Genomic DNA, 139974 nt, shown 5'->3' on the forward strand with positions numbered 1-139974 from the left:
CAAGGAGGGTAGCAATGCTGACTTACAGATGGGCCCATCGGTCCTTGCAGCCCAGGCTCCCCCTGTGGAAATGTCAGACAGGGAAATGTCATCAGCATCAGGACAGCAGCACCACAAGCAGCACCGTGCTCCAGCACGGTACACTCACCTTCTGTCCTTTCATGTTGGCAGCAACAATGGTCCCATCCGGGCTGATGATGACGCCAGGCTCTCCCTTCTCTCCCTGCAAGAGACATACAAATGGAGCACACACCCAGTATCATAGGGCTGGCACCAGCCAGAAGAACGACCAGAAGCTGCTACCTTCATCCCTGGTGCACCTTGGATGCCTGGTGATCCTGGATCCCCCTTCGGTCCCACTGGGCCCTATGCAGAGGAGCAGAGCCCACATCAGCTACCAGCTGGTACCCAGGGGCTGCCCCACTGCTGGCACCCAGACACTCACCGGGAAACCAGCATGTCCTGGTCTGCCCTGCAGGAGGAGCACACAGTGAGCAAAGAGGTGGCTGTCCATGAGCACTGCTGAGGTATGGACAGGGGAGGTATGGCTGTGGAGAGGTACCTACCTCTGGGCCTGGCAGAGCTGCCAAAGGCCTCTGGAAAAACAGTCAAAACGTTTTTTTTTTAGTGGAATCTTTGCTCTGGAGGCCAGCCTGCAGCACACAGAGCTACAGCAGAGGTCCCCTGTTCTTTCCATGTAACAAGGGCAGGACAGGCCCTTTTTCCCCCAGCTTCATCTCCCTCCAGCATGGGAATAAGCACAGTACTCAGGCACCAACCCGACAGAGCCAGAAGCCATTACTTACATCCTCACTTGAGATGTAGATGACCTGTCCGGGGGGACCCGGTGGGCCAGGGGGGCCTGGCAGCCCCACGCCATCTTGGCCTCGCTCACCCTGCAGGACACAAGTTGTCAGACCCAGCTGCCAACAAGGGGCCCCACTCACGTCCCAGCATTGCCCAGCCCATACCCACCTTCTCACCAGGGCTGCCACGGTTGCCTTTCGGACCCTGTGAGGGAATGGAAGCACGGGTGAGTATAGGGAAAGCCCTGGTCCTATACAGTGCTTGGGGTGATGCTGGAAGCATGGAGGTATCCACGAACTGACGGGGACTGGGACGAAAGCAGCATCCGTGTCTGGAGCGAGGAGCAGGGTTTGGGGCAGGGATGGGGCTGTGGCTCCTACCTGCGGTCCAGGGAAGCCCTCCAGGCCAGGGCGGCCATCTACGCCAGGCACACCAGCATCCCCCTGTAAGAGCATCAGGACGATGTGAGGCACAGGCACAGCACTGGTGTGAGACACGTCTCACCCACCCCATCCCTCCCAGCATCCCACTCCTACCTTTGGGCCTGGAGGGCCAGGCTGCCCGAGGCTGCCCACCTCGCCCTTGATCCCCGGTAGTCCTGGCACACCCTGTGGAAGCCACGAGGACGAGGGGACATGAGCACACAGCGGCCACATGGTACAAACCAGATGAGGGAGGGATGGAGTGCAACAGAAGCTACCTGTGGTCCACTGGGGCCACGTGGTCCAGGGGAGCCGGTGGCGAGTGGCAGCCCAGAGCCCTCCATGTCACCCTGCGACAGGAGAAGGGGCTGAGCCGTGCCTGCCCCCCTCACCCTGCAAGCACTGCCACCATCCCCATGAAAGCACTTACAAATCCAGCCTCGTACCCCGGCCCTGGTGGACCTGGGGGCCCTGGGGGCCCTGGCTGCCCTCGGGGTCCAACTGGCCCAGGGAGGCCAGCCAAGCCAGTCTCTCCTGGGGGACCTGCTGGTCCTGCTTCTCCCTTGCTGCCCTGCAAAGGGAAAAGAACAAAGGAGTGGATGGGATGTGCAGAGCCGTCCCTACACAGCACAGTGCCCCAGGTCACCGTGCAATGTGCATGGTGGCCACCAGAGGCTCTTCTACAATCATAAATACTTTTTTTTCCTTTTTCATGCTGCCCTGACACGGGGGTGAACTTTGCATCAAAGGGGGACACTCGCATGCATCCCACATTTTGTTATGGGTGTCTAAGTGCTGCAGCCTCCATCTCCCACCCCACCTATGCTCTCAGTGCTCATAACACCTGGGAATATCCATTCACAAAGCTCTGGCCCCCAGCTCGAAGCTCCTACCCCCAGCTCAGCTCTGGGGCTGTTGTGGGCAAGGGGCAGCCTCACCCCATAGGGAGGGAAAGGACAAGCATGCGGTTCCAGGCATGCCACCTGCATGCTGTTACCTCTTGCCTCTCCCAGAGGCAGGGAAAGAAAGAAGCCGGAGCAGGCAGGAGGGGAGAGGAGGTGGTTTGCTCTGGTTAGAGGAGGAGTGGAGACAGAGAGAAGATGTGCAAGAAGACAGTGTGTTTCCAAACAGGTACGTGTGCCCACTGGCTCCTTTAAAGGGTATTCTCACATTTGAAGGCAGAAAACCATTTCACTTGTGAGTAGTTCACCCCTCCCTTTGCGCTCCAGGCTTGGGGACATCCTACTGACCCACACCATTTTGTGGGTAGCAGCCCCATGCACCCCTGAGCCAGGGAACCAAGAGTTCCAGCAGTCCTCTCTGGCAGAAGATTTATCCCCAGTGCAACACCCCAAAGAACCTTACCTTGGGTCCTGGTGCTCCGGGGAGACCAAAGTCGCCCACATCACCCTGGAGAGGAGGAGGAAGAAGTTGTTTAGAGGAGTGACCTGGGGGCCCATGGAGCTGAAATGCTCCAGGGGATCAAGTAGCAGCTGCCTCAGGAGAGAGCAGAGCCATTCTGGGTGCATGGAACAAGGGATGCTCACCCGCTCTCCTTTGGGCCCTGGTGGTCCAGGCATCCCATCTTTTCCAGGAAGACCCAGAGGACCCTGCAAGATGCCCAGGAGGTGCCTTCAGTGCACATGGCTTCAGTGGGCACAGAGCTGCCACCACCATGGGACAGCCCTGGAATGGTCCCCTTGGTCACTCAGCACCTACCTCTGGCCCTGGAGGCCCAGGGGTTCCATCTCTGCCTGGCAGCCCTGGTGGTCCTGGCAGGTCTGTGCTGTTCATCCCAAACCTTCCTGGCTCCCCTGGCAAGCCAGGCACACCTGGGGGACCTGGGGGACCAGGTGGCCCTCGTGGGCCCTGCAAAAGAAGAAGGGGACAATGGTCACGTGCATCTTTTACTCCTTGCAGAGAAGGAGTCTTGCACTCACCCGCAGGGTCTCCAGGTCACCACCGAACCCAGAGCCTTCCATGTCAATGAATGTCTAGGGAAGCAGAGACAAAATATCAGGGCTGAGGTGCCTGATGGCACAAGATGCTGTCCCACGGTGTCTCCATGCAATGTTCTGCAGCCTCCCAGGTTCCAGGGGTACCTACCAGCCCGTCCTGCTTGGAGGAGGGTCCTGGAGGTCCGGGGGGACCCGGTGGCCCCGGGGGGCCCCTTAGCCCCACACCAGGGTCACCCTGTGGGATGGAGAGGAGATCATGGTTCACAAGCACAGGCAGGTTGCCTGCTCCACTGTGGCCACAGTCATTGGTATGGCCACCAGCATGGCCACCAGCACGCTTACTCACCTTCTCTCCCTTCTGCCCAGACTCTCCTGGTGTCCCCGGAAACCCTTGGGGCCCCATCTCACCCTGTAAAGGGGAGCAGGGGAATAGGCATCAGTGGGTGGTGGGGCACAGAGCAGCTGTCCTGTGCGGTATCCCGCAACCCTTCCCACTTACAGGTTTGCCGTCCTCGCCGGGATCACCCTGGGGATGGCAAAGGAGAGGGATGAGTGGAGCACAGGGAAGAAAGGGGGAGCACAAGAGAGGGGCTTGACTCACAGGTTCGCCGTCCCTGCCAGGGGCCCCATCCTTCCCTGGGGGGCCAGTGGGGCCGGGGGGGCCAGTGACTTGCTCCAGCGACACGCCATCAGTATGCCGTGAGAGAGGGCCAGGGGGGCCAGGCTCTCCAGGCTCACCTTTCTGGCCCTTGGAGCCAGGGTAGCCAAAACCAGCACTGCCCTGGGGAGGAGACAGAAAAGCGTCCGACCATGCCCAGCGGCGTGACTTCTTTGCACTCTAGGGTTTGTGGCCAACATGGACACAGCTTGGCCCTACATCCCTGCCCAGTTCTCCAGCAGAGCTCACCTTGATGCCCAATTCACCTTTCTCCCCCTGTGGAACAGAAATGGAGACAGATGAGCGTCAAACGTGGACACATTGCTGCAGACTGGTGGGAGAGGCAGCCCCAACAGTCCCTTGCTTACCTTCTCGCCCTTGGCAGTGCCTGGGCCCAAGATGCCACTGGTCCCCGAGTCCCCCTTCAGGCCACGTTCACCTTTCTCCCCTTTTTCACCTTTGGGGCCAGTGCCTGCAGGGATGGCAGACAATTGTGTCAGGGACCAGCACCACTTTGTGGTGGCACAATGGGAATGGGACAGCTGCCGTTACCTCCTGTGGAGACCTGCAGCCTCTCCTCCACTCTGGTCCTTTCTGCTTGCTGGGGGGATCCCACACTGCTCCTTGTCCCACCGCCCTCCACCACAGGCGGGGAGGTGACAGGGACAGCATCCAGCAGCCCTGGGATGCCCTGTGCCAGTGACAAGGGGACACTGACTTTGAGTTCCCCCAGTCTGTGTATCACCACCGAGCGCAATGCCAACTCACCTTATCCTTCCCCGAGGGACGGTGCCTGTCCTCTGCCCCGCTGCCGAAATCTCCAGATGCCTGCACTCAGCGGGGAGAGACAGAGTGGCTCAGCCCAGGAGCTGAGGAGGAGCCCCCCCAGGCTGCATCTGCTCTGTGCTCACCTCGGTGTCATCCTCCTCTTCGCAATGGTACTCGGCCGCCCGCGGATCCCCTCGCAGCCTCAGGTCGGCAATCACACCCTGCAAGACATCGTGCCATTGGGGATGGAGGCACACTGGGTCCTTCCTGCCCTGCCACCACGTCCCCAGAACAGAGGTGGATCACACCAGCCCTGCGCCGCCGGATGCCGAGCCATAGCAAAAAAAGCCATCTGCCTGCTCTGTCACCAAGAGGCTGCAGAAGGGCTTCGGGCAGCCAGACAGCAAGGCTTTTACAGCAAGTCTTCAGGATGTGCTCTTCATTTCCCCCTTGCCAGAGCATTCCCCATCCCAACTGGCCTCTCTTCTTCACCACTTCCCAGCAAGGGACACCTGCCAGCTGCAGCCTGCTGCTGGAAAGCTCCCATTTTGTATTTCTTAGCCTAATCCCCACTTCCTTACCATTTATTTGGGTTTTGCAAGCGCTGTGCGCATTCAGAATGCTTATTTATACAACAAACCTCCACAAATTCTTTCCTAAGTAGGCCACCTCAGGAAGAGCCTCACAGCAGAGCTACCTGCTAGGAGGGCACTGCACCACCCGGCAAAGCCCAGCTCCTCGCTGCCAGGACAGGACATGGCCATGCTCTGATCCCAGCAGGGAGGAAAGCTGGAAGAGGAAAGATACCTTGTCACTGGGCAGGACACCTAAAACAACATTTCAGCTTGCTTGAAAGCACAGCACGCTCAGGAAACATGAGGGGTTTGAGAAAACAAGAATCAGAGGCAGCTGCAGTGCAGCCAGGTTGGCTGTTAGCTGTCTATCTGTACATAAAAATATATGGAACTACAACCACCCCCCCAGGGAAATGCCACCCACATGGGCTCTGAGCTTCTCAGCCCATCTCCTGGGGGATGCTCAGCCCTGTACCACCAATATCCAGCACACCTTAGGAGCTGATCCTTATGGATCCCTTCCAGTGCAGGATATTCTGTGGTAAATGCTGCCTGCCAATGGCTGGCTCCGCTGCTTGTCTGGGGGCCAGGATTTAATCAGCCCTGTCGGCTGCAAATAGCATGGGCTGGGTCATGAGGCAGTCAGATGCTGGGCAGATGCTGAGCCTGCTGGGCAGAACCTGGGGAGCTGCAAGGACTCAGCCTCCCCTTCCTTGATGCCTGCTTATTCCCTGCGGGAGAACTGGGGGCCATTCTGCAAGAGCTTGCTCACAGCCTTCTCCCCAAGGCACAAACATCACCTGCTAGAAAGGCAAAAGCATCTCTGCTCTGCTCCAGGCTTTTTCCTGCATCTGCCAGCCAAATCTCCACCAAACCTCCTGGGGAGGATTTCCTCCGTGGCCATGGCTTGCCACCCCAGCAAGTTCAAAGAAAGAGGTTGCCCTTGAGATCTCCTGGAGCCTCCTCAACCACTGGTCCACAGTGCATCAATCATTAACACCTTCCTGGGAGTTTTTTTGCAGCCTCCTGCCCTACATGGTTTAATAGCTCTGCTCATGTGCCAAGGCAACGTTTAATTTCACAAACGCACTCTGCAAAGCTCCTTGGTAGAAGCACTGTCCCATGGTTGGGCAGAGCACACTCAACCCAAATGAAACCTCACAGAGCAGTGAAACCTCACAGTGGGGGATTTCCATGTCAGCTGCATTTTCCCCACACTTCCAGTAAATCTTATCTAACACATGAACCATTCTCAAGCCACAGACTGAGCTATCACCTTCCCTCCCAGCTCTCATCCGTCTTCCTGTAGATAAGGCCCAACAAAGATATGCTCCAGCCTGAACATTTTTTCCAGCTAAGAGAGACAGTTCACCAGCCCAGCTAGCAGGCACCAAAGGAGAAGGGTATTTTCAGTAAGAGGAGGCTCAAAGAGAGCATTTGCCGAAATGGGGGTCATGGTGGATGCTACAGCGCCACCACATCACCCCCTGCCTTAAGAGCTTTGGGTTGGGGATGCCCAAGAACATAATGATGGCACCTTAAGCCAATCCCTCTTGCCCAGGTGATGCACACACAGGGTGTTCCTTTGGTTTCTCTTGCCAAAGAGGTCAGTTCAATCTCTTTGAACCAACGGGCTGGTGACACATCCCTACAGCCTCTCTCCTCCCCAGACGCCGCTGGTTGGGATCACCAAGGCATTACCTGGTATTTATCTGGGTCAGCCCCTCCAGCCTGACCAACAAAGAGCCCGGCACCTTCTTCCAGTTCCATCTCATCCGGGGAGCGCTCAAAGCGGACCCGCTCGTGCTCCTCGCAGTCCAGGTAGAGGATGACTTCGTCCTCCTCCACACTGATAGCAAAGTTTGCCCACTGGTTGAGCAGGGTGGGCACGGTGAAGGTGGCAGCCGCATAGGAGCTCTGTGAGCCCGGCTCAGTGTAGTAGAAGATGATCTGCTGCTTGCCCATGTGCAAGTCTGAGAGCTTAACACCCACGTAGATGATGCTCTGCGTGGAGTCTGTGACGGCAAAGAGCACGCCGGCCCGCGGGGTGGTGGGCTGGATGTGAAAGAGGAGAGAAAAGTCTCGGTAGAAGGGGCTGGGCAGGTGGTACCGGGCCACCTGGCCTGTGTTGGCATTGGGTCCAAAGACATAGCCAGGTCTGTTCTCATGGCCGTAGATTTTGACGATCCCCTCTGGCGGCGGGTCTCCAATCAGCTCCAGGAGGCTGACCTCACTGCTCAGGTTCTCTGCAAAGAGGAGGGAGAGGGGATGGTGAGAAGCAGCACAGCAAGGACACGCAACTTCAGCATGCCTCTGCTCTGTGCCTTTGGGGACGCTGCTCAGGGCCACCCAGTGACACTGCTCCACAGTCTGGGGACGTTAGGCAGCTGGGGGCTCTGCTTCACATTGCAGCTGCTGAACCTAAAAGACCCATCCAGCCACGAGGGAGCCAAGCAGTGAGCTTTCAGGCTATTTTGAGCCTGCGCCAATTAACAGCTACTTCATTTTCTCATCTTGTGGATGTGACCCCAACACTCACCATCCCTAGAGGAACATTTCTGTGCTCTTCCCTGCAGCTAACCCTGCTCCCAACCCCACTGCCTGGAAAGATGCAGCTTCCCAAAGGGAAGGAGGGCCTTTCTCCAGAAAACAAGAGGAATTTTTATACATGTCTAGAGAGGTCTCAAGTCTCCAGTGGGCTGCTGCTCTGCTGGATCTGGATGGACAACCCTTCTCCTGGTCAAAAGGTGCTAGGGTACAAGTAAGCACATCCACATAATGGAGCAGTACCATACTCAAGGACCAGGATATGCACTGGAACAGAGCAGTGAGTGCTGGGGAGCAGGGCCGCAAGCAGATGAGGCAGCAGCGTTCCTCAAGCTGCAGAACGAGGATGCAGCTCCCAAAACGCATCTCAATCCCTGCTGCTGGCTCTCCACTCAGAGTGGCGTGGCATCCCAGAGCTCCAATAAAATGAGATATCTCACAGGTACAGCTGCGTGTTGTGCCCTCGCACACCCATGCCCGCTCCAAAGTCATGACCAGCCTCGCAACACCCTGTCCCCATAGGGTCACCATGGCTGGGAACCATCCCAGCCCTTTCCTTGCACCGCCTGGGAAAGCGGCTGGGACTGACATGCACCCTGCCGGCTTCCCAGATGATCTCAATTTCGAGCTCGTCTCCTGCCCCAGCTCATTTTCTCAAGGCACTTCAGGGAGTTCTGGTCAGGACAGTCTCTCCTACCAGGCACAGCTGAACATCTGGCCGTGTGAGCCAGCCCTCTGGATGCAAACTCCTGTTGTTTTGGCAGCACGCACATCCTCATCGCCCACACAATGGGCGCTGGATTCCTCCTCTCCTATGTCAACCATTCGGGCCGGTGCCAACTTGATGTGAGCGAGTAAGCAAGCGTGCTGTGCATCGGTGATTTTTAACTCCAGATTTCCCAGGAGCAAGAAGATATCCAACAGCCGCTCCCAGCTGCAGGTTCCCATTTTGGGGTTCCCAGAACAGCCAAGGACTGCAGCATGGGATCAGGCTCCTTGCTGGCAGTGAGGATGGCACAAAGGGCCTCTATGAGGAGCTGAAACAATTCAGTGCCCCCCTCCCTCCCTGCTGCCGAATGCAAGCCGGGTATATTGGGGTGTGCGCAGGAGCCTGGGAACCCCCACCCTGCTCTGAAGCAAGGCATTTTCCTCCAGAGTATCTTAAAAAAGAAAACCAAATATATGTATTTAAAAAAAAAAAAAAATCAGCCCAGCCCAGCCTGGGAGGGAAATATGTCCTTTGGAATGGTAGGAAGAGACAAATACCTGGGTTTCTATTCCAAAGCGTGGGGGCATCTGAGCACACAGAGCATCCCAAGCTCCTGTGGCAGCCAAGCCAGGATGCCAGGGCTGGTCCTTTCAAAGAGACATCAGAAATGCCTCATTCTAGAGGCAGGGGGATATTTCTCTCTGCCAACCTCAGTTCTGTGGATGGCAGCCAACCATGAGTTGCCCCACACATGACAGCACATGCAGGCACAAGGCAAAGCAGCTTCCATTGCGCTGAGCCATGCCATGCAGTGCTGCGCCAGCTGCCCCTCTGTGCAGCAGCCCTGACCTCAAGAGACACCACTGGGAAGCATGGATGGTGCTTATCTTGGCTTGGAGGAAGCCAAATTCATAAAAGCTTTATGCTAAGAGGAAATCAGAGCTTCCTCCCAGGGGTCCATGCAGGCAGGGGTCCACGCAAGCAGGGGTGTAGGAGCCATCTCTGCAATTCTTCATGCAGACAGCCCGTCCTCTGCCTTGAGGCTTGAGGTGGGGGCTGGGGGTAAGGCTGAAAGAGGCTTTTGTTAGCAATGCAATTCACAGTCCTGCTTCCCTTGGTATTTCAACCATCTCTGGGTTCCCCCTTCCTCTCCAAACACACCACTTGCGCCCTGGCTCAGAGCAGGAGTTGGGCGACGATACAAGGAAGCTTCCCAAAGAAAACAGGCTCGCACCTTGCAACACGCGAGCGAGCCCACGATGGCCACAGACGCATCCAGATCCCATCTGCAGGGTGGGGACGGTCAATCTGCCAGCAGCACGGCACTCACATCCCAGTGCCGTCCACTACAATGCGACATTGTGCGCTCGCCCCCGCAGCAGGACTCCCGCCTTGCCGATATTCCTGATCATGCGCAGCGGGCAGCAGGGGAATCCCCCAGCTGTGGCTTCATCCCAACCCCAAACTGTCCCAAAGAGGCTCCTGGGCAGCCCATGGATTGCAATGGAGGATTGCCAGCACCCCAGAGCTGGCCACACAATTCTCCCATGGACACCATCGCAGTTCCAGGTGGCGCTGGCACGGAATCACACAGGGATGCCTGGGGCCACGGTGACCGAGCTTTGGCTCCCGCTGCCCTTGGAAGGGCTCCAGAGATGCTCAAGGCTGCTCTGCATCCCCGCCTCTCCCCCTTCCCGTCGCATCCCACAGAGAGCTGCTTTGACAGCCCAGGGGGCCAACAAGGGCATTTGCGCCTTCCTTGTCCCCCAGACTCGTCTGCTCCACGTCACCTGAGGGCACAGGGTCCAGCACGACAACACAGCCCCATTCAGTGGAGCTGCAAAGGGCAGCAGTAGGAGTTCCCGTTCTGGCTTTCATCCCCTTCTCCCGGGCGTGTTTCTGTCCCCAAGCTGCCACCCTTGGCTCCTCACCCCGCCGAGGAGGCCTTAGCTGCTGGCTAAGTCACACAGGGCTCAAAAGCACTTTGTGGCAGTAGTCGAGCACCAAGCACCTCTCCTGCTTTCTGAGTAGGGGGATCAAACATTATCTGTGGGTAAATCATTAACCCCAAGGCAGGGCAGCAGACATGTGGGTGTGCATATGTGAGGTCACAGCCCTGGCCCCATGCGGGGAAGCGATGCCCTGCGGCTCCCTCCAGCTGCTGCCTGGGGTCACCTTGAAGCCCCCATGGTGAGCTCCACATCCCACACCAGTGGGGACAACCTGGGGATGGACAAGGAGGCTCCTCTTTGCAGAAGGAGCCCAAACCCAAAAACTGAGGCAGGGCAGAGAGGCTTTTGGCCAGAGACGAGGCAGTAGCATCCCTTGGAGCACTAGAAGGCTTTGGCTGATGAGACATGCAGAAGGAAGACATGAACAAGGGTCACCAGCCACATTACCTGCGGACACATTAACAAAGACACAAGAATACCCTCCGTCCTCCTTGGGGAGAGAGTCACAGGGCAGAGGCAGGCGCCCACCAGCCGAGTGCATCCAGCACAGGTCTCTGACGGCCTCACAGAAGCCCTGGCACGGCGGGGGAGTTACAGGGACTGAGGCACTACACCCAGGGACCAGGAGCAAGCAGAGGAACCACTCCAAGTAGCGGTGGCACCGAGACTCAAGCAGCCCCTCCCACTCATGCAAAGCAGCCCGAATTTCCACCTCGCTGCCGTGGCTGAGATAATTCGGCAATCTGACATGGTTGGTGCCCAGAACGGAGCAGAAAGGCAGGTGGGCCGGGAGGGGCAGGCAGCGCCCGCCCGCTGGCAGCAGTCTGGGGAAGGAGGGAGCAAGCCCCGCGCCAACAACTCGCAGGGTAGAGGTTAGTAAATCGAACTCAGGAGGACCAGCAGGAGGAGAATCCACACCGCTCACTGCCCTCAGTTTGGGCGCAGAAGGGCTCTGGTTCCCACTGACACCAAGCAGTGCCGGCCCCTCGCCGTCGGTGCTGCGCTTCGGGCCCCCATCACCCGGTGTTGCAGCACCGGGAGCGGCGGGGGATGGCCGGGGGATGGCCCAGGGTCGCCAGCCCCGTGTCTCAGCATGGTCTGCAGCACGTGGCGTGGGCGATGCTCCGTGTCGCTGCGCCGTGGGGTGGTGGGCACTGTCACCTGATGGGAAAGGGAAAGGAGCTCTACCTGGACGGGCGGCTGCTGGCCTCTGCGGGGAACCCCCTGTCCCCTCCTGCTGCCGGGGCAGCTCCGTCGTATTGGGGTTCCCCGTTCCCAGGGGCCGTGGAGTCTCGGTGGGGCTGCGGGTGGGTGGTGTACTGCGAGGGGGAGCGGCAGTCCGTGCCGTGCTGGTTGGCACCGTGATCCCCGCGGTGCTCCCGTCCCCCTGCTCGGGGCCATCCGTGCTCTCAGTGCTCTCCTGTCCCGTAGGTGCTGCCGTGCTGGGCTCCTGGTGCCGCTGCGTGGTGGCCACATCCCCTGCTGCTGCTGAGCTCAGAGGTGCGCTCAGGGTGGGTGAAATCTCTGCAGTGCTTGGCGCCGTGGGGGTCCCCGTGGTTTTCGGGCTGCCCCAAATCCAGTCGAGAAGCTGCGCGTCGCAAGAGGAGAAGCAGCAGGAAGCCAGCAGCAGCCAAAGCCCCAGGTGGAGCACAGCCATGGGGAGGGGAAAGCGAGCCCCCCGGCTTCGCAAACGGAGGGGCTCGGGGGCAGGGGCAGGAGATCGGCCCCAGCGAGGCGCCCGCAGCGCTCGCATCGCTCTCTCCTCCCCAGCGCCCAGCCTTCAAACCGGAGCGCTGGGAGGAGTGGCCCCGCTGCCGGCCGCGAGCCCTCCTCTCCCAGCCTCCTCGCAGCAGGCACGGCCCCCGAGGGGCGCGCAGCCGGGTTGCGACCCACTCGAGCCCCCTGAACGGCCAGGAGCAGAGCCAGCGGTGCAAGCTCCCTGGGCTGCTGGCCCACACTAGCCAGCTGCCGCTGCTCCTGCCTTAACCCCTTCTGCCCCAGAAAACACTTCCAAGATTTCTGCTGGCTGAGAAAGCAACTAGCCCCTAGAGCAGCAAGTGCTTTCAAGACCCTTTCCTTGCTCGGTTTCACGGCCAGAAGCCCCAGGTGCTGCAGTAGGCTGGTGAGCGAGCGGGGCCAGCAGACGGTGAACTGGAGGAGCACAGCGGGGCCCCAGCACCACGCGCCGGCACACCTCCAAGCCAGGGCTGTGAGCAACAGCAGGCTGGGGCTGCAGTTCTGCTGGAGCCGGTTGCGAATGCCTGCAGCAAGCAGCACAATGAGGAGACATGCAGGGACAGCCCAGGTCCTCCATGTCACCGTGTCCCCTCACGCTGACCATGAGAACCACAGAACATCCCAAGTTGGAAGGGACCCACAAGGGTCACCCAGTCCAACACCCAGTCCCACGCACCAACCCCTGTGGCTGAGGTTGGTGTCCCAACGCTCCCTGAGCTCCAGAAGCCCTGGGAGCTGCTCCGTGCCCACCACCCTCAGGGGCACAGCCTTCTCCTCACCCCACCTCACACAGCCCCACGCCGTTCCACTGCCACCTGAGCAGAGCTCAGCGCTGCCCTTCCACTGCGAGGAGCCGCAGGCAGCCACGAGGCCTCCCCTCAGCCTCCTCTTCTCCAGGCTAAACAAACCAAGGGATGTCAGCCACTCCTCACACATCTCACCCTCAGACCCTTCACCATCTCCACAGCCCCACAGAGTCCTCCTGGTTCTCCTGCTGTTCCAATTTGTAAAGAAATTAAACAGGAACAAAACAGGGTCAATGAGGCTTGCGATCGTTTTAAAACAGCCTTTTGGCAAGGCTCTGCTAGTCAGGAAAAGTGTGAAACTAATGCTCAGATGTCTATTAGCTCCATGCACTGCTTCCCACGCTGCTTTTTGGTGTGATTTGTGCAAATTTTCCCACTAAAATGGTGGCTGGCACGGGAATAATGCCACGCTAATATGCCTGCCCAAAGCTGATGTTGTTTCACGAGTGCTTTGTGGAACAGCTTTCCTCTGACACAGCACAGCCTACACCCAATGTCATGCATTTTTTGCCTTTAGGGTCGGGTTTCCACGTGCACCCCCTGCTCAGCAGCTCCTTGCAGCTACTGTCAGCCTGCCCCGTCATGTCCCAACAGGGCTCCGCGCTGCTTCTCAAGGCCGCTCCACCCCACGAGTGTTCGGAGGACAAGCCTTGGGTGATCACAGAACATCACAGCATGGCTTAAGCTGGAAGGGATCACAAAGCCCAGCCATTTCCAACCCCTGTGCCACAGGCTGGCTGCCCCCATGAGCTCAGGCTGCCCAGGGCTCCATCCAGCCTGGCCTTGAGCACCTCCAGGGATGGGGCACCCACAACTCTGGACAGCAGTGCCAGCGCCTCACCGCCCTCAGAGGGAAGAATTCCTTCCTAACACATAAGCCTCCCCTATTTTAGCATTTGAAAGCCATTTCCCTTGTCCTACTGCTAATTACACACGCCTCCCTCAGCAAATGCATCACTTCAGAAGTGATACAAAGGGGACTTGTTTTTTGCACCAGAACTGACCAAACTCAGGACACAGGGAAACCCTGACCACAGGTCCTGGTCACAAAGCCCCAAAAGGTCCAAGAGCAGGGGACAATCATGACAGCCTCATTCCTGGCTGTCCAGATGGACAGACGGACAGCTAAGCTGTTCCTGGACAGAGCCCAAATCCCTTTCTCACGCTGGTGAGTCAGGGCTGGGGGCTGCCAGTCATGCTGCCCATGGGAAGGATGGGTGGAAACCCAGGCTCAGCAGTTCTTGCAGGGGCCCAGGGCAGTGGGGGGGGGGGAGGGGGCAGGAAAAGCCCCGGTATCCACGCTGAGCAGTGCAGAGAAATGGCCCTTTTAGGCACCCTGACAATGGAGAGATTCATTTTTGCCACAAAGGGGCTGTTGATGGGGTGCAGGCAGGGCAGAGGAATGTACCCTGGACAGGGGGACACGGGTGCCATTTCCCACGGCTTCTCCCCGAGAGATGCAGAATGCTGGGTGGGAGCACCACAAGCCCCAGCAAGCTGCCTTGCCTCCACCAGGAGCATTCCAAGGATCAGGGCAGGCTGAACGCGCAGACGCAGTGCAAGCAGAGATCACGAGTGCACCATGCATGGGGTGTAAAGAAAAGAAAAGCCAGAGAGCCCTGGTTCGAGACCTGTATTCCACGCTCGTGGTTAACAAATAACCACACCTAAACAGGGCGCCGAGCCAAAGGGTTTCCAGCAAGCTGGCTGCATGCTCCCCAGAGCAGTGGGAAGAGCATGGTGTTGTGACAGGCGACAGGGGACCTGGCCAGGGAAATATCTGCTTGTGCAGTGCCAGCACTGCACACAAGGGCTGGCTCATAGTGCCTCCCAGTGTGGTGTTTTCAGCCCTCAGCAGGGAGATCTGGGGGATGGATGGTGGGACCAAGGGGACAAGCTCCGCTCGGGAAGGCCCATCCCACGAACCTAGCTGGCTGCTGGGGACTACCAGCTAGCCCCTGTGGGGTCACACTGCTCATTCTTGAGGGCTCCCCACCCAGAGCTCATTGAGCAGCATGAACAGATGGATGGACAGACAGACAGACAGCAGAGGGAGCTCCAGGCCCGAGCACTGCACAGAGTAGAGGTCACAGAGGGGTCCTGAGGGATGCTACTGTGCCCATAGGCACTGCACAGGGATGTCTGCACCCAGCACAGCTCCAGCTGCAGGACCTGAGCGCTCAGCTGGGGCAGGGCGAGACCCCAATGGCATTGCCCCTTCCCTCTAGGTGTCACTAGCCCACCAAGGACCTCTCTTTTCCAGGCCAGGAACCCTTGAACATACTTAGCTAAGCAAGCCCAGACAGGGTGAGCAACCTGATTCCTCCATCACCTGCAGTTCCCTGCCTCCTCTCTTGCTTTTGGCTCTTGCTCAGGATACCCCCAGCCCCTTCAGCACAGCCGATTCCACTCTCCACCCTCTGCCCCCACCCCCCACAGGAAGCCCTGCAGATTGTCCCATAGCAGCACAACCCATCGGACAACCAGAAGGACATCTCAGATTGCTCCTAAGGGAGGATGAGGAGTCACCTTCCTCCCTGCTGCACACACCAAATTTGTATTAGGAATGCCTCAGTGGAGGTGCTCAGGCAACAGCCCGCCAGGCCTCTTTTCTCAATGTCAAAAGGGTTTGGTGTGCTAAGGGAGTGTGTTCTGCTGGCAGGGCATCCCTGTACTTCTGCCATCCTCTATGTGGCTCAGCCCAGGGATGCGAACGACACCCCATGAGAACACACCATGGCCCCACAGTCTTTCCAAAGCACAGCTCCATCGTTTGCTAGCAGAAAGCAAAGCCCTGTAACATCAGAAGGCTCCTACTGCAATGCATGAGAAAGCACCAGCTCCAAAAGGCACAAAATGCAGTGAAGCAAACATTTGAGAGCGCTGCTTCCTACCAGTAGCCCAAGTTTCCCTGACACATCCCTGGAAGCAAGACTCTCGTCCCATGCCCACAGCCCAGCAAGCTCCCAGCAGCATGGGCATCAGGACCTCAGAGCCTCCGAGGCATGGAGCAAAGAGAGACTGCAGTGAGCTATGGGAGTTTTCTGTTGCTAAAAATCACTGCTGCCAAACAGTAGGGCTAGCTGCCCACTGATAAAGAACCGCACACAGCAGGTCTCGATATGCAGCTCCTTGGTGTGAAATAGAGGCACACAGAGACGCTGCCCTGTCTGTGTTTCTCCTGCGTGAGTGCTGCTGGGGAAGTGACAAAACCTCAGCGCTAGGCCAGCAGAGAGGCTGCAGGCGGAGCATTCAAGCACCAAGCAGAACAAAATCCAGCAACTGTCAGAGACAGATGGTATCTTTAAAACCTATCGATGTTTGGGATTTTAATCTCTTCCTATCCGAAAGCACAAACAACAGTCAAAAGGCACTCATCAGGACGCACGCGTAAGAGGCCTAAGGATATTGCTACATCTCGCTGACCTCCCATGCAGCCAGCGGGACAGACAGCGGGACAGACAGCGGGACAGGCGCCCGGCAGCAGTTAGCAGCAGCAGAAAGGTGGCTCAGCAGCTGCACCCAGGACAGGGACACCGATATCCCCAGAGCTGCACACTGTCCCTATCCCAGGGATCCTGCAGCATCTTTGGAACAACACCAAACACAAATTCCGTCCATAAATGCGACGTACATGAGCCCAGCCTTCCAAATTCTGGCAAAGGGCAGTGCTTTTTGCAGGGGAAAAGGATGCTGCATGGTTGCAAGGTATCCTGTATGCCAGCAGCTGCTGAGGCTGGTGACGCAGGTGGTGGCTCAGGGAGGATGCAACCCGCAGCCACACAGCACCGCCGAGACCCCGGGACCGCAGCAGCGTTCCTAAACATTTACTCATGGAGAGACAGAAACTTCCTCCCAGCGAATTCCTCGATAAGATAAACCATTAAAATGTCACGACTGCCTGGGGGAGCGATCAAATCATCCAGGGGATAACAAACAGCCTGGGTGCACCACTGCAGTGGGATGCACCCAACCCACGGCTCCCACACACCTTCAATGAGCATTGGAACCGAAGTGCCCTAAGCCTGGCCCACGTGTCCCCCTTGCAACCCTGGCCATGGGGTCATTGATGCCCACCAGGGCATCGGGGCTACTCACTGAGGAAGTGTCTGCCAGTCCTCATGGGAAATATGCAGACTATGGCAGCAGGCACGGCAGAGCTGACACCAAGCAAACAATCTCCCCTCCATCCTCCCTGGCGAGACTAAAAATACCACCGAGCCGCTTCCTCCGGGAGCAGCACAGGACGGGTCAGGTCCCAGCAAAGGCACCATGTGTTGACCTCGTAACTCGTTATCCAGCCCAATCGGAGGGCAGCAATATGCTGGCAGCTCCCTTTTTCTCAGCACATCCCGCAGAGCCGGCTTTGTCTGCAGGCGGGGAGCAGGCCGGGGGGCACCAGCTCTGCTTCCCATCACTGCGGGGCCGCCCGACAGCCAGGAGATAAGGCAGCGGGAGGCGAGGGAAGGAATGTGCCCCCTTCCTGCCCCCATGGCAATGCATCACCCTGCAGACTAAGTGTTCCCCGGAGGGGGGGAAAGGCACAGAGCCCACCCTAAGCCACCTCCATCCTGGAACTGGTGTGCCACACTTTACCACCACTGGCAGACTTCCTCCTCTGAGTGGGAGCACACAGCATTGGGCACTCCTCTGCCCTATCCCCCCAGGAATTCCCAAACCACAATTGCATTCCTGGAATTCCTGCAGCCCCCAGGGAGGTGCCGGGAGCATGGGGGTGATGGGAGGGTGTTGGTTCCCAGCTCTGCTCTGGACAGGGCAGCCAGGTGCTGTTTTCAGACACCTCCTTACCTGCAAATACAGGGCACAGGAGCTCTGCAGAAAGAGGGGCTTGGGAACCAACTTGAAGCAAAGAGCAATGCTAAGCTGTCGAGAAAGATCTGCCTGGGTAGGGGCTGGCCAGGGCTCAGACAAAGCCTTCCAGTGTTATGAGGAGAAGGAAACACAGCCTGCGTCTCCTGCAAGTGCATCTCCAGCACACAGCACCCGAAGAGCACTGTGCCCACCCTGCCTGGGATATCTGCACCCAGGTCTCACCCTGCAGCAAAGAACCCTAGGCATTCCCTTGCAGCCAGGTGGTGGGGAGCTCTACTCTGCCAGGCAACCAGAGGAAAAAGAAGGCATAGGGAGGGCCTGACCCCAGAGACCACCTTTCAGTTGCCCTTGATGTCCACGCTGACACCCTGACACTCAGGGGCTTTGTGTGCCTCAAGCCTCAGGGCACTGCTAACAAGGCTCTATGCCCTTCCACCTCTCTGTACAACACCCCATCTGTGCTGTTGGCTTTGGGATCTTTTTCCCAGTCTTTCACAAGTTCCCACCAAGCTGTGACATCCCACCTCAGCAGCGCATCCCTGTCCCATCTGGGCTGCCAGCCCAGTGCAGGGTCACCACGCTCCACACCATGCCCTGGCACGGCTCCGGTACTGCAGCGAGATGCTGGGAGCAGCCTTCAGCAGCATCACCCTGCCCTTGAACCTGCCCTGCCACACACATCATAGGGCTCAGTGCCTTGAAATGCATCTGTCTCGTGGCAATGTGATGCCAGTCAAGGTTGCTGCCTTACAAGAGGGTCTTAATTGAAATTGTTGAGGATGTCAACCAACATTTACAGACATTAGGATGAATGGCATCTAATGGGTCTAATTTGCTGCCAAGTATGTCACTGTGAACCTTTATGCATGGAAAGGGTTAAAAACACAAAAAAGCCCCACTACAAACCAGCAGGCATGCCTGGAGTGGGGGATTAGAGAGAATAGGGCCATTTCTCAGCACTGACTATGGCAACATAAATAGAAAAGTAACATTACACTGGAGCCGGGGCCCTTTTGCCCCGCTCTGTCCCTACAATGCCACCATTGTCCAGCTGACAACTGGCAATTTTCCCTGTGTGGGGCTGACATCCTGCAGGCTGGGCACGGCGCTGGGGGACCGCCTTCCCCTCATCTCAAACTGTGCCCCAGCACAGCCAGGGGTACCCACAGCACCATCACCGTGCACCCCAGCATCGGACAGATGCCCCATTGCATCCCATGCCGTGCTGCTTTCAAAGTCTACTTGCAGGGCTTGACTTTGCAGGGAGCAAGGATGGGAGAGCAGCAATAAGGCAAGCAGAGGGATGTGGCATTTTCCCATTGTGAACAACAGCACGGAGCAAGCAGAGGGCAAATGCGGGAGGCGGCTGCGCGCCCCAAGCACCACAAGCAGCTGCTCCGGGATTCTTTCTTCTGCATTTTAATTATACAACCACTCAAGTTTCTTCCTAATGGGAATGCTGAAAACCAGTTTTTCCTGCAGCAAGGCCAACTCCACAAACGCTAGCAGTGACCTGTGAAAAAAGCCCCATAAATCAACACGGCAATGTCTTTCCCCCCCCTCCCTTGCAGCATCACCACTACTATTTCACTGGTTTTTTTCCACTGTTTTAGCTTTTTTTTGTTTTTGTTTTATTTTCTGAGTTTATGGTTGTTGTTTTTTTTCCAAGGAAAGCATCTGCAAGTAAATAAACCACTCTGAAGACTCCACAAAACCACCTTCAGCACCGCAGCATCCCTCATGCCCACAGCCACGTGGCTGCTCCCAGGATGAGGTACTCCATGTGGAGCAAGCAAATCCCAGACTTCCAAGCAAATCCCAAACCTCCCCTCCTGGCTGCTGCTGGGCAGCAGACAAAGGGCGCTGAATTAGCAATTCCCCAGTGACAGCCTGGTGCTGCTAGAGCTGAAAAGAGAAAGGGGGAGGGGAAAAAAGAAAAAAAAAAAAGGAGGAAGGAAAAAAACAAAACACCAGCAGAAAAGTGACGTACGCAGGAACTGGCTGCGGGACTCCATGCAAGATGCAGCGTGCCTGCTGAGCACCCAGCCCAGCAGTGGGGAGCACCCAGCGCTGCCGGCACAGAGCCCAGCACACCGGAGTGGTGGTGCTGGGATGTGGTGCAAGCAATAGGAACAGGCAGCAGGACAAAGGGCGGGGGAACACAGGGCAGGAGAAAGCCCGGAAGGGGGCTGCGGAGAAGGAAAGGGAGCACACAGCAGATTGCAAGGGGACATTGTCATTGGCCGATAATCCATGTGGCAGAGGGTCCTGAGCACAAAACTTGGTCTCAGCCTGTTTAGCTGCCCGGAGATGGGAATTCCCCAAAAGGGATGGCCACGGCCAGCCTTGAGGCTCAGGTGTCAGTCTGTCCCCAGCTGCAGGGTACTCGGACAGACCCTGCTGGCTGCCCCAGCAGTCAGCACGCATCCTCTGCCCCCCACTTCCAAACCCTGTTGCTAGGACACTCGAGGCAGCAGAAATACAGCGCGGGGCGGATTAGCGTCTAGACTGGCTGACCTCTCCCTCTAGGTAGCACCGGGGCAAGAATTGGGCCCCTGGCACTTTCCTTGGAGGAAAGGAAAAAGGGGGCTTTGCGCAGCCCCCAGAAGCGGGAGCAAGGCAGAGGGATGCTGCTGTGCCAAGTGAGCTACCTGAAGCCCATTGCTAGCCGTGGGCCTGCCCAGCAACCGGTGACAAAAGGGCCTTTCATGGAAGGGACATGTCAGCGCCACAGTTAGCAGGGGAAAGGGAAAAAAAAAGAGCTGAAAGAAGATTATTACCTCCAGCGCTGCCTCTGGGGGCTGGAGGCTGCGGGGCCCCTTGCAAACATGTATGTTAACTCTTTAGGTTGAGCCCCGGCAGCAAATAGGGGATGGAGCGCTGCTTCCCATGGCTGCCTGCCATAGGAGCTGGTTGCCTGAGTCCTGCAGAGCAGTCACCAGGTGTGGCAGGGTGGCCAGAAGGTCCCCAGGAGGATGGCTCTGGTCCCAGTGCAGAGGGAAATAAGGCTCCCCGCTGCCAGCCAGCTGCTGCAGGTGCAGAGCATAGAGTCATAGACTTGTAAAACAATTCAGGTTAAAAAAAGACCTCTAAGATCATATACTCCAACCGTCCCCGCTAAGCACACTCCCAGCAAGGTCCTCCTGCCAGCACAGCTATGTTCTTGCCCCAAGAATGAGAGAAGAACCTTCACTTTCACAGAGAAACCAGCTCAGAAATATCCCTCCTCCGACTCACAAAAGTGCATTCTGGGGATACGTTTCCATTCTGAAATAGAATCATAGAAACATAAAGGTTGGAAAAGACCACTAAGATCATCGACTCCGACCCATCATGTTGACTGACCACATCCCTCAGTGCCACATCTCCACAGTTCTTGGACACCTCCAGGGACCAGGACTCAACCACCTTCCTGTGCCAATGCATTAACACTCTTTCTGAGATGAAATTCTTCCTAATATGCAACCTGAACCTCCCCTGATGCAACTTGAGGCCATTACATCATGTCCTATGGCTCCAGCACTGGACCAGAACCATGGAACCAACAGGGAGTAGGGCCATTTTCCTCCTGGTGATACCAGGTGCTGGACAAAGGGAAACAACCCACTCCCTCTGGGAAGGCAGAGCTGCAGAGAACAGTGCCTTGGCTCCTTTCTATCATCTCCGTAGCCAGAGATGCAGGAATTTGCTACACAGCACCATCTTATCGCGTGGTGCCCTGCTTGGAAACCTCCTCCAGGAGTCTGTGCAGATCCCATCCTCCTCTTGCAGCCTCTGGTTACATCGTCAAGCCAGGCTGACAATGGCACCTTTGGGCTTATCTCGTGGGGGTGGCAGCACTATAGCCTGCAGCTGATACCCCTCTGTGGGCTTGAGATGGCGCACAGTGGGGCTTTTCTCCTCCACATGCCCAGGGTGAAATCCAAAGCCAGCAGTGCATTTTCCCTTCTGCTGCTGTGCCCAAGGAGGGAGCACTCCTGGTGAGACCTGGGCTCCCCCAGAGCACCCATCCCTCCCTGCTGCCTCCCAATAGGTCCCCGGAGCCACTGCGCCCTGTGCCAGGGATGCCTGTCAGCTCCTTATCTGGGGTTATCAGAAAGGTGCCCCTTATCCAAAAGTCAACAATCCCCGACTCAATTAAGTTACAGCCTAATGAGGGAGGTGGAAAAAAAAATAACCTGTTTAACTGCGGTGTTTACTGGAGGGGAGGCAGGTGGCTCACTTACGGACTGTAAAACTGGAGACGGCTTCAAGGGCATCTGGGCAGGCAGACTGAATGACGATGGGAGATTGCTGGGGCCGCCCCCAGGTGCTCTGCTGCTTCCCCCCCTCTCACAGCCTAGCACAGGGCCAGGGGAGCAGCCCCATCTTCCAGTCCCAGGGCCCGGGAGGAAGAAACCAGCGGATGGAGCTTGGGAATATAACAAAAATACAATAAAAGTCACTAATGACAAATTTCCATCTAAAAGGGGCCGGGATGCGGTGCCAAAAAAAGCAATAAAAATTCCACCAGAGCAACCTTTTTAAGTGCAAACGGGATGTCACAGAGCAGATGTTGCTCACTGAGAGCCCCATTGCTGCCCTCAGTCCTCTCCCAGACTCCCTTGCTCTGACATTTCCCCCCGTGCTCCCAGCCCACGCCGACACAGCTCCGAAAGCTCCCAATAACCGCGTAAATGTCCAAACCAGTTCCTAATCCCACTTAGCTCCCTGATTCAATTACATTCTGGCAAGAAACACTGCGGGTCAATCATGCCCTATGCTGAGAGCCAAAAAACGCAGTGCTACCACACACCTTCCTACATCCGCACAGCCAGCACCCCACAGACCAAAGGGGTGTAGGGCAGAGCTGGGCTTGCCCCCCGAGGGCTGCCTGCAGCCCAGGGATGCTCTTAGGGTTCCCAGCACTTGCTCAAACGCCACCAGATACTCTGGAAGATCATTAAAATGCTTTATTAATCCCATATCTCTGGGCTGCTGATTCACATCCGATGCTTAATCCTAGATGTCTCCTTCAGCACTTTGAACTCAGTGGCTTATGCCAGAACTCATTCTGCACTGGGGAAGCTCTCGGCTTCTGGACAAGACGCGACGCGCTCAGTTGGGCCGCCACGTAGGGGCTCAGAGCATCACTCTGAGCATAGCACAGAAGAGGACTGTTTCCCAGCACTAGGTGCCTACTTTTGGGTTTTGTTTGTTGTTTAAGTGCCTGGCAATAGCCCTTGCAGGGCTGTTCCCCCGAGTGCCTGTCCTCTTAAGTGTTCAGGCTCACTATTTCAGCAGTGCCTACATCGTAATGAAATAAACAGTGTAAGGAGACGTTCTTGCTGCTGCAGACCAAAACAAATAACAAGAGTTGCCAAAGAGGGGCTGCTCTCCAGGGCACAAACAGTACTGCCCCAGGGCTTGGCAGTGCTCGTGCCAGCAGCCACTGTGCCAAGGGCGTGTGCCATGGCCCCATGCATCCAAGAGGGCTCAGCTCCCGTTCCCCGCAGATATCTGAGATCCAGCAGGGCTGCAGGATGCTGCGGATGGATTGAGTCCAGCCCAGAGCTGCACGACCACAGAGAAAGTCAGGGTCAGGTCACTTGCTGAAAGGGAAGGGAAGATGAACGCTGCCTGAGAGTGCAGCACTACTCATCTCTTCTTACATTGAATTCCCAGCTCCAAAGCACAAGGCACTGTGGGGCCATGAAGGCTGGCAGCCATTCCGCAGAGCTCTGCCAGCAGCCTGGGCAGGGGCTGGGTGCTGACATGAGAGACACGTGGTCCCTGTCCTTGGCCAGCCAGCAGATGGGCAACACCAAGGCACTTCTGCTCATGGGCAGCAGTTGGGATGCTCAATGCGGAGCTCCTCCTAACCTAAAGCAGCACCTGCTGGTGCCACCTGCGGCACGCTCCTCACCCAGCCCTCCTCCTTGTCAGGAGAAATTCCTCAAATAATGTTTGCGAAAGCGCAGATCCACCTGTCAGAAATCCCCACAAGCCTATGCCAAAGCAGTTATGTCACAGGCCATAAATCTCTTTGCACGGCACCTGCTTCATCTCTGAGGGCTCGTGCTTGTGAGGCACCCGAGCCATGGAGGCCAACGAGCCAGCGAGGATGGAAATATACAGAGCGTGAGCTGCCAGCAGCATGTCACCCTGGCACCTGCTGCATTCAGCAGCACAAGAGACAGCTGATCACAGCTGTCCAGGTGTTGTCTGCTTCCTACCACCACCAGCTTGACCTCGGTGTTCTTGCCCTGCATAGAATCACGGAACGGTTATGCTGGAACAGACCTAAAGCCCACTCAGTTCCAATCCCATGCTGAGGGCTGGTTGCCCTGCACCAGATCAGGCTGCCCAAGGCACCTTCAGGGATAGGAGCTCCAAAAATGGGATGGAAGCTCCTCATCACAGCTCCAACAATAATGAAGAGAAACCCAACGTACAGCAGGCTGCAGCACTGTCCCAGTTTCCCTGCGTTCTCAGGATGGGACACGCAGTGGCATCCCAGCAGCATCCCTGCCCCAAACTCCTGCTCCATGCCACTCTGAGGGATCTCCAGGGGAAAAAAAAAAAGCCCAGCTCCAGGCAGCTCAGCTCCCAAATTTGCAAGAAAGGCAGATAAACAGAAAGGTTATCTCCTCGCCAGAACGGCCTTCAGAGCAAACATTCCCGAGGAGCCCATCACAAAGAAGGGCTGGCAGAACAGGCCCTGCAGTCCTTGGACATTGAACCGAAGGGAACAAAAAAGGAAGAAAAAAAAAAAAGAAAAGAAAAGAAAAAAAAAAAAAAAAGCCACACTGAGACATGTTCAAATTCTTTAAAACCCGATTCGCAGCTTGCCACTGGGAGCTGGCCAAGTCAGTGGGACGAGACGGGCACTTCCCTGCCAGCCCCGCTGCTGTGCCTACCGAGTCTGGACAAAGTGGGGGGACCCTGAGGGCAGCGGGGACACGGCCCTGGGTCAGGTACAGCTCCGTCACCTGGAGCCAGGGTGGGAAGGACACGAGGAGCCATTTCTGCTCCATATAACCACCCTTAGAGCAGTGCCCAGCCCTGCAGCTTGGCTGTGCTGGACACTCTCCAGAGACCTAAAATAGTCGATTTGGGATTTTGCATGGGAATAATTTTCTCCCTCTGGAGACGTCTTTGTTGCTGAGATCCCTGGGGACCCACGGCCCAGACAGCAGTGTCACGAGCCCAGTCTGGGGCGCCTGGAAAACCTCTCCCCATGCTCCCGGATGGGTTCCAGCAGTGCCAGGCATCCCTCCTGCTGGCTGCACTCAGTGCCTGCAGCGCAGCCCGAGCCGAAAGCTGTACCTAGATGGCATAACGCCTCGCTCCAGTAAACAATCCACAGATTTCACAGCCCAGCATCTGTTGACTTCCAGCTCGCCCGTACCTGAGCAGCCTCCCACAAACTGGCGGCGGGATGAAGGAGGGGCAGCAGCCGAACCTCCCGACCTGCGGAGAGGTGGGAGCGCTCCGTGTGGGACACGGAGAGCCGCCCTCGCCCGTTGTGGGTCAGCGCTCACAGCGCTCGGCCGCTCCGCAAACAGGCTGCAGGCAAGCCAAGCCTCCCCGAGCGTAACGTACCGGCTCGTGCCTCGTGGGGAGGGAGCACTTGGAAAACTTAGCCTCATTCTGCATCTTCGAGGGCGCGCGCAGCCCGGGGGGCAGAGCAGCGGTTCCCCATAGGGCAGAGGGATCCCTCACGGCACGTCGGGGCACCGCGCGTCTCCCAGCGCTGCCCCAGCGAGGACCCGCGGATTGGGCACCTCCGGCGCACGGCTGTTCTGGGGCACGGAACCACAGAATCACAGGACTTCCAGAGACGGAAAGGGCCCATCAGAATCACCGAATCTTACTCCTGGGCAACGCCGGCCCGCCCGCCCCGCGGCCACGCGTCGCTCCCTCCGGCCGCTCGCGCATCAGACGAAGCAGCGGATGGGGCGCACGGGGACGCAGCTCCATCTACCCACCCCTCCACCCAACCGTTTCACACGGGCGGCCGCGCTCGCAGAGCACCCCGCGGGCACGGTTCCGGGACCCCCATCCCTCCCCTCTCGCCCCGCGCACGTTACCGGGCTCCTGGGAGGAGGCGGTGAGCAGCAGCAGCACAAAGAGCCCGAGCAGCAGCAGCAGCCTCCGCGGGGCACACCTGCGGGAGGAGAGAGAAGCACAGAGCACGCTGTCAGCCTCGACCCCGTCGCGGGCCCCGCTCCCCCGGCCCCGCCGCTCACCCCGGGCGCATGGTGCCCGCCGCTGCCGGCTTAGGGGGGCCCCGGGGGGCCCCTTGGGGCTCGGCCCGGCCCGGGGGGGGGGCGGAGCGGGACGGGGCGGAGCCGTGGAGGATTCAGCCCGCCTCCAGCCCCCGGTACCGGGCTGCGAGGGCCGCGTTGGGCGGAGGAGGCGCGGCTCGGTTGTCCCCGAGCATCCTCGACGTGCTCCGGTGCTCCTATTTCTTCTCTCTGCAGCCCCGCACAAAAAAAAAAAAAAAAAAAAAGAAGAAGAAAGAAAAAAAAGAAGTGCCACACCTCGCTTTGTCCTGTGCGGCGCTTTGGTGCCCCGCGGCAGCGTGCTTCAAGAACGCGAGCCTGGAAACTTCCAGGGGATCCAGGACTGATGGCAAAGGCGGTGTCTGAGCTAAGTGAAATAACACACGAGGCAAAACCCACAACGGGGGCGAGAGTCTGAGCCCGGAGCTGCCTTTTGTTTGGGTGATCCCGCGTGGCCAGGGCTCTTACATTTCCCCTTTCCAGTCTGGATGCCTTTCTGCCAGGTGGAGGCTGCACTGCGCTGCACCTGAGCTGTGCAAAAGCAATACGTGGCAGCCCCGAGCCCAACCCCCAGGCTGCCATTGTGCATGGGGCTTTTGGGGCTGCAGGAGGCAGTGGGCCTGGATGGTGCTTGGGAAACCTTGAAAACTTCAGCTGATTCGAGTGACTGGGGCAGGCTGAAGCCCACCATCACCCTTTGGCTGCCTTCCTCCCTCCCCATGCTGCCAGTAGGTCACCGTCCCCCCCGCACGGCCCTCCTCGCACCATCCTGGCTGCCACCGGGGAAGTTTCCCACCATAAAATGTCCTCCTGCTGCGCTTTCAAGTTGGAGAGCCGCAGAGGACAGATAATGAGGCTCATCTTTTCCCAAGCAAACAAGCGCTGCCCACCAGGGGGGAAGCTGCCAGGGAGGCAGCTCTTTCAAAAGCCAACCAAATGGAAACCAGCAGTGCTTCCATGGCGGTGTTGCCCCAGCCCAAAGGGCCTCCTGCCCCGCAGGCTTCAGGCTCCAGCAAAGTTTTGGCATTTCTTCTCTCCACACGGCTCCTCCAGGGCCCTGCTGTCCCCTCACACCCCGTGCCTCTGGGTGGCCTCTGCATGGGCACCTCAGTGCCATTGTCTGGACGGAGGGGCTGTGCTGGATCCCGGCGCAGCAGCTCTGCGGCTGGGATAGCACAGCAGCCAACAAGTGTCACCCTGGCAACCCTGCGGGATGACGAGGCTGTTTCCCCCTCCTTTCAGTGGAGAAGGGGGGTTTGGAAATGCCGATGTCTCCAGCAGAGCTCCGACACGCTTGGCCTGCCTCCGCCTCCTCCTCCTGCGCGGCGGCTGTGAGCGGCAGCGTGTCCCAGGCTGCCAATGTCCCCAGCAGCCATGGCCCGTGTGCTGGCGCCTGCAGACCCCGTGAACCGTGGCTGCCAGCACTGCTGAGAGCCGGCTGCTTGAGCAGCGCTGCTGTGCAACGCAGCTTGTGTGGTGGAAGCAGGCGGGTGTCCTGGTCCTGGTGCCGCCAGGCTCCTCCTGGGGGGCTGTGTTTGGAGGCTGGGGAGCAGCAGGGGCTGTCGGGCAGTGAGGAGCGAGGAGGCAAAGCGCGATATTTGGCAAGCGGCCTTGCAGGAAAACAAAGGCTGAAGCAATGCAAAGAGAGCAGAATACCACGAGTAGAAGGATGTCCTGCCTGCGCCCGCCTGCAGCCCTTTCCTGTGCTGTTTGTTGGGGTTCAATCCCCGGCGCTGGGTTGCGGCCTGAGGATGAGGCAGCTCGGGAACATCCACCGCGGCGAACCCTGCTGGAGGCTTTGCATTCTTCCCATGGGAAGAAGCAGGGGTCATAAACTCCCCCATAGGAACCCCGGGGTCTGTACCTGTGTGGGATGTAGGGAGGGTTTCCTGGGTTGTTCTCCATGGGGCAGTCTGAGCAGCGAGCATCCAGTAACACACAAGGTATCAGCATCTCACCCCTGTCTGCAAAAGGCATCCCCACTTCCAGAGCTGAAACATGCAGAGCCATGAAGGTGGGCGTTTGGGTAGGACCCAAGGAGCTGAGACAGGGAGTGGGGATAATTGGAAACCCAGATATCCCAGCAAAGAGGAAATCTGGCAAACGCGAGAGCTTGGCCAAGCATGTTACCCTTCCATGTGCGTGGGGGTGAGCTGATCCTGGGGAGAGGGAGCATCAGGAGCCCACCCACACCCTTCCTGTTGGTGCAGAGAGGCAGGATAGTGCCGATGGCTGTGGCTCAGCAGGGCTGTGAAAGCCATGCGATCAGCATGGCTCACATTGAGAAGGGCTCAGGCTAGATAGAAGGAGGTGGGTGAAGGGGCAAGGACCCCAGGAGTGGAGATCCCTATGCAGTGTCAGAAGGGCCCAGCCACGTGTCCCCCCTGCTCCCTGCTGTGGGGTGGTGCCCACTGCACCCTGTGTGGCTGCCTCCAGGCATGGGCACCCAGTGTGTGTCCCACAGCCTCACCCCTTCCTTCCAGCTCCTCCGTGAGTCATCCACTCAACAGGGAAACCAATACTTGTGCACACATCAGCTGAAGCACACAGAAAAGCATTTCATGGGAACTGGGCCGAGGCAGATGCTTCTTGCATGCCTCATCCATGTGGCTCGCCCTTAGGTCTCTTCGCCTCTCAGCTGGGTGTGGGAAATGGCACTTGTCTGCCTTCCTGCCGTGCCTGTGTAATGCCAGGGGGAGCTGGGGAGGGCAAATTTTCACAGCTGTGCAAAGCCCTGGTGCAAAGACGTCCTAGAACAACATGTGGGTCTGGTCCCCAGTCTTATAGAGGTGCCTTGCAGCTGGGGGCAGCCCACAGAGGAGCCCCTACGAGGCATGGAGCTGTTGCATGAGAAAGAGCATACTGGAAGGGGCTCAGGTGAGGGGCGAGAGAGCAGGAAGGGGAAAGGTGGAGGGCCACATGCCCCCAGAGTTGGTGGGTGAGGGGATGCAGAGATGTCAGCACCACGTCCCGTGACACCGTTGTCAGACGAAGGCTGGGAGCAGACCCAAGTAGGTATTTCTGTCCCTGTAGTGCAGGCCTGGAGCTTGCTGCTGGGATGGGATGTGGAGGTTGGTAGAACCTGGAGGCCTGGCAAGCAAGAAGGGAAATGCATGGCCAGGCAGTCAGTGAACAGGTCTCTTCTACCTCAAAAACCACAACCCAGCATCAGACCTGCTGCCCTTTCCCAGCCCTTCCGGAGACCTCTTTAAAAGCAGTTTATTTTTAACACAAGAGCATGTTCCTCCCGCTTCCTGCATTGACGGACAGGTGCTTGATTGAGCAGGGGGAGAGCCTTGAACGTGGGGCCATGCAAGATGAGATTGGCAGGAGGAAGCAGGCTCTGGCACGGCGACAGCACTGAGCCCGTGCTGCAGTTTGGGAGATGCCCATGAGCAGCACTGTTGGCTTGCTGGACTTGATGCTAACAAGCTGCTGTTAGCACAGTGGCATGCAGTGGGAGGACATATGGGTCACAGTGCACAGCAGTGCCTGGCAGAGCAGCCAGCAGAGAGCTGGAGGCAGTGCATGGTGTGCACAGCTCCTGTGCTGGGAGCAGAGCCACAGCTACGTTTTCCTTCTGTGAAGGCAACAGCAAGAGCAGACAGCCCTACAACCTGGGGTCCCGGCAGTGCTGCTGTCTTGGTGCCTTTCCAGAATATATGTGGCATCTCCCCCGAAACAATCAGATAAGCCTCAGAAAAAAAGAAAAAAAAAGAAAAAAAAATTGAAATCTCTGCTCCAGCAAGACTCAAAATAGGAGCCGTTTCCTCCCTGGGAAGAGGAAATGCCTCACTCCCCACGGAGCATCTCGTGATGGCTGGTGCTGTGGGACCATCCTGGCCACACTCCTACTGACCATCAGCATTTCCCATCCCTTTCTGGCCCAGTGGGTGCTGCTGGAGGTGCTCCTCCAGCCTGCCCACAACCATCTTGCTCTCCCTCTTTTTCCCAGTTTGCTTTCCCTTTGATGAACCTTCTGCTCTCCAGTACCAACCCTGGCTCTGTGCTCCCTGTTCTTTCCCAGCTGCTGCGTGAGGTCTTCACGGCCCTATTTGCTCTTTGGTACACGTTGCGCTGTGGCTCTGAGTGCAGCATTTCCCTTCAGCCCCTTGGCAGTGCGGAGGCCTCTGGCTTTGTGGACCACAGTGTTGGGAAATCTGGGATGGGCCTCTTTCTTTTTTCTTTTTTTGACACATATTCTTACACAGTCTCTCGCCTTGCTATTGAATAGCCGTGTGATGGATTTCTTCTGCCTGCTCTTCCTTACCACAAAATTAAAACCAAGTGGTTTCCCAGCTGTCCCAGAGCTGTGTCCCATGTGCTGTGTGGGAGCTGGTTTGGGAGGGCATCTTCCCCCTGGCCATTCCCAGACCGCTTCTGGAGGAATGACAGCGTTTATTGCATTAAAAGGTTTTATCCTTACCTTCTGTGTCCTGCGCATCCCAAAAGGTGCCAAGGAGCCAGGACACACAGCTTACACTTTGTCACTCACTACCCTACGTGGAGTGGTACCTCTGGCTTCTCTGCTGGGGTCCGAGCATTCCCCTGGCAACAGGCAAGGGCAGTGAGCATCAGGGCATCCTACTGCAGTTGCTGATGGCATGCAAACAACTGCCACAGGGCACCGCTTCCCCAAAGGGCCTGAACTGCTGCCTGAACTGCTGCCCACCCCCAGAGAAGAAAAGACAGCCCCTTTTCTCCCAGCACTTGTGAGCTGCCTCTGGCTCGTCTTCACTTGCTCAGCAAACACCCCTGAACAGGTCAGCACTTTCTTTACAACAAAACTATGTCAAGAATTTCTCCTGAGGCAGCCGGACCCTTTCCAAAGAGAGTGAGCTGCCAAATTTTGCTTCCCCCACCACCCCCCACAACCCTCCTTCCCTCAGCAGAGAAACAAGGTGCAGGCTTGGCCTCTGAAGGCTCACTGTGCCCTTGTGGCCCCCAGAAGGGGCTCCTCTGCCCTCTCTCAAGCCGTGTCTGCCACTGCTGGCTGGTGGGCTGTGGGTCTCTCCAATGTGCAGACTAAATGGGGGTGGGGGATTCCTGGTCCTGTAATTGGTTTTCCCTCGAGCTGCTTGAGTTTGAAGAGGCCTCTCAAAACTCCATCTCCTGGCTTCTCATGCTCAGACAAGATGTTATGCTTTCCTACAAAAGCCCATTCCTAGCCCTTGCTGCATGGAGAGGCAGTTGCACAGGTGTCCTCACAGGCACACGTTTCACCCTGGGTTCTCTAGAGTTTTTAGAACCTTGTCATAGACCTCTCTGAAGTATGGTAAGCACCAAACGGTGGCCACGCTCTGCAGAATACCTCCCTCCACCTGCTGACAGACATCCACCCTGGCTCCATGCTGTGGAGAACAGCCAAGTCTGGCAAGCTGCAGGAGCATGCCCTCTGGGCACAAACAAACATCCCCTGCGTGGCAAAACCAGCTGTAGCTGAAACTGCTTTTCTCAGTACCTGCAACTTCCTCCCCTGTAGGAGCATGCTGCTGGCTGCAGGAATGAGGCTGCTTATCCACATTGTGTTCTGGGTTCGTGACTTCTCTGTCCCAACACCTCGTCCCTCGTGAGAGCACAGCCAGCCCTGCCTGGCCCCCAACCCCTGAAGTTGGCTTTTTGGCACATCACCCCAGCAACACAGCTGACAATCATCTGCATCATTCCTCTGGTGATGATTCATCGTAGGAAAGTTGGGTTTCTTCTCCTGCCCATCTGCTGTGAAGGCAAAAGAGCATCTTAATGGGATGTGGCCCTTTGAAAGGGGCTCTTGAAAGCCTAGCATCCTTGTGCACCCAAGGCTTGGTGACTCAAATGCACTTGTGATTTCACTGAAGCCAAGACACCAAGTGTTGGAGCTGCTGTGGGCTCTGATGGAGTGAGTGTCTCTGTAAACGTGGCATCAGGTCCTTCCTGAGCCTAGAGATTGACCATGTCAAACAGCCACAAACTCATGGGATAGTTGTGGGTCATCAGCCACCATCACAAGTGGGAATGGACAGCATCACCACGCAGCTCCCTCAAGCCCATCATGATAAGTAGCTCCATCCAAAGCTTCTGGCACAGAGGGTGGCCCAGGCCCCCTGCTCAAACTTTGGGCTGTTTGAACTGTTGGACTCCTGAGCACAATAATGGGTCTCGATGGCCGTGCACAGCATTACTGGGGATCACCCCATCTGTGGGCAGTGTGCTCCTTCAGCTCAGCCCGGGCCACGCTGTGGCCTGATCTCTGATGAAGGTGTCCTTACGGATGTGACCCTGGATGGTGGACAGCTGGCCACACATTTGTTGGGCAGAGGTGTGATGGACGCTGTGGCCTAGGTCACCTTCAGTGGCATTATTTCTGCAGTAGCAAGCTGAAGGGAGCTGAAGAAGAGGCCAGGAACCAAGGATACATTCTGCAATGAGATATGTGTGAAAGCAGCTGACAGCCAGTCAGCCCTTCTCCAATGGGGTCTCATTTGCTGATGGAATATCAGGTGGTTTCTGTGTTCCAGTTTGTGCCCGTTGCTCCTTGTCCTTTTGCTGGGCACCACAGAAAACAGCCTGGCTCCATCCACTTGACTCCCTCCCTTTAGGTATTTGTAAGCGTTGATAAGATCCCTCCTCAGTCTTCTCCAGGCTGCACAGCCCCAGCTCCCACAGCCTGTCCTCATGCAGGTGCTCCAAACCCTGACCATCTTTGTAGCCACTGCTGGATTCTCTCCAGCTGTTCCCTGTCTGCCTTGAACTGGGGAGCCCAGACCTGGACACAGCCTTCTAAAGGTGGCCTCACCAGGGCACAGCAGAGAGGAAGTATCACTTCCCTGGGCCTGCTGGCCATGCTCTCTGTAAAGCACCCCATAGCACCATTGGCCTTCCTACCAGCAAGGGCACGCTGCTGGTTCATGGCCAGCCTGTTGTCCACCAGGACACCCAGGTTGCTCTCTGCAGAGCTCCTTTCCAGCAGGACAGCCCCTAACCTGTACAGATGCGAGCAGTTATTCCTCCACAGGTGCAAGGCCTTACTCTTGCTCTACACTAAACCTCATCAGGTTCCTCTCCACTCAACTCTCCAACTTGTTCAGGTCTCGTCGAATGGTAGCACAGCCTTCAGGTGTGTCAGCCTCTCCTCCCAGCTTCTTATCATCTGCAAACTTGCTGAGGTTGAGTTCTCTTCCTTCATCCAGGTCACTGATGAAGACACTGAGCAAGACTGAATCCAACACCAACCCCTGGGGAGCACCACTAGTTGCAGGCCTCCATCTAGACTCTGTGTCATTGATCACAATCCTCTGAGCTCTTCCAGTCTGCCAATTTTCCATTCATCCCATTGTCCACTCATCTTCCCGCACTTACTAAGCTTACCTATGAGTATATTATGGGAGACAATGTCAAAAGACTTCCTGAAGTCAAGGTATACAACATCCATTCCTCTCTTCCCATCTACTTAGCCAGTCACAACGGGATAGATGGTGAGCAGAGGGTGGGTCTCTGCGTGATTTCCCCTTGGTGAATCTGTGTTGAGTCCTGGTAATCTTCTTTTCTCCTTTACCTCCAAGCTCTAGGGTTCCTGAGGACCAGTCTTATCAGTAAAACAAAGAAGGCATTCAGTAACTCAGCATTCTCAGTGTCCTACTTACCAGGGCACCCAACTCATTCAGCACCTTAACACCCTTTTTATGTTGTTTAGCCCAGAACTGCACATAATAGTCAAAGCGAGACTAAATACAGTAGGAGAATCCCCTCTTTTGACCATGTGCTGATGCAGATGCACCCCAAGATACAGTTCATCTTCGTGGTTACCAGGGCACGCAGCTCCAAGCTGCTGTCACCAGCCCCCCCAGGCTCCTCCTGCACAGCTGCTCCCCAGCCACTCATTTCCCAGCTGTGCCTGTGTCCAGCATCGCCCCAGCCCTGCTGCTCCAGTCCCTGCTTCTGGTGCTGTTGCACAGTCTTGGCTTGCCATCGTGTGGCAGAGACAAACACTGGCTCCTGGCAGGGGAAAGCAGCCCTGCGAGGAGCATGTCAGCCAAGGACGGCAAAACTGTGACAGCACACAAGGAAGGAAGGTGTTCCTGCAGTGGGGTACAGAGCTGCTCCCAGCCGGCAAGGCGGGCACAGAGCTGCATCGAGTTTGCTCAGAGGGGAATGGGACTGACCCGAGGCTGCATGTGGGGGCACAGGGCTGGTGTGGGTCTGCTCTGCGTCTGCTGGGATGGTGATGGAGCAGACCTGAGGACACTCGGAGTGGCTTTGGGACGGAGCCACTGGAGGGGGTAACTGGGCTCGAGGCTGTCTTACAGGCACTCACTGGCATTCTGTGTCTGCCGTGTCTCTGCCAGGCTCCTCAGCTGCATCTTTCTCAGGGACTTGGCAGCAACTATGGGTGTTACTAGAGTGGCCTGCAGAGCAGCAGAGATTGCTAGTGGTATCCACTGCACAGAGACAAGGCGTGTGTCCACCATACCTTGGCAAGACTCAGGTCCTTTGCCTGCACATGGTTGGAAGCAGCTGGAAAATGGAAAGCCAGTGGATTCAATGCATGGGGCAGAGCTGTGGTTCAAGGACCACCTCACATAGCTGGTGCTGCAGGGGCAGAAGGACAGAGGGTCCCCAGAGCTGGAGCCAGGGCTGAAAGGCAGCTGAAAGCTCTGCAGCCCTTGCGGAGCCAATTCTCAAGGCAGCCAGGGCATCTGCCAAGGAGACCCCAGCAGGATGCTTGGCTCCCTATCCTGCACAGTGGCTGCTCCTCCCAGGGGACCAGGCTCCAGAACCCATCAGCTTGCATGCAGGGCCAGCCCAGTGCCCTGGCCATGGCCACAGATCTGTCCCTGCGACTTCACTCCATCCAGGCTGACAGCGCCAGGGGATGCACTACCTCCTGCAGCCCCTGCAGGGCAAGCACAGGAGAGGCATAAGCAGCCTATTTCCCATATGAGGCCTCCAACTAATAGCTCCCATGCCTCATGGAACACCATGTTTTTTTCACAGATCTGTCAAAACATTCAAGGCTCTTCCAGAGTAACAGCAGGAAGGACATGGCTACTTTCTAACAGATTACTAGTTAGGGCTCATGCGTTTGGTGAGATTTTAAGACCTAGCCAGGTGTCTGGCATCAAGCTCTGGAGGTTTGACTATGACCCCTGGAAGATGGCTGCTTTGTGACCTGAAAGAGCCCAGAGACAAAGCATTTCATTCAGCTCACAGGGAAAAGAAAGGATCTAGAAGACATCAAGAGAAAAGTGTTACAGATAAGAATGCTCTCTGCTAACCAAGTAAGAAAAAGAGACTGTGAGTGTCCATCTGGCTCTGCTTGGGATGCATCAACCTTCTTTTTCACAGAATGGATGAGGTTGGAAAGACCAGAGGCTGTCTGGTCTAACCCTCTGCTTGAGCAGGCCCACCCAAAGCAGGGTGACCAGGACTATGGTCCAGATACATTTATTTGCAATGCAATAAATGTGTTTTGTTAGGACAGATATTTGCCGTGTTCATTTTACTGGTGGGCTGCAGCTCTACTACAGCTTCATCTCTCTTTTCCAAGCTGTGTGGCTTTCTGTGCCTTCCCACTGAACTCTGCAAAGCTGGGCTCTACCACCAGCAGGCAGAAACTGAACCTCATGCTTGTCTTGCCTCATTTTGGCCTGCTTCATCATCTCTAAGAACATCTCAGACCGCAGAGGAGCTGGTAATGAGGAAGCTGGCCAGCATGTCCTCCTGGTTGTGGTGCTTGGGCTAGAACTGAGCCAGAAGCATTGCACAGAGAGGTATGTAGTGTGGGTACAAAGAAGAGACTCCTCACAGCATCCCCATGTACCTGGCCAGACCAGGAACTTGATAGCTGGAGGCATCCTGCACCGTATGATTGCACTCTGGGACTGAGCTGCAGCCTCCATGGAGCTGTCAGCTGTGTGGTCTCTGTGTGGTACAGCAACATCCCCTTTTCTAAACCTCCTGGCCAGCCTCTGTGTGCTCATCAGGGCAGGTGAGAGATTGAGAATAACCTCCTTTGACCTGCTGGCTGTGCTCTTTTTAACGTGCCCCAGGGTACCAGTGGGCTTCTCATGGGATAGTATGAGCCTCAGCAGGTTGTGCTGCTTTACTCCCTCATCACCACCACCCTTTTTGTTTCACCACTATTGAATGCCCAGCAGCAACCAATGCCTTCTCCATGCTTGCTCTTGCAGTTAGTGCTGGATTCATCTGTTGCTGAGTTTAAACTGCCCTGACCAAACGCAACCAGGAATGGCAGCAGAGCCATTATTCCACATTACTGGAGGTTCCACCTTCTGGCAGGCCTGTATATCCCATTAAATTCCAAAATCTGGGCTTTTGACGCTCAGGTGGAGTGGGCTATGAGGTCCAGTTGGACTTCTGACCTAGATTTCCAGTTCTGAGACCACGCTGTGGAAAATTCTAAGCACAGATGTAAAAGCGAGATTAAATAAATAAGAATTACATTGACAGGTATGCCACCAAGGAAAGGTCTCTATCAAGGGAAGAACAACTTCTTTTGCTGGTATTCGTGTCCAAAGGATTTGTAAAGCTATATTTAAACAGGAAAATCTCAGCTGTTGTGTATTTCTGGGTAGATATAGACAAAGATAATAAATACATTATATATACACACAGACACTGCAGGATGAACTACTGCATGCTAAAACCATATGGTCTTCTCTCCTTAGAATAGCATAAATGTGTATCTTTATTCATAAATATATAAATGCATTTGCAGTGCATTTGGTCAGCTCAAGCAGTCCCAGGCTGAGCAGCAGCATTCCTGGCACACATACACACGCAGCTCCTGGGCTCTGCAGCCCAGAGAACCAGCATCTCCAAGAGGAAGAGCAGAGCCAAGGGGATCCCCAGCACCCATGGTTGGGTGCCATCACCACACTTCGGTCAGCAAGTCTCTGTGTGCGTGTCAGGATTCCCCAAACCACAGCATCCTGGCATTCTGCAGCCTTGTTCCTCCACTTCCTCTGCCAGAGAGGAGACGGACGGCCTGGAAGCCAGGCAGGATGCAGCCATCTCCTCTGTGTTTTGCCCTTTTGCAAATTGAGCTGCTCTATGGCCTCTGCTCTGCTTAATTGATCCAATGCCCATCTCCAGCAGAAATAAAATAAAACAAAATCGTTCTCCTGTCTCATTCATAATTTGCTTCAAAGAAAATGCGCTTCTGCCTGAGTGAATGCCCTTCAGGGATACTTTAAATTGTCACAATGCATAAGGCTTTCCCTGAAATCTGCATTTTTACAGTGCTGAGTCTCCACCATAGCCCCTGGAGCCACGCTTAATGTATTTCAAGGGATGTAAAGACTTGCCTAAGCAACTTGGCTAGAAAAGCTAAGATTGCTTTGATCTAATTTCTTCCCATCTTTTCTCTCAGAAAAAAAAACACAAAAAAACCACAACATAACAGGCGAGTGTTGCTTTTTTTCATTCTGGAAACAAAGAAGAAAGCCAAATGCCAGCAAGAACTTCTTGACCCAGCTCTGAGAACCCACTAAATCAAACCCAAAAAACCCAACTGCAGCAGGACGAGAGGTGTAAAGATCCAAGTCCCTGTGGGATCAGAGCCACTGCAGCTGATTCAAACTGGTCTTGCTGCTTAAGGAACACACTGAGAAAACAGCAAGGTTGATCCCAACATCAAACCATGCTTCAAGAAAGTAGCTAGGGTGTTCAGTGGGTACAATCTGCAAACATGAAGCCCCACTAGAGGTCTGTAATTAACTCCAGACCTAATGATAGAACAGAATACCGCCAATGGAGCAGCCATCACTGCTGATGCATGCAGAAGATCTCAGACCTGAGCACCTTTCCTATGGATTTGCAGGACATGAGCCAAAAGCAAGCAGAAAGTCACCAAATGCCCTTCAGCTGCATTGCTTTAGTGATGCTAGACTGCCTCCACAGGTGCACAGCCAGCACCTACAATGATCGCCCCTTTCTTTTCCCAGCTTGCCTTGCCTGGCTTTCTTTCCCCCTTTCTTCAAAGCCACTTTCACTGCAGAATTCTTCAGGGAAAGAGTGTTGAGCTCAGCCTGCTGCCCTCCTCCTCCTCTCTGTGGGTGCTGCTGAAGAGCCCCAGAGGCTGCCCAGTCCCACCACACCAGCTCCCTTTTCTGCCAGCACTGGGAAGAACAGCATCCAGTTCTGCTGCTGGTGAGCATACAGGCTCCTTGGGAGAACAAGTCCCAAATTAACTGCAAGTAAATACCTGAAGGACTGCATCTAATCTATGAGCCTCAAGGTCAGATTGGTAAACTCTCTCCTGCCACTGGAGAAGGAGGAAAAGCCTCTTTTTGCAGAGGTTCCTATTCATGTCCTAAAATGTTTCAGTGAGGGGCAAACTCAGGGTGGTGTTTTATCTGTAGCTTGATTTCTGAAATCCATCAAGAAAATTCAAGCACATCTCAGTCTGAAATAATTAATCGGGAGATCTGAAAACATTTCCTATAGAAACGTTTCTCATTAGCTGGCAGATTATTTTGGTGGCACACACAGTTATCATAAAGAGCATGAAAACTTTCAGCCCATCCAATTTAGACTTTCCGATGTTCAGAAATAATAAAAGAAGCAATACAAGTAATAAGGCAGCAGGGAGGACACAGGCCAGGCGTGATGAATGGTGCATTCCCACGCCAGCCTTCCTCTCTATTTCATGTGCAAACCGTAAGAAAGCCCTCTGCTCTACTGCCCACAGCCCCATGTATAGTGGATGTGCACGTAGATGGTGTGGGCAAACACCAAGCTCACTTTTATAGCAATGTTTACCTTACTGCCCAGTGCTTTGGGGCCCTGGGAGACGCCTGCTCCCAGCATCCATGGTGCCACCATGGGATATGGGAATATCACCGTGGGACCAGGGCCTGCATGTTGCTGCATTTGCTGTGCCATGAGGAGAAAGAGGCAGAGGGAAAATCTCCTTTGTTTTCCTCCTCTCCTGCTTGCACGAAGTTAGAAGTGTTAAGCTGGACTTTCAGCAGACCTTCAGTCCCACGGTACCGATGGAGCAGGGCCAGCTGAACACTTGAGGAGATCTGGAGCCATGAGTCACTATGGCTCATTTCCCCTTCTCCAGACAGAGCCAGACCCACAGGCATCCTCATCAGCTTTGCAGGGTGAAAGCACCCCGCCAAGCAAAGCTCACCCACCTGATGCTCCTTTCTACAGCTCAAGGCAGGCCGTAGATGCTCAGATATCAGACAGCATCTTCTCCTTTGGCACAGCTCCAGCTGGGGTCCCAGGGCTGGCCTGGTGCATTGCAAATAGGTGTTATAAGGCCAAGGAGACAAGCAGGAGCTGGTGTGAGGCTGGGAATGAATTATGGATGTGCCGGCCTCCCTGGAGAGCTTGTGGTGGGGAGCAGAGGGGCTGCAGGGCACCTCCTGCTGCTGAGATGATGGCTTTTGCTTAGCAGACCTTGCAGAAACACCTTGTGGGACACATCCAGCAGTGCACAGCTTGATGGCATGGCCAAGTCACAGGCCCTGGTCCTATGCGTTGCAAGTCCAAAACCACGTGCTCACCCTTCTCCATTGAGTTTTGAAGTCCACTTCAGAATTGTTTCTGACTTTAATACAAAAGCAACTGTGCTTCTTGAGACAGGCACACAACCAGCAAGAGAGACGCCAAGGGCTGAAGTCCAAAACCATTTATTGAAAGAAAAAGTATTGAAAGTTAACACAGAACCAAAGCTGGACACGTAGGAAGAGGGATGACGTTTTGTCAGGTTTCTTAAAGGGTCGTCATATCTCTTATCTTACACATAGTCTGTTTGTCCCATTCCACAGATGCTACTTCAGTGCTTTGTGAAACAAAGAGATTTTTTTTCTCTCCCCTGGAGTGGCATAAAAATATACCTGTCAACTCATGCTCTATACGTACTATAGGCTGCGTTTCTACTCAGTGGGAAAATATTACCATACCATATGTAAAATTAAGAATCATTCCACTATTTTATTTATCTTACTGAAGTTTTTTTTTTTTTTTTGTGCACTAAAACTGAAGTCTCCTTAGATTAGACAGCTCCACAATTTACCTGTGATCTTTTTAGGCACAGATACAAGTTACGGCTTATCTTCCATCCTGCTCCCAATACTTGAGAAGGAGCAGGCAGAGAGGGTCAGACCCAGCCAGCCTGATGCTGTCAGGGAGAACTGAACCATGGTGGCCAGGTGAGAGCCACAGAAGCAGCCTGGATTTCTAGAGGCCCAGCAATCTGCACCAGAAATGCAGTTGGTTCATGGCAGAACTGCAAAGACTGGTGTGGAGAGCACACTCCCTGAGGATTTGCCACATGAACACCACTTCTTCCAATGCAGCTACCTGGTCACTGTTGGAGAGCAAACTTTTCTCTTTCTAAAGCAACAGCTAGGCTCTGAATGCCACTTAAAGCCAGAACATTTCAAATTTGACTCTCATTAAGGTACATAGACAACACGGGCAGAGTTTGCAGTGGGGAAATAGGAGCAAGGAGGCTGGAATGAGAGACAGCATGGGAGCAAGGTGCTCCAAAGTTGGAGGTACTCCAAATGTCCAAAGTGACACAGCTCTCAGATGATGCAAGATAAGGATAATGCTACACAGGCCAGCTGATCTTCTTCACCGTGCCCTGGAGAAAACTGCCATGCCATGGCTGTCACTTCCTTGTCCAAACCAGGGACATCTCCAGGGGACCAGCATGTGCAGCCTCTGCCAAGGCAGGATGGTGCGAAGTTGAAAAACCACAGAAACCAGCCAAGCCAAATCACCAGGAGCAAAGACAGGACGCACATGGCAGGGGGAAGGTCTGTTGTCTGCAGCTGGAGGGCAGCTCCTTTCCCAGTGAATAATCCCACTTTGCCCACTCTGATCTTGTTCTCCTAGAGATAGAAGTCACCACTGAAAGTGTGGGGGTGATCCGGCAGCACTTCTGCATGGGGATGCAGCTTGCAGGGGGGAGCAGGGCTGCCCTTTGGCACATCTGTAGGGAGTCCCGTGCGAGAGCCAGGCAAAACACAGCTGCTGTCAGGCTAGGAGAAGAGAGAGGAAAGAGAGTGGTGAAGTATTCTGTAGTGTTTTACTGACACTGATGGGCTGGGTGCCCAGGGGATGCTGCTGGGAGGGGAAGATCCTGTATTGCTTCCCCTGGAGGTGCAGGGGATCAGCAGAATCCCTGTACTTGTTGCACACCTTTCCCCAGCTCACATTGACAAGGTTGAAAGCAGTGCAAGTCCATCCATACTCCCCAGTGGACACCAATTTTCACCCACTGACTTCATAATCAACCTTTGCAGAGCTGACCATGTATTGCAGCCCCACAGTTCACTCATTAAACATATCTGTAAATTACAGGCTCTCGCTCTGCATTTGGAACAGGGCAGTGGTCATGACACTGGTCATGGCACCAAACCTGCTGGAGTTTGAGAAGCATTTAGACAACACTGTCTGTACTGTAAAATAGCAGATCTTCATCTCATATGGACCACCCATCAAAGCTTAACATCGCATGGCTGGAATATGCCATAGAAAGGACAAAGCATACGGAAACCATACCATACCCCTGACAGCCAAGGTCTAAAGGGAAAAATCCACATTCTGACCTTCCGTTCTGCAATGCTTGGTGCAAAGAAAAGCCCCTGAAGTCCTTTTTCTGACCGCAGAGTGGCAGAGCAAGGTGATTCCTGCCTACCAAACAGGCAGTGCATGCCTTCCTGTGCTAAGACCCCCCAGGAAATCCCAGCACAGAAAATATGAGCTCAAGTGCAAAGAGAAACCTTCACCTTGTGGCTGTTCTCCTGGCTCAGTATGGAGGTGTACAATTCATAGGAGTTTGCTGGAGCCTCCAGCACACCGCCAGTGCTTCCAAAGTGCTCTGCAGATGAGCTCAGGAAAGGGTACATGGAGGGAATAGAGCTTGGATGCGTCTCAGGAACAAGCTGGTATGAGGAAGATGGGAAAAGCCCGGAGTAGGGAACCATCTCCTCCTGGGACCTCTCACAGTCTACAGCGTCCATGCTGCATAATCCATTCAGACTGGAGCCTAGTGCTGGCACGGCAGGCCCAGGCACTGGACCCAAGTAGTCCTGACGCTGGCAGATCAAGTCTTGGCTGATGCCATAGAAATCAGGCTGAGCTGAGGATGTCAGGAGAGGGGAGACATAGTCCTGCCAGGGGCTGCTGCTGCTGCTGGTGGGGAGGAAGCGTGGAGCAGAGGGATGATGGTGGGCACACAGCCTGTTCATCAGCAAGCGCCGGCCGGCTTTGTGTTTCGGCTGGCTTGGTGCTGCCCCACGTCCTCGGCCCGGGCCAGGCAGGGAAAAAGTCTGGAGAACATCCTCTGGGGTTGGATGCACAGCTGGGAAGTCACCGTCCAGCTGCTGAGCCTGCGGCGGGGCTCCCAGGTGTGAGCTGGGAGCTACGGTCCACGGAGCGACCTGAGAGAGATGCAGGAAGCGGAGCAGGTCCTCCTCCCCAGCGCCTCTGCTCTGCAGGCCTGCAGGCAGCTCGGCCTCCGTCGGCTTCAATGGCAGCGGGGACTGCTGTGCCAGCGCATCATAGAGAGGATGCTCCCATAGCAGAGCAGCAGTTTGGCCTGCGACAGTGCCAGGCTGCTGTGTTTGCTGGGATGGGTACTGCAAGTCCTTGGCCTCTGCGTGGGCCTGGTATGCAGCAGAGCATCCCAGTGGGCTCGAGGTCGTGCCTGCCAGGGGACGAGCCTGTAGGTCTTCCTTGTGCTTGTTCCCCGGCGTGGTATGGATGTAGGAGAGGATCTCGTTGCTGGTGAGGAAGTCATTCAGGGACAGAGTGTGATCGGGGTCTGTATTGACCATCACCATTTTCTCATCCAGGAGCAGGAGCTCCAGGTCTTCAGCGTTCAGCCCCAGGCTCTCCAGTGCACTGAAGAGCTCGTTGTTGGAGCAGCTCTCGTCGCTGTTAATTGTCAAGGAGTTCAAGGTGGCCAAGAGAGGGTCCTCCTGCTGCAAATGCACCCACTCCTCTTTGAGGCTGTCCTTCCTTGAGGAAACTGGAGCGGTGCTTGTGCTCCAAGCCCGTCCTGCACCCAGGGAGGACGTGTCCTCGAGGTGGGCCAAGAAACTGCTGTTGAAGGTGTGGTTGGGTGAAGGAGCTGGCTGGGGGGCATATGCTGCCTTGTCCTGCTGCAGTACAGCACTCAGCAGAGAACCAGGGGCAATGCTGTCCTTCTGGGAGCATCCTCCATTGCTGTGTGAGGTCTTCTTGGACTTGCTGATTTTCCCTTTGCTCTGGAAAGCATCACAGAAGCCCGGGAGAGGGAAAGCACTTTGGTATAAGAGTGCTTCTCCTGTAGCAAAGGTGAAGGGAAGATGCATGGATCGTTTCCGAAGGTGCTCTCCTCCTTCTTCATCTCTGCAGGGGAGGAAGAGGAGACCGCTGTTTGCACATGTACAAGCACCTGCTGTAAACTGCTTCTGCAATGCAGAATTGCAATTTGTGTCATCCCAGGCCCCTTTACTACAACCAGCCCATGCGCACCGATGCATGCACACACAGGTGTGCTTATGTACAAACAAATGCACTCACACAAGGGGTCTCTGTGTGACGATGATGTATTCAGGCTTGCTGTTCTTGTAGACAAGCCGTGCATTGGCCTGCACCCACTTCCAGTGCTTGTCCTTTGTCAGCAGGCGGAAGACAGTCAGGCCACTCTCCCCTGTCTTCATCACTGCCGGGAGGAAGCACAGATGCTGATGCCCATCAGCACATCACCTCAGGCAGGACTGCCTCAAGCAATGCTGCTGTTGCCAGCAGGGATAAGCAGGTAGAGTCACAACAGAAGGATGCCCTGGCTGGCTCCATGAGCAGGGAACATGCCTCCCTGGCTAGATGCACCTCCCTACTCGCTACCAAGAGCATTGCAGCAAGGCATAAAGCAAAGCGTCTTATGGACAAAGAGCTACCTGGCTCAAAACAGCTACCAAGGGAGCTTTGGCCTCAGAGGTGAGCATAAAGGGAAAAGGACACTTACTTCTGATGTGGTTCTCGGCACAGTAGAGCATGTCAGCAGCATGGACAAACTGGTAGCCGGTGCCACACATCCGCAGCTCTGCCTCGGTGTAGCCCAAAACAATCTTCCCCCTACAGGAGAATGCACCCAGCTCAGTGGCAGGTCCAGGTGGGACATCACCCGGGCTCAGCACGAACCAGCACAGTGGAGGCACACAGCATCACCCCACAGATCAGCTCTGCCACCTACTTGGCATCACATGCCAAGGGAGTGAAGTCCAGTTTGTGCTTTGTCCTGAAGATCATGTTCTTGGTTCTGATCTCCAGGATGGATGGGGGCTGCAGAGGGGTGGAGATAGCAAAAAGAGCCAGCTGCGGGGGCAGCGCAGACCCATCTTCAGACCTTTTGTTCTGCCCGTGAAGGAATCTCAGCCTGCCTTGAAGGTTTAAAGCCTAGAAAGAGAAGATAAGGCCAGTGTCACACACATTGCTGAGTGGAGGGAAAGAGAGGGAGGAGAGCTCCATGGGAAACAAGCCATCTTGCTGCAGAATTGATGCAAAGAACCAAGCCCCAGGAGAAAGAGGCTGCCCAGCAGGAGCAGTGAACCTCCATACAAAGGAGATACACACCCACTCTGTATGAGTCTGACACTGCCCAGGCCAGGATAACACCACAGGTCCAGGAGTATTGCTCCTTGTGGCCTCCTTGTTCCCTGATGGGTGCAGAGGGAGGCTTAAAAGAATGCTATGCTGGTCTCCCCACAACAGCAGCTCATCACTGATAACCCAGATGCTGCAATTGCATCAACGCATCACATCATGCATGGGCTGCTCTTTGTTTGACGTGAGCTACACCTCAAGCCCACCAAGAAGCATTGCTTATTAGTGACGGATAATCAGAACATCTGTTCAAGGTTCAGTGCTACTGAGAGGACAGGAATAAAATCCACAGGAAGAGGTGCAGGCCAAACACAAACACACACAAAAAAAGCAGAAAAATCCCCTTCTTGAGGCAGGCAGAAAAGAGTTTCAACCCTTTCAATGTCAACTTTCACGCTCCATCATCCCTTAGCATGAGCCTGCTACAGACCTGCACTCACCAGGAAGCCAGAGGAATTATCCAGGAGGCAGCGAAACCTGCACACAAAGCTCCTTTCCAGAAAGGAAGAGTTTTCCAAGGGCAGTTGATCAGGCTTGTAGGCAACAGCAGGAAAGCTGAGACTCTTCCTCCCTGTAGGAGAGAGGGGTTGGGGAAGCAGTAAAGGCTGGTAGTCCCAGTCCTCAGCAAAGGGTGGTGGTCCCCAGCAAGGGCAGCATCGTGGACCACAGCTTCTGTGGGACATATCGGCAGAAGCTATGCTTTGTGTTTTGGATGAATCTGTGGCCACAAGGATGCAAACTGGGAGCAGCTGGGAGCTGTTTCCCCAGTGCCTGTGGGGAATGGAGCATCTCGTGCCTACACGTACCTTCAGGAGAGGGCTCACCCTCAGCACTTTGGGGTGGGTTGAAGGCCCAGTGGAGGTTGCGCCTGAATTCCTGGTGGTCCTCAGTGTGGATCAGCTTGAAGATGCTCTGGTGCATAACATCTGTCTAGAGAAAAAAACATCTGAGTGAGCTACATGGCCTGCCCCAGCCCCTGCTGTTGGCCATATCCCACCACGTCTCCCTGTGCTCAGGCCTCTAGCTGAGTGGGGTTGGACACTCCCCACCAGAGTTGACGTTGGACTGGTTTAGGGCACAAAAAGCACAGCATTTTTTAGACGCTTCAATCCCTCTGCTTTGAGCTCGGTACAGCAGGGGCACTTCACATCTCAAATTCCCAAGCCACTGAACCCATAGGGAGGGCAAAAGGCTTCCCCTGTTGTAGGTCTCATTCCTGCTCCCTTTGGGATTTTTGAGCCTGCAGAAAGAAGGGATGGTAGCAGGGCCAGGACACCCAGCAGCACAGACTTCTCCTTGCCTTCTTCCCTGTATGTGAAGCCCCACATGGCCCTCCAAACCCATCACTGCAATTCAGGGGTGTCCCACGAACCTGATGAAATCCCAGGTAGTCCTGGATGGTGTGCGAGGAGTAGAAGATCAGCCCTTCCGATGTCACCACCAGCACAAAGCCATTGAGTGCCTAGGAGAGAGAGCAGGTCAGCAGCTGAGCTCTACCCACATCACCCTGTCCTAGCAGCTCAGATTCAGACATTTATCCACATCCTATGCAAAGAGCAAGCACAAATCTCACAATGACTTGCAGAATGAAACCAGATACATTGAGGACCCCATCCATTCTGGAATCCTGGTGGAAAAGTGCCTTTCTGACAACAGGGGATCAATGTGGCATTTCACATTGGCCGCATTAAATTTGACCTGTGTCTGCCTCTGTGGCTCTGCCTGCATAGTTCCCATCCTTCCTACAGACCAGGGAGGATCCTGGCAGCTGGGGGAATGAAGACAGGGGATGTGCAGTGAGGAACAAACACGCTACATATCCCAGCGTGCTGGCAGTGCCTGCTGCTTTCACACCCCTTCCACGTCCCCCAGGTGCCAAGGACCCACATGGGCTCTGCCCACTCTGCTTACATGGAATCGCCCCGCGGCAGTACTGCGTGACAGCAGCAGGACCAAACTTTGGCGTTGTTAATGCCAAAGTTAATTTGTATTTTTAAATATTTATTTATTTATGCATACTCTACAGTTCAGTGGCCCTTCTGTCCACTCCAGTAGCTGCAGGACTGCAAAACCAACATCTAAGGGAACACTGCATTCCCAGGCCGAGCTGCTCAGAGCCTCTGTCCTCCCCAGGCAGGGCTCTTTCCTACCAGCTTAACACATTTGGGTGGTAATTTGGGTGTTCTCTCTGAGACAGCAGCCTCAGGCTGGCAGGAGGAGGGACCAGGGCCAGTGTCCCTTGCCCCTGGAGATCTGTGAGGATCACAAGGTGCAGAGGAGTTGCCTCATAGGTTTGACCGCGCAGTTGCTGTCCTGGACAGCTTTAGCATCCAGAAGTCAGAGCGCCCTCACAGAGCTCTCACGAGCTGATACCATCACCCAGCCACCTGTCCCTAAGGACACCAGGTCCTCCTGGATCCCAAAATCTGGCTGCAGGCAGGGCAGCCAGCCCCGTCCCACTTCCCCCACTTGGCTATCCACAGACATCAGGATCAATTAGAGTCTAGCGCGTTGTCTCAGCCAAGTCTGGCTATTGTTGCTGCCAATTCCCATTTCATTGTCCAGGTCCGTGTTTCTCCCCCCTCTCCTTCCCTTTATCCCAGGCACAAATGCTCTCTCTATTTACTGGGTTGACCTCAGTGTGTGGGAATCTGCTGCAGAGGTTAATTAGTGCTGCCAAACGCTTTTTAACCCTTTGAGCAGCCCCGGAGGCATGGCCTCCTCCGTGTGCTGGTGAGCACAGTCTGGCAGCATTCTGTCCTTGTTCAATGGTGCTGGAGAGAGGCAGACTGGAGGCAATATGCACCTGCATGGCTGCACACCCGAGGATGCTGCACCCAGTCCTCAGTCCTAAAGCCCAGCCGCATCCCTCAGCCCTGGATGAGACTAAAATGGAGCTGTTCACACCCTGCTTGGTGCCTCTACAAAGGCAGCATCCAACCTGAGGAGGAGCCTGATAAGCAGGGCATCAACCCTTCCGAGCGCAACTCTGTGTTTTGACAGCAGAAAGCCCTCGAGGTTTTCATGATTAACCAGCTTGGCTTTAGCATTTCTCTCCCCAGACACCAAGATCCTGGCTCTGCAGCAATCAGGCAGGACAGTAATTATAATTACTGCTGAGTGAGCTTCTGGGTAGGTGCCAGATGACAGCCAGGCTGGGAACCAGGTAGAGAGGAACAGGGGGACTGTGTCCTCGTGGGACCTCGTGGTGCTGGAGCGTGACTCTTTATGCACCCCATGCATAAAGGCATGTGAGCATCCTCATCTGAGCATAAGGGCCACAGCGACTTGCTCCAGGAAAAGAAAAGGAGAGGCAACACTCCCTTTCTGCCCCAGGGATCCAAAGAGTCATAAACTCTGCTCAAACACACCCACTGTGAGTGAAATTACTGCAGTAAGTCCTGTAACCACTGTACTGACCAACAACTGCACCAGTGGGACAGCAGACGGCGTCCTCCCTTCATCACAGCATTCACCAAAATGTCTTGCAACTGAGAACACAACAGCCTGTTCTTTGGGCAAATCTCAAAGGAAAGAGGACCCAAGGAAAAAGTTCTTGAAGGCATCTGCCATGGAGAGGACCACTGACCTGCAGGAGCAGCTCGCCCTCCGGTACTGCTGACATGCCCAGAGCTGGGCTGCTCTCATGGTCTCCATCCCTCTCTGCTCCTTCAGCACCGTGGTTCTTCAGAGCAACTGCAGCAAAGCACAGTGAAGGGACATCAGTGCTGCAGTAACACCTCCAAGTCACCGCCACAAGCAGCCAGAACAAAGACGTTTCCCCTGCCTTTCCAGAACTCCAGAGTTCCTCTTTTATCCTCTTTTTCTCCTTTTCATTTCCATACCTTTAACAAACCCAAAGCAAAGAGCAGTTAAAGCCAAAGATCATTAAAAGAAGTAGGTATAATTGCTGGAACAGCTGCCCAGAAAGGCTGTGATGCCCCGTCCATCCCTGGAGGTATTCAAGGCCACACTGGATGGGGCCCTGGGCAGCCTGGGCTGCTATGAAATGTGGAGGTTGGTGGCCCTGCCTGTGGCAGGGGTGTTGGAGCTTCATCATCCTTGAGGTCCCTTCCAACCCTGGCCATTCTGTGATTCTGTGATCTGTGGAGTAACCATGAGATCCTGCACTCCATGCAAAAAAATCCACATGTTCAGTGAGCTCATCAGTTGGAAGTTCCCTCATCATTTAGTGATGGCCACAGAGGTCCTTTGTCCCAGGGGGTTCAATGCCTCTGTCCACCCCTTGCAAGGAGCCCTCAGCACCCATGCTATGCAGCCTGAACAAGCTGGGCATTGCAGGCACAGCAGAAACTCCCAGCAAGGAGAATGGATCGACTCTTCTCGTCTCTGTGAGTAAAATGCAGGGGCTATAAATTATTGAAGGTCTCCTCTCCTCCTCTGGCAGCTTCCAGATGGCTACGCTGGAGGTGCAAGACAAATATAAACCTGGTGGAGAACAGAGTCAAGGGTTGCTGAGGTCTGGTTTAACGGTTTTGTGTTTGCCAGCAGAAAGAAAACTTGCAAGTAATGGTCTTGAATCACAAACACTGCATAAATATAGACTTCACTATTGGCATCTGGGCTGCTCCTAAGCTATGGGACCAAAGGACACATCAGTTAAAATCAGATGGTACATTGTCCTCTGTACCAACACCTGCCACTGAACCCAGCCACCATCCTGCATTCCCCATGAGGGTTTTCATGACCTTCCAGACCATCCTCAGAGCCCCAGAGATGTTCTGCTCTTGGCCAGGACATCAGCCTCACTGCACATCAGCCTCCCGAGGAAGGTGAGGAGAGATTGCAACCTGAAAGAAGTGGTCCTTGGGCACAGGAGGGAGGGCTGGGGGTCCTTCTGCATGCTCAGCCTGGGGAAATGATTCACGGGAGGCCGAAGGGACACCTCACTGGTGAACTCCTGAACCTGCAGGGGCTTTGCAGACCTGAGAAATCTCTGCACCAGCAAGCTGGTATTAACATTTTTGAGAGGATATATCCCAGCCCCCTTCCCTTTCTTCCATGCAGGCAAAACCTTCGAGTGGAAACAAGATTTTGCATCGGTCACAGCTTAAAAACAAGAAGACTCAGACCGAAATCCAGCCCTGGGGTTGATACAGGAGAAGCAGAGGAGAACTCAACCACCTCATGGCTCTTCAGGAGCAGCAACAGTTCATGCCCAGCCTCCTGGCTGGCATCACTTAAGGCAAAAAGCCACACTTATTCTTAATGGATACAACAGTTTTACTTATAATACCTACCACAGATCCCCGTTGGCACAAATTTCATTAAATAGATTAATTATTTATCCCTTGTCTGAACGGTGCAGAGGCAGCAAGTTCTGTAACCAGGCGTGGTGAATAATGAATGTCCTGCTAAAAGATCTAATTGCACATCTAAAAGCAAGGAAGGCCTCATCTACACATCCCTGTTGCACCACTGAAGGCACACTGGTCTCAAAGGAAGAGCACGTGCACAGGTTTAAACAAGGACAAAGAGGACAGTGGTGTGTCAGGCTGTCACTTCTTTTTGCAGCTCTTCTAACCCTTGTAATGCTGATAAATCACAGTCCTTCAAGTAATGACAATCCTTCACACTCAAACAGTGGCAGGACAAGGGGCAATGGCTTTAAACCAAAAGAGGGCAGGTTTGGAGTGGATATATATAAGAAATTCTTTACTCAGAGCGCTGGCACAGGCTGTCCAGAGGAGCTGTGGATGCCCTATCCCTCACAGTGCTCAAGGCCAGGCAGGGTGGGCTTTGGGGTCCCTTCTGACCCATCCCATTGTATGGCTGGGCTTTGGGGTCTCTTCTGACCCATCCCATGGTATGGTTGGGCTTTGGGGCCCCTTCTGACCAGTCCCATTGTATGGCTGGGCTTTGGGGTCCCTTCTGACCCATCCCATTGTATGGTTCTCTAAGCTCCAGGAAACAAGGAAGCACCATTTCAGGCTTGGGAACATGGCCCGCAGCTGAAGTGCTGGAAGACTGCTCATGCTGGTTGATCTTAGGCATTGCAACAGAGGGTAAAGACTCCCTCCATCCTGATTGTAACACGCGGAGAGAAAGCTGCGCTTCCTGCTGTTTGGAAATAGCTTTGCAGACCCTCGCAGTGCCCCCTCCAGGACAAACCTCTTGTCCCACGGGTTGACGCGGGCCACCTGCCTGCACCCAGGGCTTGGCTCCTCAGGAGCTGGGCCCAAGGGGAGGGATTAGGGGAGCCAGGCACCACCAGGCTAAGCTGACACATCATGTGCTGCCCCTCGGGTGTCCCCGAGGTGAAGCTGGGGTCTGGCACGTGATGGTGGCAGCCAACTGCAGCTCCGTCCCACCCTCCTGGACCTGGCCAGCGGTGCTGGGTTTAGTGCAGTACCACCTGGATGGGATGTGGGATGAAGCAGGGCTGGGCTGGATGGCTTTCCCCAAAGGGTCTGCATCTCTGGAAACACCACGCGAGTTCACAAAGCCCCAGGTGTGATTCCTGGCAACAGGACATGGATCTGAAGGGATGAGCGCAGCGTGATGGTGACCATCTATGTATAGATCAAGATACTCAAATAAAATTAATAGTAATTGATTTTCAAATAGGTTGGGAGAAACAACAGCCTGGAGACGACAGCATTCCTGGCTTGCAGTGAATTATTTAAGAAGGGGGCTGGAGAAATGGCAGCTGGCAGAAACCTGCTGGTGCACTGATTGATCCACTTGTGGGACAGGCTGCCTGCTATCAGTAAACCAAACAATAGAAGTCGAGGAGGGAATAGGCTGTGTATTTTGAAGAGGAGCACTGCAGAAGCTGCTCTAAGGTGAGCTTCATCTCACACGGCTTCTTAGAGTGGCATCACTCTGCATTCACATCAAAAGGGACTGAAGACGCTCTGAAATCACCCAATTTTGTAGGCTGCTTTTCTCAGAGCTCCTGTTAGATAAACTGCTTAAATCAGGAGTTTTATTTATTTGTTTTTTAAGCAGCAGGAGAGCTTCAGCTGGATCCACAGGCACTATGTGCATCCCAAAGGAGGAGGGTTTCCCCTCTTACACCTGAATTGCTGTGACCTGGCTTAAAGCAGGGCAGCCGGTCCTACAGCTTCAGGCACACGGGTGGCTCGGCTGCTGGGAAGATGAAATCAAACCGCATGGAATGACCAAGGCAAATAAAGAAAGAGAGAAGCTCAAAGCAGGGGATTTCCCAGTTTCTCACTCTGCTCACCAAGGTACCCATCTTACCAATGCCATCGGGATGTCGGGCTGCAGGCAGGGAGCTGGGATGGCTGCTCATGGCCCCAGGGTCAGCCCCTGCTTCCCTTCCCCAGCACAGCGCCCCGTCACACCGCACAGGAGGCCAACTCCACACACCCCAACCTCTGCCGCCGTGCTTCACGACAAGAGCAGCCATTTCAGAACTGCTCTAAGGAAGAACCGACCACCCTTTCGGTCTATAAATCCTACAAGTCTTTAAATGATTCATGTTTCAGGAGAGCAGTGAGCCTGCACTGCACCACACACCGTTACTCCTGAGAGAGCAGCAGTGCTCCCACAGCCCCCAGCATCACCACGATGGGTCTGAGGCTCCACATTGGGTTCTGTGGAGGTGGATGTGGGCAGTATGGAGCAGCGTGGGCTGCCCCAGCACGGCTCCTTAGCAGGGCAAAGCAGCACGAAGGCTGTGGGCGATACGGTCAAACAAACAAATCGACCCGGAGCTGCCAAGCAAACAACTGCTCTCTCAGGCCATTAATTTTTCATTCCATCCGCCTGCCAGTTCCACCGTGCTCGAAAGAGAATGGGAAAAAAAAAGAAAAAGGAAAAAAAAAAAAGACTTCCCATTCATTCAGTGATTTGGAGTTGGAAAAATATCCTTTGTGAGGTCACCGATAGCTGCTGCTGTTTGGCCAGCGTAGCGCAGGGCTGCCCGAACACTCCTCCTATGGGCTGTTAACTACAGCGGCAGAACGAAGGAAGGTATTTAGTGTGGTGTGTTTTAAAAGGCTCCCAAATAAACTCTAACCACACCGCGGTAATTATCCACTGTCAAACACCGAGCATTTCTCAGGTCCGTTACAACGGGAAAAGCCGCTCTCACAGTGCCTCCTCTCAGCCGTGCCCTCCAGCCCAAGCGCCAGTTTTCTACTTCAGTGCAACCCACAGACAGAACCAACTTCATCTCCGCACATCGCCCTGATTCCGCCGCGCCCGAAGCCCGCTTCGCCCCGAGCCGCAGCGGCACTCACCGCGGAAGAAGCTCTTAGCGCGGAGAAAAGCGGCGCTGAGCCGCAGGATGGACAGCTTGTCCAGACCGGCCGCCACCTCCTCGGGAAAGGGCAGCAGCGCGGCCAGCCGCTCCAGCTCCCGGTTCAGCCGCTCCCGGTGCCGCTTGGAAGGGTTGGAGCGCCCGGTGTCTGCAGCGTGCAGCCTGCGGGGTGCAGCCACGCGTTACCGCGGAGCCGGCGCGGAACCGGCACCGTCCATCCTCCGTCCCGAACCCAGCCCCGCTCTCATCCCTGATCCCAATCCCGCTCCCAGCCCCGCTCCTATCTCTCACCCTGATCCCGCTCCCGGTCCCGTTCCCATCGCTGACCCCGCTCCGCACTTACGCTCGGGCCGCCGGCTTCCTCCGCTTGCGCCCCGCGTACATGGCTCAGCGAGAGCCGGCGGCAGCCGCAGGAGAGGAACGGGGCAGCGAGGAGCAGCCCGGAGAGACCCCCGCAGGAGCGGCTCCGCCTCCGGCTGGGAAGGAGGGAGGGACGCGGGGACGCTGCGGGTGGGGAGGAGGTGGGCACCGGGACCGGGCGGCAGCGTGGGTACGGCGTGTGTGCGTGGAACGAAGCTGGGAGCTGGGCTCGGTCAGCCTGGGGAAGGCTGCGGGCAGAGCAAGCCGTGGCTCTTCTGTACCGGCAAGGGCTATGGGAAAGCTGGGTTCAGATCGGACAGAAGGAAGAAATTCTTTACTACGAGGCAGGTGAGGCCGTGGCAGAGGCTGCCCTGAGAAGCTGTGGATGCCCCTTCCCTAGCAGCGCTCAGGGCCAGGCAGGATGGGGCTTTGGGCAGTCTGTTGGGCTGGGTGGATTTTGGGGTTCCTGCCAACCCAAACCAGTCTGCAGTTCTGTATAGAAAACGCAGGGGATGGGCCAGGACCCTCCTCCTCCAGCCTTAGCCCAGAGAAAAACTGAGCAGCTTCCGCAAGTACTTGCTCAGCTGAGAGGGAAACGGAGAGATGCTGTTCGAGGTCACAGGTCACAGAGTGGCCCGGGTTGGAAGGGACTCCAAGGACCTCCAACCCCCCCAACACAGGCAGGGCCACCAACCTGCCCATTTAATACCAGACCAGGTTGCCCAGAGCCCCATCAAACAAACTGTCACACCACTTTTTAATACAAACCACATTTTAATACACAACAAAGTGCAGTGAGTGAGTTGCAGTCCATCTTTTCTTCCGCCCTGACGCTGGTGAATGACATACAAAGAAATCACAGAGTGGAAAATGAGACACTGCCACAAAAACAATCCACGGATGCACAGACATAACGCACACAGTCGACATGCAAGCAATGGAGCAGCAGGGGTCTGCTGCAGCCCCCAGTGGCAGATCACTGCAAGGTTTGAGGCTGGTCAATGTGTAAGGCTCACATCAGCTGCTTCTCCAGGCTGCTGCAGAAGGGTCCAGCATCGCTCTGCTGCCTGCACTCTACAGCTCAGCATCATCCCACCCAGTGCTGATGACTTGCCGAGGCCACAGGGCATCCTGCAGCATCCCTGCCTGGATCTGGTTTATTAAGGATAGATGGAGGGCTGATGGAGCTCTGTCTCAGAAACAAATTTTAAAGCCACAGAATCGGTCCTAAGCACAGAGGCAGGCGGCAAGCGCTGCCTCCCTTGATGCCTTTCTCATTGCTTTGGCAAAAAAACACACCATCCTCCATCTGATGGCATGGGTAAAGGTAGGGAGAAAACCAGGGGAAGGAGCCATCCCTGTGGTCTGAAGCACCTCTTTCCCTCCCTGGGTTCACTCACTGTGCACACAGCTGCAGTTACCTCACCCCACTGTCTCTCCAAAGATGCCCCCCACTGGCCCTCAGGTCCTGCAGTCCCCACCACACACCTTCACTGGACATTGCATGCACAGAGGGGCTGCCTGCCTGCCAAGGAGGACAGTGGAAAGACAGCAGCTGGCTCACAGGAGGATGTCCTCACTCCCACCTCTGCAAAGTGAGATGCTGAGCAACTCAAACTCAATCCTGTCAGTGTTCCAGGGTGGTTTGTGCAAGGTAAAGCACTTGTAGGTATTTTAATGGCATCCCCAAGAAAGGAGTTCCTGTGCCTGAAGACACCCTGCCTCATTCTGTACTCACAGTGACGCAGCATGATGTTGTCTGTCTGATGCGTGCCAGGGCCCCCACTGACCCCTAGCACGAGTCCCTGAGGTTGGGGCCACGCGTCCCTGCTGAGCACCTGCTTCCCATTGCAATGGGACTCTCTGGGGAAGCTCCCCCAGCTCTGGGAGCTGCTGGTCAGTGCAGTTTGTGATTCCAAGGACGCTCCTGTTGCTCCCAGCTGTTTTGGAGCTGCCATCCAAGCATCCAGTGGGCAATCTCCTGGGGAAGTGCTCTGGCCCAAAGTGCTGCCCAGGTTTGCACATACTGGGACATCATCATGCTGTTGGGACACTATAGTGCTGGAGTCCAAGGGAGGTGAGCAGCTCAAGCCCATCAGAGTGCACTCAGACTGGCTCTGGCAATCAGGAATGATGGTGTCTATGGGAATAGAGGAGGGAAGTCCTACTTGAAACTCCAGTCCTGAGTTGACCAACTGATCCTCTGTACAGGGCTTGGTGCTGGAGCCCAAGGCATCCAGAAGCATCCTCTCCTCCAGACTGGCTGGGTTAATCAGGATCTGCTGTTCTGCTGGAGCAGAGCTGCCCTCTGACATAACGGAGTCCAGAGAGGGCACAACATCCTGGCCTTGTGCACCAGCTGGTTGGGGCTGCTGTGGGACTTCTGGATTAAATCCCCAGTGCTGGAATTGAGCCACATAACACCCTTCCTCACTGCAGTGCATGAACTCCATGCTCTTTCCATCACGCTCCCTGAACAGCATCTGCTCCATGTAAGAGGGCAACTCACTGCTCAGCCTCTCACCAAAGTCCTCAGGTGGCAGGTCCTCCACGAACAAGCTAAGCAGAGTGTCCTCCCACTGCTGTAGCTCTGTACTGTCCATGCTGAGGCTCTGGGATACGTTTCCATCCACCTCACTCTTCTCAAAGAGGGTTTCAATATCCACCAGGAAGGAACTGCTGTCCTTGTCATGACCAGCTTTTCCATCTTGGCTTGGTCCCTCAAGCTCAGCATTGAGATCTCGCAAGGTGAACTGAGGGACATCAGCATGGGAGAGAGAGATGGATGCATCCTGTTCCATCGTGGTCCCCAGAATAGAGTTGGAATCTACAGCATGCTGCTTTGTATGGGTGTCTGTCTTTGTCTGAAATTCCTCCTTAGCCTGAAAGGAGCCTAGGAAATTGGACTTTTTCCTATATATGATCGCTTCCCCTGTGGCAAAGCTGAAAGGCAGCTGAAGGCTTCGCTTTCGCAAACATTCCTCCCCTTCTTCGTTTCTTCAGAGTGGAGGAAAAAGAGAGGGAAACACAATGAGTATATTCCCCAGGCCAGGCAGGACCAGCCTCCAAGCAGCAAGATGGGAGCTCGCAGACTTGTCCAAGACCCTGGGCGAGGGGACGCAGCTGGAAACCCAGCCATACTCACGACAGGACTCGCTGCTGGGCGACGATGCAGTCAGGCTCACCCCCTTTGTACACCAGCCAGGCATTGGACTGCAACCACACCCAGGTGCCCCTCTTGCTCAGCACCCGGAAGACTGATATCTCACTCTTCCCTGTCTTTATCACTGGGGCAGGGAGAAAAGAGAGGTGGCACAGAGACTCAGCTGGGCACCGCAGGGGCATGGGCAAGTTGTGCCTAGGCACAAAAGCAAAAACTGCAGCCGGCACACCGTGCTGCATGCCAGGGTGCCCCTGCATAGGATGGCACTTTACCAGCTTCCTGTGCAGGTATCAAGCAGGACACCTCATCACAGCTCCTGCAGACCTCAGGAACACAAGGGAGCACGGCCAGGGCTGCACAGCTGCCAGCCCACAGACTTGCCACAGCCCCAGTGTCCCTCCCTAGGTTGCTCCCCTCAGCACTCACCTCTCACATGGCTCTCTGCACAGTATATCATGTCGGCTGCGTGCAAAAACTGGTACCCAGACCCTGTACTGCACAGCTCCTCCTCTGTGTAGCCCAGGATGACCTCTCCCCTGAGGGCAGAGCACAAGGCATGGGCACCCTGTGGCACTCTGGCTTTCTGTTCTGCACTTGTGGCCACGGGTTTTGTCATGATGAAGGTGGGAGATGCCATACCAGGAATCACAGGCAATGGGAGTAAAGTCCAGCTTGTGCTTTGACTGGAAGAACAGCGCCTTGCTCTGAAGCTCCAGGATGGAGAAAGGCTGAAGGGGAGTCACGATGGCAAAGAGAGCGAGTGGAAGAGGCCCCAGGGACGTGTCTGATGCCCTCTTCTGCTGCCCAAGAAGAAGTTTCAAGCGTCCTTGGAAATTCAAGGTCTTGCAAAGGATGAGAAAACAAGGCAGGCAAGGTGAGGAAACAGGAGCTGGAAACCAGACTGCCCCAGTTCACGTCTGCATGGGACACGAGTGAACACAGGCATGCAGCAATGTGTCCAGGGGTGATGCCAGTGCTTAGAGGCATCCTGGCATTACCAGAAATCCCAAGGAGTTAGCCAGCAAGCAGCGCAGGCGGCAGGTGAAGTTCCTCTCCATGCAGCCAGAGCGCTCAGGGCACTGGTGATTGGGGCTTCCTGCAACGCTGCATCCATCAGGAACGGCTGGAAAAAACAAGTGGAAAATGAAGCCACACCTTACAGACCTGCTAGGACACTGCAGAGCTGGAGGAAACCACACAGCTGCTGGTCACAAGTGGTTCCCATGGATGGACGGCAGGTCCTGAGGTGGGGGTTGGACCTCTCTGGGGGTGACTAAGGCTGAGCCCACACTTCCCAGCCCAGCACTCACCGCTGTGCAGCTGGCAGTCGAAAGCAGCTCGGTCATCCTTGTGGATCAGCTCGTAGATGCTCTGGTAGATGAGATCCGACTGGAATGAGACAACGTGGAGAGCAGGTAGCACCTAACAGGTACTGACCCCTGGCTTTTCTTTGCGGGTGGTAAAAGTACAGTTATTGAGGATAAAGAAATGGGTAGAAAGGGTTTTGAGCACAGCACGGAGATGTACCAGATGAACCTCCACTAGGAATGGCAGGGATCAAACAGGCTCTGTCATAGATTGTGCTGCCGACCCACAGCCCACACACAGACTTTCCATTCCATCCTAAAGCAATGGCACGTTTTCCAACTGATGAGGCAGCAGAGAGAGGTTTAAGTTTAGAGAACAACAGAAGAGTGGTGAGGTCTGAAAAATACTTTTGTAAACAGAGCAAAACCTACAACTTCCTATTGTGTGAAAAAACATGTGCCAGAGCATGCCACAGGTACCAAAGGTGTGCCAAGAAGGCGGAGTGAGCCTGGGCAGCTGCACTATTAGTTGTCCCAGGTGCAAGTACAACCAGTGGGTATATGCTGAAAGAAACTGTACAGATATTAGTGACCTGAAACACACTGCTACCAGGAGAAATCCCCTTGGAAGGTATCTATCGTTACCACACGCATGCTTGGTGCAACCTGGAGGTGTTTCTGCCTCAATTCTTTTCATCACGTTAGAAATACCCATCCTTGTCCTGAACAGAAACTACCATTTGACTAAGCCTGTGGGAGTGTTCTGGTGCAAACCATCTTCCTAGGAAACACCAGCAACTCCTCACACCTTCTACCTCCCAACACACACCCCTTCTTCTATAGCCATGTCTTGGAGCAGCCTTTCTCAGCCTGGTCCTGCAAAGTCGTGGCCCTGCTGAGCACACAGGCAGCTCAGGCCATCCTCTGCCATGTCCCTGTCCTCAGAAATGTGCCAAAACAGAACTTGCTGCTTAGCCAGACGTACAGGAGAAGAAGACCACTCCCTGCCTCAGACAGCTGGTTTGACTTGGCCCACCTGCACAGGAGGATCCTCCTACAGTGAGCTGGGAAAGGGTGCAAAGAGAGGAAAACATCAGTCTGCTGTTGAACCAAGAATCAGCACTGCCCACCTCACAGCTTTGTCTACAAAAAACTGAGTTTGGTAGCCTCATCGTGTTCCTGTTGACTCGGTCCTTTGAGCTTTAGAGGAATCAGAAATAATGGGGTGAATGGGAAAACAGACCTTCTTTTTCTATGGCACCTCACATAAACCTCCAGGCACTGATGATGCTCACCACCGTGATAACCCCTCCCACCCTCTCAGTGAAGGTGGACGACACCACGGGATGAATAGTTTACACCCCTCTCACAAAGAGGAAAGGATGTAATGCCTGCCATTGCTCAGTTTGCATCTGTGGCTACTAAGCTCACAAGCACATTTGTTGGCTTTCACAACCCCTGAAGAACACAACTCATTTGAAAACATCCATCAGAAGTGACTAAATTCTGGGCAGGGAGAGAAAAAGCACTGACATTGGCTGGCCAGCATCTCCTTCCCAGGCCTGTGCTGCATCCATGTGTGCACACTCAGGAGAAAATAGCACCCACCTGATGAAAGCCCAGATAGTTCTGCACGGTAGGGGAGACGTAGAAGATGTAGCCGTCTTCAGACACAGTGATGACAAACCCATTAAGTGCCTGAAAGTATAAATTGAGCCCAGAGTTACTCTCCTTAGCTTCAGTTCAGCAGCTGGCTGGCTGGACTATCTTAAAGTGTTGGTGTTATTTGGTGGGGAGGTCTCACAGTCAGCATGAGCAATGATCAGAGATAGCCTAGACGTTTTGGTAAACCACTGTATTTTGTAAAACATCACCTGTGTTCACATACAGGCAGGGCAAATACTGTATTAAGAGGCATCAGCTAAGAAGTACACGAAGTAAAGACCAAATTCAGCCGCTGTTATTGTTCAAATATCATCAAGCATCTGGAAATAGCAGCCACTCTGTACTTTGAAAGTCCAGAGGTGACAATCTCTGGAAAACCAAAGCCCAGATGAGGCCCTGGCAACTGTATTTGCAATGTCTGACATGACATCCCCCATGCCCTGGACATGCAAACCGATGTGTCTTCGAGGAGCTAACGCCATCCCATCTAATCAGCCTCTGGTTACTCAGGACAACAGTCCCTTCCCGTTTGATTTTAGTCTTGTTTCTGATGACTAATGTCTCAGGAGTCTCCCTACTTTCAAAGGCCTCCGAACACATCCTGGCATTGAAGTGCCACTGTGAGACACCAATCTGCAAAAATTCCTCTGTTCCGGCCTATGTTGCAGCTGACAGAAGACAAGGCTTCACATGCAAGAAATGAAAACAAAAATCAACTCCGTAAAACATCTTTGTGCTCACACCAACTGCCAGCTTCACTTTTTGCCTTCCACTCTACAATTGCATGTACATGGCCTGCAGTTAAATACACACCAACCAGTAGCTACTTGCTTAAAAACGGCCTTTGTAGTCATTTGTGTCACATCCTTGGAGGTCAGGAAAACAAATCACAGAACCACACACAGTTTATGAACCTCTATGAAGAACGTTGAGGCTCAAAAGTTCTTTCCCCCAACCTTGCAATCCTGACATGAGTGCAACCTTCAGAGAGCTGGCAGGATTCCTGTGTGCTCGGGTAACTCCCTCTACCCCAATTTGCAATTCAGGGCAACTTCAAGTTGCTACAGCGGTAGAAGCATGATTTCTTAGTATGACAACAAACAAAGCAGACCACAGGTTGACCAGCTGCTAACACCAGAAGCTAGCAGGAATGGACAACTCGTGGTCCACCCTGCAGCTCATCCTCAGTGCACTGTGATGGATGGGATGCTCCAGAACAAAGAGAATCAGCTGCTCAATGGAATAAAAGGACAGAAAAATAAAAATCATTTTAATTATCTTGGATTATTTTAAAACCCGTTGGTTTAAGCATTTTGCTTGATACACATCAAGCTTGATGCACATCCAGCAGGCAGGGAGACTGGTGCTTTCCATTCATGTGCTGCAGCCCCCACCAACGAGCCCTGAGTCAAAGCTTTTGGCAAATTATAACATGTGAATAAAATACTTTTTAAGGAAAAAAAATGGGCAGCTCAGCTGTAGGGATTTTGGTCCTATTAACATCCCACATGTTATCCAGATGCCTTCAATCATCCACAGCTGCCAATGCTCTGATAGCTCAGCAAATTGCCAGCCATCATGTGGCCTGGCTCAAACTCCTGGAGAGCACTTGGGAGAAGCCTCACAGAGAGAGTTGGGCAATTGCTGGCTCCCTTCTGGCTATTGTGTTATTCCTCCAATTCATCTGTGACTATCATACTTGCAGACATCTGAGATGAAGAATCGTAGAGACATTAACATTGGAAAAGACCACTAAGATCATCTAGCCCAATCACCAAAGATGGGAGAACTCAAGATGCAAAAAGCACAGGCACAGGATGCCATGGTATCAGGATTAAAGCCACGAAGATCGAATGCCTTCTGCAGACCTGCCCTGTATCCACAAGGAGCATCATATATTTTCACTTGAGATGCCTAAGTGTTTATTCAGCAAACAGCCTTTCTAAGGAACTTTTCTGAGCCATTTCCTTCTGGCTCGCATTCACAGATTGCAGTCTGAGCTAGCAGCATTCCTGCCAGGTGAATCCCTGTCTCTTTGTTCTCTGACACTTGGCGAGGGCTGTTTCACTTGACATACACTGGCCTTTTCATAAGGCAAACTTGCACTGTCCATTGATTTTGTCCACAATAGCTTCCCAGATCCATCTTTCTTCATTTTGCTCTCAACTTTCAGACCGAGCCTGGGGTTCTTCCATTCCAGACAGCTGTGAACTCACGACAGGGACTTCGTGTAGGGAAACCAATTCTTAGTGGACATGTTACCACACAGCTATCTTCTGTCTTCTCTTGGCATCCTCTGGAGCATAAGGAACGCACCACCCTGGAAATTCATTGGGATCATTCCCTACACTGCTGTATGTGATGCCTCTGCACCCTTCTGGACAGAATGGACAAGCTTGCATATTGGTACCTGCCACACTGTAAGCTAAGCCATAGCAAACTGAATGAGAGAAAATGAGCCAGGCAGTGCCTCCAGTGCCCTTCCTGAGGTGCTCAGTGCCTGCTCAGGATGCAAAGATCACAGTGAAGCACCTCCTGGCAAAAAAGGGTCTCCTCTTGCTCTACAGCTGGGACCACACATCCCACTGCTGCTGGTGCACTCTGATGGGCAGGGCCCAGACACTGTGTCTGGCAGGAGCTAATGGACAACCCCATCAACCAAACCAGGGCACGGTACCTGGAGCAGCAGGTCCCCCTCTGGAAATGGCTCCCTGTTGATCTGCAGATGTGTCTGTCCATTCCATGCTGAGGCTCTGGGCTGATCCAGCATGCAGCTGCCAACATCCGTACCTATAGCTGCAAGTAAGGCAGCAAGAAATCAGTGTGGATAGGCAAACTGGGAGCCTCTCCCTCCACCTCTTCCTCCTCCCCTCCATCTCAGTTTTGCTTGTGAATGGGTGCATCATGCATGTGCAGGCAGCTCAGAGGAAAGAGAAAGAAGTTCAGAATGGGTGGGAACTGGAGCAGAGCCCCTTTACAAAGGCATCCTCACTTGCTCAGCACTTCCTCTAAAATGGTGTCTTCCCTGCTCAGTCCCATTTCTGGGAAATCTCGCTTCTGCCAAGGTCTGAGTCAGGAACAACAGAGGGGAGTAGAGTGTGACAGGTTGGGAAATGCAATCACCACAGTAAGAAATCTTTAGCTCAGGGCCTGGTAGAGCTGGAGCTCACCACTGTGGGCCAAGTGCTACCCCATTCTTAGCTTCAAGCTGCCCCAGTGCTGTGAGAACTGCAGCGGAGAAAGGCCCTCCTGCCTTCGGGACTGATGAACCTGTGGCTGTGAGCTCCCCATGCTGATTCACAGGCTGCTTCAAGCTTCCTTGATCAAAGCCTTCAAGGCAACACCCACAGGTGCAGCTGATACTGGAGGAAAAGTAGGAAATGAGGAAAAACCCTAAACCACCCTAGGTCTGACCATACATTTAATCCATCCCATGGCAACAGATTACCTCAGGACCACTTCAGACCCCTTCAGGCCTTGGGTAATGATGGGTGATGCACAAGCAGCAGCCACGTCCCCTGTCATCCCTATATCGCATGCTCAGTCTCTCAAGGGCATGGCATGGTCTCCCCAACCCCAGCATCCCCTGGGTGAGTCAGGTCAGCCCATTCCCCAGATCAGCATTTCCCCATGTGTAAGCTCACATTTTTTCCTGCAGGGGAAAACCATCCTGTGCAGACACTTCCCAAACAAGCAAGAGGTTGATCAGCCTGGACGAGGGATGCGAACCCTCTGGGAAGGGTTTAGAAAGAAAAGGTTCAACATCTAAAGGTGTTTCAAAAAACAGATGCAAGGCAGCCATGAGACAGAAGCCCCCACCAGGCTGTGGGGGATCACAATCCCATCTTGCAAAGGCTTTCAAAAAGTCAACGTCCTTACAAATCAGGACAAAAGCAAACCAAGAGGAGAGCTTCTCTCATGATTGCCAAGTGATCCACAAGGAAAAATATCCAAAGCCCATTTGTACCATTGGTATGACTTCAATTTGCACATGATGAGGTGGAATAGTTTCAAAGCAAAACATTTTTTTTTTTAATTTATTTTTCTTCTTTTGAAGTGCTGACTCCTCTCTGAAGTGTTGAACTAGGGCAGGAGAATTCAAAAAGAAACCAAGTTCTTCCAAAACAAAGCTCCCAAAGGGTGGAGAGGATGCACATGGTCCCCAGCTTTTTCCCAGCAGCATTCAGCATGGAGAGCTGCAGCAAGCCAGAGGGAGCAGCATCCAACACAAAACACCTGCTTGCTCATTTCACTGTTTCCAGCAAAATGATTTCACCCTCCCCTCCCCACTAGCAGCACTTAGTATGTATATAGTACTTTTGTATTTATTTTTGTATTTAGTATGTATATAGAACTTTTGAGCCTCACATACACAGAATATTCATCTTCTCAAGGGTTTTTTTGATTTCTCCTTGGAGATGCTCACTTCCCCCTACATTCTCAGTGGCAGAATGGTTCATTTCTGCACAGCTGTGCTGGAAAACTGCAGATTCTGCCTCCTATGGGGCGTTTAGGATGGCCTGGCTTGGGTAGAAGGCTTAGGGATACAGAGAGCCAGTGGCAGGTCCCAGGAGCTGCTATTGAGCTGTCTATTTCCATCGGTCTGATACTTTTAGTTAGGTCTTGGGACTGCAGATGACTTTGCTGCTGGGCTGAGGGTGTCCTCAGGAACCACAACCATTCCTCAGTGGTCCGCAGAGTCTGGAGAGCTTCTGTAGGGGAAGAGCCTGCCCACCTCCAGGTGATGACCCTCTTAACATGTCCTAACTGACTACTTTGTTTCCCCAAGTTCTCCATAACTTTCCCCAAGCACCTGCAGTGACTAGCCTGGAACAAAGCATCCCTACGGCTTTTGCCCCTCCAGGATGATTTCCAAACTCATTCACGCTCAAACTGCCAAGAACCACAGGGGCTAAAAGTGATCCCACAAGAGATGGGAGATGAGAACAGCCACACAGAGGACTCCAGGCCTACACAACAATCAAGGGATACAGAGGCTATTTTCAATCATTTTAGTTTGGAAGGGAAACAAATCCGTTTAATCAAAGAGCAGAAAAACCACCCCATTTGCACCCATGAGAGAGAGGGAGCACTTGTGAAACATCTGCTCAAGGCACGTTACCTCCTGGGGGATTTCACCAGCACATAAATCCACTCCCATCAGAGACAACTGGCAGAATTGCTGCCCCACAAAAGGCAGTGCTCCCACTGCACGTGCTGGCTGGCTCTGCTCACTGATGACACAAGCTGATGGCTTCAAGCCCCCTGCCCTCCTGCAGCTGCGAGGCATTGCTGGGTGACAGAGCTGACAGGCAGTGCTGTGCGCTGGGTAAGTCACCCCCAGTTTAAGACACACATTATAGAATAACATTGAGACTCCTACAAGAAACAGTCGAGATCAAAAAGTTTATCCCATTAAAAGAAACCCCAAGCCTGCCTGAAAACCATTTAAAAGAAGTGGTTTTAGATCTTTGCTGTACTTCATTCCCTTGTATATTCCCCAAGCCCAGCATGGGAGCACAGAAGTCACCGCTGATTCTTTTTGCCCTTTCTTCCTTTCCTTTACTAGACACCCTGCTTCCATATCCACTGAAAAATGAGCATAAAATAAGCTTTCGCTAGTTTTTAAGGCTAATGCCAGAAAATCTCAGCACCCTGGTGAATCACATAGCAAGGATTTCCAGGAAAACCAGCAATTAATGCAAGACAGGAGATAGCATGACACACAAGTGATCTGCAGTTACTACACAAATCCCTGGCACTTGCTGAAGTAATTTAGGGACCATTCATGTCTTCATTGGGCTGGGAAACAGGCTTTTGGTGTACAGTGTTAAAGAAGAGGGGAGGAAGTACAGCCAGACACAGCAGATCCTGGTGCCCATGAACTGCACATACATCCCCAACAGCACTCTGCTGGGTTGGTGATCCTTGCCTTCAACAGGAAGTTTCTAAGCTTTGAAGTGTGGAGAAAGAATGAGAAGAAGGAGCAAAGCGATGAAAACTCTTCACCTTTTGCTCATTGTATTATTGAGACAAATTACAGCAGTGTGACCACAGAAGCTGACACGTCCCTTGCAAACTGGCATAGCTTTGTCAACGGGAAAAAAATATTATCAGTAAAAGATCCTGGGGTCAGTCCTGGTCCCATAGGTTGAGTTACACCAGTCGGAGATGAGAGACTTCACCTGCAGCAAAAATTCCCCTTTCAACAGATTCTGGGGATGTTTGGTACCACAAAACTAGGAGCTCCCAGATCTTCCAGTAACACCATGCTGCTTGTAACTGTTTTCCTCTTGGACCCAATCCTAAACCCAACAAATTAGCACCAACTTTCTCCTCCATTGTTCAACCATTGCACAGTGCCAAGCAGAGCAGGTACACATCATCCAAGGAAAACATCCTTCTGCAGGTAAATGCCAAACCCACAGATCAGAAACTGTTGCAAGAAGTCATCCAGTATTCTCCCAAACAGTGCATGAATCCCTGAGGGAGCCCACGCCACCACCTCCAACCTGCTGCTACGATCCTGCAGGACCTTGCCCACAGACTTGACTTCTTTCATTGAATTAGTTACTTTAAGACTAGATGCCTGCAACTCTGGGTTATGGGAATAACAAGCAATAAGGAGGTGAATAGAAAAGCTGTTTTAATGCTGGCTGCAGTGGTGCCCCACAGCAGAGCATTACAGAGTCAGACAACAGCAGAGGTTGGAGAGACCTCCTGAGATCTCTTAGGCCAACCCTCTGCTCTAACAGAGTAAGTCCCCAGCACAGACAGGAGCCTGGCATCTATCCCTCCTAACTGCACAGTGCAGGGACAGTGAGTGTCCCATACTGCTGGTGGGAAATGTGGACATTGGAGAACACATCCTGCAACTCTTTGTCAGATTAATGGTGTTCCAGTGGGGCATCAGCTCCCTCTGATGACAGAACCATACTGCTCAGCTCATCCTCAAGGGATCACAGAATTGTAGGGTCTGGAAGGGACCTCCAGAGATCATTGAGTTCAGCTCCCCTGCAAAGCAAGCCCCCTACAGCAGGCTGCACAGTTGGGGGTTTTGAATATCTCCAGAGAAGGAAAATCCACAGCCCTCCCAGGCAGCCTGTTCCAGTGGATGCATTTTTGCACCAGCACCTACTGGTGCTCAATTGCTTGTCTGCAAAGGGCAGCTAACCTTCCCCAGGCTGACAGCGGGCTGTGTGTGGGCCAATGGGTCACAGGAGGTACCCTACTATTGGCCATTGGTTTTATGAGCTCCAGAGCATGGTCTTGTACTTGGAGAGGGCTCTCTACTGCAGATGCTGCCACCTGCATGACCTTAACCTGGGACAGTGGTATAGCAGCACACACCCTGAGCATGCCCCCTCCAGCTGGCAGAACATTTTAAGCTCTGGGTTCTGTTTTTGTTTTGTTTTTGCTGCTCTAGTCTTTAGCACAGCCAGAACTTTGCCACATCAGCAATTACTCCAAGATGTTTCTCCACAATCCTCAGCATCTGCTTCTTTTGTTATGCGAACTCTAGAAAACAAACCCCAGCACAGATCTCCAGCTAGCTGGAGGCTTTCCAAGCCACTCAGCACTAGACAAATCCATCCAAGCTTTGAGGTCTCACTGTTTGCAGCAAGTGGGGGTCCCACCACATCAGGAGTCCAGGGCACCCAGCAGCACTGCAAACTCAGCGCCAAGCTTTCCTCCTTTGGCATACTCTCACAAAGATGAGGATTGGCGAAGTCCCTCCATGTTTATCCAGAACACTGTCGGATCCAAGTCCAAGGAGCAACCACTGCAAATTGCTGTTTGTGGAGAGAAACGCAGTGAGGTTCATCTATCTTTTACAGAAGTAACAAAAGTGACTTGAAGTGACTTTTTCTTTTGATGGTTTGACTGCTAAGAAGCCAGAATGGGCCAACTGTAGGGAGAAGTAAATGAAAAACTGGACAGTGGTTCACCCTGTTCTCACAGCACCTGAGAAGAGTTCCCAGACGTAGAGCAGCGTTGGCATCACAGAGCTGATCAGAACAAAGCCATCCTCCAAACTGAAATGTGGGCTGTCATCAAGCTGTCTCCCAGAGGTAGAACACTAGTTGCTCCTACTGCTAAAACACATCTGTACTTGAAACCATGTCACAGCCTATGATGGTAAAGCACAATCTAGCTTACTCATTGAAATAAATCCTAGTAGTTGTCCTTGCTATTCACCAGCACTCAAAGGCTGTATTCAATGAACAAAGCTTGGAAGAGAACAAGCCCTGAACCTTGCCATGTTTTTCCCATATAACCTAGGGAAGGACTCAAGCTTTCCTACTTATAGCAGGCTCTAACAATGGGAGTCTCGTGGTGTTCAGAAGAGTGAACACAGGACTCCTCCACTGTTACAGGTTCCTGCTTGCCCCAGATGCATGGAGCAAGCTGTTTATTGTCTTGCTGGCACTTGACATGCACCAACTGGGGACCACCAGAACTCAACACATACACCTCTCATATGCTGAGACTGAGATGGTGCTGCACCACACTATTCCTTGGAGAATGAGGAGATCAATCCAAGCCCATTGAATCCAAGCTGGGAGCTGGGCTAGGCTAGCCTGGGGAAGGCTGTAGGCAGAGCTCCCCATGGCTCTTATGCACCTACAGGAGTAAAATAGGCAAAGCAGATTCAAAGCTAAGTCAGTCCAAAGAGTTATTACCCTGCAATAACGTCTGATTTCCAAACAGCACCATACACCAGAACAAAGTTCAAGTAAAAAATCAAAATAAAATGACAACAACAAAAAAACCCACTGTTTCTTTCAACTTTCAAAACCGAAATCCTTGTGAGCTTCCAGCTGCAATCGTGCTGACCAGGATCCTAAGCAGAAATCATGATAACAGTGACCCTTCTCCAATCCAGTAGAGGACTCAGAAGCATCTACCTGTCTGCTTCCCATGCACTCACCTTGGCTGTCCTCTTGCTGTGCACGCTGATGACCTCTTCCTCATGTCCCAAGAAAGACAAGGATGAGCCAAAAGCAATGTTATGCAGGAATAATGCAGGGATATCTCAGGAGGGACATGCAAGCTTCGTACCAGGTAAGAACAGAAAAGCCATGGCGATGCCAGAGGTTTGGAAAATCATTTCCCAGAAAGTCTGGTCATTTATTCCTTTTCTGCTTTGAGTTTGTTGATATGAATGGGCAGGAGGGGTTACCCTATCCCATGCTAAGCATGCTGGCTGGGTATGCAGAGCTCTGACGCAGAGCAAAACTTGCCTCTAGGTCACCGAGCCTGCATGCACCTGACATGCAAAGCATGCACCTGGCTTGCTCTCTCCAGCAGATAATGAAGTCTTGCACAAGTCATGATGCAAACACTTACAGTAGGCACAAAAATCTGTACAACAAACCCAGCTCTAAATCCAACACATATAAGGGCATCTAGGCTTGTTCCCTCAAAATGACAGCCTTGCTTGGAACAAGATATAACCTGGTGGGAACACCAGGAAATGGTCACTTCTTCCGTGAACTGTAGTCAACCCCCAAGAGGGCACAGATCAATCATTTACTAGACAGAAGCTGCAGAGCTTGTCAGAAAACATTAACCATCCTTGCCAAGCTTTCAGCCCATCTATACACGTCAGTACCATTTCTGTCAGGCTTAGAAGAGGTCTTATGAAACATTTCTGAAACATTCCTCTCTGCTTGTTTATGGCACTTTGCAGGGCAGATGATTTATGGTGATTTGGGGCAGCGTCACAACTGCCACGTGCATTTTCATGAGTGTGCTGGTAAATGCACTAGATTTCCTGCTTCAAACTTCCAGGTAACAGCTCTCACTGGTTTAAAAATAGAACAACCTGCTCTGATGAAGAGCTTCTGTCAGACAAGCTTAGCCCATGAGCTGCAGTAGGACAGAGGCCAGGGATGTGACCTTACAAGGCACAGCTACTGGATGCCACTTGCATTCTGGTGTTGGACATGCAAACCTGTCACAGCCAAAGCATGTTTCTGAACACTCACACAAAGCCTGACCAGCTCAGTAGAAGCCAGCCTCCAGGAAGGCTTCCCTAGTAATTCAAGCAGGTGTTGTATGCTCTTCAGGTAAGCTTGCCCTTCTCCATCTGGGGAGCAAGGTACATGGATCCCTCCATCAACACTAAAAAGAAATCAGATGAAGGTCTGTCACCTCTGCAGGGTCTTCCTGAGAAAGTTTCCAAACCAAAAAAAGCTGTATTGGGATGAAATATGAAGAAGAAATATGGCCAATGAATGCATGCAGGTAGGACGAGAGGATTGTTCCATCCATCTCTCACCAGTTTCTCCCTAAACATTTAAATTGAAAAGAAGAAGGTGAAGAAATACACCACCAGCACCAAAAAGCCAGACCCAGGAGCTCTGTAATGTATAAGACTGGGATCTCAGGCAGTCCAAGACTATGCTTTCCATGGATGTCTGTTTATTGCAGTCACGAGTGAGTAGAGAAGGAGTGTAACTGATCTTGAATTACCTCAAGATCAGGTGGACCACACCCTGAGCAACTTGACCTATCTTGGACTAGATGACCTTTAAAGGTCCTTCCAACTCAAACAGCTTCATGGTTCTGTGAAAGGCTGCAGGTGAAATATGCAGGTGAAATACAAAGCAGAAAGTAGCAAAGAGAGATTAGATAGTGAGCATGAGCCCATTCCTCGTATCTGTTCACTCCTGCTTTCACATGCAAACTCCTGCTCCAAAGTGCTGAATATCTGCTGCTTTGGCTTCAGGTCTTGTGCAGGGATCTCAGTCTCAGATGGACTTTCTGGTACGTTGCAAGAACCACCTCTAGCAGTGGGATTTTTACTTCTAACCTACAACACAGCCTGCGTGGGCACACAGCCAGGATTGCCAGCACCCGCCTCCCTGCCAAACCGGTTATAACCACGTACTTTGGCTCCACACAGAATACACAAACATTTCTCCTAGGAGAAGGGGCATGTGCCTGGACTCACTAAAAACATTTGGAAAGAGGAGCTCTATCAATATGACACAAATTAGAATGCCTGACTGGGTGCTGAAGGGGACAGCAAGGGATGGAGATGCCCACCAAGGCCATGCCATGCTCTCCTGCTGCTTCTGCAGGAGGGAAGGCTGCATGAAATGGAACACACCCAGCAGCAAAACTGAACCAGAGAGAGCAATAGGAATGATTTTGTTGTCTTCTCCCACAGTGCCTGAGATGATAAACCATAGGCAGGTTGCCATGACTCCTTGATGACACATGGCTTCAGCAGACAGGGCCAGAACTGACGTTGATCTTAGTGAATCAGTAGAATGATCTGAAGTCAAACAAGATTAGTTTCAAAGCAAACATGGGCAAAGCAAGGGAGGGGAAATAAATCAAGGGCACAGTGCCCAAATGGCAGTAATTGGGCTGGCAGAAGGGCTCTGCTCTACAAGGATGAGTTTCAAGCTGAATGTGAATATACACGATGATGATTGCTTTTCTAAAGCAGCTCTCACCCTGGGAAAATGCATGCTGAGAGCACACAGTGGGATGCACTCCTGCTCAAAGGCAGAGACCCAGCTGAAGTGTGCTCGGCAAGGGGTCCACTCATAGTGATGTGCATCCCTAGCTGGAAGGGCCCAGGGAGAGCCCCAGGGGACAGCTTACAGACTGGGCATGGGGCAAAAGCCAGGAGAGTTGAGTTTATTTGTCCTAGAGGAAAGATGACTTAGGAAGAGTTTTGGAGTGTAGAAGAATGCTGGTGGCTTTCTGACCTCAGTGTGCTCTGCCTTCATCTTCCCTGAAACAGCACAGTTGGGTCCATCACCTCTCCCACAGAGCACAAGGCACTGGTGAAGAACCATGTGCCTGTCCCTGTCCCCTCACCATGCCAAGCTCGTCTCCCCCAGCTGCAGGATGAGCACTGCTCTGCAGTATTTACCTGCCCTTGTAAACAAGTTATGAAAGCAATCTCCAGCTGCCTTTCTGGCTTTATTTGTGTTGCAGTCTGAAGTTCACGTCCCACCAGCAGGGAGGTGACTCATGAACACGTGGAGACAAGCCTGCTTGCCAGGCTCTGTGTGGCTGTTTCACTTCCTACCTGCTGCAGAGCCCCATGGCACTGGTACAGAGGGACAGCTGTCCTCCTTTGAACATTAACCAAGCAAGGCAGGGTGATGTTATGCCACCACCATCACCTTGCACAGCAGTAGCATTCCAGACCTACCTTGCCCTCACAGCATTAGGCTGCATGTCAGCAAGGACCTAACCACCCAGGGGGCTGAATCCTACTTCCCAGATTCATTCCCCAAAAAGAAGACAGAGGAAGACATTTAGCAAGGCTTGCTGTCTGTGCAGAACGGCTTCTGAGGAGCCCAACAGTATCGAAAGCAAATACACACACAAGTATTCCTCTGTGCACTGGCAAATACACACACAAGTATTCCTCTGTGCACATGCAGCCAGTGTGACATTGTGTGGCAAGGTGCCTCCTAATAAGTTCAGCCTCCTAAAAGCAGTTAACCTATGGGAAAGCAGTAAGGAAACACTGAGCACCCCATGATACCAGAAGAAAGGAAGTCGTGCATGACAAGCACAAGGCAACCTTTGCTCCCCAAGGCTGAGTTCATCCACAGCAAAGGCAAAGTCTGCAGGAACAGCTGGGAGCCCTCAGCACAGGACTTTTAATCAGTAGTAACTATCTTAGATACACCAACTACCACTGAAAATCCAGAAGGCAATAGCTGCTGTAGGGGAGCCATGAGCAGGAGGAAGGGAGCTACACAGGGCTTTAGAGGGGCATATGTAAGGAGACTGGTCTTCCAGGCATATCAGCTCAACATTCCACTCTGCAAAATCAGACAGGGGTCCCTCGTTATGAGCCATCATGCCCCATTTCACAGAAATGCTTGTTTCAGACCTAGAGGATCCACCACAGCCAATCCTAGCTGTGCCAGGCAGGCAAACAGCAGTGGGCCTCCAATGTACACACGAACTCCAGGAAGAACAGGAAAGAAATGAGCTAACAGTGAACATGTGCCTTAGGATCAACTTTGCTTAACCTTCCATCCACAGGGCATCAGGGTGACAAACAGAACAGCCCTGCATTGGATTTCCTACCTATGCTTGACCAGAAGAGATGCAGCAGCCCACAGATCCCTATAATGTAAAGAATTTTTTGAAAATTTTCACATGGATATCCCCTTTCCCCCATCCACGTCCTGTGTGGGCTCCTGCAATGTCCTTCCTGGACATTCCTGATGCCCAAGTTGTCTTTGCTTTCCCAAGGTTGTTTCTTTTCAGGGACGTGTAACTCCCTGAAGAGGTTTAGATCTGGATGTGAAGCAGTCAAAAATGAAGGGCATTCTTTCCAGAAAGGACAAAAAGTGTTTTCTCTGGAAGATTTGAGGGATTGATGTCCCGTGATCATATCTCCCAGCAACAACTGCCTACACATTTTAGGAGACGTGGCACTTTTCTCCCCAATTTTCCAGATTATCTTTGGTCCACTGCTAAAGATACAACATCGATGCAGTATTAAACAGGAGGGGAATCAACTTTTTACAAGGGTAGAGAGTGACAAGACAAGGGGAAATGGTTTTAAGCTCAAGGAGGGAAGATTTAGATTGAATGTCAGGAGGAAGCTCTTTACAGAGAGTGGTGAGGTGCTGGAACAGCTGCCCAGAGAGGCTGTGGATGCTCTGCCCCTGGAGGTGTTCAAGGCCAGGTTGGATGGGACCCTGGGCAACCAGGTCTAGTACCAGATCTGGAGGTTGCTGGCCCTGTCTGTGGCAGGGAGTTGGAACTCAATGATCCTCGAGGTCCCTTCCAACTCAAGCCATTCTGTGATTCTAAGATTAATATTCAAGAGTTTGATATCACAATCATCATTCTATCTTCAGGGAATACAACTCTCCACCCCAAAGCAATCATCACTTCAGGATGGGATGTGAACAGTGCAGCAGGGATTGAGCCCAGGTGCTTTCTCACTCCTCTCAACCCTGACACAAGGCACTTACCCATAAGATAATTCTTCACCTTCAGGTATCCTACCGTCAGTCGCAGGGTGGAGAGTTTATCAAACCTGGTGCATACATCTTCAGAGAAGGGCAGCAAGCCAGTCAGCTTGTTCAGTTCCTCATTGAGTCGATCTCGATGCCTCTTGGAGGGGTTGGACTTCACCCCCTCAGGAGGTGGTGGTTTGGGGCTGGAAAAGGCAAAGCAGAGTTTGATTAAGTGTGTCCAACAGGCTCTTCCCAACCCCAGAGCTGATGTTACTGCAGCCATAACAGTAAAACACTGACAGATCAAGGTAAGGCCATGAGATAGTAAAAGCAAGCCCCAGCAAAGCCATGAGGCTGGGGACAACATGGCCATGCCAGCTGGACACCTCGTGCAGTCCCTGGTTGATGTCCTCCAGTGGGAACATGGAGAACCTTAACATGTCAGCAGAATACTACAGCCTTGCTCCCATTACCAAGCCTTGGCAGGGAAAGGGACACTGAGTGGAGACCTACAAGCCATCAGAACTCTTGGGGGTCTCACAAGAGCATCTTTTGGTCCAGTTGGACTCTTCCACCCTTGCTCCTTCCTCTAACTCCTCATCCTGCACCCATCCCACATGGCAGGCCCCTTCCCTGTCACACTTCACATGCTCACATAAGCTCCTCAGGATGGCAAGTGCTAGCTGAGCTCCTCAGGGGATTCTACCAGCAGTCCTGCCCAGGGCCTGATCAGCACATGGCCAGACACTGGCAGTGAGCAGACAAACAGATAGTAAGAATGAAAAGTAAGAAGGTCCAAGAAGATGTTTTTGAATTTTTCTTAGTTTATTCAAAGTTGTCCTCCTGCAATCACATTTATCATCTTACGCAGAAGGAAGCTCCACAACCAGACTTCTTTTCTTAACTCATGAAGAAGAGTCTGAATGCTGAGCCTGAATCCATTCCTTTACTTGTTAACTGATGCTACAAAGGGAAAGCACACATGAAAATCAAAAGTAGTACTTGGATGAAGAGATACCACATCAGGTGGTTTAGGGCACAGCACTTAGAAAACAGCCTTTCCAAGCTTATGATCTCTAATCCTTTCATATGGGCACTTCCAAACTAAACATCTGATGCCAGACTTAGGTTCTGGGACAAACTCTGAGCTTGCAGGTTCTGTGAGAGCAGCTCTTGTCTGTCACAAGCTGGCTTGGAGAGCCAATCAGCTGCAGTTATTACACACTCACCACCACTGAAGTCTCAGCCACAGTGGTTAGAGGTTAGCTAATGACTTACATGAATCTGGGATGTCACCTTGTCTCTTTTGGATTCCAATTTTTTAGCTTGAAGAAAAACAGTTTGGATTTCATGAGGGACCCACACCCCACTCTGTATTTGGTTGAATTGCATCTCCTAACATGCAATCTGTGTTGTTTTGATGTAATTTGTGTAACCACAGACTCTACCTCCACAAAGCATCTTCAGATAACAGGATCTGCCAGTATTTAGAAGCAATTTAAACTCTCCCCTCTAATATTGCTCTCAAATCCCATCTGGCAGGACTGCTCACATGTGTGACAACAGAGGAAATGAGTACTAAATGAAACGCAACGAGGTGCCTGTTGAATTTTCATTACGGAGAGCTACTGATGGGTCTAAATACGGATGGAAAATTTCTCCAGAAAACCTCAGTCGGGCTGTTTTGTAAGATGAGAATCAGGATGGACAGACCTCGCTTCTAGAGAGATTAGGTGTAACTCATCACCAAACTTATTTACACAAGCCAAGCAGAACACTGGCACTGATGCTTTGATGTACTCTGTTAGCCACTGGCTTAACAAGCCCTTCTGAAACTGCAGTCATCAGGGAAGAAAAATGAAATAGCTTTCAATTAGAGCGTCAAGGAAAAAAACAATTCTGTAAGTAATTCTGACTTTCCTCAGGTATCTTTAAGGAAAAAGATTTTTCTTTTTCTTTAAAGATATCTGAGGAAAGTCATATATATAGTATACACACTCGCTACACAGGCACGCTCCACAGAAAGAAAAAGGGAGCCAAGCAGGCAGTGCTGCTCTTTATGGAAGGGGAAATATACAGAGACATAGCAGGGTCTCCTGCTATGGAGGCACACTGATGGCACTTCCGTAAGTGAGGTGTATGGCCAGCACCAAAGCACTGCAGGGAAAGGGCAAGAGGGCTGCAGAATTGCACTGGCCCATTCATGTAGGCCAACGCCATACCCTGCAGCACTGGATCTCCAAACCATCCTCATGGATGCCAGAGAGAAACGTCTTCTGGGTGCTCTTCACTCTCTGTGCAGTTACGAAGCTTTAAAATGAAGCCAGCAGGAAAACTGACAGTCCCCATCACACACACATAGCCTGGGAAAGGCACAGACATGAACACAACCCTGTTATTAGCCACCAAAGAATCTGCACAGGTGAGCACCAGTGGGGAAACCATGCATCCCCTGAAGGCAGAAACTTTGTCTGCTAATGTGTTTGACTTTCTGTCCTTAACAGTTCTGCCTGTAACCTGCTGGCAAATCCTTCTGGCAAGAGAGTGGGAACATCTACAGAGACTGTGAGAGCCCCAGCAACTGGAGCTGCAGGGCTGCCAGGATGCTGGGGGGTGACCAGGACTTTGCAAGGGACAAACTCACACATGTAAGGAACATACCCAGGCAGTGCTGGGAGAGGTGGTGATGGATTGATGGTTGGCCTAGATGATCTTAGAGGTCTTTTCCATCCTTCATGATTCTATTATATCTCATCTCCTCTCTTCTTTCCCTCCTGCTATCCACTCTGTGCCTATCACCACAACTAAAGGAGTCAGGGTGTTTGAGCCGTGGGGTAGGGTGAGGGACATGCCAGGATATGTGAGGGACAAGACCAGGCAATGCCCGGGTGATGACTCAGTCAACTCCTAAAGAGCCCAGAACAGTGCCTGTGCCATTCAGTCACAGAAGGGTCCTGCTGTCACCATTTTGGTTTGGTTGGTGTCTGGTGTCTCAACCAGTTCTGGACTGGAGCCAACTACAGCCCTTCTCTGGGTTTGGGCTGGACAGGTGCCTGTGTGCTGCCAAACCTGCTGAGATTCCCTGTCCCTAGGGCAGGCTCCATGCACACCTCCCAGGCATTGTGTGGGGTCTTGGGGACAACACACTGAGAACTGGCAGCTCTATGCCTGCACAAGCAGTGAGAAAATGTCTTGGAAGGGTCTGCATCCCACAAGCAATACTTGCTTTCCAGTCTCCCAGTGCAGAAACGGTGCCAGAGTCCACAATGAAGCTGCTGAGAAAAAAAGCTACAGCCCCTGCATTGGCCAGGGGGAGCAAGGACACGTGGAACACACGGCCGTGAGCAGGATAAAGGCCGCAGTGCTGCCTCTCCAGCTGCCCTTTGGATGAGGAACCCTGCCGAAGTGTGGCACTTCTGGCTGGCAGGAACTGAGGGTGCCCAGCACCACATCCAGGAGGACTGTGAAGAAACACTCCTTCCTCCATCGCAGGCTCGAGCTCAGCTCATCCCTCCTTCCTGCAGACCTCAGAAGCAGGCACCCGAGCCTCCCGTGTGCCTGCCGATCTCAGGCCGGGGCGACTGCAGCAAGTTGGGAGGAGTAGGGCACAAAAGTTGGGAAACAGCGTCGGACCGTGACGGAGCCCCGCGTCTGAGTTTCTGAGGGCTGGGGAACTTCGGTCGATAGGGACCGCCGCACAGACAGCCCGCACCTGCAGCCAAGCACAGCCGAGCATCCCCAGCTGCCTCCAGAAACAGCTCGGGCTGGCTGCCGTTTTACTTCGCCCAGCAGCTCAGCGTCCAGCAGCCAGCACCAGCAGCAAATAACGCTAAGCAGGACGCAGAGCAGCCCTGCCCGCTTCCCCGGGCTCGCCCCGCAGCAAGCTCCCGCCCGCCCCTCAGCCCCGCGGGCAGAGTCCCCCTCCGCACCCACCTCCTGGGCACCGGCTTCTTTCTCTTCCTCCCGGCGTACATCTCGCCGGCAGCACCGAGCACCGCCGACGGCGCCCGAAGGAGGAGTTTAAATGGGAGTGAAGCGGGGCGGCCCCGGTCCCAAGCCGCCCCTCCGTGGCTCTGCCCAGTCCAGGTGCCCGGGCAGCCCGCAAGGCTTTCCCTGCTTCTTGGCCGCCGTGTCCCTCCTGCGACCACCCCACTCCCTTAGCAGCTGGTGGAGAGGGGTTGTAGTCATAAAGGCATAGAACCATACAGTCACAGAATTGTTAAAGTTGGAAAAGACCTTCTAGACCGTTAGGTCCAACAGTCAGCCCGTCCCACCGTGGCAGCACATGCCCACCATGCCCACCATGACAGCGGGAGGCACTTCAAAGTCACACTTCAGAGTGTTTCAGTGTGGAGGTGACATGCAGCCACTGGCAGAGATGAAAGCCTGAGTGGAAAGTTACCCTGAGCAGCACGTGCTATTCGATTGCTCTGTCCTGGGAGGCCCTTTTGACCCTCCCCATCCTCCTGCCTTCCTCTCCAGGACAAGGAACTCCTGCAGTCACTAAATGCCATCACCAAACAGCGAGTGTGACTTGCAGGCAATGTGGGAACAGCTCTCCTACTCTCATGCATGTACAGAGGAATGCAGGATGGCAGTTGGTTACATCCCTGGTCAAATTAAGGTGATATGACGCTCAGGATTCATACATAAGAGAAAATAAAATAGAATTTTAACAGGGGATTTCTACAAAGCAGTTATGCTGTATGCGTTGGCTCTCCCACAATTACAGGAATGTTATAGGAAATTCAAGTAAGCTTTGCGATACTTAACAACTTCAAGAGAAAGAGAAGAAAGGAAAAGAGAGAAAGAGAAATAAAAGGAGGTAGATAAATCACCAGTCCTGGTCTCAGCCCCTATGAGTAGTACCAGAACAAAAGGGGAAGGGATGCTCTCCCCAGCCCCTGTTTGAATTGTAGTTGGCTCCAGCACAGGAGTGGTTGAGACACCAGACACCAACCAAACCAAAATGGTGATATTTCTTTGCCAAGTGCTGAGTGTTGCTTTGTTTTCTGTTATGCAATCTTTCAAAAACTAGGCAACAGGTATTAGCTAAACTACAGCAGCAAAGATGGGGAAGGCAGTGTGGGCCACAGATTATAAAATAATTAGGAAGTCTGTCTACCACCACTTCAGCAAGCCCCTAGAGTCATTTGAGTTGGAAGGGACCTTTAAAGGTCTTTTGGTCCAACTCCCCTGCAAAGAACAGGGAAATTTACAGCTAGATCAAGTTGTTCAGAGCCCTGTCCAGCCTGACCGTGGATATCTCCAGGGATGGGACATCCGCCAACTTTCTGGGCAACTTCTCCCTTACATCCAGTCTAAACCTCTTCCCTTTTCAATTTGAAACCATCTCCCCTTGTTCCGTTACAACAGACCCTGTTAAAGAGTCTGTCCCCTTATTTCTCGTCCCCTTTAGATACTGAAAGGCTGCCATCCAGTCTCCCAGAAGCCTTCTCTTTTGCGGGTTGAAAAGTTATCAGCAGGTGATTCCAGAGCTGTCCAGGGCTGAATGTCCTACCCCGAATCAAGTGCCTTGATCTGTACTGACATGAAGCAACACCATTTTGCTAACAGCTGTTTTCTCCCTGTTCAGCTACTTTGGATTGCCCTGTGTATCTGTTGTACACAAAGAGGCTTTCAAATGCCAGCCAAATGCACGCAGATTGCATGAGCAGGAACTTGGACAGCAGTGTAGATATCAAAAGAGGTGGCTGCCCAGGCAGAAGACACTAATCTCTCTGCTATAAAACTGTTCCCATTGGACAATCAGCTCACCTGGAGATCTACTGCTTGCTCAGAAGAGGTTGTTGTGGACTTCTCTGGGTCCAGGACTTCATCAATGGCCAGCTGTGAAACTCAACAGTGTGGCTCTGTTGAAGCAATGAGAAGAAATGAATCTTTGTGGATTTGTACCATTCTCTCTGTCCCACAGACACTAGGCTGAGAATGGGTGATGTGTGAGAGATGCTGGCTGTTGTGCTGTACTAGAAAGATACACTACTCTTGATCTCAAGTTGAGAACTTCCCACAGCCCCAAAGAGAGGTCTCTTCTGAAGTGCTTTAGGTCACCATCAGGCTATGTCAGGGTGTCACAGAGCCACGGCAGGGACCCAGCATGGGCACATGGAGTCAGTAAGATGCTGGGTGGGGATCTGGGGTGGGAACCAATGCTGAAGAATTGACATCGATGGAGTGCAGACTAAAAAACAGCCCAAGTGATGTCCTGCTACCGTATATTGCACCAGAAAGGAGACATGCAAGGCGGCTGGCAGAGAAGCAACTCTCCTTTAGCACTACCCAGCCCCATCTTGTGGCAAGGATCAGCAAAACCTCCAAGATCGGAAGGGACGTTCTGCTCGCCGTGTGGGCACTGGCTGAATTGCCAGCAGCACGAGGGACGTGGTATCTGGGGCTGTCTTCCCCCGCCCTGGGTCCTTGCTGAATCAAAGAATCATTCAGGTTGGAAAAGACCTCTAAGATCGTCTAGTCCAGCCGTCAACCCATCCCCATCATGCCCACTAAACTAAGTCCCTAAGGGCCACATCTCCATGTTTCTTGAACACCCCCAGGGATGGTGACACCATCACTTTCCTGGGCAGTCCGTTCCAGTGCCCAGCCTCTTTTTTGGAGATTTTTTTCCTAATATCCAACCTGAAGATGTCCTCTCTCCTCATGCAGCCCCTGTTCCAGCCTCCTGGCACGTGGTGTCCCTCAGCAACAATTTCTCAGGAGCAAGCCCACCGAGGGCTTGGTGATGCAGCACCTGCAAGCACTGCTGGCTACAAGTTTGGTGGCTGAGGAGGTGCCTGCACACTGAACAGGGAGTGGGAGATGCTGGTGCCTAAGCTGTTTTGCTCTTTCCTCCAATCCGCTCCTGTCCTCATGGGTCTCCTGTGCACGGCTGAAGCCTAGGAAGGTTCAACCCACTGCCATACCACCAACATCCACCTCTGACGTGTGGGCCAGCTTATGCTGGCAGGAGGCATTACAACTGGGACAGCCCTCGTAACACATACAGTATAATTAAGATGCAAGTAACAAAACATTCTAATTTTTAATACTTTTCTTGCAGCATTCTGGTACCCCGCACGGCACCCCATCCAACCCCTCCCCTCGCAGCCACCACACAGCCGCGCAGCCCGCGCCTCCCGCCCCGCCGTGACGTCATCTCTGAGCGCCCGCAGCTCCGGCTCCGTCGGCGCCGCCATGTCCTTGTGGCGGACCCGCCTGGGCCCGGCCGCCGCCGCTACCCTCAGCTCTGCTGCCCGCGGCCGCCTGCGGAGCGCCGTCTTGCCGGCGGTGAGCGGGAACCCGGGGACGGCAGGGCCTCGGGTGGGCGGAGGGAACAGGAGAAGGGAGGGGGAGGTGACCTTCAGCGCCGCGCTTGCTGCGTGACCCCTGCGCTGGATGTGCGCCTGTGGAAAATACGCCCGGTTTGGCTTAAGAGCGCTGTCAGCTTTTAATCGTATTGCTGTGTTGTCTTTCAGGCAGGCGTTCACATCAGCTCCCAGCGCCCTTTGCAGTATGGCTGGCTGGCTTACATACTGGGAGAGAGAACCTGTAAAAAATTCAGCAAATACAGTAAAATCTTCACAGTGGATGGCAACCTGTCGTCTGGGAAGGGCAAACTGGCACAGTATATTGCAGATAAATTAGGTATGGCTCTTTAGGTATGGCTTTATTTTCCCTGTAGTGTGCAGAGTAGCTGGAAGACTTGTGGAAGAAATGGACCTGAGGGTGTTGGTCAGCATCAGGCTGACCATGAGCCAGCAGTGTGCGCAGGTGGCCAAGAGAGCCAATGGCATCCTGGCTGGTGTCAGAAGTAGTGCAGCCAGCAGTAGTGGGTGGTGATTGTCCTTCTGTACCCAGCTCTGGTGAGGCCGCACCTTGAGTTTTCTGTTCAGTGTTGGGCCCTTCACTGCAAGAAAGACATTGCAGCCCTGAAGCGTGTCCAGAAAATGTCAATGAGGTCTTATAGGGAGCAGCTGAGGGATCTGGGGTTGTTCAGTCTGGCATAGAGGAAGTTCATGGGAGGCTTTATCTCTCTCTGCAGCTCCCTGAAAGGAGGCTGTGGTGAAGTGGGGTCTGCCTCTTCTCTCGTATAACTAACAATAGGGCAGAGGTGACAGCTTCAAGTTGTGTGGGTAGAGATTCGGATTGGATGTTAGGAACAATTTCTTCTCTGAAAGAATGGTCAGGCACTGGAACCAGCTGACCAGAGGTGGCTGAGTCACTGTCCGTGGAGATGTTCAAGAAATGTTTAGATGTTGTACTGAGGGACATGACTTACTGTGGAAATAGGTAGGTAGATGGTTGCACTGGATGATCTCAGAGATCTTTTCCAAACTTGTTGATTCTACGAGTCTATGATTTCAATATGTACTGGAATTTAACAGTGTCATTGTGATTGCATAAAAGAAGTTAACCAGAACATCAACTCTTGGCTAGCAAATTGTTAGATGGTGTCACAGTTAATATTAATGGCATATAGATAGAGGCAGACTAAAGTGCTGATGAAACTTGAGGTGACAGGGATGTTGCCAGGTCATTGTAAATGACATTTTGATTCCAGTAATGTCCATTTACAGCTTCCGACTGTCATGAAGTCACCGAGGACTTTAAGAGGTTTTTGGGAGGTGTTTTCTGTGATGTGCTCAGAGCATCCACGTTAATGGAGAACTAGTATGATAAAAGTTCTGCTTAAAACAAATGTTCAACTCACATCATAGAGCTGGAGCAATAAAACCTAGTAATTGGGTTCCATCATCTTTCTGTGAGGTGATAGGACAGAGGGCTTTGTGTGCTGTCTTCAGATGTTATTTAGAGTAGACCTTCGTACATAAATGAGAATAGGAGATGCTAATAGTAAGCAAGTACAACTCACTATTCTGATTGGTGTTCTCTTTTGAGTTTCTGCCTTTCTTGTCAGGAATGAAATATTTCCCAGAAGCTGATATCCATTATCAAGACAGGATCGCAGGAGACGGACTGCTGCTGGATGAGAGGTTTAATGGCTTCTGTAACCTAGAGAGATTTTACAATGATCCAAAATGCCCTGATGGACACTCTTACAGGCTGCAGGCTTGGCTGTTTGGTAACCGTGTTTTACAGTACTCTGATGCATTGGAGCATCTGCTCACCACAGGTTAGATTTCACACTGGATGCGTTTAATTTCTGTGTTGAGTGAAAATTCTTCAGGTGTTTTTAAGTGTTTTGCTAGAATCTGTGTTTTGAAATTAAGACCCTTTTAGTGAGTGTGGTTGTGTAACACATTTAGAAGAATACCTTGCACGTTTTGTGTTAGGACAATGTCTTGTATTGTTTCTAATGAAGGAAATGCATACTGTTATCAGTTTCATTGGCTTTAAATGATAGAACCATATCAAAAAGGCCATCTTAAACATACCAACACAGCTGAGAGTTCTGTAGCCTTTTTAAAACTCCCTAAAACTTTCCTGATGACATCTTTTGTTCTGTCATTTTGATTTCACTAAGTACTGCTTTGTGCTGGTGATTATAACAATTAATTTCTGAGTGTCTTCTGGTGTGAAAAGCTTTTCTCAACACCGATTTACCTGTTGTTTGTGCTTTAGTAGAAGTGTTTTCCAAAAAATGATGAAGTGTGAGTACCAGAAAGCATCTCAAACACAAAAATAAGTGCGCTGCTTAAATATATTAATCCTTACTTGCTGCAGTGCTAGGCAGAGTATGAGTGTATATGGATTAGACAGGCATATTTAACATGCACATCTTTGTTTGTGTGAACAGAAAACTCTTGCTTTTTTGTTTTATTTAAAATCTCTTAGGCACGTTTTCAGAAAATTGTCTTCAAGAACAGCGCCGTCTGTAAATTTGAATGCTGCTGCCAGGGGTCTTTCTGAGCCCAGTCTGACTGGAGTCTGCTTTCAATTGCAGGTCAAGGTGTGGTGATGGAGCGCTCCCCCTACAGCGACTTTGTGTTTTTGGATGCAATGTTTAAACAGGGCTACATCCACAAACGATGTAAGTTACCTGCACGAAAAAGGGAAGTTATTTTGTCATAGATGTCATAATGTCATAAATAAATGTCATAAATGAGCCAGAGTTTAAAAAAAAAAAAAAGAAGCCTGCTGGAAAGACTGGCTACTTTAAATATTTGCTTTTGTTCATGAGGTATTTGGCACCTTGGTCTTTCTTTCATTGAAGACCAGTCCCAATCTGTGGGACTTCCTAATCTTTATTCAAGGCCTCAGTTCTGCTTGTATGTTCTGAGTATTGCTTACTTGTATCTCATCAGCTAGAGAGAGCCTCCCTTAGTAAGCGTGTGAGCATGCTTATGAGGATGAGTTTTCTATGTGAGATTTTGTCTGATATTTTTCCTGTGAATTTTCTATGAGATATCCTTCAGGCAGACCTTGATCTTGCAGCATTAGATGGGAGGTAAATCATGGACTGTTGGGATTTGGCCTGCTTGCCTTAGATTGCCAGTTACCTTTTGAATTTTGAAGTGTGCAAATGCTTTCTTGCCTGCACAAAGTGTAAGGAGGAGAATGCAAGACTTTAACAAGGCAATGGAGCTGTTCCTCCTGGAAGCCATTTTTAACATATTAAGGATGTAAAGGTGATTGCAAATAGTTGTTACAGTTCTATGAAGGAGAAATTATGCTTAATCACCTAATAGTCAGCTCCATGCAGCAAGCTAGCTCAGTGGATGAGAGAGGAGTGCTGGATGTTGTTTGTCTTGACTGGAGCCAAATGTCTGTGATGTAGTTTTGTGGAAACCTGAAGCTTTTGATGCACAGCAGCATGAGCAAACAGTGTGCCTTTGTGGAACAAAAGGTTACCAACAGCCTGGGTGCTGCATGAAGAGTGCTGTCAGCTGCTCACAGGCAGTGATGACCGCATCTGGAGTTTTGTGACCAATTCTAAGCTCTCAGTTGAAGACAGACGTGGAATTGCTGGAGTGAGTCCAGAAAAAGGCCATGAAGAAGGTCATCAGGAGCCTAGAGTGTCTGACAGAAGGAAAGGCTGAGAGCTGGGATGTTTTCATTTTTGCCTGCAGAAGGCTCTGAGGGGATGAGTGTAAATACCTGACGGGGGAGGAGTACAGAGATGGAACCAGGCTTTTCTCAGTGGTATTTAGCAAGAGAACAAAAGGCAAGCAGCACAAATGGGTTACAAAAAGTTCAAGTTAAACGTCCGTAGAAACCTTTTCTGTTGTGAAGGTGGTCAAATCCTGGAGCAGATTGTGCAGAAAGGCTATGGCAGCTCCATGCTTGGGGATGCTCAGAATCAAACTGGACACAGTCAAGAGCCACCTGCTCTCACTGGTCCTGCTCTGAGTAGAGTGAATGAGCCAGCTGATCTGCAGATATTGCTTCCAACCACAACCATTCTGCAGCTCTCAGTTACGGATGCTGAACTTTGGCAAATACATGCAAGTCTGAAGTGTAGAAAATACTGATAAAGGTGAATCTTCATCTGACCCCCAAGTAAAATGCAATTGAAGCTCTTATTTCTATCATTTCATAGCAAATCTGGCATTTTCCTGAGGTAGAGGTACTCATTCCCTTGTTTCCCTGACTGCCTTGTGCTTCTTGTCCATTTTGCTTAGATTTAGGATATGTTGTTTTTTTGTTTTGTTTTTTTAAACACATGCTGTAAATTGCAGCTTTTTGCTGAATGAGTTTGAGGGTGGTTATAATGAACTTTGTCCTATTAATTTGCAAGCAAAGCCCAGTAATCCACAATTTAACATAAAATCTAATCAACAAATACCCAATTGCACCAAAATCCTTAATGTTATTGACAGCTTTTTACTGTGATGATGGGAATGGTAGGCTTTAAATTTTTTCACAGGCTCTTTGTGTTAGAATGCCTGGTGATGTTTTTAGCTGAGCCAGTGAGCTTTGTGGAGAGAAGCTCAGACTTCAGCTAGATTAAATGGAATTTGTGCTATTAATGCCACCTAAATATTGAATTAAATGCTTCCCCTGACAGGTTCCTAATCACCAAACTGTTACCCAAAGAATGCTTTAAGATGTTGATCTGGTAGAAGAATCTGGTTGTCCTGAATCCTCTTTGTGGAAAAGCCTACCCTTAAACTTGGTGTATCTACCATGAAGAGGAAACTTCAAATAAAATAGTAGGGGGTATGATTTATTTGGAAATAGAATGTGTTTAGCAAACACAAGAAAAACACTCAAGAAATGATGAGGTATAATTCTCATGCTGTTCCTTTGCACGTGTTCCTCGTTTGGATTAAGTTCTGCTGGCTTTAGCTTTTGTGTTTTCTTTGCTTTTTAATGCAGGTGTTGATCACTACAAGGAGATAAAAGAGATCAGCGTTTGTGAATTCCTGCCACCTCACTTGGTCATTTATTTAGATGTACCTGTCCCAGATGTGCAGAAGAGGCTTCAAGAGAAAGGAGAGGTAATTCAGGCTCTTAAAAGTTAGTCTTCCTAGCTGCAGTTTCGGGAGCTGCACTCAGGTAGTGTGCTCCTTGCTCTGGGATCTGTGCTTCCTGAGTGCCAGAAGCCCCTTCTCCAGCTTCCCCAGATGACTGCTCTTTCAGACCTGTGTCGACGTTAATTGCTTGTCAGTTCAAGTAGGGATGACCTGCAAATTCAGTTAGTTTCCTGAATCGAGGGGGGTTATGAAAGCTTGGTGCTTTGATGTTAATACAACAAAACTTTAAGCTAGCTTTTATAGATCTTTCGTGAGATAGAAAAACCATTGAGCTTCCTGGCCAGTCTTATACCTGTGAAGGAGTACAGCTGATTCTTGTCACCAGTGCAACTTCCATGTGAGCTGAGGTTTGATAGGTGACTTTATGTATTGTTGATCTTCGACAGTTTATTTTCCAGATCCTCTGGAACTGCTGTAACTCCCATCATCAAGCATCTTTCAAGCTGCTTTTTAAATTCATGGCAATGGATAGATACTGCTGTTGAAAATAAAAGTAACTTCAGTTCTACAGCGTTACCTCTTAAAATTTCTTATCACCATATTACGTTACTGGGTTATTGAAATTATTTTTTATCAGAAAAATGGTAGGAGGTTTTTGTGTAATGATTAAATATGATGTTTGGTTTGGATTTTTTTCCTTAACCTCCTGTGGTGTTTGGACGCGTGCTTGTAACTGTTCTCAGATCCGTTCTGAGGGTTTAATGATGTTTACCTTATACCTTATTCAAAGGCTGTAGGAAATTGTATTCAGGTGAGGTATTTAACTGTGGAAAGCCTGATATATTAAAGGAAAGCTTTATTACAAAAACCATTCTCAGGTCCCTTAAATGCTTGGTAATGTCTGCTTCTTGAAGCAAGTGTGTGTTGGTGTGCTGGGTTTAAGTCAGTAGCGTTTTGTTTTTGCCCATTTAAGAGGGATGCTGATCGTTTCCAAAGGGAAGTGACTTCAGAGCTGTGAAGTGGAAGGCTGCCCTGGCTGCTTTGTGGTCTGTGTAGCCTCAATGGCTTTGCCTGCTGCTCAAGTGGCTCCTTTCCTGCCCTCCAGCAGTTTGGACGCTGACTAAACGTGCCTCTACTCTTTAACGAACAAGGCACTCTTGTGTGGGAGAACTATGGATTTCTTTGTTTTAGCAACTTCAGTTACAGAAATAGAAACTTAATGTATTGTGGGAACCTGCCCGTTCTTTGCCCCTATGAGCAAAAAGGTCAGCGGCGCTTCTGAGACATTCTGGCACGAATTGCTGGTGTAACAGAACTTCCCTTGGGCAGTGGCACCTGCTGGGCACTGTGGGGCTTGTTTGGGGATAGAACTTTGGGTTCCTGGTGGATGGAGTGTTTGTGGTTGGTATTGAGTACAGTTATTGCAGAGCTCTGGAAGAAGAGAAGCCTTCCAGTGGGACCGGCTGGCAGAGATGCAGCACCTTCCAATGCGGTGGGCATCTTGGAGGTGTGTTTCCTATTTGAATAGTGGCAGGAATCGTGCCTTGATTTTAGGATTGAATTGAAGGAAGACATGCTAAATGAAAGAAATTCCGGTTATTTTGCAAACGTGACATTAAGGTAATATGTGTAGGAGATGAGGCTTGTGGTGAACTGTCTAACAGCTGGTAGGATATCCTTTAAATCCCAAAAGAAGATAGAGAAGAAAGTGGTTGTCCATGCAACTGTCTGAAACTAGAGAAATGGGTTAATGTTGGCCCTCTTGCTGGAAAGGCAGACTGGGATGATCCTCTCCTTTCTTTTAGGTGATAATATATAATTTCCTGGATTATGCAAGTAGATAACTTTTCAAGGACTGATAAAATTTAAGTTTTGAGATTGTTTGGTTCATGCAAACTCTGGAAAAATGAGAATTCCCAAAAACTGCAATAAATTGTAAGAAAGCTTTTTGTTTTGCTCTTACATCATTCTGTTGAGCATGTCTTTTCCTTTATTTAATAGATTCACTATCAGATCAGAAGAATCTTGCTCATGTCTAATGATTAAAACCATGGAGATGGCGGGTGTAAAGGAGTGATTACTACATTCTGTGACTCATTCCTTGGGGTACTCTTGATGTTTAAGAAACTCTAAATGCTCTGTATGACTTAACTCTTGAAACTCAAGTATGGTTCACTGAATAGCTGCTAATACAGGAGTGAAGTCTTGATAGATGGTGTAGGACCAACTTCTGCTTAGGCTCCTGTGCTGATGGGGAAAAGAAAATACACTTTCTAATGTTATTCTTCTGTTTTCTGTCTATTTTTAGCCTTATGAGAAAAAGGTGCCTGCTTCGTATCTCCAGAACATTGAGGACGCTTATAAGAAAACCTTCTTACCAGAAATGAGGTTAGCAAACCAAACTGCTCTGTCCACTGAGTCTTTGAGTAAAAAAATGTGTCATGATCCTAAAATCTCTTCAAATAGAAGCAAATAAAACCACATAATGTGAGATAATCCTTTTTCTGCTATGTGCTACAATGTGATGCCCTATTTATATGGTGCTGTGTCCGTGGTACACTGTCTGTGTATACTTGTGCATAGTTATTTCCTACATCTTAGAAGCTTGATGTCACCACTGCAATGTTGGAGTACTGAGAGTGAAATGCTTTTAGGAGCAGGGGGGAGGAATGTTGTACAATTCATTGGATATTGTTAGTGGAGCTGAGCCTGGATCTGTTGTATGCCACACTTGGGATGTTACCTCCCCTAACAACTCTTCTCAGTTGTCATAGCTTTGGCTAATTTCTTGATGGTGATGCAGAAGGAGAGAGATAAGGGCTTCTCTTTCCCGTTTCTAGTTCAGTTTCTATGCCTTGTGAGGCAGACACATTGCAGCCAGGAGAGGATTCAGTGGACTTTGTTGATACTGTTAAAAGAGTGCACTGCTACCTGCCTTTACAGGCTGAAGTGCTTGTCTTTGAACTTCCCAGCTTTCTCTGGCTGGGAAGTGAGAATGTGTGAACTGTGAACTTGAGACTGTAATAATTTGTCAGCTGTCCCCATTCTTAAGAAATAGCTCTATCAAAAATCAAATTGCCTTACAAATATAAAAACGTGAGTGTGAGCAGTCTTGCTATTCTGAGCAGGTTACTTTCTGGAAAAAAAGCTGTTAAAGGTTACAGAGTCAGGTCTGCTTTACATCAAGACTGTCTACTCATGCAAGACTTGTTTTGTTCACGAAATTGACTATTGAGTTTCATTTATTTAAGTCATAGAAGATATTCAGGAATATTGTTGCTTGCTTGCTTCCTTGTTGCTTTCTTGCTTCAGCTCCATGGTAAATCAGTATAATTGTGCAATTGAAGTGGATAACTTAATGTTGAGCTTGTCATTCATACAGGGACAGAAGCTGTTGGTGCAGTATATGGTTAGCTGCCTCTAACCTACACAGATTAACAGCTGCCAGAAGAAAGTGGCAGGGAGGAAGGGTGGGAAATGATGGGACTGTCATCCGCCCGAGGGCAGAGTAGGTTTGAATTTACTTGCAAGGAGGAAAATGCTGCTTATTCTTTGGATCAAATCTAGCCTCAGAAAAACACTGCGTCGTTCAGTGAGGCTAAACCTAGCCTAACTGGTCCTGCTGTGATTTCAACTCTTTCCCCTTTGTCTGGATGTGGTCAGTACACTTGTTAAGCAAACACCCTCTACTTGGCATCCTCATCAGTGCCCAGGCTCACAATGGCTTGTCACATCGATCTGCGTGCTCAGGCCTGAAGGGAGATGTCTCCGTTCCCTTGGTGGGAGGAGATCTGCACATGTGAAACTTCAGCTGTGCCTGTCTCTGGACCTTGCTGATGACTTGCATGTTGCATAGATGCACACTGCCTTCAAATGCCTTTAACTGTTTGCTTGCTGACTTGCTCAGTGGTGCACCAAATGATGAGCATGCCTGGCTGTTACAGACTGTAACAAACTAATACCGGATTTCCCGGTACTTCAGTCTTAGAGTGAATATTTGGTGATCATAAAATGTGTGCTTCCTTTCTAGTCTGATATGCCTGAGAATGTCCTTACATGTATCTGTGTCCATCTACCTACATATATATAATCTTTTTAATGCATTTGTGAGCTGGCTGCTATGAGGCAGGTTCTTGGTGACTACGAACAGACAGCTTTTGTCTTTTGATTGATTTTCTGGTCCAGTGGTCTCAGATCACTGATGCTATCTTTCATATCCAATAGTGCTTCCACTGAGCAGCTGTTTTCACATAATGAAAGCCCTGATAACATGCAGAGTATCAAGTGATTTGATCTGCATTGCTAATGCAGCTGCTCGTGTAAGGCTGAGGCCTGGCTTACCTTCTAATTTGTGACAGTTGAAACTGAAGGTGTGTGTTCACATCCTACAGCGGCTCCCTTGAAAGCAAACCACCCGTGTTCTTTTTGTGACTGAGGAGTTCCGTGAGGTTTCTGCTTTTTTTCCCCCCAAGTTGGAAAAAAAACCCTCTTCAAACAGTCCACTATTGGGAGCACCAGTTGAATGGCTGACAGTGTAAAAGTTTGGGGCTTCATGTGAATAAAGGACACCTTGTAAGGAAACTGGTTTTTGTTAGCCAGGGCTGCTCTGGTTGAAAGATGATAATGCAGATGAGGAACCAGCTTGAACTGCTGCAACTTTTTATTTTGTTAGCAGTCCTGCCTCCAGCAGCATTGTTTACACTGCCAGCCTCGATTCTGATTAAACTTAGAAGTGACTTTTCTATGCTGTACAATTAAGAAAACAGCATGTTGCCTGCCTTACATGTTCTTTGTTCTACACATAGATTACACTGCCTCTGTTGCATTGGTTCATTTAGCTCAGACTTAGTAATAATGACGAATGAATGTATTATTTTCTTAAGACTTACCCACAAGTGTTAATGTACACATAAGAATGAAAGGTCTGATGAAGCTTTGGGTTGAACAGTTTTATGTTGTCAAGTAGATTGGGCAATTGTGCCGATGGTAACATCAGTGAAATGGAAACAGATTGGTAGGTGGGATATTTCTATTTTTCTTATTGAACTAAAATTGTAGACTTTCTACAGGTCGTATGTACAGTTTTATGTCAGGAAAGAAACAACTCACAGATCCAGCAGATCTATTGCAGGCTCTGGAAAAAATAAAAAAAGCTTTTGGTTCTGTTTTTGTGCTTTTGAATGTAATTTCTGCTTCATTTTGATGTAGAGGTGAGATGCTAAAAGCAGTTGTGTCCTGTGAGCTCAACTTCTTTCTATTTTTTTTTCCATTGCAGTGAGAACAGTGAAATTCTGCAATACACAGCAAGTGAGGCAGAGGATGTGGAGAAGGTAAAGAGTTTGCTGCTTCCAAAACAGAAACATGAAGAAAACACCTTATCTTAGATAATAAACTTAATTAGCTACTTTATGCAATTAGTGCTTGCTGCTCTGTCAGTATTCTGGGCTGGGACTATGAGTGCTTTGCAGTGATGTTGCATGAGTGATTGCATTTCTGTCAGGAGAGTGTACATCCTTCCCCCCATCCCTTTTGCCAATATACCTGTCTGCCTGAGCAAGCAAGTTCCACTCTATTATTACTGCTAATTTTTTTTCTTCAAAAGAATCTTTAGGCTCATTTAACTTATGTCAGGTGTTTCCACATCTGGATTGTTTTTCCAAACAAATCCTGAGGCAGTGGAAGCAGCATTTCCTGAGTCTCCGGGCTGTACATTATTTGTCTCTTTGGTATCACTCTTTGAAGTGTTGTGGCTGGTGGGATAGGTAAGGTTCTTTATAGCTTAATTTGGGAACTAAAGGCATTAACCAAGAAGTAAGTCACACTCAGCAGCCAGCTGAGATTCTTCCTACAAGCATAAAGTCTATTTCTATTGGCTTTTGCCACTACACAGCTTCTTATGATCCAGATTGGTACACAGGTTCCTTTGCAGTAAAATAGCTGTTGTTTGCGATAAGCCAGTGATGATCAGCTCTGAGAAAACAACTTGATAATCAGAGCTGTTGCAAAGCTGGTAACCCTGGGTTATTCATCTGTGTTGACTAGCGTGTGGTGTCTCTACTTTATCACCTTCTCCAAAGTGTTTTGCATGACACATTAACACTTGCCTTATTTCAACAGATGTTCTTGCTTGTGGAAAATAATAGTGGGGAAGTAGAAACTTTCTTTCTTCTTTTGAAATTTGCCTCTGTAGCTGCGATGCCCTCTGAAAACAGTCATTGGCTTTATGTAATTCTGTACAGATTGTAGTGGTTGTGTTTCATTGTCTGGGATGGAAGCGAATCCCTCAAAGTTCATTTGTGCTCTGGAATAGCAGTAAGGGTCTCAACTTAGCAAAGATCTTGGAGAGTGGCCTTACAGTGACTTCCACCAGCCCCCTCAGCACCCACAGGTACATTCCACCAGGTCCCGTGCACTTACGGATGTCCAGATTGCTTAACTGTTCCATAACACAGTCCTCATCATCCAAGGCAAACTCTTCCTTTATCCCGACTTCCTCAGGGGTATGAGGCTCCTCAGGACAGCCTGTAGCAGTATAGACAGACAAAGAAGGCATTTAGTAACTCTGCCTTGTCTGTGTCTTCTGTCACCAGGGCACCCACCTCATTCATCAGTGGGCCTGCATTGCCTTTAGTGTTAGTTTTATCTGCAGTGGATTTGAAGAAGGCCTTTCTGTTGTCCTTGACCCCTCTTGCAAGCTTTAATTAAGATTGTTACTGCCAACCTTGGCATTTGCAGTGAGAGGGGTATCTCACTGCTTGTACCCGTGCTGAGCATATTTGAACCTTTTGAAGCCCTGAAGGAGGTAACCTACTACTGCTTTCCTCACTTATGGATGTACTGGTCCAGCTGGGATGGAAGTAATCCTTCATTCCAGCTGTGACAGCTGACCCAAACTGACCAAAGGGGTATTCTGTACCATGTAATATCACACTCTGCCATGGAGGGAGTTCCAAAGTAGCCTTTGCTTGAGGACTAACAAGGCATCCATCTGCTACTGTGAGCTGGTGAGTGATTGCCTCGGCATCACTGCTTGCTTGTTTTTGCTTTTTCTCTTCCTTTTTGTTTACTAAACTGTCTTTGTCTCGTCTTATTAGCTGTTCTTGCTTTTGTCCTTCTAATTCTCTTGCTCTCCCACTTCACTTCCCACTGCCGAGCAGCGAGCAGCTGGGTGGGGGCTTAGCTGCCAGCTGGGATCAGCCCACCACAGCTGTGGAAGACTCTCCACAGCAGCAGTGAAACTTGGAGATCCTGAATTGTGTGTTTTCGGGTTTTCAGAGAGAACTGGTAATGGTTGGGAGTGATAGCTCCCATAGGGCAACAAGTATGTTATGCTGCTGTGGCCAGGCTACAGCTGTGAAATGAGGAGTAGTAAGAGAGGCTTTTTGTTAGGTCCGTAGATAAGAGCAAGTTAGGCTTGACTTCTGTCAAAGGGGCTCTGTTCAGTTGGTAGAGCTCTGACACTCATATCCTCCCATGCTGGAGCATATAGTGACAGCATTACTTTTTTTTTTTTCTTTCACAAAGAAGCATAATGTTATTGTTACTGACTTGCATTTTTTCTCGTTGAGCCAGATGGCAAAGATTAATCCTATGAGCAAGCGGATGGAAAATCTCTTGGCTCTGTGAGTGTAGTACATGCAGTTGGAGTCAGTGATTCAGTTCAGTTGAATCCTGCAGTAAACTTTACTCTCTAGGGGCTGACTTTGTTTGGAAGCTCAGAGTAGATTCTACTTGTGCAGTGTGCATTACAGTAGCTTTCATCTGAGAGCATTGTGTTTCCAGGCATAAAGGTTTTGTAAAGCTGGGAATGTTGGTGTGGACTTTGCAGTCCCTAAAATCCTTGAAGTGCAGTTAGTCATATAAAATAGCTCTTTTTGGAGTACTGCAGAAAGGGAAGTTTCTGAAAATGGAATATCTTTATAATTTTTAAATACCAATGGCCTTTCTTTGCCTTTGTTGTGAGATTTGACTTTACTTATGCAGATAGCTACCTGTGATCATTACAGGTGGACAGTTCTGATGTAATTCCTTCTGCACTGCTTTCAGGAAGAGGAAATGGTTGAAGGGACTAAATGTTCCTATTTTTTCTTAGTCCTGAAATTTTAAAATTATTTCTTGATGGACGAAATTAGACAGGAAAAGGGTGAAATGAATGAAAAAGAAGAGGTCAGCATGTGGATAAGAATATTTGAGCAATTACTGTTAGCTTTTCAGGATATCAGAAAGGATAGTAGGAGTTGAGAGCTGCGTTTCAAGGAGTGTGGAGGTGTTGGAAGAAATGAGAACTTGTTTTCTTCTGTTCTTCCTGAACGTGTTTTGAAGTGGTCAGGATAAAGCCATTTGTCTCCTCCCCAGACTTCCTAGAAAAGTCATTGCTAGAGGTTTTATTTTAATCCTGCAGATCAGAGTTTGAAGTCTGTCTAAAGGTCTTATTGCTCAAGTCAAGTCTATGGAGCTCAGCAAATTTGCGTCGTGGCTGAGCGTAACAAGAGTGCACACTGATGATCCTTTTCTTAATTTAGTTGGACAAATCTGGGATAGAGGACAGATTATTGAAGTCCAGGTCCAAGATGGGATCATATTCTCATTGTTAGATATTAGTTACACAAACTAGGATTTTTTTCCATTTGAAAGAATGACATTGATTCCCTTATGTCTGGGTTCAGTTTACCTTTGAAGTGAAAAGACTGGCGTTTGTAAATAAGGGATAACAGAAGGGAAGTGGTTTTTGCTTAAAGGGTTTTTGTATGTAGGCAGCTATATCCTGCTAATAGAGAGTGATGCTTAACTGTTAGCCAGCTTCCAGCTACAAATTCTTTACTGTGCAATTTGGGGACTTAATTTTGTATGACTTTATAGTGTAATAGTTTTTGAATTGCTTATAGAAAACGTGCAACTTAGAAAGAACTTCTATTTCTGCAGTGTCTTTTAAAAAGATCAGTTGGGGCTTCATATTGTAATTAAGATTGGTTGTAACAATTAAAGGATTTGTAAGTGCTTAAGTGATCTTGGTTAGAACATTTCAAACCACATTTACACGAGAACAAAATAGTAAAAAGTTGGCTTTTTGAATTCAAATAATTTCTGTTTTATTTCCCCTTTTTAAAAAAAAGTGGGTATGAAGGGTTATGACTTACAAGCAGGACTGGACCAGTTCCAATTCCTCTGTACTTGTAAACAGTGTTTTGTATTATGCATTGATTTTATTCGGTGACCCCACCTTGTATAAACTGGAGGAAATTATCTAGGTGGGGGGCTGATGGCAGAGCAGCTCTGTACCACGTCCTTTGCCAGTGTGGAATTGCAAGGATTCCGAGCTAGATGGCATGAAGTTTTTGGTTGCAGCTGCTGTTTGTGTGCTGAGCTTCTTCCTGCAAGAGTTCCTGGGGTTGGATCCTGCATTGCTCCTTGCACCCTGCATTTTGCTTAAGGAGAAACCTGATCTGGCTGACAGACCATCCTTTGTCCCATTACTGCGTTGCCTTCTGCTCTCGCTGGAGTTCTTCTAACAGCAGAACTCACCAGATCGCCGTGAAAACCAGCTTAGAAATTGTAAGCTGTTTGTATTGGCTTAATTGCAAAGATTATGGGAAGGAGTCTCATTATTGAAAACCGTTTTTTCTGAGTCCTACCAAGCTCTGTGTTATATTAAGACCTGATCTCTCCTGGCCATTGTTACGTGTTGTGCTGCTTAGTCAGGCCTAAATCATTTATTTGCTACTAATTCCCAGGAGGTGCCGATGCATTCCTTGTGAATTAAAAAGCTGTTCTTCTGGCCTGGTTGGAGGAGGAGGGCTGATGCCATTATTAATGAGCTGCTGGTGAAGATTTCTGATGTGGTAATAAGTGTGCAAAACTAATTTGGGCATTAATTTCTTTTTTCCCCTCGACGTGGTCTGAGCCCTTTTGTCAGCAGCTCTATTATTAATCCTGTCGTCAGCAGCAGTGGGGCAAGCACTGCTGTGGAGTAGGGGAGTAATTGCTCTTGCATATCTAATGGGAAGTATGTTGGAAGTTTAACTTCTAAATTAAGAATAATGGACATTTGAACTAACAACATTCGTCTTTTTCTTTTGTAAAAATGATAATCGTACTGCGTCAAGCAGTTTGGTAGGAACAAGCAGTTTCCAAGTGTAATTTTGAAAACTCATCTAGATGCCTGTGGTGCAGCTTTCTGCAGTGTTTTTGAGGCCTGAAACGTGTTGTTTTTTTTTTTTTTCTGTCTACAGGTCAATTTATTTAACACAAGAAGTAGGCTTCCCATGCTCTTAGCTATGATATCTCACTTAAGAACTTAATTATTTGTAAAAGATAAAAGATGGTTGAACAGCATCTTGCTTGCAATTTTAAATATACTTTGATGCTGTCACATATTAACCGTATTTTTCAAGTCTTTAATCAGCTAATTTAGTGTTCAGCAAATATGAAGGCTTCAGTTAAATGATGGTTCAGTTACTCCTATCTCTAAGCTGCTACTTCTTGCCATAAAAATGTAATAGTGCCAGAATGAACCATTTTAGTTGGGACTCCTTTGTAGTAGTGTGTTTCTATTACCCTTCAGGTGGTAATAAAAGGGAGTTAGTGTTCACTGTGATTGTAGGGAATAGGTTACTATGGATTTGATGTGCAGTAAAGGATAAAAGCTTTTCTGATTATTTTATCACCTTATTACTGGCATCTGCTTTCTTTGTTGTCAGTGGATCAACAATATGTCATGAGGATTTCAGTCCTGACCTCAATAGCTTTTATCCTTTCCTTCTACAAGAGGCATCTGTGAAATGGTAGGAGTTGCCATGATCTATTCTTTCCCAAGTTGCTTTGAGGTTTTGTCTTAAGTGCATTGCCCTGACACTGGTTTGGGTTTCCTTTTAGCAAGTAGGTCATGTGTGATAACCTCAGGCTTGTGTTAAACAATTGCCCAATGGACCAGCAAAGATCCGTTTTCTGATGGAACAAGATTGTAAATGAAGCTCAAATACGGGATTGGAAATTCTGGTGATGCTAGCAGGGTGATTTGCTGAGGTGTTACTTGTTTGAACGGTTCTTGGTGTCAAATGGAGACTTTTGCCCTTCCTTTCTGCTCTGGATGCGTGTGAGCATGGGTAGGTTTTCACATCTGATCAAATCCAAATCTTTGGACTTCTGCTAATTCAAGAGCTACTCTATTCCAGCCTGGAGTGTGCTCCCATTTCTGTCTTGTGAACCGTGCCCAGCAACATCAAGGAACAGTTTCAGCTTTTCTCAGTCAGTAGACTTCTCCTTTTTGAAAGAAAACAGCTCTCCTATGCAGCACTAAGCATAATGATGTTACTTGCAACAGAAAGGGTTAAATTTAGACTCCTTTTCATTCTCTCTTTGATTTGCCTTTGGAGTGAGCTTGTGTTTTTTCCCTTTCAGTCTCAACAGCAGGTTGAAGAAGAAAGTTATAGATGGTGTAGGAACTTGGAAACATAACACCTCTCCAGCCTACTTAATCCCAGCCAAGGCTTAGGCCAGCAGGCACTGTAGTGCTGGTCACTGTGTGTCTGTGCAATGCTCACAGGAGGGCTGCTACCTCCAGAAATGTGACTTGGAGATCATACGTTAGCTTAAAATGTCTGTGTTGTTCATACAGTTTTACCAGGGAGACCTTTTTACTGCATAAGAGTATATTTCAGTTACTTCATTGCCTGGAGGGGGCTGCTTTGACATTCTCATCAGACCACCTGTTAATATGATTTTTTCCTCTGATTTCAGGTAATTGAAGACATTGAGTACTTGAAATTTGACAAGGGCCCATGGCTGGAACAAGATGATGTTTCTTTCCATCATTTGAGACTTTTGTAAGTATGATATCTTCCAATATTGTTTAGCACTGGATTTCTGGGAATCATTAAAGCCTTGACCTTTTATAAGGTATATTTATATTTGCACTGTGCTTCATTTTTTGAAATGTCATCAGTGACAGTAGACTTTTTAAATACTGTTGCTGTTGTAAAATGAGTGCGGAGTTCTGTTGCTGCTAACCAGTTGGAGGAGAGACTTCAGACAAACATCCCTTTCTATTAATGAAGTACAGGAATCATAGAACATTTAGGTTGGAAAAGACCTTCAAGATCATGTCCAGCCATTAATTAACACTATCAAGTCCACCACTAAACCATGTCCCTCAGGCCACAGCCACATGTCTCTTAAATGCCTCCAGGGAGGGGGCCTCCATCACCTCTCTGGGCAGCCCCTTCCAGTGTGTGACCACCCTTTCACTGAAAAAATTCTTTCTGATATCCTGTCTAAACCTCTCATGGTGCAACTTGAGTCCATTTCCTCGTGTCCTGTCACTGGTCTCCTGAGGAAACAGCCAGCCACCTCACTGCAACTGGCTTTCAGATAGTTGTAGTGCAGTGAGATCTTCCCTCAGCCTCCTTTTCTCCAGTCTGAACAATCCTACTTCCCTCAACTGGCTCCTCGTGTCTTGTTTTCTAGTCTCTTCACCAATTTTGTTGCTCTTCTCTGAATCTCAGTGTCTTCTTTGTAATAAGAGGCCTAAAGCAGAACACAATATTTAGGGTGTTGGTCTCACTGGTGCTGTGTAAAAGGGGACAATCACAGAATCCTTATAGTTGGAAGAACATCTGAAGGCCATCTAGTCCAGCTCCCCTGCATCAGGTTGCCCAGGGCCTGGTCCAGCCTTGCCTTGAAAGTCTCCAGGGACAGGGCATCATCCAAATCATTAAGCAGCCTGTTCCAGTGCCTCACTATCCTCACTGTAGAAGATTTTTCCCTTATATCTAACCTAGATCTACCCTCTTTGAGCTTGTAACCACTGAAACCATTTCCTCTTGTCCTATTGCCACAGACCCTGCTAAAGAATCTGTCCTTCTTTCATTAGCTCCATTTTAGATACTGAAGGGCTGCCATCAGGTCACCTCGCAGCCTTCTCTAGGCTTCTCGTTTCCCGGTGCTGCTGTTTGCTGATGCAAACCAGGGTGCTGTTGGCCTTCTTGGCCACCTGGCTGTGCTGCTGGCTCATTCAGGTGATTGTCAGCACCTTCAAGTTCTTTTCTGCTGGGCTACTTTCCAGATAGTTTTTCCAAGCCTATGCTGCTGCGTGGGGTTGTTGTGACCCATGTGCAGCAGCTAGCATTTAGCTTCGTTGGCTGCCATGCAGTTGGACTCAGATGATTAATCAACCTACGCACGTCACTCTGCAGATCCCTCCTGCCCTCAAGCAGATTGATGCTCTTGCAGCTTGGTGTCTTCTTCAAACTTGTAGAAGGTTCACTTGATTCCATCATCTGTATCACTGATGAGGGAACACTAATTATGATTGACTACCAAACTCTGCTGGCAGCATCTTTTTGGGTCTGACCGTCTGGATAGTTCTTTACCTGGCAATGAGCACATCTGTCCAGGCCACAAGCAGTCAGTTTCTCCAGGCATTTCCCAATTACTGTGACCTGTGGTTCCTACTATTGGAAATGTATTTTGCGAGCTGGCTAAGCACTGTGTACAGACAGGCATGCAGTTTTAAAACACTATTTATGCACTTGACACGGTGGTGTCACTGCTGCTCTGGCAGCACGGTGTTCTTCATCAGAGCTTGTTGACAGGGCAACCTTGTAGTGAGATTTAGGTGTGGTGCTGTTTAGATTGGCTGTGTTTAGAGTGTTTTTCTGAAAGTAATTTTTCAGCTGTCTGCTTTTTAGTATCTTCACAGCAGTCAAGAAGCTGGCTGTAGGGTAAAAAGGAAACAGCCAAACTTGGAAGACTGTGTGGAAGATAAGTGCTTTTGTGCTCTTTCTGTCTGACTTCCAGAAAATAATCCTAAACCAGAGCTTTATTCTTAATTTGCAGGTTTTTTTCCTTTGTTCTGTGTAATAACAAGCAAAATTGTAACATGTAGTAGTTCAAGGGTAGTGTTTTTTTTGGTTTTTTTTTTTTCTTAAAGATGTCTGTTTAATTGGGTGTGAAGAAATCAAAATCAGACAGTGGAAAGCTTCTTGCTGAAATAAAGTCAAATTTGATTAAAGGAATTCTTTGCAAGTACTCCATGATGATCTCTGTTCCAATTTAATTGTGGAGTGCTACTGGTAAGGTTGCATATGTCTGCAGAGCAATGCTGAAGGGAGACCTAGCCCTCAACCTTGAAGGGATATGAATCAAATCATTGACATGCATGTAAGCAAGTAAGTCTACGTGCATTGCAGATGAAGCATTAGGACTGCCGCTCTTGAATCGTGTTGATGAACAAAATGTTCCCTGGATAATCCCACATTAAAAAAAAAAATCTACACTTGGAAGAGTATTAATAGGTTTAGCCTTGACTGAAGTGAGATAAGCTTCTCATTTTACAGAATAACATCAGACTGCGTGTATGGGGTAGCAAGTTTAGTATAGTTGCTGCATTTTTAAAGCAAAGCTTAACAATTTTACAGTTGTGTTAGTTTCAGGTTCTCTCTCACAGGTTGGTGGAAATGCAGGGTTTTAAAGAAGCATACAGTTGAACACTTTTCTCTGAATTTCATAGAATTACAGAAGAGACCTCTGGCTCACTCTGGCACTTCTGCTCCAGCAGGGCACCCACAGTAGGTGGCTTTCAGAGATCTGCAAGGAGGAGACCCCATAACCTCTGTATCCTCTCTTTGGTGTTGTGGGTTTTTTTGGTTTGTTTTTTTAAATACGTTGATGAAATCCCTCTGAGCCTCCTCCCCTTCTCCAGGCTGAACAGTCCCAGATTTCTTGTTGCTTTTCCTCATAGGAGAGTTGCTCAGTCCTTTCTGCACCTTGGCTGGACTCCCTCAAGTCTGCCCAGGTCTCTCTTGTCCTGGTGGGCAGAACTGAACCCAGCACTCCAGGTGTGGCAGAGCAGAAGGGAAGCATCCCCTCCCTTGTCCTGCTGCCAACAGTTGGCTCAGTGCACTCAGGACACGATCAGTCTTTGTCTCAAGGGCACTCTGCTGGCTCCTATGCAGCTTGGTGCCCACCATTCCCATTCCTGCAGAGCTGCTCCCACCTGGGTGCCAGCAGCATGCCCCACTCTTCCTCTTGTTGTGCTTAGAATTTCAGGCTTGATTGTGATACAGGCAGTGGAATAGTAAGTTAAATTGATTTATTCTGCGAAAAAGAATGCTGTACATCTCTTTTACTCGTTTGTGCTGTTACTTCAATTGTCTCCTAATATCAGCAATACTGTTGTGCCTTTTGTCTGGCTTTTCTACCAAGGGCTGAAGGTGTATCACAGAAAAGCAGCTTTGAGTTGCATCTAAGAGAAATAAGTCAGGATCTGAGTGCCCTTTAAGCATCTCAGAAGAGTTTTCTGTATGTAGTAGTTAAAAGATACATCTGGTGGCTTACATCCCATGAAGCTATGGAAATCAGATTTCCTTTGAAAGGAGAAAATACTTTTAAGTTACTGTTTTTCCTGTAGCTTCACACTGGTACAGGTATTAAGAAAGGATTATTGTTAATTGTGGAGTGTAGGAGGGAGTTAAAAGAAAGCACACAAAGAGTGCTGTATTAAGATATTGTATGAAAATTGCGCTTTGTAACTGTGGAAAAGAACAAATAGCATTGCTGAGGAGTTAATTTTTCGTTGAACCCCGGGCGATGATGAGAGGGTTTCCTTTACAAGACCTGTCATTGCAGATAATAAGAAATCTTCTGTTGGCAGCGTGTGGCTATGTTACTGAGCTCTCACAATGCAACAAACTGCTAATTTAAATGTTAATATGGTTTGAGTTTTACTGCTAATGCTTGCCTTCAGAATAACATTGTCAAGATAGTGGTTTTGTGTTCAGAGGTTTGGTGAAAGCAAAACTGTTCAGGAAATGGTGAGCAGCTTCTAACTCCTTGTGAAGATGTACACCAAGTGAGAAAGAACCTGAAATAACCTTGCACAGATGCCCTGTCTCCATATTAGTTCCTCTTGATGGATGGAAGCTTTAATGGTGCTGTGCACTCCAGATCACACACACCAGCACCTGCTGCCCTCTCGTGTTCCTGTTAGGCTGCAGCAAGGGTTTGGCTCTGCTGCTCTGTGTTCTCTGCTGCAGGGATGCTTTCACTTCTCCCACCTTCAGCTTTCACTTGACACATCTGGACAAAGGGGAGTTGATGGGTATTGTGAGGATGGCTTTTTAATTGCACGTGTATGGGCCCTGGCATATGGAAACCCCCATCAGGGCCTCTCACTTCTTCGGTAATGCAAATAGTAAGCAAGCTAATCAGACCAGGGAGCCGCACCCATATAAATCAGTTGCAAAACACATCTTTTATCTCCTGCCTTGCCCTCAAGTCCTTTCTCCTTTGCCCTAATAGAGAGCAGTTTGATAATGGGATTGAGGCATAAATTGCTAAAAGGTTAAGAACGTGTGTGTGTGTGTGTGTGTGTGTGTGTGTGTGTGTGTAAGCTGGAGGGTTCTCCCAGAGAATGCTTTCCATGTCTTTCCTCCCTTCCAGGCTCTGAGTCAGAGGAACAGAAATCATTCTGTTGGCTTTTGGGAACGTCCCAGGGATTTCCCATGTTGCTGCTGCACTGCCTTAAGTCTGTTTTTATCTGTGCCCTTCCTGACAGAATTGTCTGACTGCGTGTGTGCATTGCAAAATAAATAATGTTTTGAATAAGTAATGTTTTGAAACAAGGAGCTGTAGGTGGTGTGGTGTCACCTGTGTTAATGTGCCAGCAGGTGAGCGAAACACTGCATTTCACTTGTCCTGTTTACAAGTCCCCAGCTAGATCTGTTACATTACTGCAGCTCCTTCAGAGTTTGTTGTAGCAGAACATATTTTTAATGACTAAATCTTCAGCCACCATTACTTTCATTAAAAAGGGGTAGGTATCACCATTTCTTTTATCTTGACGAAAAGGAATCAATTTTCATTTGTAAACAATCTATCCAGGAAATAGTTTGTCACTGTCATACGTTCCATTTAGTTCATTAATTACAATTGGTGTGCTACATAACCTGTGTAGTAAATTGCCTGGTATTGTGTTTGGCATTACAGCAGAAATATGTTTTGAAGTTGTTACTGAAGAATCTTGTGCAAGCAGTGATTGGTAATTCTTAAGTTGTGTTAATGTTCCTTTAAGTACTTAAAACTGTTGCAGACCCAACTGAAGCTGGGCTTCAGTTTCTTTTCTGTTTGTTTTGCTCTGATGAAATGACATCTTGCAGAGGAGGGAAGAAATGAGGGAAAGCAACTCTTCAGCTTTGTTTCACACCATTAGCAAAGGAAAGGCACATCCATTCTGGATATGTCTGTGTGATATCAAATAGGAGCACCTGAAGTGATTGTAAGCAGTGTTTTTATAATTCCTCTGTCACGGAGACCCAAAAAAATCTCATAAACCATCCATCACAGAACTTCTGGCACTGCTGGGAACTGTTTCCTTAGCACCTTTTGTCCTTTATGCTTCCACTGGAACAACTCTTCTTTGTCAGTTTTCCTTTGCAGCAGCTTTCTTGTAGGTTGGAAGCATTCTTATTGCACCTTCTCACCTCTCACAGACCTGCTTTTCTTGGAAAGCTCTTTGTTTTTCTTTCCTGGCAGTGATTGTGCCTGTTCACCAGGGAGTGGCCACGGTTCACTTCAGGCAGGGCATGCTGGCACTGCCTGGCCAATGAGTCTGTTGGTCTGAAGGAGATCTGCAACTCATTGCCCTGCCATTGTGAAGGTCTGGAGCGAGTGGGCAAGAAGAAAATGGCACCAAGGGAAAGACAGGGTACAGGGGGACATAACCTGTTGCTGTCCTGTGTGCCTGCTGTGTGAGCTCATCAGCAGAGGAGGTCAGTGCAGTTGGAGCTGGATGCAGGTACCCATGTGGCCATCTCTCCCACCCAGCCGGTGTGCCTATGGCATGAGTCAGGAGTGCTTCTCCTTTCCCTTGCTCTCACAAGCATGGGCTAAGCTGTGAGCACACCATGCACCTGCTGGCTCACTCCCATGTGCTGTGCCCTACCCACTGCTGTGGAAGGTCTGGGGTAATACAGGCATGAGAGCAGAGGAAGGAGAGCCACCTGCTCACTCACATTGTCCCCAAGCAGTTACTGTGTCTCAGATTTGAAGCTGATACCAAGGTGTGTTCAGGAGAGCTTTTTTTCTTTCCCGCTAGCATCCATCTGCCATTTCTCAAGTTCCATACAAAGCAGAGAACTTAGCTTGGGATGTTTTATATTGCTGGCTTTAAGCCTTTTAGGCCAGAGAATGCTTTTAGGTATGGAAAGTATGGTTTTCTAATACTGAGTATTGTGTCACTTGCCATCACTTGATGCTTGCGTGCCATCAGGGTTCTGCCAGCGGCCTGAAAAATGTGTGTGTCCTTATTGTGAGCTGCCTTTAAAGGAAACAGAACTTCCTGCTCGGAAAAGAGGCAGGTTTGTATCCATCCTGGCTCCTCAGTGACACAGGGTGTGCAAAGTAGGTGTGTGTAGAGGCTTCTGGAGAAGCTATAGCATAGCTGCACGTGTGATTGCAGTGTAGCCATGGGAAGGACTCTAGCTAATAGGATTCTGGACCATTGTAATGGTGAGCTGAAATCCGGTGTTCCTGTGGTGTTAGCACTGTGCAGTCACTTGCATGCTCGTGGTGACAGCTGCAATGTCATGAGTAGGTAAAGTGCACTTTGGTAGCCGTGTTACTGCATTATGCTTTGAGAAGATATGGTTAAGTGCCTGACAACAATAAACAGTGGTGCTTTTGTACTGGGGGACAGAGAACGCTCAGGGAACTTAATAGGTGCTTGTAAATGCTTCCTGCTGAGCAGTGAATTAGTTCTGGCAAGCAGATGTGGTTTTGTGGTTACAGACGTTGTTGTGGCAGGTGTCTTTGGGTGGTGCTTTTATTTAGTATGCCAAAGTATTTCTGAAGGTATAAAGCAGAGATGAACCTGGAGAAGCCATCTTTGGCAGCGACAGGTTTGCTTGTGTTTTCTGTTGTACAGCATTTCCTTTGGAAGCAGCAGTACCAAGAGCAAAGGATTGGTAAGAGCAGCAGGTTTTCTGTCTAGGTCACCAACTAAAATAAATTGTGTCTGGTGATTGTAAAGGACAGTTCCTATTTGGCTGAGGTTCCTGAGGGAATAGATTAGTCTGCAGGCTGGTTGACTGCTGGACTTGCTTTGTTACCCTGTCAAATTATATTTTACATATGCCTGGACAGACTTTATCTGCATTCTCCTACAGGCTTGTCAGGTCCAGAACATCTGCTGGTGTTTGGCAGGACGCTGATTCTCATATTTCTATAGGACATTTGTGTGGGGAAAAGGCATGGAAATGTTTATTCACCAGTAAATAAGTGGGTATTCCACAGGATGTGCTGGTAAGGCTGAGCTGAGAAAGGTATTTAAACAGTGCCTGCAAGTAGTCCTCTTCACTGCTTAGCTCAGTGTCTTCTTTGCTACTTGTCTGTGCTCTCTGCACAGTGAAAGCACATGACATCAGTACTGATCTCAGGCACGGCTGGAGGGTGGACTGTTCCTAAGGAGTGAAGAGTTGATAGCTGAAGGGCTGCTACCTATTCTTTTTTGTTTAGTTAACCGTGGGCCTGAGACATAGCTGGTGCAAAGGTGCTCTGCTCTAAATATACCAGGACTCTAAAATAACACCATAATCGGATTGCAGCTCTGGGCGAGCTTTTCCATCCTCAGTTATCCAAGATCTTCTGGAGTGGAAAGGATTGGAGGAGACCGTGGGAGGGCCGGTGTTCACACGTCATGAGAACAGCTTTCTTTGTACTAGTGAGGAAGCAAACGAGGGCTCTTCCTCCTAGGTTTCAGCGTGTTGAATGCCATGGGGTTTGTCAGCTTTGGTTTTCTTCTTCAGCTGAATGCTCCTGCTACTTGTTTCTGTCAGAAAGCTGTCCCTGGTAGGTGCAGTTCGACATCTGCACTGTGCAAAGGGACGACTTAAACGCAACGTGAACCTCACTGGATTTGCCATTTGACTTTTTGTGTCTTACAGTGCAGAGCCACAGATCTCCAGAGTGCTTATGGTCACAGTGTGTCATCCACAGGCTTCGGAATAAATATGAGATGCTTCTGCTTTTGCAGAATTTGCCCAGCCGGTTAGAAAATACTAGACTTAATATTTGTGTAGGTGCTAGAATAGTTTGTAGGGAATATCCTTGGTGTTGGCCCTGTAAATGGGCATTTGTCCTTTTTTCTCTTCATCTCTTACTGAATTCCTGCGTTTCCTTACTGACTGATCTGCAGCAGAATAGCTCACAGTGTCAGTATGTCTTAGCAGTCTCATTTACTATTTGAAACTGTGAGGTGAGTTGCTAAGCTTTGCAATTTAGGGGAAAAAATGCTAGAGGGCAGTTAGTTTCATGTTACCTCGGGGCATATGTTTCATTTGTGCCTGTCAGGAAATGCAGTTTACCAGAGACTAACAGCACAATTATTTGAATAGCTCTCAAATTCAGAACTTGGTCATGGCTTGCAGTAGAGGACAGCAGATGTGTTTTTCCCCAGATGCACATAGGTGGCACTGTTGATCTGCAAATTAATAGCAGTATGCAGAAGGTGGCTTTCTAGCAGTTTCTCAGACGCTTAAAATTTGGGATATTTGGAAGTGCTGGCTCTGGGTGTTGTAGATTTTTTGGGGATCCTGCTGTTTGCACCCTTTGTCACTAACTGTCCTACCGGCTGCCGCAGCAAACTTCCCCTGATTGCTGCCAGGTGGGATGCTGGGGATACTGCCTGCTTCCAAACATCTGTTTGTCTCAGTGCCCTTTAAAATGAAAACTTTAGGAAGAAAAGTGCTATCTTCTGATAATCCTTGTGAGGATTCATTTGTGAAAGCAAATGGAACAGGAAAGGTAATTAAATGAAGTTACTGTAGCTTGTGGACTTCCGTAGCACCAGCATTTTTACCTTGTTCAGATATGAAGGCAAAAAGAGGTGTCTAAGAGGAGGTTCCCAGGCGTGGCAGAGCCTCTCTGGGGAAGGTAAAACCTTGGGGAGGAACTGGAAAAGGAAGAAGGTGGAGCAGAAACAAGCTGGGGGCAAGGAGGGACGGGGCTGTGTGTACATCGTATGCTGAAAAGAGGGAAAAGCTGTCAGAGAACTGCTGAACAGCGAAACAGTTCTTTAATATTCGGTCAAACTCAGAACTGTTGTTGCGGAATCTGGACTAACAGTATTTTTCTTATCCTTGTTGCCCCTCAGTGTTCAGGACAAAGACGGAGTGCTGGATCCTGTAGCTATCCCTCGGTTCATTCCAGAAATCACAATTGGAGGCGCTGAGTACGATAAAATCTATTACGAATTTCGATCGGTGAGTAACCCTGGAAAGGGAGCACCTGTCCAACAGCCAAACGACAGTGCCTGCAAAAGTGTGAGTGCATTCACCACTGTCCTGTGCACAGCCTAGGTGTTAATCTCACGTACACAGATGCACGTTTCAAAGAGCGAGTTCTGGATTTTGCCTGGGTCCCCACCTTTTTTGAAGTCTAGCTTCTACATAAGAGGAATAATGAAACAAATGGTTTGTTTCGTAAGCTGATTTTCTTTTTTGATCTTTAGATGTGGACTAAAGGATAAGTGGTTTTCCTTTTGTCTTTGTTTCTCCTGCCCTGATTAGTCTCTGACCTCTGAAATCTAAAATAATCCTTTGAGTCAAACCAGAAAATTGGAAACCCATGGCGACTAAAGAAGGCTGCTTATAAAACCCTTGAGGAGGGGGTGTTTTTCTGAAGTGGGCTGAGGAGGTAGGAACATTACATTGGATCTCAGAACTGTTGTTGCTTTAAATAGTTTGTTTCTGTAAGCGGGCACACATCCAAAGCCTGTTGTGGCCCAGCACTCTCATACACCTCATGCAGGCTCCCACACAATGTTTTAATTAGCTGCTCGCCTTTCTGATTCTGCAGACAATGGCTTCCAATTGACTTAGCACTTTGTCTTATCGGTTATTGTTGTTCAGCTGGCATGGGGTCCTGCCCTACCACGCAGCATTCTCCTAAGGGCCAGGTATTGTGAATTCTCATCAGAGAAATTGTGGCACTGATGGCAATTAAGTAATGATGATTGGACAAACAGAAGTTGCAGGTGATGGTTCATTTTCAAGTTGCGTTGAAATCTTCTGTGGTTGCTGGGTTTTTGTTTATTTCCCTAGAAATCACAAAAGGAAAGGAGTATCTGTATGAGTTGTTTCTAACCGTGCAAATCATGATTTGAGCTTTGTCATTTTTCTGGTTGTGCTTGTATACAATCTCTTAATAGAATTAAAACTGTTCTGTGGGCTCATTTGGAAGCTGAACTAGCAGCGTTTTCTTCTCGAATATTCATAGGGACTTCTGAAACAACTGTTAGCAGAATTTGTTCCTCCTCGGTTAATTGCGCAGTGGAGAGGCTCTGTGTTCATGCTGTGCTGCCTCATTTGAGATGTATTCCTTTCACCTTGTAAGGGGGGTTAACAATAAGGGTTAAAGCAGCAAAAAGCTGCTTTAGCTGCTGTGGTTCATCTGAGCTACCAGTTTTGTGCTTTTTAGTGTGACGTTTTGAATCCCAAGCTTCAGGCTCGGTCTAAGAGTTTGTGAAGTCCTTCACTCCAAGAGATGTCTATGTGTGTGCAGCACATACTTCAGAATGGCCTACTGCATGCCTTGTTGCCAGCACGCAACATCCATCTGTGCTGATGGTGCCTTTCTTCCCATAGATGATAGGCTTTTTTGGCTGAAATGTCACCTAGCAGAGGAGCTGGGAGTTGCTGAGGCTGCCTGACACACAGCTAGGACCTTAGAGCTGTGTGCTGGAAAGCAGGGGTGCTACTTCTGAAAGCCTTTTTTTTCCCTCCAGCTGTACGGCAGCACATTCCTCTCTGTGTTGGCATGAAACTGGGAACGTCCTGCCTCCTCAGATAGCTGCCTTCGGGGAAAAGTCACTTCCCTTGCAGCAATGGGGTGCTTAGGAGTAGGTATGTGAGTACCTGGGGAAGAAAGCTGGGATTTTGGATTGCTCTGCTCGATGCCAGTTAGTTGACAGCAGGAGCCTGAGCTTTTCATTGCAAAAAACATTGCCAAAATAAAATCTCCCATCTGCAGGCGTGCTTTTAGGCCCTGATTCAGGGAAGTAGTATGGAAAGTGATAATGTCATTTGGAATAAAGAGGAGTCATGTGTGATTCACAAAGCGTTCTGTTCAATCCAGACAGTGCCGACTACTATTTATTTTTTTCTCTTCTGGATACTTAAACTCTTGTAAGCCCTCAGGCACGGGGAATGTGCACAGTGGAAAAGATGTGAAGCATTCACCTAAGCTACTAGAAAGGTGAGCACAGGGCCACGTGCTGTTTAATGTTCTGAGAATCCAATTATTTGTGCTGAAACCTAAGAGCTGCATTTTTCCTCCAACTTTGCTTAGCAGACGAAGTTGTGAGTTTCTGCTTGCTTGCATTCAGAGGTAATGCAGCAAGACACCAAGCAGCACAGACAGGAGAAGCAGATGAACTGTAGACACAAGTCTTGGCTACGAGTTTGCTGGGTCTGATGGGAGGGAATCTCAGCTCATAAAGCCTTGCCTTGCCCGTGTCTGTGCACAGATGGTTGCATCTCTGCTACCACTCTTGCGTTTGAAGACAGATAAAGATTTTAGGCTCACGTGACTTGTAAATAAAGGCTTAATTATGGTGTAATTACAGAACTTGAACTTTTCCTTGTGGGAAATGCATGCTTTTAAAGTTGGAGTAATGATGTTTACCAGATAAACACAATGATTTGTGCAGGGGATTTTTCTTCCTCGGCAGTCCTGTAACTAGCTATACATCCCTGCTCGTACAAATAGGCAACTAAGTGCTGTGCTTTTCAGAGCTGCGTGCACACAGTTCATGCTGCCTAATAACAGTGGTTTTCAGGGATTTTCAAATTCCAGGCAGAAGCTGGGTTTTGTTCAAAATATTAATTAGTCACAAGCAACTGAGGAGGAGGAGGAAACACTTCTCAGGGAATGAGATTTGAGTACATTTTCCTTTCCTCAAAATCGCGAGGTAACCACATACAGCTCTGAACACCATAGGATTGCTTTTTATGTATATCCTCTTAATTTCTTCTGTAAACGTTCTTTTTGTATGTGAGGAGGTGGCTTTCTGCCTCTTCCTCTTACTGTGGAGTCATCTGGCAGGGCTCAGACGTTCTGTTCAGGCATTCATAAACTTCTAAAGATGCTTTTCTGGCACAGGAAAAGTAACCTTTTAGTCAGGGTATGTAGATCAGAGATAAGCATGTTCATTCTTAAGTGAAGCAACATTATTTTAGGAACTGTCAGACTAGTAAAGGCTTGAATGCTGTGGGTTTTTTTATTTTTTATTTTTCCACAACTGCTGTATCTCTGCACTTTCTTCCAGCCGTGTACAGAACCACAGACAGTGCTCCAAGCTCCGTGTGCGCCATGTGAAGCTGGAGCACATAGGCAGATGTGTTTGCAGAGAAGAGAAAACCAAATGATTCTGTGTAATGGAATCAGTGCACTTAAATAATGTACTTTTGTACTTCATGCTCCCAAATTGTGTCGGCAAGTCCTGCCTGAGTCTCCTAGGGATGGTGAAAAGAGGATTTGTTTAGGTGCATGCTCTTTGCTGTCTATATAAAAGTGCAGCTGTCTGAGCTTCATAGTCAAACTGTCACCTACTTTTTTACCTCTGAAAACGAAGCTGCAGAACTTTACAATAATGGTTACATTGCAGATTGCAGGGAAATTATCAATATTTCTTTTACCCAATCTTTGTATTTGAAAAGACAGTGAAATAAATTAATGAGGCTGCTGCTTATGGACAAGAGTTTGGAGTCGAGGGCTTGCTGGTGTTCACTTACATATCAGAGTGGAGAATTTTTTGCTATAACAGGAAAGTTAAGTATTTAATATCTGATCTTCTTTCCCATGTCATCATTTCTAATTAAAGGCATGCGTGTTAGCCCGCTGGCTCCAACCCTGGTTTGTGCAGTCACTTTCCTCTATTTGTCCAGTGCCTTGCCCCAATGTTTTTAAAGAGTGATCTAAGAAATCCTGGAGAACAGGGCTATTTTCAGCAGAATGCTATAAAACACAGCTTGCATCCAACACTCGAGGGTTTTTGTTGTTTTTTTTCCATCCTCCCTCCAGGGGGTAAGAACGTGCAGTGGGAGGATTGCATCCTCTTTCTAGCTTGCTGGGATACTTTAAGTGCATGTGTGGGTGTGAATACTAAAGAAAATGAACAAATGCTTGGGCACATAAACTCTCTCACCACAAGACAGGTCCATGCACCTAGAAGTTCCTTTTGTAATAAAGCAGATCTTTTATCAGAATGTTTTTTATCTTTTGTTAGCCAGAGCGATGCAACTGGAAGAAAGTCAGGGACGTGTGCCTTACCCTTGGAGCAGGCAGTTTATGAAGAATTCTTTGAAGAATTTATTCCACACTCTTGAACTACCTTCAAAGATGCTTTCTATCACAATATGAGTTCGGGCTCCAGTGAGTGCGTGTGCGTAAGGCTTGCTTAGAACAGTGTTAGTCCTCAGCTTCCCATCTGAGGCATCCTCTTGCTCCTGTACTGAATTGGTGAACCCTCTGCTCCTCTCTCTTTACCCACATACTGCTTTTCCCCACCATGCAGTGCCTGTTTGCTGATCCTGGGGATCCCTTCAGCTTCCATCCGGTGATTTCTTGCCTTGATCATTCCTGTTCTCTTCCAAACCAAACTATGCGATGTCCCTTTCTGTCATGAGATGAAATTTGCACTCTCGCAGTGTGTGAGGAAAGCAGAGACAAAAGTTCAGCTATCCCTCCATCCACTGCACTCCTCACATTGTGTTTGTCTAGTCATTGCAGCTCCATATTGTGTGAAAGCAGTGCAGTGAGCTTTACTGTGGAGATAACTCTTGTGTGGTGCTACACACCTTGGCCTCTGGCCGGCCTCAGATTTTACACAGGTTTGTTGTAGCAATTAGTCACTTTACATATGCATATGCACACATACACATAATCTGCTCTGTGTGAATAAGTAGAACTTCACAGAAGTTATGGTTTTGGTTTTTTCCAGAATCCTGTAGCTATTCACAGTTTACTTAGGTAACAAGAGTTGGCTTCCATGGTAGTCTTGCCTTTGCAGAATTAAGGAGTTTAAGATATTCTGTCTTCTTTTTTTTTCTTTTTTTTCTATGTTTGTAATCCTATCAAAGATGGATGCCATGGTAACAATCTTCTGTTTTTCCTCTCCTGCCATTTTTCTTTTTTCTTGTCTTGCCAAACTTTTTGTTTTTTAGACCAAGGACTCCTGTTCCATTTCTCATTTTTATGGAGTTGTTTGACAGTTGTAATGCCCAGCCCTATCTGCTTTTGGATTCAGGAGGGGATGAAAACAGGCACGCAATAAATTAGGAAAAGCTCAATTTATTTTTGCTGCTTTATCTCTGCAAAAATATTTTTAGCCATTTCTAAAATAAAGGAAGATGTTGCCTAGCTAGATAGCTGTAGGTCTACAGGAACCCGAGGAACTACTAAAAATGAAGGTTAATAAAGTTGTTTCTGAAGGTTTTTTGGGAAAGGGTAGGAAATAGGTGCATGATCTGCTCCTGTTTCCTTCTCACTGGTCCTCCTCTGTTCTCATCAACCTTTAAGGTGCATGGGAAGCGTGAGAAGTTTGAGTAGCCCCTCTTCTGCCTTGGAACTATGCAGCTTTTCTTCCCTGCTTACCTTCAAGTATAGCATGGGCAACAGGCAGAGATAACCATCCCAAATATGGAGGGGAGGAGGACTTTGAGCCCCTTGGGACTGTCAGATCTCTGGTTTTGCTTTACATGCCATGCTGTCCCAAGCACCGGGTGCTTATCTGAATCCAAAAGGCAAGTAACATCCCACTGCTATTAAAATAATCTGCTTTAAACTTGGCACTCTAACATTGAGTCTTGTGAAAGGAAACAGTTTTTTGGGAAGCAGCACAGCCTTACCCTCTGAAACCCTCCTGTCCTGTAACATAATAGGAACGCGGTGTCCAAGGTAAACCTCTGTTAAGACATTAAGAGCAAGCAAACAAAAAAACAACAGCACATGAAAAAATAGTTGGGAGAAAAAGATATTTGGTTGATGGAGGAATGGAGGAAGAAGTTTCAGCCGAACTGCTTCCATTCTTCTGCATCTCCCAGGGAACTTTGGAGGAAGCCCCACATCGGCCGGTTTCTGCTTGGTTTCTTGTACTGAATATCATGCTCTAAATCAGGAGATGGCTTTGGCACATATGTACTGAAGGTGCTTGGCTCTGCTTCTCGACCTCCATCCCATCCGTGCATTGCTCCAGCTCCTTGGCGTAACATCTCCACGCGTCTTAAAGCGTGAAGATATGTGAGTTTGAGTTGTTGAGCTGTAGTGTGCCATCTTCCTTTTCTCCTGATAGCACCCTTCTAGTGAGAAGCACTCCAGGGGGGTTTTAATGTACAAATGGTGACCAGAGAGCTGCTTTCACTCAGGGTCACAGAATGGGGTGGATGGGACCTTAAAGATCATCTAGTTCCAACCAGAGCTCTGTTGGCAGTCCTGTTGTAAGGAGCTTTTTGCACTGTGCCTGCCCAGTTAAAAAAATGAATCTACACTGAGTTAAGTCTTTGTGACTCGAATTCGGTTGCTTTTTCCAACAATAGACAGTGGACCCTGCACTATGAGGTGAGTAATTGGTGTTCTTAACATGCCCCTTCCTAAGGAAAAACAAAGTATTCTGCCAGTGTGGAGTACACACAGTGTGGAGTACTGTTGCAAGTTGACACTGGAAAATGACTGCAGTAAAATATTTAGCCGTGCCCTGTTGCTTATTTACTCTTGGCTGTCTTGCAAAAGCAGAGCTGGAGATACACATTAGATTGTTTATGGTGTTTGTAGTTGCTCGAATTGCAAGTCACAAATTCCTTTCTACAGATTGGATTCCTGCTGATACTCAACTATCTGGTTTGAAGTGAAAATGCTTTGGCTTTAAAGAAGTAAGCCATGTCCTCCTTATGGACACTTATCTTTCCATTGGATCTCTAATGATTTCTCTGTTTTTTGTTGTTGGTTTTTTGTTTTGTTTTTTTGGTTTTTGGTTGTTTTTAAATGAATGAATGAAGGGCAGGAACCACTGAACAATTTCACTAAATTGTGTCTGTTTTAACCTCAATCCAGTAAAGCTTTTGAGAGCTGTCTTACTCAGGCTGTGGTGAATGCTCACAGCATTAAGGAAAGGATGGTAGGAGCCAAGCTGTAGGCAAATGTCTGTCTTTTCCAGTCCTGTGGAAATCAAACTGTGCACCTCATGAATGCATGTTTATAGGCAGAAGGGAAAAGAGTGGTGATTCTTTCTTGCTCATGGAGTGTTGGAAAAGAAGACAGATTCTAAGCTTATGGATGTAGACCTTTTCAGGCTGTTGAAACTCTCCAGAGCTCTACCTGTACATGTCTGGTTTGAAATGATTTTATTTGCCGTGGCTGCAGCATATAGCAAACAGCTGGCTAAAACTGTTTGCTGCTACTCTGCAGCATATACCACTTTATAGGGCTTTTCATCACATTTATAGCTTTGACAGGCACTTCTGTGGCAGAGTTCTTAATTTAACTGATGAGATGATCTTGTTTTCATCTTTTTACTGATGTTCTTTTAAAGTTGAGCAGTTTGATTCCTCTGAGCCAGTTCTACCTTTGCTGGGTAGAGCTTATTTCATTAGTTCCTTTCTTCATACAGTGGTTTTTATAGCATACTTCTTGAGCTAATCCCTGCTGCCAGCTCCAGGTTCTGCAGTGCATCACAGCAGACCAGAGCTTGATTCTCAGTCTCCTCCATTTTCTTGCAGTGAAAAAATCCACTATCCAGCAGTGTTCCTGCAGGAGCTGGCATTCACCTCCTGAAGCTGCTGGGTCACTCTGGAGGGACATCTGCTCCCAGGTAGTGGTAACTACGTGGCCTTTGCTACTTTTCAGGCGAAAGGTTGTTACTGTCTGCATTCTGACACTTGGTATTGGGCAGACATGTGCTCTGTAGGTCTGTGCTGATGGTGCCAGGAAAGGGTTGGGTGGGCTTTGTCTCACCCTAAGTGCTGCTACTCTTATATCCTTGGAAATGTTTGGTAGAGGTCATGCATACCTCTACAGCTACTTGTTGCTGTTATTAACACGTTGATTAAGTTGTACTTTTTCTTTAGTCTTAAAGTTTTATTTGAAGGTAGAGAGCATGGAGCAGTCCTTAGAGTGTGCCAGCCACTTGACAGTGACGTGGCATTGCTGCAAGTTCAACTAGGAAACTTACACTCAATTTCGAGTCATGGTAAATGAAAGTCTCTTCCAAGTATTCACTTGATCTCCCATTGAGAGACTGAATTTTTAGTGTCCTTCAGCAAGGGATCCATCTAGCCGTCGGCTTTGTTTATTGGCACCTGTATCTTGTACTGGAAGTAGTAGTCAAATATTCAACTCCTCTTTCTGTTCTCACAGCTACTGGTGAGTTTCATGGAGCTGTGTCCCATCTCCCTTCAGTCACCTCTTTTTCCAGCCATCACTTTTTCTGTCTGCCATAGTGGCAGCTTTGGTGCTGGCTGCTTGTTCCCATCCCTGCCCTTGTATTGGCTCAGCAGCCAGCAGGCTGGAAGCTTCAGCTGGCGGAAAGCTAAGGATGCAGGGTGGAGTCTCAGCTTAGCCAATTGCTGGCCCCAAAAGGAGCACATCCTACAGCTTCCCTGCATCTCCATGTTTGCCTCCCACCACTTCTCTTTGCAGCTGTCGGGTATGCATTTGGCCGAAGGAACTCATTGAGTCACTGAAAATAAGCCAGCCAAAAGGAGTGCATAGCTTCTCACTGGGTGAGGGAGGTGACTGGGCTTGTGGAATGTTACAGCAAGCTGCAGAGAGGGTTGGGGCTGCGCAGCAGAGAGGTGAGATGATGATGAGTACTATAGGCTCCCTCCCTTCTCTTGATATCGAGCTGTCTGGTCCATTCAGCCACCCTGTGCGTGGTCACTGATGCTTTTCCTTTGTGTCGATACAGGCTCCTCGTGCCCTGAGCAAATGCTTCTTCTAGGAGGAGGTGGAGGGCAGGCAGAGCACCGCAAGAACGGGAGCAACTCCCATTGCAGTGTTTCTCCAGATGCTGAGTAGACCGGCCTTGTACCTTGTTGTGCAGCTTTACAGTGGATGGTTCTGAAAGATGTGAGCTTTCAAGGGCTCTTCCTCAAAAGTCGTCTCTGTTGCTTGCATCTAAGATAGATATTGCACAGAACATAAACTCACATGATTCTGCTTGCTAGGTAAAAGGAAATTCGTTTATATGCAGTTTCCTGGCTGCTTGGAAGGCCCCTCAACATACCCTGAAACTCAGCTGCTTTTGCCAAGGCCCACTGTGAATGATGGAGTATGGATGAATACTTATTATAAAAATTGCTTTGATGTTTTGCATGTCTTTAACCAAAGGCACATGTGGAATTTGTTTTGGACAATGAATTTGAATTCTGCTGGGATTGATATTGTGTTGTTTTAATAGGGGAGGTTTCCCCAGGAATGGAACTGTAAAGCCCTGTATGTTCCCAGAGAGCTCCTGTTGCTTTAATAATCTTGTTATCTGGGAATCTCTTAGGTATCAGAGGGCCAATTATGTGCTGCCCAGAGAGGACCAGGGAGAGATGTTTTTGTGCTAGAATTAATAGACACAGGCTGGTCACAGCAGGTCTTATGCCCTGCCTAACTCACCACTGTAAATTTGTAGGGCAGGGATAGTAATCATTTATTTCCATCTCACATCTCCTCTTTGCTCAGCAGGAGTAACTCTTAACAGGACAGCATGGTTTCTTCTGACGTTTAGACAAGACATTAAAGACAAGTTGAAATGAAATACCCTAGAAAAACTGATGAAGACTGACTTGTAATAGCTTGTGACAGGGCAGGGTGGTGGATGTCTTATGAAGGAAGTAGAAGTCTTCAGTTAGCTTGATGCTTTGTAGAAAGAAGTCTGTTCTGACCCTAAAATAAATAAAGAAAAAAAAGATGCCTCCACCTTCCTTAAAAGAGGCTTCAGCTTGGATTAAGTAGCTGTTATCATGGCCTGAGCATAGATTTCATCAAGGCAGCTCTCTTAAGCAGGATACTTGCCCAGTTCCTTTGAAAGATCACTAGGACATGCCAAAGGTCCTGTGTGGAACCAGGTTTTGTGTGGAGCTGGGTGGACAATCTGTGCTTAATTAATTGTAAAGAGTGTGGCTGATACATTATTTTGCTTATTATTTTGTTCGTTTTTTATTGTTATACCTGCATCTCTTTTGCCTGTAGGATCACACTTTATAGTAGTTGCCCAGTGTAAGGTATTGATCCTTTTGCTGGGAGTTGTGTTATCCTGTGGCTTAGTTACCTAGTGGGTACAGAGCCTGGTTCACGTTTATTCAGGCAGCAGCTGCACTAAAATTTTGCCTTGCTTTAGCAAAACGAGTTGCTAAGAGATGGTTCTGCTGACCTGCTGGTGCAGCCTGCGCTCTCCTAGCTGCATAGAGCACGTGTGCTGCTTTGCTGTATTGGCAGGCTCTCTCTCACAGTCCTGCATGCTGTGTTAGTAATCTCTTAAAATGGCTGCTACCTAAACAGCCTCTTTCCCCAAATCTTTAAGGCTGAAGGTAGAATGACTTAGCACTTGTGATGCTGCCCATGCGTGGTCTGCAGGGCTGTGCCTATCCTCTTCCTGCCAAATCCCGTGCTGTGCTTTGGCTGCAGGTGTGTCTGTTAGCTGACCTGCTGAGTCTCCAGGCATGGACTGTGTTCTTAAGTCTCCCATGTCCTTCCATGCCCAGAGCTGCTGTTCTTCAGCTCTAGGCCTGGATGCTACGCCTTGAACTCCTGCATGCCAAGAACCCGTATGGGCTACTGTCATAGAAGCGTGGACTATCCTGAATTGGAAGAGACCCACAAGGGTCACCCAGTCCAACCACAGCCCCACACAGCACCTCCCAAACCCAACCCCTATGGCTGAGGTTGGTGTACCAGTGCTCCCTGAGCTCCAGCAGCTCGGGGCTGTGCCCACTGCCCTGGGAGCTGCTCCGTGCCCGCTGCCCTCTGGGGCACAGCCTTCTCCTCACCCCACCATACCAGGCAATGCAGAGTGGAACAGTCCTTTCCCTCGCCTGGCTGGCAGTGCTAGGCCTAATGCATCTCCATTTAGACTTGTCCTTATTACAGCTTGCTTTCCCTCCCTGGTGAGGATGCAGACCCTCCAGCTTTCCTAGCACATCTGATGTCCCAGATGCTGCAGTCCATTCAGCCTTTCCTTCTGCAACGTGTTTCTTGGTTTACTTGGCCTGAGCTCTTGCATAATGTGTCTCCAGAGACCTGTGAAACCATCCATAATTCCTGACATGCCATCCAACAACACGGCTGACTCTGAGGGTCCCCAGCCCAGTGCCATTGTTGTGGTTTAACCCGGCTGGTGGCTCAGCACCACGCAGTTGTTTGCTTGCTCCCTCCTTGCACAGTGGGATGGGGGAGAGAATCAGAGGGAAAAAAAATTGTAGAAAAAGTCGAACTCGTGGGCTGAGATGAAAACCTTTGACTAAGATGGAGAAAAGGAAAATGGTAATTATACGAACGTATCTAAAAGTGATGCACAAGCAGTTGCTCACTACCCCCAGCTGATGCCCACCTAGCCCCTGAGCAGCATAACTGAGAGAGATGAACTCCCATCCATTCAGAACTCCTTCATGATGTCATGTGGTATGGAGTGTCCTTTTGGCCAGTTTATGTCAGCTGTACTAACTCTGTTCCCTCCCAGCAACATGAGCCCTTCACTACAAATGGCCTTGGCTCTGTACAGCACTGCTTAGCAAGCAACTGTAAATATCAGTGTGTAATCAACATCGCTTTTCTCCTAGAACCAAAATGCAGGATCTTACCAGGCACTCTGAAGGAAACAATTCCATCCCAGCTGCAACTAAAGACTTTATTCCATACCATTTATGACCAGTTTGAGTCCCACAGTTTCTCCACGTTCTAACTAACTACCATCACCTCTCTTATGTGGCACCTTGTGTATAGCAATGGGTCAGAGAAGAAGTAATGAAACTGCAGAATCAGTGTTTCCATGAGCCCTGGGCTGGGAACCAGTGGCACAGAAGGGTCAGTCGTGCTAACCAGCAAGTCTGCAGCAGTCAGCTCCCAGAAACCTGGAGGGTCTGTGTGGAAGAGCTGCTGCTTGAAGCTCAGTGTGGTTCTGAGGTTGCAAGTGAAGGTTGTTGCTTTGCTCTCAGGGTACCTGTGAAATTTGTATTGGTGTGGTGTTGAGAAACTTCAGTTTTTCTAGCAAGTAGTGGTGTCTGGCCGTGCTGGTGGAGATGGGCAGAGATTGCATTCTGCTTTAGTGAAGTTAGGTTCAGCTCTTGAAGGCTAAACATGCAATTTCATTTGAATGGTTTAATTTAAATGTAGTAATTAGCTCAAAATTTCATGCGTGAAACTTATGCATTTAATAGTGTGTGTCTGTTCTGGCATGAGATTCTACTGACTTATACCATTCTTCTACTGTGCACCAAGATTAGAGGGGTCATCTCTAATTAAAATGAGGAATGGCATACAGTGGTAGAAATGGGTGAATCCAGATGGAATGTGCTTTTCTGTTGGTGAGAAATTGGCTTAGTTTACATATAAATGTGTTTATATACGGTATTGAAATAGTATTTTCTGTGTGTATTCTCTATTTTTCTCTGAAGGAATTAATTTTTCTACGAGTACCAGACCTAATTTTGCAAAAAAAAGGCGTATTTCCTTTTGCAGATAACACAGGTCGCTTCGTAGAGAATCTAAAAACTTTGGTAAACAGTAACAAAATGCCTGATTAAACTTTCTGTTTTCTCTAGCTTCCTGGTCGCAATTATCAGAAGGGCTACAATGCTGAAGTTGGTGACAAATGGATCTGGCTGAAATGAAATCTGCCTCGCTCGGGAGCCCTAGCGGTGATCAACCACAGCACTTGAGTGGAGAAGAAGCTGAGTTCAGAGTGTCTGCTCTGCATCAATTCTGTGTAGCACAAAGGAAATGCTGGGTAAATCATCTTCCAGCTACAGCATAAGAGAATAGACTCCTGGAAGGCAAATGCAAATCACCTCGTTCTGGTTTGTTCTTCCCTGCTGAATTCAGGGTGCTTTCTCTTTGGATGCTTGATAGTCTGTGTGTAATAGAAAAGTGGTATTACAGGAGCAGACTTAAGATCGGTGCTGAACTTCTTCATCAAGACTGTGGCATGCTATTATACAGAATTATCGTTGTTTTCCTGGATGAAGAGAAATTAAACCTGTATCCTCCTGGTTCTCACAAAGTTAATTTCTTGCTCTGTCATGCGTGGTGTTTTATTTGCTTCATTAGAAGAGAGCACCTGCTTAAATAATGCACTCACATCATGTTCTGAAAGCCTCTTACCAGACATCAGTATCAAAGCAGCAAAGCACAGGGAGAAGTTTTTGAGAGAAGGCAGAAAGTTTTCTTGATGAGAAGAGCAAAATATCTGTGCTTGAAAGTAAAACAAACAAAAACTGCAAATAATTGCCAGCAGTTGTTCTCACAGCTTCTTCCCTTGAATGGAAACCATAGATCAAAATGTTCGTGGGATATAAAAGACAGAAGTAATTACTACGTTTGTAAGTCCCTGAAAATCCAAGTTCTTTCTTTTTAAATCTATGATTCATTTGGTATTAGTTAGTCACACAAATGAGGCACCTTGGCATTGGTTCAAGCACTGCTGTCCGGATTTGGTCCTCAGAAATTCTGTGCTTCCAGCAAAGGGCTGGCTGAGCACTGCAGTCACCGGACGGAAGCGCCATCAGGCATCCTGGCCTTCAGGGCAGTGCCTTTGAATTAAGGAACCAGGTCTAACCCGTGGGCCAAAACTAGGATGGAAAGAGCCCTTTAATGAGAGCCGTAGGGGATCAGTTGGGTGCCGAAATAAATGAACAGTGGGGTACAAAAGTCTCCCTTCTCACCCATCTGCGAATTCTCTTGGCATCTTTTATGGCTCCAGTTGCGTTTCCCATTGTGGAAGGACCGACCCCTTTGGTGCCACTGAGCCACCCTGTGCTGATGCAGCTGGTGGATCCTCGGAGAGGGGCGAGCGCTGGGATGCAGTGCCAAGTATGCGAGTGTGAAACAGTCGTCCTCAGCCCCCTGAAGTTCTCTGGTCTTGAGGCCTGGTCAGCAGCAGGAGCTGCTCAGCGTGGTCCTCACACTGCTGGATTGCGCTGCCAGCTGCTGCCTCCTGCTCCTCACAGAGCAGCCCATAAGGGTTTGTGTCTTTCTTGGTACCTTGGCACTCTTGACCACAGATGTGGTGGAAATGAAGCCTGCCTCGCTTGAGGCTTTGTGCATTTTCACCTTCTAGACCTGTTTGTGTTCCAGCAAGGCCACGTGCTTCCTCATCCCATGCCTTTCCCAGCAAGGTGTGTCCTGGTGGTTCAGTGCCTGAGAACCTGAGCCACCGATGTCTGTTCCTGTGGATGAGATCCTGCTAGCTTTTCTTTAACTGTCTCACAGCAGCCAGTAATGAGTGTGGAGATGAACAGAACATCTGCTGGGGCTTTAGATTCCCTTTGGAGGAGTCCGGCTCTGTTTTCACAGGTGTCCTCCATCTCAGTGTTGCTCTGTTTTCCAGGTGTTGTAATTCGCTTGGCAGTGGACGCAGTGTCAGAACTCTTAGAAGGGCGTTCTGTGCTTTGCGTTGTGGTGCTGGCGCAGCTGTTGAGTTTCACTTTGCTGTAGCAGGGCACGACGTGATGCAGGGCGTTTATCAGAGCCTTCCCTGCCTGCTCCAGTGGGCCCGAGTTCAGCTTTGGATGTGAAGGAGTTGAATTCCAGCGTTGGCATTATGTGGCAAGTGGTGTGGTATGACAAAATACATACGGGGCATAGTTTTAATCCAAGTTTTCACTCTTCTTCAAAAGTAAAACCGTTCACAAACTAATTCTGTGAAGGAAATAACTTTCCCTCCCCTTGCTGTGGGAAGGAGCGTTAGCTGTGTTTTTCTCTTCCCTCCTTCCTACTCCAACACTTCAAATAAAAAATCTCCTAGCGAGCCAGCTGTAAAGTCTTTTGAGTTTCTAAGACTATTCTGTGCCAGTTAAATGAAACTGTCTCCAGTTCTTTATTAGATTGGAAAAGATAAAATGACTCAAGTCCTCTTCACACTACTGCGTAGGTACATATGTGATATTATCTGCAGTCTGCCTTGTTATCCCCAGTTCCCACTGCCTATATTAAAGCCTGGGGAAGCTTGCCTCTTGCCCGTCATGTCCCATGCTTGATTCTGCTTACTTTCCAAAGGCAGATTCACGGGGAATGGTGTTGATTCATCTAGAGCCATCTACCCCACGTTATGGGCAGAGCCACCGGGTTTCCCAGCATCAGCATCAGTCCAGCAACGTCCACCACCTTTGGTTCACTGCCCACTTGCTCGAGGAGGGTGAAAAGAAAGAAAGAGGAGGTGGGAAGAGGTCCTGCCACCAAAATGATGGCTTGGTACGCTGCAGCCTTGGGTGAGGCTGTGATGGTTGCCTCTCGGCCTCGGGATCCAGTGCTTTCATGCCAACGCTTGTCCTGCACTAGCAGCTCGGCTTACCGCAGCTCAGATTTGGTCTCCTAACCACCCCCTCTGGCCATTGCTGTGGTCGGTGGATCAGTGTCTGTGCTTTCCCAGCACATCCTTTAATAGCCTCCTTGCCAGCTGGGTACAGCTGAAGCTGCCCAGAGTGGAACCAGGGCAGCCTGTGCTGAAGGTACCTGCAGTGTCTGAGCCCCTCGTGCTTTGCAGCTCAGCGTGAGCTATTGATTCCTCTCCTGCCCCTACCCACACCGTACTCTTCAGCAATGACATCTGGCCCAGGGCTGCAATTAAGAGATCCAATGAGTTTCTTCTTCCACTTCCTCCTTCAAGGTGTAACTCTTGCGTTTTAATCGCAGTGAGGTTTAGATGTTAACTGCTGCTGAAATTCTGTGAAAGCAGAGCCTTTGCTGCCGAAATTAAATCAGAGGATGCACATTGCTGTGCCCCCACCACAGACGCAAACTGCAGTGAATCTCTTCTGTTGAAGAGCTTGCTGAGCAAGTGTAATTTAGATGCACAGCCAATTCCAGCTGGCTTTGAATGCTGTTTACAAAAGACTGGGCAAAATGAATCATTTGTGCAAAAGTTAATGGAAGCGAGCGGAGCAACGGGGAGGTGGGACTGCACACCATACCTCGACGAGCTGCTTTTCAGGAACGTGTGTACCTCAGGTTTATTGCAAGCCTGAAAGTCTGTTTATGAAAGTACTCAGAAGGATCCATATGCACTAAAGCAGACCTTGGAGGAGAAGGAGGTCTGGAGATGAATAAAAGGGGTTGCCTTTCCTCCATAAGTTCCTGGCTACCTGTTCACTTGCAGGTGATCTTGGACAAGCTCCTCATGGGTGCGTGGCCCTGTGAACCCCATTCCACATCCATATTGCTTCCTGTGGTCCTGCTCATCTTGCTCACTTGTGAAATGAGCCTTTAGTTCAACACCAGTTGAAAGGTAGGTCAGGCATCCAAAACTGTGTTCTCCGTGAAGGCCGTGCTTGGTGAGAGCAGCCTAGAGCCATACTCTCTGCAGCAGATTTAGCCTGACCCTTCATCCCTTGATTCCTTTCTTCCATCATGAAGGGGTTTGGGTCTGGTTTCCCCTGCAGCTTTGCATCTCTAGCTGGCCTTCCTGCTACGCTGGCAAGAAAGTGCCATGTCTCCATCTCTCTCACTTGGGCAATGGCAACCCAGCAGCACTGTGCTCCAGGTTTGGAGTTGTGGATTGGAGATACCCACTGTGCTAGAGGAAGGAGCTTGGGTGCTGTGCTAAGGAGCTCTTCTGAGAAAGGGAAACTTTTCCCCTCGCAGTCATTCCGTAAGATGCACTTAATTTGATCTGACCCTTTTAACCTTGATAAGAGCACAGCATTCCTTACATAGCTGCTGATCAGATAGCGTCACTGCAGGAGCAGTGCGGGCGGTGGGATGGCATGAAACCTGCCAGTTCTGCTCCAGTTCCCAGCTTTAAGTTGTATTTGCCAAATACATACGCACAGCGAGATCAAAACAAAAGTGTTGCCTGCCGGTGCTGTGTAATTCCTCTGCTGGAGCCCAGCCTAGCTGCTTCTATCTGATGGGACCACTCCCGACTGTTTGATTCCTGCTGGGCTTCTCCACCCTGCCCTGCAGAGCTCCAGATACAGACAGTACCCAGATCTTGAGAAAATTTTGTCTCAGTTAGCTCAGTGGCAGCCAAATGCCTTTGGAGATGGCTGGGCTTTCTGTTCATGGCACAGACATAGTTGATGCTTGCAAAAAATTGGCCAAAAGTAGGCACAGTCCATCCAGCCATGGCATGGTTGGCCTCTAAGCTGTACCTGTTTGCCAGCTCCTGGGACTGATGAGGTTGATTTTTATCCTCCTTAGGAGGAAGGGTGTTCAGGAGCCAGTGGGATTCCAGCAGGTGAGATTGGTTGTTATAACAGAGGCTTCACTGACTGCCTTCAGATTCTGGTTTCTGCCTGCTTACAGGGGATCCCTGAGCATCTGGAGGAGGAACCCCTTTGCTGCTTCTTTGCTGTGTTGGGTGTGGGTGAAACTCAGACTCCTGTTGTCCTCAGAGCCCGCGACAGCGGTGTGAGGTCTCCTGGCTTTGGCTTCCTGCAAGCTCTGGCTGCCACTTCCTATTCCAAAGTTTCCTTATCCCAGAGCAGAGTCCTGATCCCACTGCAGTGCTCGCAGCAGTAGCAGTGCCACTGGTCTGTTACGCTTTGAGGATTAACGTTGATATATAGAGTTTGTTTTCATCTTCCATTCAGAATGAGAGCAGCCTGATGCTCGGGTCAGTGTTGGAGCAAGTGGAAGCAAGATGTGCAGATGGAGACTGATGTTTTGGACTTCTAGCCTATTCTGTTTAGGTAGGACCATGCCCAAAGCGTGGCACAGCCTTCCCCTCTGCTCAGCCTGTGCTGTGCAGCGTTGGCCAGGAGGTGAGCAGTGGGGTTCCTGGCCCCCAAAGGGCAGCAGAGCTGTGCCACTGGGGCAACCCAAAGCCACAGTGATCTCACAGTCCTGTTTGCTTCCCCCTAGGTCCTGGCAGAGCTGTGAGTACACAAAACCCCACTCAGCTCCTCCCCGTCCCCTTTGATTTCCCTGTGCATGGTTTTATGTGCAGAGGACATCCTGACCAGTAAATTCTAAACAAAGTGCGGAGCAACTGCATGAGCCTCATCCAGATCCTCTGGTATTCCCATCTTGCTGCTTCTTTCCCAGCACGTCCCATTAGGTGGCAATGCAGCTTGTTCCTGCATGCGGCACCCGAGGATGAGGGCAGGGAGTGTGGGGCTTCAGGCTGGGGTCTGCAGGCTGCACTGGGACAGGTGGCACTGAGGCTCCCAAAGCATGGGAAAGGCACTGGAAATCTGCGCTGCCTTTCTCAGCACACAGCCCCAGGCCTGCAGGGGATGGTGGCACCTGCAGTGCCCTGGCCAGGCTGCTTGAGCTCTTGCTTAAGAATCGAGCAAGCAAAGAGCTTGTCTGGCCAAGTGCCGGCATGCCTGGCTGCGGTGGGGACTTCCCAGGCAGCATCACTCATGGACCAGACGGAGCATCGCCCCTGGAGGTGCCCTGTGCAGCTGTGGAGGAGATGCCTGGGTGTGGGGCAGGGGCTGAAAGGTGGGTCTGTGGTGCTCCGAACTGGAGCTGGAAGGCAGCCCTCGGGCTGTACAAGCTGAGCATCCGGTGTCTCCTATGTTCCACAGAAACGTTATCTGGAGATCAGAGCACTCCCAGGTCCGAATCTCCAACAGAGCGGCGTTTGGCAGCAGCACGGCCAAAGAGAGTAAAGTCAGGTTAACGTGTGATGCTTCATTGCCGTGTAATTAACTTCAGCTGCTTTTGAGCTGAAGCAAATTACCCTCAAAGCCGGTTTGTGTACCAGGGAGAACTTTGAACTGCGGTCCCAGCCCTTTTGTAGTCAGGGAGGGAGCAGCTCCCGGCTGCGGCTGCAGCTCCGTGTGTGGCTGCAGATGAGATAACGCGGCCCCAACCGCCCCATTTGGGGTGCAGCTGCTTATTGGCCGCAGGGCCAACCCACTGCACACAAAGCAGGGGTTGCTCACCCCGACTATCACTGACCCCGGGGCACGGGGAACCACTCTGCACCTCAGGGAGCTGCGTTCTTCTTGGCATTTTGTTGTGTTTGCATTTTCACCTCTCGCCTCCAATGGTCACGGCGCAGCCTGGCACCTCGTGTGCAGCCCCATAGCTCAAGGCTGGTCCACACCCTCTGCCTGTTCTAGATCCTCGTGCTGGGGATCTGCTCTGAGAGAGCAGGAGGCCTCCATCTGGCTTGTCTGGGATGCCTCAGCCAGGGGCAGCCTAATTGGCTGTGATAAATTATGAGATCCTAAAAACGAATGAAGATGGGAAGCTCTTATGCCAAGGTCTCGTCGCTGATAGGATGCAAAGCAGATGCACCTGGAGCTGGCACCCAGAGGGGCAGGCAGTGGCTAAAGGAATGCAATCAGGAGAGGCAGAGAGGAAACCTCAGCTGAGCCATCAGCCCCGAATGTCCTGGGTGCGAGTGCTTCGTCCCCTTGAGAGGAGCAACTGGACAGGGCAGGGCTAAGCTGGGTGATGGTGAGCATCCCACCGGGGCTCACAGCCTTCGGGTCGGCCACGTGGAGTAAGTTCACAAAGAGGTTCATCGTAAGGCAATCTAATGAGAAGCAGTATAGCCAAGTGCTTCCCATTCCGTGACACACGTCCGAATCTTAATAGAAGCTGACAGCCTGACCCTGTTACCGAGTTCTGGCCAAATAAAATCATCCTGATAGTTCCCTGGAGAAAGCTGCCATGGCTTTAATGTCTTCTCAAAACATTTCTCTGAGTGCCTTTAAAAAACCCCTGCAGTTGGTCAGAGCTCAGAAAGCAGTGTCCCCCACTCTGGCACCTCACTCCTGCATGAAACCAGGATGGCTGGAGTTGTCCAAATGCACTCACTTGTGTTTCAGTAAATTAGCAGCTCATTTTTTTTGCCGTAGCAGCTCATTGCTTTGAGAGGCAGCACTTCTCAATTGGCAGCCTTCAGCACGCATTGGACCTTTGGCCTTTGGATGTAGGCATGGTTGGATGGAGCCGGGCACGCCAAGATCGCATCCTCAGAATGGGTGTGATGGTGGGGAGGTGTTTACCCAGAAAACAAACAACCTTCAATGCCATCTCTGCTTGAAACTGCCACCATTTGGGTCCATGCAGTGTGAGGACCAGCAGCTCTCCCAGTGAGTCCCTTTGACACGGGAATGCAAAGCACCAGTGCTCAGAGAAGAAATTGGCAAGCACCTGCATGTGGGTTTTTTTTTTTTTCTTCTTTTCTTAATAGCCTTTTATTTATTAAGCTACTTTGGGGTCTGATTCACTTGCTTTGCTCGATATTTATTAGTGCTTTACCTGCCTTGAACTGGGGAGCTGCAGGCACTTTGATAAATGGATTGCCTTTCCTGGAACGATGTCTACACATCAGCTAATGGGGATCTTCCAGTTCCCTGGTGTGCCTGCCAAGACACCATCCTGTAGATCAGTGGTGGCTGAAAGAACGACCCCAAGCCCAGCTTGCTCAGGCACAGACCTCCCCACCTGGGGTGGTTTGTGGTTGTGCTGCCATCTGAGCTCTTCATTTAACTCAGGGCTGTCCCATTTTGGAAGAGATGGGAGTCTATCTGGAACAGAGGAGGCACAGGAGAGACCTTATTGCTCTCTACAGCTCCCTGAAAGGAGGCTGTGGTGAGGTGGGGGTCAGCCTCTGTTCCCTGCTAACAGTAACAGGATGAGAGAGAATGGCCTTAAGTTGTACCAGGAGAGGCTCACGTTGGACGTTAGGAACAATTTCTTCCCAGAAAGAGCAGTGCTGCAGTGACACAGCTGCCCATGGAGTGCTGGGGTCACCATCCCTGGGGGTGTTCCATAACTGTGGGGATGTGGCACTGAGGGATGTGGGAGGTGGGGGGCTGGGTTGGGGTTGGAGTTGGGGATCTGAGAGGTTTTGTCCGCCCGGAATGGTTCTGTGATGCTCTGATTCTAGGAGGGTCTGCCCTGAAGGATGGGAGAGCAGAATGTCCTTGTATCTGCTGTCATTGTGTGAACGGCCCCAGGGTGGGATCCGGGACCTCCATGTCAGCGGCCTCACGGGTGTGATCACAGAATCACAGAACTGCTCAGATTGGAAAAGACCTTGAAGTCCAACCTCTGGTTAGGTTAACCAGCCCTTCTGCAACGCCTCACCTCTGCGGGTCATGCTGCAGCGTCTGCAAAGACTCGGCTCTCTCCTCAGCGGGGAAATCAGCTGGGTCCCTTCCTTGCGCTGCGTTTTGCCTCTTCCCCTCGGCACGAGTACCCCGATCCGGTGTCACAGCTCCGTATCCACCCCGACGCTCTGTGTCCATCTTCTGCCGGCAGCGGGGCGGGCATCGGTGCGGGTGCTGTTCTGCGTCCTTCCCCCTTCCTGCAGCCTCTGCTGCGGGGTCTCTGCCACTAAAACCATAGGTGAATCTCTTACAGCAGCAAAAAGTAAAGGAGCGTTTAGCAGCTCGTCAGCTAGCTAACAGCTCGGGACCTGGAGATGCAAAGCGAGAGCACTCCTAATTAGCTGCTGCTTCGCTTGGGGGTGCGGAAGGGGATATTCTTTGGAAATGGCTGTTCCGTGGGAGAGGTGACGCTTCTGCACGGGGACGGAGCTGGATTTCACGTCCCCTGGGCTGGGGGCTGCAGTGGAATCACGGCACTGCGCCGCAGTCACCCCGAGCTCTCCGCAACGTCGGGAAGACCGCAAAAATAAACCGAGGTTAAAAACAGTCCCACGTGCCCACTGACCGCCGGGGGGAACGAGGGGAATGCTGAGGTGAAGCAAAGATCGGAGCACAGCCTTCTTTCTGGAGGTCTCCGCTCTGCTGCACACCCGCAAGCAGCCGCCGGCCGGAGCAAGGCGCTGCGTCCTGCTGCACGCCGCCGAGTGCGGTACGTGCCGCTGCTCCGTCCTGATTGCAGGTGGAGTTACTGCTCGCCTGCAGAGGGCAAGGAGAAAAACTGCTGTTAGGCTGAGAAATGGGGAGGTCTGGAGCGGTTTCCCACAGAAAGATGCCCAGTCGGGATTACAGATGTCACAGGGTAGGGACTCCACCTCAGCCCTCGCTAATTCATAACATACGTAAATGCACCTCTCCCCTCTTCTTCCATCTTTTTGCATTTCTCCCAGCTGCTGTAACCTCCCTTTCAGCCCAGCTGAGCTGCTTATGTTTGAGCAACTCTCTTGGCCAGACCTAACATTCTGAACGCAAAAGGAAGCAGAAGAATTCATCCTCAATTGCAGCAATGGGAAAAGAAAGCCTTAATGGCACTGGAATGGAAGCACAGCCCCACCTAGGTTTGCACAGGCCGTGGGAGCTGGCAGCTGGGGCTGGAGCACGGCCGGTGGCTTCTGCCTCTAAATGCCATGAAGTGTAAGCAAACGATGTGTTAAAAGTATAGAAAGCAAAGAATGATAGAATCACAGAATAGCCTGCGTTGGAACGGATCATCAGGTTCAGCTCCTGGCCCCACACAGCACCACCAAACCCAAACCCTGTGTCTGAGAGCTGCTTGAGCTCTGGCAGCTCAGGGCCACACTCACTGCCCTGGGGAGCCTGTTCCAGACCCCCCTTCCCCGACACCCAGCTGACCCTCCCCTGACACAGCTCCACGACATGCTAGCAGTGGGCTGAGGGCAGCATCGTGGTGGTGCGGGTGGTCCCTCAAGCTGCATGCCTAATGGGAGGCATGGGGGTCTCAGTACAGCCCACCACTGTACCCTTCCCACTAAGGACTAGGAACAGGGAGCTGCTCGGGACTGCCCACAGATGCTGGAGCTGACAAACAGCAGAAGCTACGTGCTATCGAGCTACTGAAGTTCATCCTGCACTTTGTTGCTGCGGAGACAGGGGCAGCAGTGGGAAGACCGGGAGATGGGATCATTTATAAGAAATCAGTTTATTAAACGCCTCGTCTCATCCTCCCAGATCCTCTTAATTTCCTGTGTTCCGACAGAAAGGAAAGCATGCCAGGGAGAACAAGCTAACAGGGCACAAGCAACCCTTTCCACGGGTTGAGCAGGTCAGAGCAGAGTGCTTTCCTAATGGTAGCCAGACTAGTTAATATGTGAAATCCAAAATGGGCTGTGATTAGGTCTGGTCCTTTTGGATGCCACAGCCTGCAGCACCTCGTCCCATTACAGGCCATACTCAGCTGGCCTGTGCTGCACTTTGTGGACCCATTCAGTGAAGGCAGCCCTCAGCATCCCTCCTCATCTCTCTGTGTGCCTTTCGACCACACGTGGGAACTGCAGCCAAAACGTGGGCTCTGGAGGGCTGCATTACCACACAACTGAGCACGTCGGGCTGTCTGCACCTCAAGTGTCTCACCTGGGTTGCATTACTCATCTGAGTCACTTTACTCAGCGGATTTAGGAAGAGAAGAAGCTGGAAGTACCGATTTCTCTGCCACGATGGAGGCCGGGCAACTGGGGAGGTTAGCCAGGATGAACCATCGGGGTCTGGGCAGAAAAAAATCAGTGCCCATGACAGAGAAAGGGAAAGATGTGTCTTCAGGTCTGCTCTGCACGCACAAAGAGAAAGGCCCAGAGCCCAAGACCCCACGTAGGTAGCTGCATCTGCGCTGTACGGTCGCTCTTCATCCATTCCCCTGTGTCTCTGAGTCTGAAGACATCTGCTTTGGCCTTTATGTCTGGCCCACAAGAAACATTAGAGTACAAATGGTGGTAACTGCTTCATTCCCAGCTCTGCCTTCCACTCCAACCCCCGATCTGCCAAAAGAGCACGGGACAGGTGATGATTTCTAGAACAGATTCAATAGGAGCTTTTGATGATTACAGGAACATTGTAAGGAGACCAGAGACAGCCTGGGCTTCCCTCCGTTTCTCTCTTTTTAATTTTTTTTTATTTTTTTTTTCCTAAAATAAATGTCAGCCTCCTATCTGGCAATAGCCTGAAGAAAACAGAGAAGGAACATGACTCACTCACATTATCCAGGCTCCTCATGCATGACACACAGAAATGAAGAGAGGCTGAAGTCATGGTTGCCCTTGGCATGATCCACCTGTCTGAAACCTAATGTGAGTTTATTGAACCTTAGTGGAGACCGAATCCAATTTTTTCTCTTCAAATCTGTTCTTTACAGGCTTTGCATTTTAGGACCTCGGTAAAAACAATCTTTTAAACTGAAACAGAAGAAAATTGGTCATTACAGCACATTTCTTTCCAGGCTGGCACGTGTTGGAAATGTTCTTAATTAATAGCACAACGGGAATTAAAACGAAAGGGAAATGTTAGAGCAAGATCGTGGACAGATGTAGAGGAGGAGCCCATGAAGGAAGATGTCCACGGAGTCTCTCCCACCACACAGCCTCCAAACTGTTCCCAGGGGAGGGCTGTGGAACCAAGCCCTGGCTCCATCAGCCCCCTGCTGATCCAAGCTGTGACAGGATGGGACAGTTGGGTGGTGTTAATGTGTGAGCGTGGGACGAGGAAAGGACAGGAGCAGACAGCCTGGATTTAAATGGGGAAGTGGTGTGGTTCTCCTGGTGCATCTGCCAGGCCTGCCTGCCTAATGAAAGGCACGTCTTGGTTTCTGGCTGAAAATATCTCAACTGGGTGAAACGGGATTTTGCAAAAGGAGGAAAGGCAAACAGCATAGATTCATAGAACCATGGAATGGCTTGGAATGGAAGGAACCTCGAAGATCATCAATTTCCAGCCCCTTGCCATGGCGGGGCTGCCAACCACTAGACCAGGCTGCCCAGGGCCCCATCCAACCTGGCCTTAAACACCTCCAGAGATGGGGCACCCACAGCCTCTCTGGGCCATGTATTCCAGCACCTCACCACTCTCAGTGAACAACTTCCCCCTGACATCTAATCTAAATCTCCCCTCCTTTAGTTTAATGCCATTCTCCTTTGTCAAGACCATCTACCAGGACGCCCTGGTGTTTGAGGGCTGGAAATGCCTCTGCTCAGTCCCACACGGACAAACGAAGGAGGAGAAATGGGGAAAAGAGCCCTTTGACACCTTCTCGTTCCTGGGTTTTTATTAGCATAAACTTTCCTCTCAATGCAAAGTGCTGTTTTTTTTTTTTAATGTGTCGTCTTTGTTTTGTTTGCTTGGAGAGAGCATTGGCACACACTCCAGGAAATTAGCTCTTAACTAAAAGCATTTATGTAATTGGGGAGGGAGGGGGAGGTGTGTGTGCGCTGACTTTGGGGAAGTTCAGTCTACAAAAACAAACCTCACTAACTACACTTGGTTCTGATTAAGGGAGATAAATCTGTCAGTGAGAGGCTAAATTTACTGAGAGTGTAACCTCCCCCTCGTGCCCCACCAGCAATGGTCAGGCTGCATTTATTTCTATTGGGCAAGCTCCAGAAAGCGCTGCGAGGTGAAAAACAATCCCCAGAAATGTGAAAAATGTGAGATGAAGTGGCGGTGGCAGAAGGGAGAGTAGGGGGAGAGAAGAGTGGCCAATAGCAACGTGATGGGTACAATTTCAGCTCCTTTGCTGCTTGCAGGGCTGAAGTAAGGAAGCACAGGATGCAGATGCGTGTGTGGAAAATGCAGCAAGGCGAATCCCTGCTCCCCGGCCCCCTTTGAGGATTGCTGCAGGCATCATCTTGCTGATGGCAGAGCTGACGGAGCCACGACAAGGCTAAAATGCAAAGGGGTGCACGCCACCGGAGCCGTCCTCACCACAGGCTGTAGAGGCACCTGCCATCAGGCCAAAGCTGGCCTTGGACAAGACTGGATTCTCTCGTGGCTGGGCTTGAACGACACACTGGGACAAGGAGAAGGGACTCATAATGCAGTGGCTGCATGAGGCTGAACAGAGGAAGGGAGGAGCTCTAGAGGGACCAAATAACAGCAGACCTGAAGACACAAGGCGGGTCTTACTGTTGGCCAAGCAACAGGTCCCTGGTTATACTAAGTGAGGAGTCAGGAGAGCTTTCACTTTTATTCAGTGAAAGCCATGACAGCTGGCTGAGAAAGATGCATTCAGTACTGCCTGCCTTCATCACCTGCATTATCTTCCAGGGACACGAAACTCTCATCACATGCCACTGGCCAGAGCAAGCCTGTTTTGGATGTACGAGCCTACCTGCTGTCACCAGATGGTCTTAGCCGTGTGTGGCTTGAGACACATGCCAAGCATGCCTGATGTACTGCTGAAGTGGCTGTTCCTTTTCATTTTCTTGATGGTTCACTCTCTTTAAAGCTTTATTTGCATCCTGTAAGGAAGTGCTTTTGGTCAGACTTGGTGTCTCCTCCTGCAGTCAAAGTGAAGGATGTGTTTGGCCCTGCCAGGGAAGTGGTTTGTGTGGAGAAGTTCCCATCTGCCACAGAAACAGTGAACCACAGCATGGCAAAGGCACTTCACCCCTGTGCTAATGTGCACCATGCTCACGTGTAATGCCCGCTCACAGGGAGGGAAGGCTACTGTACTCACATTTCCATGGGTTCACAAAGGTGTCCGTCTGTCTGTGCCATTATGGCAGTCATTCCTTTGGTAAACTCCCCAAGAACTATGCTGGTTACCGCATGGATGAAAGTACACAAAGGCCGAGTTTCCTAACAGGCCAGTGAGAAACGAAGAGGAATCCACTGCACATTTTCCCCATCTGTTTTAGGGGCCATCACCCTGCCCTCTCTAGGAGGGACAGAGGGACAGACCTGAAAGGAGGCTGTAGTAAAATGAAGGGAATTGGCCTCTGCTCCCAGTTAGTGGTTATAGGATGAGAAGTGATGGTCCTAAGTTGTACCAGGGGAGGTTCAGGTTGGACGTAAGGAAAAACTTGTTCTCAGACAAGAGAGTGATGAAGTATTGGCACAGGCTGCCCATGGGAGTGGGGGTGTCACTGTCCCCAGAGCTGTTCAAGAACCGTGGGGATGTGGCACTGAGGGATGTGGCTAGTAGGTACGATGAGGATGGATTGACAGTTGGACTAGATGATCCTAGAGGTCTGTTCCAACCTCAGTGATTCTAGGACACCATCACTGATAGCCCATGGTTTCCAATCTGCTGTCTTCGGACACTGGGAAAGACATGTATCTCTCATCACACAATCTTTCCCTGGCATGCAAGAGGCACTTGTGTGGTTGAAATTTGCAAATCCTAATTATGCAAATCTGTCATTTTTTATTGATTAATTGATGAGTCACTGTGCACCACAAGCCAACCTATTTGGCTGATTTTTCTTAGCTCTCTATAGCAATGTTTTCTTGTGGAAGAAGTTCTGGGAGAGAAGAAAAAACTTGCTCAAATAGTCATAGGCAAATTGAGACTCCTTACATTTGAGCTTGCTGCCTGGTCTCTTCTTAGAGAAGAGAAAGCCTTACTGACACCAAGAGGAAGGCTTGGTTTTCGAAGAGCCCATCACAACTCGCTGAACCACTGCAGTATTTGGCAGAGTTTGATGACAATATGGTGGATCTGTGGATCCCTCAGGCATCCAAAAAGCCACCTTGTTGTAGATGAAACATGAGAAGCCCAAAGGACACGTTAGAAAAAAAAAAACAAACAATGAACAGACCAAACAACACATTGGGGCCAGATGCTTGGTGAGCGTAAAGTGATGCAGTGCCGTTGGATTTGCTGAAGCTGGGTGGACTTCTGCCAGGTGAGGATTCTGCTCTGCCATCAGCTGTTGGAGCACTCCAGTGCTGTTGCGTTCCAGTAGCTTTGGCTCTTTTTGATGGACTATGCAATCTATACCACAAGGACGATTTTTTTAACACGCTTTGCTCTGCCAAAATAAACCCTCTCTGAGATACAGACAAAAAAGGCATTAATAATATTGGCATGTACTCTGGCTGCTGCATTTCCTCTGACTATCCCTAGCTGGACCTTGATAAGCTTGATTTCTTTGTCACTTTACCTCCTCCTTAATGAGACTTCCACTGAAATGAGCCGGGCTGGGATCCCGACTACAAGAAATCAGAGCAGCTCTGTTAATTGATGTCCTTGGAGCAGTTAGCCCAGGGAGAGCCACTCCTGTCCACGGCAGGAGGCAGACAGCAGGCAAGTCTGGACCTTGCCAGAAAACGAAGGCACCCTTGAGCTCAGGCATTTATGTGGCACAGGCTGTTTTGCCTTACTTGGTGCACCCTGTCCCTGCGAGGCACTTCAAGTGCAAGGAAGAGGAAATATTCGCCCCAAGGGATGAGGCTTGTGACCTTCTTACACGACGCCACCGCTCAAGGACCAAAATCCTTCCTTGGGCTCGAGCCAGAGACAAGGGTGGTTGGTTCGTGTCTGATGCTCCCCCGTGCCCTAGGAAGGGGTGTGTGTCTGACTTCAAGGATTGCCATTAATCAGTGCTAAGTGTGCAATAATACACCTATCACCCGCTTCCCTCTTAAATTTTCCCCTTCACAGTTTCACCTCTTTTCGTGTCCTCTGTCAGACTCTGGAAGCACGTAACCCAGGCAGCTTTCCTGTCAGTCCTCAAGTAAACTTGGTTGGTTGTTGTAAGTTTTTGTTTCTCACACCAAAAGGCCTCTGCTCAGGTGATGTGGTTTTACTGCTGAAGGTTTTAAAACGGGTTTGGGACAGATGAAGTAAATACAGTCAATGATCCAGGAAATGCATGCATGCATTCTGACTCTTCTCTTTCCAGATGGGGCACTGGTTACAGGAAGACATGTGAGGACATTCCTAGCCTCCATGTGAGAGGAATCTCCCATTTGGTTTCTATTTGTTTCCTTGCTAACACACAAGAAATGCTTGGATCTGTGCTGCTGTGGGGAGAGGAGTAGCAGGTGGTGCATCTTTCCTGCAGTTGTATTTGCAGGGCTCAGCAGAGCATCTCAGTGGAGCTCAGAGAAGTTCCTTCCCTGGGCAAATCGTTTCTGCAGCATGATGATGGTCAGAGGCAGTTTGAAAAGAGGTCACAGAGACCAGGCTATAGTTAGAGTTCAGAGGAGCTTGCCATGTATTTGGGGAGGAAGGCCTCATTTAGAAATGTGACAAGAAGGATATCCTGCCCCCGCCATGCCTTTTTGCAGAGGAATCTAATCTGGGTGTTGGGTCTCGGTTTAGCACATCCCTCGAGCATGAGTTTGGAAAGCAGCAGGGAGTGGCAGCAGGGCTGGCTGTGAAGGGACCTGCATGAACATCCTTGGGGCGGCCCACTGAGGCAGGAAGGGCGGCCAGGACCTCCAGCATTCCAGCTGAGATACGGGATACAATCCTGTTCTCTTCTGATCCCATGTATTCTGGGAAGAGACCTAGGTGGAGGCCATCTATGTGGACTTCCTGATCTCCCCAGCCTCTCTGGCAACAGCAGCTGCATTAGCATGCGTGAAAATGATTTACAGCCCAGCCTTTATGCTCACGTCTTCTCTAGGTGAGGTGAAGCAATGCAAGTGGGGATGCAGTTATCCCTTCCACCATGCAGAATAACTGCACTGAAAGGTCCTTGATTAATCGCAGGGAATATTACAGAGCTTTTCTTTAGCAAGGGAGTGAAAAGAAGGACCTGTGTGGGCTGCTGCCAAGGCTTCCAGCAGGGTGAAGCCACGCTGCTATACCTGGGGAGGGGAGCAGGGCAGCCTCACAGCCCCTCACCAGAGCTGCTACCGCTGCTATTAAAAAATTAACTATGAGGTTTAAAAAAAAAATAATAGCAGCCAACCCCCGCATGCACATTTATTGTAATTATCCAACAATTTTGTAATGGATGAAAAGCATAGAAGGGCTTGGGAGCAGTTAAAAGTTATACACAAGTCTTCTGAAGATGTAAGAATGATTTTTACTAGAACTGGAGAGTTTCATGTATAATTACTGCTCTTTGCTACAAGGGCTCCTGCTGCAGAGGGGATTCCCAGAGCAGCACAACAGCAGGTTGTGCCTCATGCTCTCTCATCTCTGCTCCCCACCGCTTGCATGGGGCTGAATGTGGTCCCTGCTGCTTGGTGCTTTGGCTGAGTCAATGCCTCGGGCTAAACAGTACAACCTCCCACCTACTGTCCTGGTTTTCCTTTCTCAGGTCTGGTGGGACAGCGTCTGTCACAAAAGAGGCCATCTTCATTGATGAAAAAGCTAGCTGGGCTCTTGAAGGAGTCAGCCTATGGGAAATCTTACTTGCTGCCCTGTTTGTGCAGTGGGTGTACAGCTCTAAACCATGGCCTTCAGCTGCCTGGTTCTTTTGGCCTGCTTCTAGTTTGGGGCAGCCTTTAGGCAGTAATGAAAGTAGGAATATATAGGGGTGGAAGGCAAGGAAAGCCTTGGTAGAAGAGGTTAAGGTCAGGGAATATTTAAGCAAACTGCACATTTGCAAGACCGTGGGGCCTGATGGCAGACACCCACAAGTACCGAGGTAGCTGGAAGATGCCACAGATGTCACTGTGAGATCACTCTCCATTTTTAATTAATTACAGCAAATGCTAGAAGAGCTTGAAGGCTGGAGGAAAGCAAATGTCCCTCCTATCTTCAGGAAAGGCAAGAAGGAAAACCCAGAGAACTACAGGCTGGTCAGCTTTATCCCCATCTCTCGGAAGATGATGGAACAGCTTATCTTGGAAAACACTCCCAGGCATGTAAAGGAGAAGAAAATCACCAGGAGTAGTCAGTATGGCTTCAGTGAACAGAAGTCATGCCTGATGATAATCTTCCACAGTAAAATGGCCAACCTGATGGAGAAGGAGAAAGCAGTGCATATTCTCTTCCAGGTCCTCACTGAGGCCTTTGACAGTACCTCATTAGATTCTCATAGAGAAGTTGTTGATGAATGGGCTGGATGGATAGACAGCGAGGTTCTAGACAGGATCAAAAACTGTATGAATGGCTGGGTCCCGAGTGTAGTGTTCAGTGGAGCAAAGCCTGCTAGGGGGCCAATAATGAGTGAAATGCCCCAAGGGTTAATACTGGGTGTAGTAACATCTTCATTGATGATCTGGAGAATGGAGTAGAGTGCACTCTCCTGAAGTTTGCTTAATACACCGACCTGGGAGGAGTGGCTGAAAAGCCAGACGGCCACCCACAGGCACCTGAACAGGACGGAGGTGTGTGCTGACAGAACATTCTGAAGTTCAAGAAGGAGAAAAGCAGAGTCCTGTACCTGGGGAGGAGCAACCCCAGCACCAGGAATGGTGGGAGCACCCAGATATGAAGTGGGTTTGCAGAAAAGGGCCTGGTGGACACTACATTGAACATGGCCCAAGTGTCCTGGGCTGCATTAGGCACAATGTAATCATCAGGTAGAGGGAGGGGATCTTTCCTCCTTACTCAGCACTGATGAAACCACATCTGGAGTGCTGCTCGAGCAGGGGTTAGACTAGATGACCCCAGAAGTCCCTCCAACCTAAACAATTCATTGATTCCCACTTCTGTGAAGAAAGCCTTGTAGGGTCTGCTGAACCCTGCAGGATGCCATGCTGCTGGGCAGTGAGAATGTTACGTGTACCTCCTTGATTGTGGACAGAAATGTTTACCTTACTAAGGAATCTCCGGGCTTGGAGGCTTGGCACTCAAGGGATGTAAGAGCAGATGGTTCCATTTCATCTCATTCCCACCAAGCTGTTGCTGAGTTGCTGCACTGTAACTCCCTCTGAGCAGAGGGCTGCTGGGAGCACAGCTGTGGTTCAGCTCTCCCACCACCTTGGCTCGCTGGCACATTTCCCTGATAAATGAGCTGATACGTTGAGGAGCAAAATAGGGAAGAGAAACTATTGCCCAGAGAGCACACAACAGCTGTGATCTTAATGTGGGCCCCCTCAAGGCTGAGGCACTCTCTCTCTCCATTGGGGAGAAGGTCTCACTTGGTAGGGGTCTGCAGCTTGCTCCTCTAGACCTCAAATCCTCCAGTGTGCTGGAAGAGAGGGTGCTCTCCTGCCGTTTGGCTCCATGGTCGGCGATGGGTCTCAGCCCTCTTTTGTCAGGCAGGCCAACAGTCTTGGTTTGGGCTGCTTTGGTTTCACTGCCATCTGAACAGCTTTGCCCCTGGCCAAAGGGTGTCAGGGACAGCTTGTGCCCCCAGGCCAAATTTATTGACCCCACCAGCAGAAGGCAGCTGCTGAGAATAACAGGCAGGTAATTTTCCATGTCCATCTTGGACTGCATATGGATAAAATTACGGAAAAGGGAAGACTGGAAAAGAAACAGGCTGTTTCTGCAGGAACAAATGAGTGTATTGAAAGAGAAGGGGAGGGAGGAGAAACTCGGTGCTTTTCCCAGCTCCCTTGCAGACTGAGTGCAATGTCCAGTGCCCCAGCTACCAAATGGTCTCAATTTGCTCCTGCGTCAAATGGAGTTGGTTCTCACTTGGCTGGGGTCTTGGCAGGGCCATGAGGATGCGTTTCATAACAGCAGCTCTTGTCAAGAACAACAACAACAACAGCATCAAAAACCTGTTGAAACTGTGCTATGCTCAGAACAGAAAACACATGCAGGGAGGAAAAACTCCCTCAATGAACAAATCGATGTAATTAGCCCTGACAAGCTCAGCAAACCAGAGGCAGCCAAGTGGTAGAAGAGGAGAGGAGAAATAAACCAATATCACTTTGTAGGCACTTATAAATGGGTCATTAGCTGACTTTGAACAGAATGTTCCTTGCTGGGGAAGTAAGGGGACAGGCCTGGCTGTAGGAAATATTGCAGAAAGCCTGGCAGGGCTTCCTGAGAAACAAGCCTTCTCAAGATGCCGGAGGAAGGTCTTGTTCTGCTTTTCCCCCATTATAAGGAGAGCTCCTGGGATTTCTGCCTTCGTGACTCCAAATAAGAGAACTCCCAGTCAGCAGTACCTGCTCCTGCCCCGCTGCCTCTGCCACCCATACCTGTTCTCCCCTCGAATGGACAGGGTGGCATGGAAGAACCCTCGGGATTTTTAGATGAAACGGTCAAAGTTCAGTTCCTGCTGTTTCTGAGCTCTGCAGGGAGGCTGGAATTGCTCTTCCACTTCGTAACACAAGTGCTGTAAGGAAGGTGGCGCTGCTGAATTTTGCTTTTCCTTGTCTTGAACATCTCCAAGCCTCCCTTGATAAAAGGGACAGCGTGTTCAGAAGCGGCTTAAAAAAAGGGAACGAACTGAAGAGATAGGCTTGATTGCTGTGGAGACCATCAGCCTGTCTGATAAGAGACTATCCTGTGTGGCCATATCAAGGCCATAAATCTGAGGCTCAGCACCCTAGGAGCAGAGACAAACCGTAGACTGTTGAATGTATGGGCTA

The 139974-nt window shown here is 50.2% G+C and overlaps 4 protein-coding genes across 6 annotated transcripts in view; 1 reads left to right on the plus strand and 3 right to left on the minus strand.

Moving 5' to 3' along the window:
* The window catches only part of COL18A1 (collagen type XVIII alpha 1 chain), a 30636-nt gene extending 4616 nt beyond the window's left edge, over positions 1-26020 (minus strand). Inside the window, exons 1-27 of one of the 2 annotated variants that reach the window (XM_042821875.1) lie at positions 26004-26020; positions 25845-25921; positions 6890-7434; positions 4757-4834; positions 4614-4673; positions 4398-4536; positions 4214-4317; positions 4095-4121; positions 3789-3968; positions 3687-3713; positions 3534-3596; positions 3336-3422; positions 3170-3223; positions 2949-3098; positions 2777-2839; positions 2595-2639; positions 1660-1800; positions 1508-1579; positions 1344-1415; positions 1188-1250; positions 976-1011; positions 807-896; positions 567-596; positions 446-472; positions 304-366; positions 149-223; positions 27-62 (exon numbers count right to left, since the gene is read on the minus strand). In XM_042821875.1, the coding sequence (XP_042677809.1) occupies positions 27-62; positions 149-223; positions 304-366; positions 446-472; positions 567-596; positions 807-896; positions 976-1011; positions 1188-1250; positions 1344-1415; positions 1508-1579; positions 1660-1800; positions 2595-2639; positions 2777-2839; positions 2949-3098; positions 3170-3223; positions 3336-3422; positions 3534-3596; positions 3687-3713; positions 3789-3968; positions 4095-4121; positions 4214-4317; positions 4398-4536; positions 4614-4673; positions 4757-4834; positions 6890-7434; positions 25845-25921; positions 26004-26014 (2415 nt within the window). In that variant the 5' untranslated portion in view covers positions 26015-26020. Of the gene's footprint in view, positions 1-26; positions 63-148; positions 224-303; positions 367-445; positions 473-566; positions 597-806; positions 897-975; positions 1012-1187; positions 1251-1343; positions 1416-1507; positions 1580-1659; positions 1801-2594; positions 2640-2776; positions 2840-2948; positions 3099-3169; positions 3224-3335; positions 3423-3533; positions 3597-3686; positions 3714-3788; positions 3969-4094; positions 4122-4213; positions 4318-4397; positions 4537-4613; positions 4674-4756; positions 4835-6889; positions 7435-11584; positions 12150-25844; positions 25922-26003 lie in introns of those variants that run through there. The other variant, XM_042821874.1, reaches the window with a different exon arrangement.
* A 13712-nt stretch (positions 26021-39732) lies between these two features.
* On the minus strand, positions 39733-53289 carry LOC122162216 (aryl hydrocarbon receptor-like). The gene is made up of 11 exons (XM_042822360.1): positions 53249-53289; positions 52886-53067; positions 48244-48350; positions 46027-46116; positions 45461-45584; positions 45095-45225; positions 44245-44447; positions 44017-44126; positions 43572-43713; positions 41792-43397; positions 39733-41041 (listed from the first exon to the last, which is right to left on the minus strand). The coding sequence occupies exons 1-11, from the start codon at positions 53287-53289 to the stop codon at positions 40892-40894; spliced, it is 2886 nt and encodes a 961-aa protein (XP_042678294.1). The 3' UTR covers positions 39733-40891.
* Positions 53290-54019: 730 nt separating this feature from the next.
* On the minus strand, positions 54020-77371 carry LOC122162235 (aryl hydrocarbon receptor-like). Of its 2 annotated transcripts, none has more exons than XM_042822377.1 (10): positions 77292-77371; positions 73374-73561; positions 62078-62196; positions 59344-59433; positions 57739-57817; positions 57427-57551; positions 57068-57270; positions 56855-56964; positions 56411-56552; positions 54020-56262 (listed from the first exon to the last, which is right to left on the minus strand). In XM_042822377.1, exons 1-10 carry the CDS (start codon positions 77330-77332, stop codon positions 54756-54758), a joined length of 2604 nt encoding a protein of 867 aa, XP_042678311.1. In that variant the 5' UTR covers positions 77333-77371; the 3' UTR covers positions 54020-54755. The 2 variants fall into 2 exon arrangements, with proteins under 2 accessions (XP_042678311.1, XP_042678312.1); XM_042822378.1 differs by lacking the exons at positions 73374-73561; positions 77292-77371 and adding exons at positions 68333-68371; positions 68464-69447.
* Positions 77372-80534: 3163 nt separating this feature from the next.
* On the plus strand, positions 80535-120007 carry NDUFA10 (NADH:ubiquinone oxidoreductase subunit A10). The gene is made up of 10 exons (XM_042822380.1): positions 80535-80660; positions 80849-81017; positions 82291-82506; positions 83278-83364; positions 85653-85774; positions 88059-88138; positions 91026-91080; positions 97487-97572; positions 106896-107004; positions 119545-120007. Exons 1-10 carry the CDS (start codon positions 80568-80570, stop codon positions 119611-119613), a joined length of 1086 nt encoding a protein of 361 aa, XP_042678314.1. The 5' UTR covers positions 80535-80567; the 3' UTR covers positions 119614-120007.
* The last annotated feature ends 19967 nt before the right edge of the window (positions 120008-139974 follow it).

Source organism: Centrocercus urophasianus, unplaced genomic scaffold (genome assembly GCF_019232065.1).
Source record: "Centrocercus urophasianus isolate 14NV4802_14NV808 unplaced genomic scaffold, USGS_Curo_1.0 seq_20, whole genome shotgun sequence".
NCBI lineage: Eukaryota > Metazoa > Chordata > Aves > Galliformes > Phasianidae > Centrocercus > Centrocercus urophasianus.

Coding starts and splice junctions, on each gene's coding strand:
- LOC122162216 (XM_042822360.1), bottom strand. CDS start 53,289: ATGTACGCGGGGCGCAAGCGGAGGAAGCCGGCGGCCCGAGC. Junction 44,448..45,094: donor ATAATTCCTCTGGCTTCCTG/GTGAGTGCAGGT, acceptor TTCTCTTTCTAG/GCTTTAAACCTTCAAGGCAG. Junction 43,398..43,571: donor GTCACACAGAGACCCCTTGT/GTGAGTGCATTT, acceptor CCTCCCCTGCAG/AGATGAAGAAGGAGGAGAGC.
- LOC122162235 (XM_042822377.1), bottom strand. CDS start 77,332: ATGTACGCCGGGAGGAAGAGAAAGAAGCCGGTGCCCAGGAG. Junction 57,271..57,426: donor CTAACTCCTTGGGATTTCTG/GTAATGCCAGGA, acceptor ATCCTTTGCAAG/ACCTTGAATTTCCAAGGACG. Junction 56,553..56,854: donor TGCAGAGAGCCATGTGAGAG/GTGAGTGCTGAG, acceptor TCCCTGCCCCAG/TGATAAAGACAGGGAAGAGT.
- NDUFA10 (XM_042822380.1), top strand. CDS start 80,568: ATGTCCTTGTGGCGGACCCGCCTGGGCCCGGCCGCCGCCGCTACCCTC. Junction 80,661..80,848: donor GGAGCGCCGTCTTGCCGGCG/GTGAGCGGGAAC, acceptor GTTGTCTTTCAG/GCAGGCGTTCACATCAGCTC. Junction 91,081..97,486: donor AGGCAGAGGATGTGGAGAAG/GTAAAGAGTTTG, acceptor CTCTGATTTCAG/GTAATTGAAGACATTGAGTA.